Consider the following 144,179-nt stretch of genomic DNA (forward strand, 5'->3'; position numbering starts at 1 on the left):
AACTATATTCAATATCCTGTAATAAACCATAATGGAAAAGAATATGAAAATGAATATATATATGTGTATAACTGAATCACTAACACAACACTGTAAATCAACTATACTTCAATAAGTATAGCTAAGTCCAGCTAAGTCAGTCCCCAAAGCCTGGAGTGGTTAGAGAAGTCTGCAGGGAAAAGACAAATTTCAGTTCAGTTTCGAAGACCTGGAATTTGAAGAGTTGTAGGGGAAGTTAAAAGTACATTCCAGGTGGAGGATCATTGGGAACTACACTGTCTCATAGCAACCTGCTCTTGAACACAACACATCTCACACCAGCTCCTGGTACACCGGGACCTCAAACAGAACGCAACCGGCAGCAGAAGAAACCTCTCCTGGAACTGCGGGGCTTGAGTCCCGCAACCCGGGAACCTCCGGAGAGAACCGACTCTCCCCACTTCCGCTTCTGGCTCCTCAGGCTCTGCCTTAGCGGAAGCGGTCTGTAGGGGAAGAAAAGAGTGAGACACGCTCGGTGGCGCAGGCGCGCCGCGGGCTGATGCGATGGCGCTGCCGGGACCCGTGAACAGGTATCTTCTGCTCATGGCACAGGAACACCTGGAGTTCCGCCTGCCGGTAAGCGCCGCAGTGACCTCCACCTCTTTCTTCTGGAGAGGAGGGCGGGGTGGAGATTGGTGTGCGAGCGGAGGCGACCCACGCAGTCCGAGCCCGCGGGCAGTGGGGGGTCTGTGCTTGTCGGGGAGATCACGCGTCCCCCCAGTCCCTCGGCCCCTGGGATTGGTCTGAGCTCTGCGGAGGGTGTGAGAGAGAAGTCCGAGACAGCCTCTCAGCCTTGCTAAGCATTTTCATTCATTCTTCAGCCCATGTGCCAGGTACCGGAGTCAGGCAGGTGAATATGACCGGTCCTCTCCCTCCTGGAGCTCTTCGTCTAGAGAATAGAGACAGCAGACAGAAGTACTCAGGGTAGCATTTTAAGTGTCGAATATGCGGGTCAGGTTTCGTGGGGGTTGGCGTAGTGGTAGTGATGGTGGGTGGTAGGGTTAGATGATGGAAAAGTTGGGGAAATTGTTTTATTTATTCATTCAAGAAACATTTTCAGAGTACCTGTAATCGAATATTCTGGACGCTGGGGATATAATGATGACAAAGTTTCTGTCTTCAAGGAGTTTACTGTTTAGGCTAAGGGGTGAGCAGATGCATAAACGTAGCACTATGAAATAATGTTGGTAAGTGCAGTGATAGGTAGGGAAATAGCATATAGAAGGGAAATATGATCCACCTGAGGGGTGGGTGATGTTGGCCATTAAGATGGCTTCCAGGACGGCATGACACTTGAACTGTAACATAAAAGAAGAGTGGGAGTTTGCCAGGCCAAGAAGAGACATAAGCAAATTAGAATTACAAGCTATTCATTATTACCTGCTTACCAAATATGTAGCAAAGAATGACAAGAAGAGAGCAGGAGAGGAGGGTAGGGTTCAGAAAATGCAAAGCCTTAAATACTCTGGATCTTAGAAGGGGACTTTATTGAAGAATTTTAAGGAAGTGACAGAATCAGATTTTTTTTTTAAAGAAATCACTTTGGCTGCAGTACGGAGGATGGAGTTGAGAGGAATAAGGAGTTAGGAGTTGAGTCTGTTGGAATAGTCTTGTTAATAAATTAAGAAGGCCTGAACTAGGGCAGGGGGTAAGAGGATGGAATAGACTGGGGATATATTTAGGTGATAAAATCATCAGGGCTTGACGATTGATTGAAGGTGGGGGCAAGAGGGACCAATCAGGGATGATTCCTGGGATGGATATAAGGGTGTTTCCACTTAAAATAGAGAGCACAGGCAGCTGTATGATTTAAATTTTGGTTATGCTGAATTGGTTATGCTTGTGTAACATCAAATGGAGATGACCAGGAGGCAGTGAATATGAGTATGCACAGATGTTGATAGAGCTGCATGTACTGGTAATTAATATTTGGGAGTCTTCTGCATATGAACTCTAGGAGAGAAAATGAAATTATTCAGAGAAAGCATAGCTTCAAAAGAGTGGTGGGCCAAATGCAGGTACTTGGAAGCATTGATATTAAGGGGAATTGGGAAAAGGAGGTCATGAAGAAGATAAGCAAGTGTCAGAATAGGAAGTATGTGAGACCATAAAAATCAAGAGGGTAAAGTTTTAGTTTTGCTAGTGTGGTTGTGTAGTTATAGGCGAAGAAGCCAGATTGCTTGGTTTAGTGGTCACTGGAAAATGAGGAAGGGGAGATAGACTGCTCTTAACATAAGAAGGGAAAGTAAGGGATTGGTTAACAGTTTGAGGGGGCCCTAGAGTCAAGGGAGGATCCCTATCCCTCTTGGAGAAATTTGCGTGTTTGTAGGCTGAAGGAGAGGGGAAAATGGATATAAGGACACAGTGGGAGGTGTTGGCCTTTCAGTAGAAGGGGAGTGTGGGCGGAGGGGACTTAAGATGGGTGCGGGTAGTTGCCTGAGGGCCTGTTTTCTGGGTAATGAATGAGTCAAGGTTATTTCTTGAAAGATGGGGGACCAAGCGATTGAATGGAGAAACTGAGAAAAATAGTAAAATCTGAAATAATCATTGAGAGCAAAGAGGGAGCTGATGAGCTACAACAGTTGAGTAGAGAAGAACTCAGGTGTTAGAGCGAGGCTGAAAACGCAGCTGAGGGTGAAGAGCATGTATTTGTAATTGTGCCAAGATTCTGTGATTTTCTTCAGTTGTGTTCAACTCACTGGCCTTGGGAGTTTTGAAGGAAGATTGTGGCATTGATTCGGGACTAATGTGTTGCTGGGCAGGTGCGTTGAGAAATGAAAGCAAGTGTAGAGGCACAGAGGGATGGTTGATTATGGTGGTTTGTGTGGGAGATGTGAGGGGAAGGAGGATGAAGTAATGGGCCCTGAGGCTAGAGAGGTGGGTAGGATCCAGATTTTGGAGTGTTGTGAAACCATTGGAAGGAATTTGGATTTTGTTTTAGATTTAATGGAGAGCCATTGACTCTTTTTTCTTTTTTTTTTCCTTTTTAAGCCAGAAAGTGACAAACATTTTTTCATTTTAAATCACTAAGTGACTAGCAATCATTTGTGTTTTAAAAAGATAGTTCTGGAGTACCAGAGAAAGGATACCACTTAGAGGATACTGGGGTGGAACTAGAGAGAAGCCAAGGACGGTGAGTGCCTATAGTCAGATAATGCAGGGAGAATGGAGTGGTTAAGCTGCAGTCTTAAAAATAGCATCCCTAGTATTTGCTGGTTTTACCTGTTTTTTCTTTCTTAAATTCTTCTTAGTATCTTTCCCTTGTGCCAGTTTAATCTTCCAAAAGCTCAGCCATCTTTTCTGTCTCCATTGTCCCAAGGCTGAAACTCTAGTCTGGCATTCAAGGCCTGCAGTTGCATGGTTTTCTCCTCTGTATCCGCCCACCCGCTCCTCCCACAAACAGTGCAGCCAAAATAGACTTCCCCATTATTCCCTGAATGATGCCCTCTTGTTTGGGTCTTTCCTAGTCCACTCTTCGTTTTACTGATTTTATATCGTCAATATTCATTTAGATTTGCCCACATATTTGTTTATTTTAGGTTTATATTTTTCAATTGATTCTTTTTCAGATGTGCAATTTCCTTTTTTTTTTAATCCTCTACCAAAATTCTTAATTTTGTCTTTTATCCCCTTCAATATAGAAAGCACAGTTATATTAAAGTATGTCATTGAAAAAAGGGGTCCTATGGGTCTGTTTCTTTTATGTATTGTTTCTCTTGGTTCTTTTTCATGTGTGTGCTGGGTGTTTGTTAAATATATACCAGATATATTTGAAACTTTATTTGAAAAAATAAGTGAGGGCTAGGATGATGTAAATCCTCTTGAAGAATATAGGAGCATTAACACACTAGGATCACTTGAACTCGTTTTCAGCCATTAAGTTCTGTTTCTGTTCTGATTTGCACATACTGCTAGTGTGTGTAGCTTTTGGGGATGCCAGTCTAAACTGGGTGGATTATCAAACTTCCTTTCCTTCTCATTGTTGGCCCTATACTCTTTTTGTTCCTCTAGCTCCATTAAGCTGTGCAAAGGGCTGTCCGGCCTCACAGCTGCTTTTGGAATTGGTAAATGTCCCAGGGAGAGAGTGGCTGCACCTTGAGATTTCTGTCCTCTCCTGGATCTTGGTTTGGTAATTTTTGTAATCTCTTGATGCCTTCAAGCAGAAGTCAGGTTTTTTTTTTAAATTCTTTTCAGCAGGAGGCTTAATCTGAATCACCTAGTTTGCCATCATTGGAAGTGAAAGTCCTCTCTCTGTACAGATTCTCCCTGTGTTTCAGGGCTTAAGTGAGTTTTTTTTTTTGTTTTTTTTTTTTTGTTTTTTTTTTTTTTTGAATTACGCAGGCCTCTCACTGTTGTGGCCTCTCCCATTGCGGAGCACAGGCTCCGGGTGCGCAGGCTCAGCGGCCATGGCTCACGGGCCCAGCCGCTCCACGGCATGTGGGATCTTCCCGGACCGGGGCACGAACCTGTGTCCCCTGCATCGGCAGGTGGACTCTCAACCACTGCGCCACCAGGGAAGCCCCTTAAATGAGTTTCCATTGAAACTTTTCTTCTAAAACTGAAGTAATCTTTTCTTCCTTTGTACTCTGGTACAATACTTCTTTGCTTCTTTAAGGGCACTCACTGTTGTATACCTCACTTTTCAGTTACTGGATTAAATGTTAGTTCTAGTAGAGCTTAAGCTCCCTCAGGATAAATATATATTTATCTTTACACAGCTCAGTGCCTTGCATATATTAGTTGTTTAATAAATATTGAATTGAGTGAAATAGGATCTCTTCAGGGAAGGCAATCAAAAGGACAGTCTACACTTAAGGACCCATCTACTGTATGAGAACTGCTAGGCAGGAAAGCTATAATGAGTAGCTGCCTTTATGATTTAAAATGAAAGACTGAGTGCAAGTGTGGTCTGGTTTTACCTCTGTGCAGTTAATCAGGGCCAGTTTTAGTTGGCAGCTGCCTTATTGTACTAAAAGTAAAGTTCAGACCCCTGGGTTTCATTGCTGGTTCTGAAGCAAACTAAATGGATGAAAGAGTGGCTAAAAGAACTGAAAAGCTCATGAATTAATGTATCAGGTATGCATCAGATCATGCCATATTTTTATATCCAATGTCTAATATAAATTCTTCTATTCCTGATATAAAAAGATTCTCAACTGGAAAGTGGGTTTGCCATATGATGAATAAAAATCTTGTGTTCTGATTTTTCCAAGTAGGTTGATATTGTAGTTTAATATGTGTTTTGCTTTTAAATTTGAAACTTGGATTATCACATTTACTCTCACTTTAAATCATTGCTTAGATTTTAGGTAATGGTGCTAATCCTATGTTGTAAAATTTCCAATAATCCTCACTTTTTAAAAAAATCTCTTAGAACATTTGTGCTTTAACCTGTTGCTAATTTCTAACAATGTATTCCAAGAGCAGCACACTTTCCTGTTTTAAATGTAAAGCTGATTTCATAATATGGTTTAGTACAGAATGAACAATAATCATTCTAGGTCAAGAGACAATCTATAACTTCATTTTTTTCTTTTAAGTATTATAACTTTGTCAGTCTCACTTGATTTCTTGACTCACTGGGCTTCAAGGATAGTGTTGGTCATCATCAGCTTGATTCCTTTAATAACAGCCTAGGTTCTTTGCTCCATTCTTTACAGACCTTACCTCGTGAGGTAGCTGATTCTGTTTTATAGGTGGGGGAACTGAGGGTCAAAGGAGTTAAGCTTCTTGTAAAAAAAAAAAATCACACAGCTGCTATTTGGAAGAACTGAAGAACAAATTGTGGTCTGACTCTGAGGTCCAGTGATGCCTTCTATTCAAATTTGTGTCACCCATGTTGCAAAATGACTTTTGGACTACCTTCAGTGATTTACTGATAGTCTATGCTAGTTCTTGGTCTGTCCATGTGATTCATCTGAGTTCAGCACCTTCTAATGCCAGGGATTAAGAAAATGATTTGTTGCATAGACAAAAGGGAAAACAGAGAAGGTACTAGTTGTTCAAACCTCCCATTCTTCTTGGTCTTGAGGTAGAGGACTTCATGGTCTGGGTGTACATTCTCTCATGGTGGCTGTGGCTCATGATGGGCGTGGTTTTCGTCCCTTCCCCTAGTTGGAACGAAAGGGGATTGTAGGCACCCCTCAGTGGGGACACTTATCTCTCATTAGGTTTATTCCTCTATAAGACCTATACAGAGGAGTGGGATTCTACCTGCTTTATGTTATTTGGGGAGGCAAAATTTGTTAGTAGTATAAATCATAAAGTTTGTATAATATCCTGTGTTTATCAGTACATAGTGATTGTTTCATAGACTATATGTACTATCTGAACAGATTTCAAGTTTGCATACCTGATGTTTTAAAGTAGCTTTTGTATTCTCTTTCTAGTTCTGTAATTTTATCCAGAAAGGAGGTTAACGTACCATAACTTGTACATAATGAATCCACAGTGATGCTCCCTAGTTAATCACTTTTCTTTTTTTTAATTTAACATATATTTATTCATCTAATTAACTGGACAAGACAGCAGAGTTAATCTCTAAAGGGACTCCTGGCATTTGGTAAAATTCTGTTATTCATCTTTTAGTCTTTTAATCATAAAATAATACATTACTAATGATTTTAGTTTCTAGAAAAAGAATGGTTCCAAATACAGCTTGTAAACAAATATAGTAAAAATAATTTTCTGTGCTAGTAATCAAAAAATTAAAATAACAAGTTAAAAGCACTATTTTTTAATCTACTTAATTAACAAAAACAGTACAACATCCAACTGAGCAGTAGTGAAGGCAAAGTGATACTCTCATTTTATAATTTAAAACAGTCCTTTAAGAAAGTACTTTGGGAGTGGCTTCAAGATGGCGGAGGAGTAGACATGGAGATCACCTTCCTTCTCACAAATACATCAAAATTACATCTACATGTGGAACAACTCCTACAGAACACCTACTGAATGCTGGCAGAAGACCTCAGACTTCCCAAAAGGCAAGAAACTCCCCACATACCTGGGTAGAGCAAAAGAAAAAAGAAAAAACAGAGACAAAAGAATAGGAATGGGACCTGCCCCTCTGGGAGGGAGCTGTGAAGGAGGAAGAGTTTCCACACACTAGGAAGCCCCTTCACTGGCAGAGACAGGGGTGGTGAGGGAGAAACTTAGGAGCCACAGAAGAGAGTGCAGCAACAGGGGTGCGGAGGGCAAAGCGCAGAGATTCCCACACAGAGGGTTGGTGCCGACCAGCACTCACCAGCCCGAGAGGCTTGTCAGCTCACCCCCCGGGGCGGGTGGTGGCTGGGAGCTGAGGTTCAGGCTTTGGAGGTCAGACCCCAGGGAGAGGACTGGGATTGGCTGCCTGAACACAGCCGGAAGGGGGCTAGTGTGCCACAGCTAGCTGGAAGGGAGTCTGGGAAAAAGTCTGGACCTGCCTAAGAGGCAAGAGACCATTGTTTTGGGGTGCACGAGGAGAGGGGATTCAGAGCACTGCCTAAACGAGCTCCAGAGACGGGCGCGAGCCATGGCTATCAGCGTGGACACCAGAGATGGGCATGAAATGCTAAGACTGATGCTGCAGCCACCAAGAAGCCTGTATGCAAGCACAGGTCACTATCCACACCTCCCCTCCTGGGAGCCTGTGCAGCCCGCCACTGCCAGGATCCCATGATCCAGGGACAGCTTCCCCAGGAGAACGCACGGTGTGCCTCAGACTGGTGCAACGTCACGCTGGCCTCTGCCACCGCAGGCTCACCCTGCATTCCGTACCCCTCCCTCCCTCCGGCCTGAGTGAGCCAGAGCCCCCGAATTAGCCGCTCCTTTAACCCCATCCTGTCTGGGCAGAGAACAGATGCCCTCAGGCGACCTACACGCAGAGATGGGCCAAATCTAAAGCTGAACCCCAGGAGCTGTGTGAACAAAGAAGAGAAAGGGAAATCTCTCCCAGCAGATTCAGGAGCAGCGGATTAAATCTCCACAATCAACTTGATGTACCCTGCATCTCTGGAATACCTGAATAGACAACGAATCATCCCAAAATTGAGGCGGTGGACTTTGGGAGCAACTGTAGACTTGGGGTTTGCTTTCTGCATCAATTTGTTTCTGGTTTTATGTTTATCTTAGTTTAGTATTAAAAGCTTATTATCATTGGTAGATTTGTTTATTGATTTGGTTGTTCTCTTCCTTTTTAAATTTTATATATATATATTTTTTTTTCCTTTTTCTCTTTTTGTGAGTGTGTGTGTGTGTGATTCTTTGTGTGATTTTGACTGTATAGCTGGGCTTTTGCCATTTGTCCTAGGGTTCTGACTTTTTTTTTTAACTGTAGTTTTTAGCACTTGTTATCATTGGTGGATCTGTTTTTTGGTTTGGTTGCTCTCTTCTTTCTTTCCTTCTTTTTTTTTAATTACTTTTTTATTTTTAATAGTTTTTTTCTATTTTAATAACTTTATTTTATTTTTTCCTTTCTTTCTTTCTTTCTTCTTTTTTTTTCTCCCTTTTCTTCTGAGCCGTGTGGCTGACAGGGTCTTGGTGCTCCAGCCGGGTGTCAGTCCTAAGCCTCGGAGGTGGGAGAGCCGAGCTAAGGACATTGGACCACCAGAGACGTCCTGGCCCCACGTAATATCAAACGGCAGAAGCTCTCCCAGAGATCACCATCTCAACGCTAAGACCCAGCTCCACTGAATGACCAGCAATCTACAGTGCTGGACACCCTATGCCAAACAACTAGCAAGACAGGAACACAAACCCACCTTTGGCAGAGAGGCTGCCTAAAATCGTAATAAGTTCACAGACACCCCAAAACACACCACCGGATGTGGTCCTGCCCACCAGAAAGCCAAGATATGGCCTCATCCACCAGAACACAGGCACCAGTTCTACACAACCCTCTGAACCAACCTGCATAACCAGAAAGCTTACACAACCCTCTGAACCACCAGGAAGCCTACACAACAGGAAGCCTACACAACCCTCTGAACCAACCTTACCCACTGGGAACAGACATCAAAAACAACGGGAACTACGAACCTGCAGATTGCGAAAAGGAGACCCCAAACACAGTAAGTTAAGCAAAATGAGAAGACACAGAAATACACAGCAGATGAAGGAGCAAGGTAAAAACCCATCAGACCAAACAAATGAAGAGGAAATAGGCAGTCTATCTGAAAAAGAATTCAGAGTAATAATAGTAAAGATGATCCAAAATCTTGGAAGTAGAATGGAGAAAATACAAGAAACGTTTAACAAGGACCTAGAAGAACTAAAGAGCAAACAAACAATGATGAACAACACAATAAATAAAATTAAAAATTCTCTAGAAGGAGTCAACAGCAGAATAACTGAGGCAGAAGAACGGGTAAGTGACCTGGAATATAAAATAGTGGAAATAACTACCACAGAGCAGAATAAAGAAAAAAGAAAAAAGAAAAAAGAATTGAGGACAGCCTCAGAGACCTCTGAGACAACATTAAATGCACCAACATTCGAATTATAGGGGTTCCAGAAGAAGAAGAGAAAAAAAAAGGGACTGAGGGGCTTCCCTGATGGTGCAGTGGTTGAGAGTCCGCCTGCTGAAGCAGGGGACACAGGTTCGTGCCCTGGTCTGGGAAGATCCCACGTGCCGCGGAGCAGCTGGGCCTGTGAGCCATGGCCGCTGGGCCTGCGCGTCCGGAGCCTGTGCTCCGCAACGGGTGAGGCCACAACGGTGAGAGGCCTGCGTACCACAAAAAAATAAAAGGGACTGTGAAAGTATTTGAAGAGATTATACTTGAAAACTTCCCTAATATGGGTAAGGAAATAGTCAAGTCCAGGAAGCGCAGAGAGTCCCATACAGGATAAACCCAAGGAGAAACACGCCAAGACACATATTAATCAAACTATCAAAAATTAAGTACAAAGAAAAAATATTAAAAGCAGCAAGGGAAAAGCAACAATAAACATACAAGGGAATCCCCATAAGGTTAACTGCTAATCTCTCAGCAGAAACTCTGCAAGCCGGAAGGGAGTTGCAGAACATATTTAAAGTGATAAAAGGGAAAAACCTGCAACCAAGATTACTCTACCCAGCAAGGATCTCATTCAGATTCAAGGTAGAAATTAAAACCTTTACAGACAAGCAAAAGCTAAGAAAATTCAGCACCACCAAACCAGCTTTACGACAAATGCTAAAGGAACTTCTCTAGGCCAGAAACACAACAGAAGGAAAAGACTTACAATAACAAACCCAAAACAATTAAGAAAATGGTAATAGAAACATAAATATCGATAACTACCTTAAATGTAAATGGATTAAATGCTCCAACCAAAAGACATAGACTGGCTGAATGGTTACAAAAACAAGACCTGTACATATGCTGTCTACAAGAGACCCAATTCAGACCTTGGGACACATACAGACTGAAAGTGAGGGCATGGAAAAAGATAATCCATGGGAATGGAAATCAAAAGAAAGCTGGAGTAGCAATTCTCATATCAGACAAAATAGACTTTAAAGTAAAGAATGTTACAAGAGACAAGGACACTACATAATGATCAAGGGATCAGTCCAAGAAGAAGATATAGCAATTGTAAATATTTATGCACTCAACATAGGGGCACCTCAATAGATAAGGCAAATGCTAACAGCCATAAAAGGGGAAATCGACAGTAACACAACAATAGTAGGGAACTTTAACACCCCACTTTCACCAATGGACAGATCACCCAAAATGAAAATAAATAAGGAGACACAAGCTTTAAATGATACATTAAACAAGATGGACTTAATTGATACTTATAGGACATTCCATCTAAAAAACAGCAGATAACACTTTCTTCTCAAGTGCTCATGGAACATTCCCCAGGATAGATCATATCTTGGGTCACAAATCAATCCTTGGTAAATTTAAGAAAATTGAAATCATATCAAGTATCTTTTTTGGCCACAGTGCTATGAGACTAGGTACCAATTACAGGAAAAAATCTGTAAAAAATACTAACACGTGGAGGCTAAACAATACACTACTGTATAACCAAGAGATTACTGAAGAAATCAAAGAGGAAATAAAAAAGTACCTAGAAACAAATGACAATGAAAGCACGATGACCCAAAACCTATGGGAAGCAGCAAAAGCAGTTCTAAGAGGGAAGTTTATAGCAATACAGTCCTACCTCAAGTAACAAGAAACATCTCAAATAAACAACTTAACCTTACACCTAAAGCAATTAGAGAAAGAAGAACAAGAAAACCCCAAAGTTAGCAGAAGGAACGAAATCATAAATATCAGACCAGAAATAAATGAAAAAGAAATGAAGGAAACAGTAGCAAAGATAATTGATCCTAAAAGCTTGTTCTTTGAGAAGATAAACAAAATTGATAAACCATTAGCCAGACTCATCTAGAAAAAAAGGGAGAAGACTCAACAGAATTAGAAATGAAAAAGGAGAAGTAACAACTGACACTGCAGAAATTCAAAGGAGCATGAGAGATTACTACAAGCAACTATATGCCAATAAAATGAACAGCCTGGAAGAAATGGACAAATTATTAGAAAAACACAACCTTCTGAAATTGAACCAGGAAGAAATAGAAAATATAAACAGACCAATCCCAAGCACTGAAATTGAAACTGTGATTAAAAATCTTCCAACAAACGGAAGCCCAGGACCAGATGGATTCACCAGAATATTCTATCAAACATTTAGAGAAGAGCTAACACCTATCCTTCTCAAACTCTTCCAAAATATAGCAGAGGGAGGAACACTCCCAAACTCATTCTACGAGGCCACCGTCAACCTAATACCAAAACCAGACAGAGATGCCACAAAAAAAGAAAACTACTGGCCAATATCACTGATGAACATAGATGCAAAAATCCTCAACAAAAATACTAGCAAACAGAATCCAACAGCACATTAAAAGGATCATACACCATGATCAAATGGGGTTTATCCCAGGCATACAAAGATTCTTCAATATATGCAAATCAATCAATGTGATACACCATATTAGCAAATTGAAGAATAAAAACCATATAATCATCTCAATAGATGTAGAAAAAGCTTTTGAGAAAATTCAACACCCATTTATGATAAAAACCCTCCAGAAAGTAGGCATAGAGGGAACTTACCTCAACATAATAAAGGCCATATATGACAAACCCACAGCCAACATCGTTCTCAATGGTGAAAAACTGAAATTATTTCCACTAAGATCAGGAACAAGGCAAGGTTGCCCACTCTCACCACTATTATTATGCATAGTTTTGGAAGTTTCAGCCACAGCAATCAGAGAAGAAAAAGAAATAAAAGGAATCCAATTCGGAAAAGAAGAAGTAAACCTGTCACTGTTTGCAGATGACATGATACTATACATAGAGAATCCTAAAGATGCTACCAGAAAACTACTAGAGCTAATCAATGAATTTGGTAAAGTAGTAGGATACAAAATTAATGCACAGAAATCTCTTGCATTCCTATACACTAATGGTGAAAAATCTGAAAGAGAAATTAAGGAAACATTCCCATTTACCATTGCAACAAAAAGAATAAAATACCTAGGAATAAACCTACCTAAGGAGGCAAAAGACCTGTATGCAGAAAACTATAAGACACTGATGAAAGAAATTAAAGATGATACAAACAGATGGAGAGATATACCATGTTTTTGGATTGGAAGAATCAGTATTGTGAAAATGACTGTACTACCCACAGCAATCTACAGATTCAATGCAATCCCTATCAAACTACCAAAGGCATTTTTCACAGAACTAGAACAAAAAATTTCACAACTTGTATGGAAACACAAAAGACCCCGAATAGCCAAGGCAATCTTGAGAAAGAAAAATGGAGCTGGAGGAATCAGGCTCCCTGACTTCAGACTATACTGCAAAGCTACAGTAATCCAGACAGTATGGTACTGGCACAGAAATAGAAATATAGATCAATGGAACAGGATAGAAAGCCCAGCGATAAACCCACACACATATGGTCATCTTATCTTTGATAAAGGAGGCAAGAATATACAATGGAGAAAAGACAGCCTCTTCAATAAGTGGTGCTGGGAAAACTGGAGAGCTACATGTAAAAGAATGAAATTAGAATGCTACCTGACAGCATACACAAAAATAAACTCAAAATGGATTAAAGACCTAAATGTAAGGCCAGACAGTATAAAACTCTTAGAGGATAACATAGGCAGAACTTCATGACATAGATCACAGGAAGATCCTTTTTGACCCACCTCCTAGAGAAACGGAAATAAAAACAAACATAAACAAATGGGACCTAATGAAACTTAAAAGCTTTTGCACAGCAAAGGAAACCATAAACAAGACAAGAAGACAACCCTCAGAATGGGAGAAAATATTTACAAACGAAGCAACTGACAAAGGATTAATCTCCAAAATATACCAGCAGCTCATGCAGCTCAATATCAGAAAAACAAACAACCCAATCCAAAAATGGGCAGAAGACCTAAATAGACATTTCTCCAAAGAAGATATACAGATTGCCAACAAACACCTGAAAGGATGCTCAACATCACTAATCATTAGCGAAATGCAAGTCAAAACTACAATGAGGTATCACTCAACACCGGTCAGAATGGCCATCATCAAAAAATCTACAAACAGTAAATGCTGGAGAGGGTGTGGAGAAAAGGGAACCGTCTTGCACTGTTGGTGGGAATGTAAATTGATTCAGCCACTATGGAGAACAGTATGGAGGTTCCTTAGAAAACTAAAAATAGAACTACCGTACAACCCAGCAATCCCACTACTGGGCATATACCCTGAGAAAACCATAATTCAAAACGAATCATGTACCACAGTGTTCATTGCAGCTCTATTTACAATAGCCAGGAAATGGAAGCAACTTAAGTGTCCATCGACAGATGAATGGATAAAGAAGATGTGACACATATATACAATGGAATATTACTCACCCATAAAAAGAAAGAAAATTGAGTTACTTGTTGTGACTTGGATGGACCTAGAGTCTCAGAGAGTTAAGTAAGTCAGAAAGAGAAAAATACCGTATGCTAACACATATATATGGAATCTAAAAAAAAAAAAGTTCTGAAGAACCTAGGGGCAGGACAGGAATAAAGACGCAGACGTAGAGAATGGAAGTGAGGACACGGGGAGGGGGAGGGCTATGCTGGGACCAAGTGAGAGAGTGGCATGGACATATATAGACTACCAAATGTAAAATAGATAGCTAGTGGGAAGCAGCTGCATAGCACAGGGAGATCAGCTCTGTGCTTTGTGTCCACCTAGAGTGGTGGGATAGGGAGGGTGGGAAGGAGACGCAAGAAAGAGGGGATATGGGGATATATGTATATGTATAGGTGATTCACTTTGTTATACAGCAGAAACTAACACACCATTTTAAAGCAATTACACTCCAATAAAGATGTTAAAAAAAAAGTATTTTGACCACATATACTCTAAGAAGCCATAAAATTTTTCACGTCTCTGAGTATAGTAATGCTACTTTAAAGAAGCAATCTCAAATGGAAAAATCCATATATTTGTGAAAATAAGTATTTAGCTCTGTTTTAAACTGATAAAGTTGAAAACACCTAAATGTCCAACATAAAGTATATTGTTTCCTACTGAAAAATTTGCAATCCTGATGCCAAGGAAGAAAATGTTTATGATATTAATATTCAAAGGGAAAACACAGGGATCCTAAACATCATTACAAACATGTTATTTCTTTTCTGAACATCCTCAAATTATCTAATTTATTTGTATTGATCCATTGTCAGATTTACTAATCTATTGTTTTTGTAATCTGCTTTTTCCTTTTAAAACTCAGTGAATTTTCTCAAAGTTTTTTGACAACGCTTTTTTTTTTTTCTAAAATTTCTCCAAAATTACTTACCATGATTGTGACTGTAAAATTTTTTAGAACCCAGAGTTGTAATTTGTCTGGTATTGACATTTAAACACCTTAAGTAGATAATCTGCTCTTTGTGTGTGTGTGTGTGTGTGTGTGTGTGTGTGTCTTTGTGTGTGTGTGTGTTATAACTGCATCTTAATAGACTTTAAGTTCCCTGTGTTAAAATGTATTCTCTCTCTGATATTTTCAATATAGGAAATAAAGTCTCTGCTTTCACTTTTTGGAGGTCAGTTCACCAATAGTCAGGAAACTTATGGAAAGGTAAGTTTAATTTGTATTTTTCATTAGACCATATGTAGTATCCTTATAAATAGAACCTTGGATTTAAAGAGAAGAACTCAAAATCTTAAATTTATATTTTTTTGATTACCTGTGTCTGTTTTTAGGGGCAATTGAATAAAAAGGATATTTGGGAGAAATTTTGGTTTTGGAAAGTTAGATTTATTTCCAGTATTCACTTATTTTATTAGTTTTTAAATTGTAGTTCAACAGTTATACCATAATTTATATCTGTTGCTTCATTGGAAAAAGGGCTGTCTTCTATTGATGAGGTATAATTAGAGTTTAGAATTTAGCTGAATTTCAGGCTTATATTGGTACTCATTTTAAAATTTGTAATTGTGCATGTGTGAAATTGTGAGTTTATTTATATATTTTGTATTTGACGGTTTATCAGTGTATTAGAGGAGTTTGGAAAATAGAAAAAGAAAAAATCATTCACAATTCTTCTTCCTTGACGTGACTTATAATTTGGGGATACTGCCTTCTAGTCTTTTTTCATATACATTTTTTCCGCTCAGTGGTAATGCTACCAGTGAACTTCTGCATTTCTTTTTCATTTGATAGCATTAATGTAGGCACATATTTCTGCATAGCTTTCATTACTAACAGGGATGTGTAATATTTTCCATCGATTAGCTCTACCGTAATTTATCTAATGATTTCATTTCATTCAGGTTGCTTTTAAATTTTTCCTAATAAAAATGATACTGAGATGACCATCTTTTTTCCTGTTTGGATTATTTTGAATTTTTCTGTAGGGTAGTGTAAATATTGGAATAAAGGCTGGGTGTGGCAGGGAGGACTTTTCACAAAAGATGAGAGAACTTAATTTGAAAGTCCCCTGGTGTTGGACTTGTACTCCTGAATGAATTTCACTTATTGAGGGAGGAGGAAAAGAGGGAGAGTGTGGATATAATTGGGTGGGGGTGTTAAACTGAGGTTAGGATCCTGCTACATTTTGCTGCATTCTGGCAAGTGGTTATCTGGGTGGAGCACAGAAGTGCCTATAATCTTGGGTATTAAAACCCACTGATGCACTTGGAACTTTTTTCCTTAGATAAAATAATAAAAATATATGATAATTTAATAATATACTGTATAGTTTTCCATCATAGTTATTGCAGAGACAATAACTATGTTTCCCACCCCCTCGGGTGGCCACAATTACCTAGAAAAAAAGGGATCATTCAAAGAAATACATTACTTAGTAGTTAAAAATAAAATAGCTGTGTTATAAGAAATAATTAGCAACAATAAAAAATTCTGAAATTATATTTTGGGGTAAAATACTCATTAATTCTTGATCAAACTATATAAGAGCAAATACAAAATTAACCTGAAGTTTAAATATCCTTAAATTTGCTGATGTTTTCATTTATACAGTCATTTATAAAAGTGTTCTGATACTGTACTGTATTATCTTAACAGGTTACCTATTAAAATAATTTATTTATTTATTTTTTATCTATTGGAGCAATTTTTATTTTGGTTAGTGTCAAATCAGATATTCTTACATAAAAGTAGCAGATAGGAATCTCTCCTTATTGACTTCTTAAACGAAAGCATATGAGGCCATAAAACCATATATTGTTGTTTCTTTCAGTCTCCTTTTTGGATTCTTAGCATTCCCTCTGAAGATATTGCCAGAAACTTAATGAAACGGACAGTGTGTGCCAAGTAAGAAAAACTTATAGTGTCCTCCTGCATGAGTGTAAACCAGACTTCTCATAACTACTCTGTCCTACTTTTTGCTTATGTTGGCAGAAGGTAGAAGGGGGTTGATTGTTTGGGGAGCTCAGCTTAGCTTGTAGTTACATGTATTTGCCACTGGATGGTGGTAGGAGAACAGAGGAGAGTTATCTGCTGAAACTGAGGTTGAGAGAATTTCAGTGGTGAAATGCAGAAACGCTTGCTTTAGAATAATTTTTTTAAATTTCTACATTAAGCAAGCATATGGTATAAGATGTAAATGCTATGTTATTACATAGGATAAATGCCACATTTAATTATAACCAAAGTATTGAAAACCTAAAAATGTTTTTCTTATAGATGGTTTTTAGTTAGATGAACAGATTGGTGAAGTGTAAGATGACAAAAAATGAGGACTACCATAAAGTATGTTTTCTGTTTTATTTGTTAGAGGAACTCTGATTATCATATCTTGATATGGATTAATATAATGATGTCTTCCTTATTTATCCTGCCTGAGTGTTTTCTAGCTTTTATCATTAGTATCTGTTCTTTTTTCATTTCTTTTCTTTCTTTCATTTTTTTTATTGTTGGAAAATTCTATCTTTGGGTTTGAAAATTAAACTGCATTTTTAGCTACCATTTTAAGAACTGAACAACTTATCCTTGAATTGCTTTTTTTTTTTACATGCCCCCCCATCCCCAAACATTTCTGAAAACCTCTTTTTGCTTAGAAATTATAATATTTAATAATGCAGTGCAAATAAGAATTTACATATATCTAGTTTTGTTAGCATGGTTAGCAATACTTTATAGCATAGTATGTCATTGCTATATTATTGAATAGACTACAACCCCCATATTAGATTTATCCTATTGAAAACTAGCTGCAGTACTAAATCTAATCTCATAAATTGAGGCTTGTTGATGGGTCTTAGTCAATAAAAATGACTAGAAATCAGAAACAGAACTAAGAAACACATCCTTTGAATAATTATTACTCTACATTAGCGTATTAAAATTTATGGCTCTAAGAGGTGTTTGAATTCCAAAGATAAAGCTTATAGGTTTAAAATAGCTACTTGAGAACCAGAACTTGTATACTTCCTTCAAAGCTCATATCTTCTGATGAATATATTTGAGTAATGGTACAATAAATAGTTGTGTAATAGTTGTATAACATTATGAAATAATGTCCCTGGCTGCTTTTTAGTCTCTGTATATTTTACATAGCTGAGGTTATACCTTAAGTGATAACTAAGTAAGAACAGTTACTGCAGAGGCCTTATCTCTATAAATTTAATAGAAATGGGGGAATTCATTTTCAGAGGATAAAATTTACAGTTCTAATTGTAGCATTAATTGTTCTGGAGCTAATAGACTTTTAGAACAGTGCATTCAAAGCTAACTTAAATTCAGATTTTTTTGTGGTAGAATAGGGATTGAAAGTTCATTTTATTTGACTTATTTTTAACATGGACTATTTTGAGCATATCACAAGCAGTGATATATAACAAACACCGAGGTACCTACCTTGTTAGATCTCAACATTTTGAGATATTTGCCACAGCTTTTTTTTTTTTTTAAAGAAATAAACCATGACAGGAACCATTGGTGCTCCTTGTGTATCTTTCCCCATTCTATTACCCTTCTTCCCTCAAAGCATAGTTTCTTAAAGCATTTTTATTTGTCAGAAAGGTTTCATTATTACTGCTATAATCAGTGAAATATTTTAGGTCATATTGATATTATATTAGTAAGCTGACATCCATGCTTATTTATATAGCACCCATGAGATGTGGCAATTCATATAAGTTTTATAATCTCTAAAATAGGGATCATAATAGTGCAGTCATATATATGAAAACCGTTTACTCCGAAATCTAAATCACAAAGGGTGTTACTCCAGTGTTCCAATTATAACTGAAGCTTATGATGTTATAATATTTTTATTTTGCCATTTAAATATAAATTTATTAATGTTATATAAATTCTTTCTGAAAAAGAGGATAGGGAGTATTATTTCATTTTTACTGATTCTAGGTTATCACTACAAGCATTAGTTCCTATAAATTACTGTATAATGGTTCATTAGGGATAATTATGATTTATGGAATTGTCTGTGCCTTTCCTGAATGGCCTGGAGTTCCTGTCTTTTTGCATATTTATATCTGAGAAGCAATGTATAGATTCTGGAGTCAGATGGATTGGATTTGAATCTTAGCTTCACCAATTGCTATATGACCTGAGAGAGTTATTTAATCTTTCTGTGCCTCAGTTTCCTCATTGGTTAAATGGATGATGATACTGGCAGCTACCTAATAGGATTCCTGTGAGGAATATGTGAATTAATATTAAGTGGCTTTAGAACAGTCCCTGGTACTTTGAGTTATATTGTTAGCTCTAGTTAGCTAAGTAAGGGTAGTATTACTGTAGAGGCCCTCTTTCTATAATTCATTACAAGGGAAAGGAGGAATTCATTTTCAGAAGATAGTATACTCAGTCCTAACGGCAGCATTACTTACAATCATAAAGTAGTTGAATTCAGATGCACAAAATTGTACTAATATATAGATCAAGTTCCATTACAACTAATTCTAAGAATTGTTTCATTGATTACAATGAAATTTTGCTTAATTTTTTATGTTCCTTGATAGACACTTGAGAATTTTTTGTAGTAAGAATTTTGTTTTTGTAATAGTCATAAAAGTAATTATTACTAAATGTTATTAAATAATGGCTAAATATTAATGGTAACATTTTTATCTGGTCGTTTTTCCTTTTGTTTTATTCAGAAGACAGTGGGAATGATTGAATTTCCTGCACCTTTATTACTGTTTCACTAAAATCACAAGTCATTTTATGGAATCATTTGTGTTGTAGTTAAAAAATGATGAAGTGATAACACAACATTGTAAATCAACTATACTCCAATAAAAATTTTTTAAAAATGATGAAATGATTATGATGAAAACTTCAAAAAATCTTGACTTATAAATCCTCCTTATTTGTGTAAAGTTCAACTTCTGTGTTAATTTAGACTTAAGCTATATTTGTTTCCAGGATGCGTATTTCTCATTTATAGCTTAGAAAACATAGGCAATAATTGTTTTAGTGGAGCAAGCATAAAGAACCAGTGAAATAATTGTTACATATTACTGTATGAACTCATTTTTTTTTTTTTTTTACTGAGGTTAATGTCAATCATTTATTTCCTAGGTCTATATTTGAACTATGGGGTCATGGAAAGTCTCCAGAGGAGCTATATAGTTCTTTGAGAAACTACCCTGTGGAGAAGATGGTGCGTAGTGAAATGTGGTTTTCTGTAAGCATATCTGTAGATAATGTAGAATTACTAAGCTTAAAGAATTTATCTGCTCTTATTTTAGGTTCCATTTCTGCATTCAGATTCTACATATAAAATAAAGATTCACACATTTAATAAAACGTTGACACAAGAAGAAAAAATCAAACGGATAGATGTAAGTGAATTTAGCAAAAACCAAAAACCTATGAGATTAATGTAATATAGCCACTGTTGATATATAATATCCGCAATGCTAAGTGCTTCTTTTGTACCACATTATGTGCTAAGTACTTTTCATGTTTTGTCTTATTTAGTGCTGATACCAGACTTACAAGATTGGTATTATTATGTAAGCACTATGTTTTCTTTTAAATTTTTATAGGACGTTGGAATTACTTTTATTTTTTAGGCCCTTGAATTTCTGCCATTTGAAGGAAAAGTGAATTTAAAGAAGCCACAACATATCTTCTCTATTTTGGAGGATTATGGTTTGGACCCAAACTGCATCCCTGAGAATCCACATAATATCTATTTTGGTAGATGGGTAAGCAAGTGTTCTTTTTACCTATTCTATGAAACAGAAACAGAATCAGGGACATAGAGAATAGACTGGTGGTTGCCAAGGGGGAGAGGGGTGGGAGAGGGTAGGAGTGGGAGTTTGGGATTAGCAGATACAAACTGGTATATATAGAATGGATAAACAACAAGGTCCTACTGTATAGCACAGGGAACTATATTCAATATCCTGTGATAAACTATAATGGAAAAGAATATGAAAAAGAATGTATATATATGTATAACTGAGTCACTTTGCTGTACAGCGGTAATTAACATTGTAATTCAACTATACTTCAATAAAAAATTGAAAGAAAAAGAAAAAATTCTAAGTGGTAGGCCTTTGTATTTGACTCTTTATATGTAAAACTTTAAAGGAGCTGAAGAGTCAGAACTACTGTATGAATTAAAATCAGTGGAAAATATTGGTTGTGTGTTTTGTTTTTCCAGAGATTCTGATGAAATGCAAGAGGATTGTTAGATATGGGGCCCAGGTAGGAGGTCATGTACCTGGAAGTCTTAAGACTCATCGGAAAGTGTGAACTGCTTTTTTAATAAAGCAGAGAAAAGGCAGAGTGCTGTGATAGCAGGATTCTCATTTGTGGAGCTCTCTGATCTAGGTTTCCATTCTGAAGAGAAATGAAATTACTGCAGAGCAGTTCTGCCCACTTCCCTGAGGCAGGAAGCTGTGGCTTATGTTACAGAATATTATTATTTAGGAGAAAAAAAGAGGTGGCTAGAGCTCACCACCAAGCCCTGGAATAATTGCATTCAAATTCAATTCAAATTTGCTTTGAAAAGCAAAAGTAAATGGGAACACACTAAGAAATAAAGGTTTTTGTCCATAACTGCCTTAATCACATATTTATGTGAAGCAGTGGTAAATGGAAAGAAGTTCTCATTATCAAGATACTATGGGTTTATTGTGAATAATTATCTTAAATCTGTTCTGTACATTTACACAAATTGAAAATTATCTCTAATCTAGATTGCAGATGGGCAGAGAGAGCTTATTGAGTCATACAGTGTCAAAAAGAGACACTTTATTGGAAATACAAGCATGGATGCTGGTTTATCATTCATCATGGCCAACCATGGAAAAGTGAAAGAAAATGATATTGTATTTGATCCATTTGTTGGAACAGGTATTTTAATTTAATTGTTAAACTAGTGTAGAGATGTTGCTTGTTTATATTAGTCAAGGTCATAGTAATAGTTTTGCTAAAAGATAAAATAATCCTTTATTTATCATTAGATAAGAGACAACCACATATTTGTATAGTAGCCAATATTTAACACTTTTGCCACTTCCAAAGAGGGTGCTGAAAGAATTTTGTGGGGTTTATTTCCCCAAGTAAACCACTAAGGGGAGTATACCATACATTGTAGAAATGTTGTAAAGCTATATAGTTTATTTAAATAGGAAAACTCTTACTATACTTCAGTTAAAAAAAAAAAAAGGAAAACTCTTGGGGGGAAGAAAGACTTGAGTGACAGAATTTTAAAAAGTATTCATCTTCTAAAATTGATAATTATATACTTACATGGAAAAAAAATGTGCCTTTGGTTTGTGGAGGTTCATATGTGAAGTTTGAAAATAAGAAAAGTGACTAAGTATCATTGGACTAGAGCTTGGCTGCTGAGGCTATGACCTGGGTTTTGTATGCACTTGATTGGATGTCCTCATAATTAACTTTGTGTGGAAGTCCTAAAAGTCCAAGTTTATTTCATCTGACTCTGAAGACATTTTCCTGCTTCAACCCATTTTTTTAAATCTTGCCTATACTTAGGGAGTACTCACATTTAGATTCATCTGGCTAAATTCATTATGATTCAGATCGTTTAGGAACAAATTATGCGTGGTTGGAGTGTCTCCCTGTAGTGGTCTTTCCCCATCAGAAACTCATCAGAAACTTTGTAAGCAGTGGTGATGCAGTAGCTACTATTTGTTGAATGGTAAACATGTCAGGTACTAGCTATGCACTCTAATGTTACTATCTAATTTAATTCTTACAACTACTGAAATTGAGATACTTAAAAAAATCTTCCTGAGATTATGGCACAGGCAGAGGTTAAGTGACTTGGTCAGGGTTATCCAGTGTAGAAATCTCATGAGATTCAAACTCAAGCAGTCTAACTCCAGAGCTCGTGCTCTTTACTATCATAATGCTGCCTCTCTCAGCCTTAGGATCTGCCAGCCAGCTATTGTACCATAAACTAACTTGAGGAATACAATCCCATGTCATTAGGAGCAAATAGAATCAAGGTCAAGAGATTCTAACTGGTGGAATTATTTCCTGTGTTGTTGAATTAATCTTAGTGAGTCTCTCTTCTGCTATTCCACCATTGTCGTCATATATCCCACCCCCAACATACTACTATACCTATTCCTTTCTTTCCTATCCTCATTATCCTGAGTGCCTCCCCAACTTTTTGAACTTTACAGGAAATAATGCCAAACTGATAGAAAAGTTACAAAATTAAAAATAGAAGAAAGCACACACACATATCCTTGACCCAGAGTAGACTGTTGTTAAAATTTGGCATCATTTGCTTTATCATTTATTTTCTCATTATGTTTATATACAAGTAAGTTGCATCCATTACATCCCCTTACCTCTCAAAGACTTGGAATGTGTTTCTTAAGAATAAGGATATTCTCGGGCTTCCCTGGTGGCACAGTGGTTGAGAGTCCACCTGCCGATGCAGGGGACGCGGGTTTGTGCCCCGGTCCGGGAAGATCCCACATGCCGTGGAGCAGCTGGGCGCGTGAGCCGTGGCCGCTGAGCCTGCGCGTTCGGAGCCTGTGCTCCACAGCGGGAGAGGCCACAACAGTGAGAGGCCCGCGGACCGCAAAAAAAAAAAAAAATAAGGATGTTCTCTTACATAACCACAGTATAGTTTTCAGTGTTAGTAAATGTACTATTAATACAGTAGTTTAGTGTTTGTATTCCATTTTTGGTAATTGACCCACTGATGTCCCTTTATACCATCTGTTTTCCTTTCCAGGTATTGTATTTTGTTGTTAACATTTCTTTGATCCCTTGATGTGGAGTATATCCAGAATCTTACTTTTTCTTTTATAAAACTTACAATTTTGAAGAATACTATCCCTCCTCTCTTTATTTTTTATCCAGAATGTTCCTTATTTTGGGTCAACCAAACATATACATGTTTTAGAAATTGTGAGTTTTCACATATACTACAAATTCTGGTCTAACCGTACAGATTTCTTTTTTTTTTTTTCACTTAACTTCACTTAGTATTTCTTAGAAATCACTTCCTTTAGTTCATAGAGATTATCTTTGTTCTTTTTTATAGTTGTACTCCATGGGTTTATGTACTGTAATTTAGTCAAACAATCACCTCAACTTGGATATAGGTAGTTTCCCATATTTCACAGTTACAAATAATGTTTGCAATGAATAATCTGTACATATATACTTTCACAGTGTTGGAAGTATAGCTCCAGGGTAAATTCCTAGAATTAGGATTGCTGGGTTGAAGAATGTAAGCGTATGTAGTTTTGTTAAATGTGGCCAAATTACTCTCCATTATACCATCTTGCCTTCTCGCCAGCAATATATGAGCCCCTGTTCCCTCACAGCCTCACCAGCAGAGTATATTGTCAGGCTTTTGAAATTTGCCGGTTTGTTGGGTGAAAATGTTATCTCAGTGAAGTGTTCATTTGTATTTCTCTTACGAGTGAAATCTAATCACTTTTTCTATTTTAAGGTCCAGTTTTATAACGTTTTTGGAATTATCTCCAAATCTTTTGCCTATTTTTCTGTAGACTTTTTGATTCCCCCCCCTTATTTTAAAAAATACTTTATATTTTAGTCACTCTCCCCCTTTTTTCCTGTTTTATGTATATAAATATGTAAAATATTTTCTCCCAGTTTGCCCTTTATGTTTTGACTTTGCATGTAATTGTTTTTTTTGTCAGGCAAAAACTTTCCCGCTACATCCAATTTGTAGAGGAATTCAGCTTTGTTTTCTGGTACTTTAGTAGTTTTGATTTTTTTCCTTTTAGATCTTGAATGCATTTGGAGTTTATTTTCTTGTATGCCATGAGGAATTGATTTAATTTATCTTTTTCCAAATGGTAACCCTCTATTAATTCTTAATCTTGTTCTTGGACTTCTAAAACCTTTTCCTGTGAAGTGATTCTTTGAGATACATACATGTACGTGTTTAGTATGCACACATACACATAGACCAGACCATAAAGTTCAAAAATAGTTACCAGTATGGGTAAAATTTCCTTCCTTTGATGTAGACGAGGCTGGGCATATTATGAAATGCTAACTTCCATAGCAGTCAAGGTGTTGACTATTTTTAGTGTGGTAAGGGGTGAGCAGACCTGCCCCTAATTTGCTTTAAGGCTGCTCCTTAGGGTGGGTAGCATATCTTGGTCATTTGACTGTTTATACTGTATAGGACAATTAATGGAAAATTAATTGCAATATGTAGGACAGTTAATGGAAAATTGCAAGAGGAAGATCTTTGCAAAGATGCTGCTAAAATACATTTCATAATTTGTGTTTGTTGTTTAAGCATAGCTTTAAGACTTTAGCTAGTTTTTGGTGCTTTTGTTTTATAACTGTTAATGGCTAATAATTGAGAATAGGCACAGTTCTTAAGCAGTTTGTCCTCTTTACTGGACCTTTTGTCTCTTCGATGGGTAGTACCTTCTGAAGGATTGGAGAAATAAGTAGCCTTGTGCCCTCCTCCATGGTCGTAGTTTTTCATAAGTATTGGATGATATTCTTTTCCTTTTTTAGTATTTTTGTTTTAATTCAAATGTATGATATCCCTTTTCCATTCTAAAGCTACAAAATAGATGTTTATTAGTTTCCTGAAGGCTTTACCCACAGACTACTTATGGCTTGTGATGGTCTCAAGGTTATAGAGTAGGTTAGAAAGCTTCTGGGAAGTTGAAAGGAGAGATATAATCTTTTCCTCCCTAAATACCTTTCCTTTTCCTTTTAGACAGTCTGTTCTCTTGTCTAGAATGACATTATGAGCTACAGAAACACACTTTCATTTCCATTTTAGCAAATACATTGATTCTCATTATAGTAAGATTTATTTTAAGTTGTACATCTCCATTTTCTCAAGGGGGAAGATGTATATCGTGGGTCAGCTGTCAGTAATTAGGAAGTACTGCTGTTCTAATATGAACATTGCTAAAGGAATGATCAGCATGCATAAGTTGAATACCTATAATGGCACAGGCCTGCCTGTGATGTGATACAAGACTCGTGAATTGTATACAACTCTTATTAACTGAGTATGCAGCCTTACTTAATTTAATTTGTTTAATAACAAATTTTACTTTTGTGTATCTAATTAGTAGGCTAATGAATATTTACTTCAATTGCTGCTGACCCTAAAGGAAGTTATATAGTATAGCGTACCATAAGAGCAAAGAGAGTGAGTTTTAAATCCTTACTCTGTCAGTTACTATATGACTTTGAACAAGATGCTTTACTTGTCTGGGCCTCAATTCCATCATTTGTGAAATGGTAATAAGTAATATATTGTGAGGTTAAGTGAGGTAATATATGTATATGAAATTCTTAGGAAATTGTATGATGGATGGAAGACAGTCAATTGACCATACTGTTGATCATTTTTTAATTATTTTTTTAAGCACTTAGATACCTTTTTGATGATATAGCTAATAGCTAACCTTTTGTTAGATATAGCTAATATTGAATGGTGATGATGAACAATTTGGCCATGAATTCATTTTCTAGTTCCTTCTTTGGCTGATTTCCAAGATATTCATAATTTGCAACTATTGGCAAATTGTGGCAGCAGGCAAGGTAATTGAGGGTTAAAATTGTAAACTTCTAATTCTTTGTTCATAATGAAAATAATTGGCACAAGTGTGTGCCGATGTCTGTAGGTGCAGTGATGTAGCTCTGCAGCCCTAGCTCTGATTGCTTTTCCCTTTCCCCTCTCTCAAATGAGTCCACTCCTTTAGTAGTTAAGAATATACCCAGGAGACTATTGTGTACTCCTTGCCTGTTCTACTTTCAAGTGGCTCAAAGGTTTAAGGAAAGGAGTAAAACTTTGAAATTTTGTCATTGCAGATGATAGACATGGGAGCAAGTATTGAGAAGCCCACTGTCTACCTCTGAGAGGAGACTATGAGGAGGAAAAGAGAAAGTTAGCAGAGAGATAATGGATCTCTGTAGGTCTTTGTGAGAATCTCTGCTTCCCATTTTATCCACAACTCTTTGTAGACCCCTTTTCCTGAGTCTCATAGTTTGGTGTAATCTCTGTTTTCTGGCAATATCCTTTTGCTTAAGCTGCTAGTTTAATTTATGAGTTGTTTTTGTTTGTTTGTTTGTTTTTATTAAGGATTACATAGGGGACATAGTATTACAATTTTTCTTCCTTTTCTTTCGGCAAAACCAAAGCCCAGTTCTCATTTTCACATTTTTATAAGGCTTTCCACTTAAATCTCTACAGATGAAACTCATAAATTTGTTTCTATATCATAATTCAGTTATTGTGTCCTTTTACCTGTAAGATATTACCCTAACCTTAAACTGGTTACTATTTAGGTAATAAGACATTAAAATGCTGATTTGCTAGTCTAGATCACATATGTGGTATTTTTACACTTGATAGCTAATAAGAAACTGGGTGAGTCATGTTATCTGCCCCCTCAACACTTCACCCCCTCCGTTTTATCACCCCTTCTTCCACCAAAAAGCTTCCAAGGAAACTCCAACTGAGGTATAACTAAACGTGAAAATGCTTCAATTTAATTAAAAAAATAACTAGATGATTAACGGTGATTACCCAGTGACCAGTTCAGAGAAGCTAATTTATATTGATTTTATTTGAAACTTGAAAAGCTTTTAAAGGGCACAAAGTTAACTAACAGATGTAGTCTAACAGATTATTCATCTCCTTTCAGCAGTGTACTCTAAATTGGGTCTTCTCAAAACTCACTCTAACCAAATGGATAAGGTTCTGTTTAAGGAACACAGGAAAGCTTTTCTGTTCCCCTTGACAACTAGTTCTTCTAGGTGAGTATCTGCCTTAATTGGCAGAATTGTAGTAATTCCTCTAATATGGGTGAAGTGATTTTTGTATTTCAAGTCATTACTAAATATAGTACCTTTCCTAAATATGGACTGTTCCATTTATAGGCTAAGAATTATGAGGGCTTACTTAACCTTACCTCCTCAAACAAATGCTTTTTGTAGTTAGTATGAGGGAACCTAGGTTTTGGTTTCTGCTGTACTTTTAGTCTTCCATTTCTCTTATTCATGGCTCCATTAGGTAGTAGTTATAATATTTTTCATTGAGCAAAGTATTTTTAAGTATATGTTACCAAACTATGTTTTAAATGGCTATGGAAGGAACACATTCATTTATAGACCTTGACCCTCTGGAGGCACTACCCATCTTAATTTTAGAGATTACATTTCAAAAGGATATAATGGAAAGAGCCCTAGTTATTTCCCCATATCCAAGTTTGTGCATAGGCTAAGAATATTTTTCTGTATATTTCTGATTTCAGTTTGGCTGACAGATAGTTCTGCAGTATAACTATTAGGACTTACCCAAGTACTAAGAACATTTTTAATTTGGATAATTAAAAAAGTGAAGTTCATTGAAAAGAACAATTATTAAGATATTTAACTTTGTGAATTTTTATTCTTAAACAATTTAAAAATATTATACCTTTTAGTTTAAAGGATTTCATTAATTTTTAATCTTTATAAGGATGTTCCTTCATATGTGAACTGGTCACACCTACCAAATTACTTAGTCTAGTCAAATCGTGTTAGGACATCTGTTCTTTCTTTGTTCACAGCACTAAGTAAACAGAAAATTCATTGTATTAACTATTTTTGTGTATGTCTGATAACAGTTATTCAGAAATTTGTATCTACAGTTTAAAATCAGATAATTACCTCACTGACAATAGGAGTAACTGTTTGTTGTCCTCATATTTTAAGTTTTGTAAGAATTAATCTCTTATATATTAATTATGCCCTCTTTAAGTTATTTGAAACTCTGACTTGAGTGAGAATTAAGCCCAATTGTCAGACTTATTTATTGGCAGCTCTTTGTGTAGCAGCCTTGTATGTTCATTGTAAGAAAGGAGCAAGATGCTTTTGTATAGACTTCTCAAAATAAGATGAAAATGTTTAAATACACATTATTTTGACCAAGAAAAGGATAATTTTCCCAGAGTAGTGCTGTTTAAAGTAATAATGCCAGGGCATATATTAATTCCCTGCTTTGTGACCAGTGTGATGAGCACAGCTTAGGGGGTTGTTTTTTCAGTTCTGAAGCCTACTAAATATGGCCGGAACCAATGTCATTCTAGGGTACTCTGCCTACAGCTGGTTTGTAAGAATTTGGATCAGATTAAATAGGGGAAGAAATAAGAGTCTGGGACTTTCTGGTTAACAGATCACAATTGTGTGATTTTTTTCAGGTGGCCTTCTGATAGCATCTGCTCATTTTGGTGCATATGTATATGGGACAGACATAGACTACAACACCGTTCATGGCTTGGGTGAGTAGTGGTTCTAGACAGTGTTACAGTCTTTGCTCTTGTACCAAATGTGCCTTTAAGATACTTAAATAGTTATATATGGCATTATACATCTATTTTTAATGTTAAAGTGTTGTGATATAGTTTTAGTTATTCTTACAACAATAAGACTTCATTGGGTATCTGCTTTTTATGAAGTGATCCAGTGTGAGCAAAATGACCCCCGGGGAAACACAAAGATGAGTAGGAAAAATCCCTCCTCTCAGAGCTATTTTTGGTCTTAGATTTTTAAAAAGTAGGCAATCAATAAGGTTGTAAAACTTTTGGGTTGGGAAGGAAGTGGGAGAGGGACTAGTCATTTTTAATTAGCATATTCATGTTAGTGAAACAGAGTTTCTACTTAACAATTATCACCGTTCTTTTATTCAGCAGTCATATGTGTATACTCTAATTTCTAGTCCTTGAGTACCATACATGTTTTTAATTTCATAACTGACCGAAACATCTTTGAGACAGTTAAGGTGACAGTAATAGTAAAGATTCTGCATTAGACTGAGGGTAATTTGAGATAAGCATCTGCTTGCTTTTGAGGCAATTTTGGAAAATACTTTAAAATCTAGAAGCTTTGCTAATGAAGTGTGATTGGATGAAATTGAATCAAACAAAATATTTCTTCATAGCTGAATAGTATTAAAAATGTAAAGTTTCTTTGAAATTGTAGTTATGCTGGTATTTCATTGTTGTAACTAGAATCAGCCTATAAAACATGCTTTTCCTCTTACTCACCCAGTGTAAATTATTATATAGGTGAGAATTTATTAGACTTTATTTTCTTTTGCTTAAGTAATTTGATATATTGTATTTGATGAACTGTCTTTTTTCCTACCTTGCTATAAAGAATTTAGTACTGTAAGGAGAATGAGTAACATTTTATAAAGTTCACCTAAATGGGCTAACCAGAAAAAGATAGTCTTTGTCTGCAGTATGTTAGAGTAGACAAAGTGCTAAGAAGAATTATTCCTGTTTGCTTTTAGTAGAAGCAGTATGTTTGCTTTAAGGATATTGTCCTATATAATTCATTTGAATTTTTATTTATTAGAGTTATGTTTAAAAGTTATGTGATAACCTTTCAGTCTACTTGGGTAGAATTCTGACTGAGGTAGAGTTTCCTCAGAGCTTATCCAAGATGCTGTTAGATATGCCCTCTGCTTCCTATGCTTCTAATCTCTTACTATACTCTCAAATACTTCCAAGTTTCTTCTATTTTAAAAATACAGAACTTTTTCTATCAATTCTATAGGGACCCTCCTAGCTACTACTTTGTTTTCCTCTTCCTTTTACCAAAGTGTTTCTTTTTTTAAGAGATTGAGTTTTTAAAATTAATTAATTAATTAATTAATTTATTTATGGCTGTGTTGGGTCTTCGTTGCTGCGCTCAGGCTTTCTCTAGATGTGGCGAGCGGGGGCTACTCTTCGTTGTGGTGCGCGGGCTTCTCATTGCAGTGGCTTCTCTGTGGCGGAGCATGGGCTCTAGGCACGTGGGCTTCACTAGTTGTGGCGCGTGGTCTCCGTAGTTGTGGCTTGCAGGCTCTAAAGCGCAGGCTCAGTAGTTGTGGTGCATGGGCTTAGTTGCTCCCCGGCATGTGGGATCTTCCAAGACCAGGGCTCAAACCCATGTACCCTGCATTGGCAGACGGATTCTTAATCACTGCACCACCAGGGAAGTCCCCAAAGTGCTTCTTTCATTTTTTTAAAATAAATTTATTTATTTTTAGCTGTGTTGGGTCTTCGTTCCTGCATGTGGGCTTTCTCTCTAGCTGTGACGAGAGGGGGCTCCTCCCTGTTGCGGTGCAAGTGGCTTCTCTTGTTGCGGAGCACGGGCTCTAGGCGTGAGGGCTTCAGTAGTTGTGGCTCATGGGATCTAGAGCGCAGGCTCAGTAGTTGTGGCACATTGGCTTAGTTTCTCCACAGCATGTGGGATCTTCCTGGACCAGGGCTCAAACCGTGTCCCTTGCATTGGCAGGCGGATTCTTAACCACTGTGCCACCAGGGAAGTCCCCCAAAGTGCTTCTTAAAAAGACTAGTTTATTTGCTATTCCTCTTCTTCATCTCTAACTGCCTTCTGCCTGTTATTTTTCAGCTTGCATGCCTACTGAAAAATCTTACTACAGATCTACAGTATTTGGCAGTGTTGACCTTCATAAAGCAGCCCTTGGTTTCCTAGACAGTGGCTTCATTGGGTGGTACTCTGATTTCTTTGTTTTGATCTCAGTCTCCTGAAGGCCCTGCAGTTTTCTTCAATGTCTGTTTATATGTTGCTTTTCTCCAGGCATCTCTTGTTGACCCCTTTTATCACACTACATATTGTGCAGAGTCATGTCATTCTTCTTTTGCTTTTTAAGTTTTGTTTTTATTGTGAAGTAGATCATAATACAGAAGAGTTTATTAAAATAACAAGAGTAATTATCGAACAAACATTTATGTAATTGCCACCTTGGTTAATCAGAAATATCATTCATTCTTACAGATTTAACTTAAGTTTATATACTGACATCTCTCAGGTATATGTATTCTGGCCTCTACCTACCTGCTGAATATCTCTTTCTGAAGCTTCTGTAGGTACCTCAAGGTATATCAAGATTGATGTATCTCAAATGAATCTCATTCTTTCCTAGATTTTCTTTTCCTCTTGGTTTCTCAGATCTTAATTGATGGTATCATCATCCACTCATGTCTCCTAAACTAAAACTTTTGAACTTCTTCCTTGAGTCCCCCACTTTAACACTTCATCTCTTGTGTTCTCGTTTTACCTCCTCTGTCCATGGTCACAGCTCCTGCATTTCCCAAGTTAGCTCTCTTCATTTCTGTTCCATTTATCTAATTCGTCAGTGTTTCTACACTGCTAGAGGAAAGGGACCATGTTCTGTTTAACTCTGTGTCTTTATTAGTACGCTTTGAATGCATTAATTATTGAATGAGTGTTTTAAGGCAGTTTTATGTGAAAGGATAGGTAGACATCAGTACAGTTTACTTTTTGAAACATTTTTTACAATAAGTTAAAATAAAAATAATTGTTCCTTGTATAAATAAAATTAAGATTTGAAATGAAAGCAAGTTTTATTTGATTAAATATAGGTTTAGATAAGTTAAACGTTACTTTTAGCCAAATGACGAGGTAAGAATGTTGTTTGTTAGTTCTGTCTTCCTTTTTCTTTCCCTTCAGGAAAGGCTAGTAGGAAAAACCAGAAATGGAGAGGACCAGATGAAAACATTAGGGCAAATCTTCGTCAATATGGTTTAGAGAAGTATTACCTTGATGTCCTGGTTTCAGATGCATCTAAACCTTCTTGGAGGAAGGGCACATACTTTGATGCAATCATCACTGATCGTAAGTTTATTTTTATACAAAAGTAGGAGTAGGATTAGGTTCCTAAAGTCATTTACATTTAAATTACAAAATTTATCAGTACAACAAAGAAAGCCAACTTGTATTAGTATTCCCCTTACCCCTGACTTCTTCACATAGTGAGAAGGAAAAAATTATGAATGTAGGGCAGGACACCAATTTAACTAAGTGGTTTTGATTTTTTAAACTATATGTATTAACTTGTCATCCCTTTTTCTCTTCGGCTTATTTTTTAAGACATAAATTTGTTTTTATATTTGTTTTATATTTGACCGTAATTGGTTATTAGTGTAGCAACTGGAGCCAAAATGTCATTTGCAATTATGGTATCACATTTGAAGAAGAAAGTTTCAGATATCTCCCATTTCTCTATGTGTAAGCTTTTATATTTTGTTGTTGTTGTTGTGCCCGTTGTAACTGGCATCTCCTTTATAGAGTTAAAAGAAATTTGGGTGTGACCCACTGTGCTTGTGAACCCACTGAGCTTCAAGAATGTGCATGAGAACTTGTTTTCTCATGCCATGTGAGTTCTTGGGCTTTTCAGGCATCCTATCTAAGAATAAATCTACCTTTTCTATAGTATTTGGCAGTAAATCTGTATATAGTGGCATATAGTATCTCAACCCTTCCATCTCAGACCTTTTCAGTTCTTTGGTAACTTAGATATTTTCAAATCTAACAAAAGAAAAATTAGCAAGTATGAATATACTTTTGAAAATTGAGTGACTTTTTATTAATAATCTACTTTATTATTTGCTCTCACTCTCTATGTGTATTTATAAAAATACGTAATTTTTTTCCTGATCAATTGAGAGTAAGTTGTATACATCATGGCCCTTCACCGCCCCCCCATACTCCAGTGTATATTTCCTAAGAATAGGGATAGTCTCTTAGATAGCCAAAGTACAGTTACCAATTTCAGTGAATCGCTAATTCTTTAATCTGTAGTTTCTCATCCAGTTTTGTCAATTGACCCAGTAACATCCTTTATAGCATGTTTTTCCCTGAAGTGCAGTATCCAGCCTAGTGTCAGGTATTGCCTTTAGTAGTCATATCTTTTAACCCTCCTTTAGTTTGTAACATTTTCACAACCTTTCTCTGTCTTTTATGACATTGACATTTTGAAGAATACAGTCACCTGCTTGCCTGCCCTCCCAGTGTTTTAAATAGAATGTCCCTCTTGTTATGCATTCTCAGCTGGAATATTGCATAGGTGATGTATCCTTCTCAGGGTGTCATATCTGGAGGCACATGATGTCCATCTGCTTTGCAGTGGTGATTAGGTGACTTTTGACTATCCGTGTTACCTGTTTTCTGTCTAGCTCCATATGGTATTAGAGAGTCTACAAGAAGAACAGGTTCACAAAAGGAAATACCAAAGGGGATAGAAAAATGGTAAGTAAAAGTTAAATATGGTATGTTACTACTTTGGGAAGAAGCATATTGCTTTTTTTTAATTAACTTAGTTTAATAGTCTTAAAGTTTTTCACTGATTTTGAAATTTTGTTTTCTTTGTCTAGTCCAGAAAGCCACGTTCCTGTTTCCTTGAGTTATCATCTGAGTGATATGTTTTTTGACCTGTTAAACTTTGCAGCTGAGACCCTCGTATTAGGTGGAAGACTAGTCTATTGGTTACCAGTGTACACACCAGAGTATGTAATATTAAATAATTTTACTTTTAATTATTTAAAATATTAAATAATTTTACTTTTTCTTATGGTATTTGTATATCTAGCATACTTTTTTTCCCTGTCTCTAATCATATTCAGGGTAAATATCTTTGTGTTTAATGTGTATGATGGCCTTCATTTACCAACACGCTGCATAAAACAGGCCCCTTCTTCTTATTGATTGAATTGCTTTGAACTTTTTATTTTACATCAGGGGTTGGCAAACTACAGCCTGTGAGCCTGATATGGTTTTCAGCCTGTTTTTGTAAGGCACTTGAGCTAAGACTGGTTTTTACCTACTTAAAGGATTATTAGAAAAGAAAAAAACAACAAAGAAGAATATGTGTCAGAAACACATGTGGTCCACAAAGGCTAAAATATTTACTATCTGGCCTGTAAGAGCAAAAGTTTGCCCCTGTTGTATATCATACTTAGCTCGGGGCCTGTGTGTTCAATAGCTCTTTGGCCAGGCCATAAACTTAGATAAATTTTAACAACTTAGCTGAGTGATTCATCTATCTACTGCTAGTTAGCTTGAATATATATTGGCTCTTATGATCACCGTAAATGCAGTAAAATCTTTTTTAAAAGCTAAGACCAAACAAACTAAGAGCTATGCATATATTTAAAGCCCTGATTATGTTCAACATTATTGGTTTGGGTTTTATTATTCAGTAGTTATTAATTATAAACAGAGCTGTGTACACCAACAATGAAAGACAAGATGTGTTGACAAAACAGGATCTTTAGATTTGAAAGGCAGTGTCAAGCTGAAAATTTGGCTATTTGTTCAAGATGCTATAGATATCTTTTTTAGAAATTATTTTAATTTCTATATTTACTATACATAATTGTACAAAAAGCATTTTAGACCAGTGTTTTCTTGTTTGTCTTTTCATAATGGTTGATGGTCCCTCAGCAGTTGGAAGCTATGCTTTTTTGTTGTTTCTTTTATAAATGTTTCATTGGGAGCTACCAGGACCTAACTTTGTTTTTTTATTATTATTATTTTAAAATAAATTTATTTATTTATTGGCTGCATTGGGTCTTCGTTGCTGTGCACGGGCGTCCTCTAGTTGAGGCGAGCGGGGGCTACTCTCTTCATTGCAGTGCGTGGGCTCTAGACACACAGGCTTCAGTAGTTGGGGCTCACGGGCTCTAGAGCACAGGCTCAGTAGTTGTGGCCCAGGGGCTTAGTTACTCCACGGCATGTGGGATCTTCCTGGACTGGGGCTTGAACCTGTGTCCCCTGCATCGGCAGGCGGATTCTTACCCACTGCACCCTCAGGGAAACCCTGATCTAACTTTAGTTTTGCATCTTGTTTATCAGCTAATAAGGCTGTACACATTCATACCCATACCCCTTAACACAGGGCTTATGTTCTGTTAAGAAATTAATTATTTCTTAATTTTGGAAATAAGAGAAATTAATTCCAAGGAGTGAAATGACTTGTCTAAAGTTAAAAGCTAGCTAGTTTATTGTTTTCATTATTCCTAGTGCTGTTCACATAATTCAAGATCTTGCCAAGATCTCAGGTGTCTGGTATGTGGAGTGATAGATGGTGTTTTATTAATATTTTCAGAGAAAAAAAATATTTTCAGAGAAGAGCATATTTGTTTATTTTGATTCAAAAGTGGTTTCTGCCTTAGACAAGCTGAACTCCAGCAGCAAACTAACTTGTCTTTTTGTTTTAATTCAAGTTTTCAGAGCTGGAATTTTAAAAAAATTATTTGAAATAAATTTCAAATTTACAGAAAAGTTTCAAATGCAAAAAACTCCCATCTCTCCCCCATCCAAATTTTCCAACTATTAACATACACCTCCTCTACCCCCCTTTCCTCACCCATTACATTAATCACACGCCCATTATCATTAATCATTTTTGGAACTATTTGAGAAGTTGCAGATATGATGCCCCATCACCCCTGCGTATTTCATTGCATTTCTCAGAAGCAAGAGCATTGTTGTCAAATCACCATCAACCCCTGAAGTCTGGAAGTCAGCATTGATAGTGCTGCTGTCCAGATCATGGACCCCAGTCAGATATTACTGATTGCAGTCTCTCTAGGAAAATGTACTGCATTGACCCCTCATGTCATTCTCCTCCAGTCTGGAATATTTCCTCAATCTTTCCTTATCTTTTGTGTCCTTAACAGTTTTATAGAGTACAGGGCTTATATTGTGAAGGTTGACCCCTAACCCGGTCCATCTGATGTTTCTTCCTTGACCAGACTCAGGCAATGCTCTTGGTAGAAATACCACAAAAATGATACTGTGCTCTTAGTGCACTGCATTATGGGGCACACAGAGCCAACCTCTACGGGAGGTCTTAAACTTGATCATCTGGTCATGTTCTCTGTCAGGTTTCTCCGCTGTGAGTTATCATGTTCTTCTCGATTAGTATTTCCCAGGGGGAGGTATCACAAGATTACACCAATATCTTGTTCTTCATCAGGTGACTACTCACATTGACAACCACCATAATGATGACTTTTCTATTCCATCATTCCTTCTGCATTTTAAGTTGGCATTCTACTATAAGGATTAGTTTTCCCTTCCCTCCCATTAATTTATTAATTTATACTGGTATGGAGTCATAGATTCCTATATTATTCATTGGGTTATACTTTATTACTATCATTATTTTGTTGTTCAAATTGTCCCAGATTTATGATCAGCAGGAGTCCCTCTGAGGTGGCTCCTCTGTCCTTTGAAATATCCTCATTAGTTTTTGTGTGTTTCTTATATTCTGGCATTTCTGACTTTCCACTATTTTGTAGTTTATTATTTAATTATAATTGAAATTAAATGTGGTTATGAATATCTTCTGTAATTCTTTTATTTCTTTCTTTTTTATAAAAAGTCAAACTGGAGGCACTTTCAACTATTTTAGTATTTCTGAAGACCTTAAAAAATGGCCACTGGGTATTTCTTCAGTGACTTCTCTTTTAATAATTTTCGACAAGGAAGAAATTTCCAAGTCCATATAACCAAAGGGATTTTTTAGAAGTAAAAAAAGGCACGTTTTTGTCACTTTTGTTTTTTTTTTTTTACCTTAGATGTTTTATCAAAGGACAAATTTCATCCAGGCTAGGACACACATGGAAAGACTCCTATGGCATTTACTTCCCTGACTTATTTGTCAGGTCTTCTGATGTTCATAACTAGACTTCTGTTGTGCCTTCTCCTCCCCTTAACTCAAAGTGATCTTATTAATGAACTTAGTTTGTCTTGCGTTTATATTAGGGAATGAACTATTTTCACTTTTGCAGTAAACATAATCCAAAGTATTTACTCTTTTTAAAATAACACAGTATTAGATGAACTTAAAACTAAAGTCATCTGCAAAAGTTTGAAATAACGTTCTTGCTTCTGAATTAAACAATTTAGAATTAGTTTGGTTATGTTGTATTGCATATATAGCTTTTTATTAGACTAAGAATAAAGAATTCATTTTAAAATTGTACCTTAGCACAGCTTAATTTGAAAACTTTTGTATTTTTGGTATAGTGAATGTAGGCTTTTAGTCCTACTATTGAATTAATTTACTCAGCCAAATCCTGTTATATGATTGAAGTTTAAAAATAAGACTCGCACATTATAATCAAGTTAAGGTATTATTCATTAAACCCAGAACATTTTTATTTTTTTTAAACCCAAGACATTTTGAAAGGTATAAGACGATAAAAACAAAATACTACCTAACAGCTTAGTTATTTGTGAAGAATTGTCAGAACTGATGATTGAAAAAGGATTTTCTCACTATTTGGTAATTTAAATTGTGGTGAAGAAACTGCTACTCAACAAACTTCTGCTTCCTCTAGTCCAGATTCTCCCCACTCTAGTATACTGTATTTTTGGCCAGCATCAAGACACTCTGTATATGTTATGTCCTTCAACCTTTATTTATTCTGTACCCATTGCTTGATATACTGTTTCTTCTTTCCTCAGCTGTAAAATTCTAGTCATCTTTCAAGGCCTGGCTTAATTGTTACCACCTCTGTGACACTTTCTGAAACCTTCTAAGCAGAATTCATCAGTCCTTCATATGTGCTCTCCTAGTAGCTTACTCTTATTACTCATAGAGACTTACCACGTAAAATTATTCTTGACTTTTGGTATTTGTGAGTTTATTATTCACAATTTCACCTATTTGCAAATGACCCTGAAGATCTGTGTAACATTCATTTGGGCAGGGCATACATTCAACTTGTGTATTTGATGTTATAGGAGTTGCTAAGCTGTTGAGTGAGTGTAGCTTTTTGCCCAGGTTCCACATATCCCTATGTGTTGTTTTCTAATTGTCATTTATATACAGATAATGCTCTTGAAGTGATTAGAAACTGTGTTTCTTTGTGAAGGATGTCCTTTACTGGAAATCCAACTGCTAGTGCTTGTGATAAAAATGATGACAAAGGGAAGAAGTCTAATAAAGTACTCCAAAGTAAGATTTGGGGATAAAGTTTAATTGTGATAAAATGAATTTTGTGGTGGCTCAGAGCTATACAAAACAGAAACGAACATGTTGTTTTTCATCTTTCATACAGGAAACAGAGAAAAGTGATTCTTTTAAATTGTTTTCAGTAAGTGCTCCAATCAGCACAAAATCCGTTTCTCAAATGGGAAGTGAAACTCTAATGACATTTGGAAATAGTTAGCTTGAGTCATGAAGATTCACAGGAAAATAAATGGCTGTCAAAATTGATGGATGGAAAAGCTAGGGACCTATACACTTTTTTTTTCTTTTTTTAAAAAGGTTGAAATATAATTTGTATACCATGAAAGTCACCTTTTTAAAGTGTACAACTCCATGGTTTTTAGTATAACCTCAGAGTTATGCAACCATCACCACTGTCTAATTCTAGAACAATTTTTAAATAAATTTATTTTATTTATTTATTTTTGGCTGCATCGGATCTTCGTTGCTGCGCATGGGCTTTCTCTAGTTGCAATGAGTGGGGGCTACTCTTCATTGCGGTGCGTGGGCTTCTTTGTTGCGGAGCATGGGCTCTAGGCATGTGGGTTTCAGTAGTTCTGGTGCGCGGGCTCAGTAGCTGTGGCTCGTGGGCTCTAGAGCGCAGGCTCAGTAATTGTGGCGCACAGGCTTAGTTGCTCTGCGGCATGTGGGATCTTCCTGGACTAGGGCTTGAACCTGTGTCCCCTGCACTGGCAGGTGGATTCGTAACCACTGCGCCATCAGGGAAGCCCTCTGGAACATTTTTATTATCCCAAAAAGAAACCCTTGTATGCATAAGCAGTCACTACTGCTCTTGTCCCTAGTAACCACTTATCTATCTCTGTGGATTTACCTATTCTGGCTGATTTAGATTTTAAATAGAGGCTTAGATTATAGGGGAATAGTACTAAAAACAGGGAATTAAGATAAGATACCATACTATCATAATAGTCTAGGCATAGTACAGATTTATAGCTTCTACTTAACAGATTGCAAACAGTCCATGAGTATGAAATATGTTAGTAAATATATAGTAAATAATTTTTAACTGCTGTTTTTTATTTTTTAGTGTGATATTTTGGGAGTACACTGTTAAATTGATTGGCTCATTCATATAATAGAGCAGTGGTTAAAAACAAGTTTGTTAATGATAATGATGACCTAAATGATGTCCTTTCATGCTTAAACTCAAAGTTCAAGTCAAAAAATGATCTAGAACATGTAAATGTTTTTCTGCTGTTAAGCCAAATGCCAATGACTTAGTTTCACCAGTTTAGCATTATTCATGTCATAAATATTAATTAAAATGGTATTGGTTTTGTACTTTGATTTAATTTATAAATTTGTTTTGGGCTTTATAGTTATATAAATTATATAAGCATGAGGAATTTATGTTTATATACATTTAAGAAACATTTTAATAAAAATACCTTGTCAATAAAAGGTATATAAATAAAATTTAATAAAAATACGTTTTCCTTTGCCAAGAAATAAGATTTTTTTCTTTAAAAAAGGGTATGTTACTAAATTTGACAAGTTCAGACATTTCTAAACCCTGATGTTTGCAAGCCTAAGGTCAAAACTATATCTTCTCTTTGTTACCATTACTTAAGTCTGTCAACTATGGTGTAGAATGTATTCTTTCATATCATAAATGCTTTGTGTGAAGACTCCAAATTTGACATCAACTTAATGTCATAGGAGCACAACATTTCTGACTGTATAGTGAGCATTAGAGAATTATTAGGTGAGATGAAATCTGAAATGGCCATTATTTGTTGGAAAGCCCTAAGGAGGGAGGCAGAGAATGACTTCAAGAGAATTCCTTCCACTGATAATGAAGTGAAGTGCATTATGAATGTTGCTTGGTAAGTGGGTGATGAAAGTTTTGAGCATGTGGTCAAGGTAATGAGGGAGAGCTTGTTGAAGGTCACAGGGACCTAGAGAAATCAGTGAACAAGTGGTGGGGAAGACAGTGTTGATGCATTAGAATTGGCTGGTTGGATGGTGGTCCTTTACAGGAAGCGCTGATCAGCACCTTTCCCATTTTGGATCAGAGCTTTAAGATATCCCGTATAAGAAATGTTTGCAGGCTGTTTATCTAGAAACATATGAAGGTTTGCAAAGGAAAAATAAAAACTGGCAATCACAGTGTTCTTAAAGGTGCCCCTTCCTAGTGAGCCCTCTCTCCTGCTGTTCTTCTGAATTCTGCTCCATAACTGTTTCCCCCACATTTGTTACCTGTTTCTTCTACCAAGATTAGTGCCAACAACCTATCAGACAGGAAGTTCTGAACTACTGCACCCTGACTGTCCTGCTTTCTAGGTGTCGTCATCTTCATTCACTAAGTACATGTGCTGTACGGCAGCAAGCACCACTGCTCTTGATCATAACTTTGGTTTTATTTCATGGCAGAGGATTGATGTCATCTGTAGTGTTTAATTTAGTGGTAGTTTAGCTGAATAATCTTATATAACAAGGTTAATAGAGGTCTCAAGATGTCATAAAAAATTTTGCAGGGACATTTCATTTTAAAGGGGTATATGCTGTAGTGGACCTTCCTTTGGGAATTTATAAACATCCCCAGTTGAATCAGTCCCTCATGAATGTTAGGGGGTTGTTATGGAATGTATTTCTGTCTGTCTTATGTGCTCTCGTGGGATCCTTTAGGGTAGAATTGTCATCTTGTATTTCTGTGGTTTAAATGCTTGGCATTCTTCAATAAAACATACCTGTGTTCTCTCTCATCCTCATTATACAGGTAAAAACATTCAATTACTTTCTTTGGATGTGGTTATGTTAAATACTTTGCTTTTCATAAATGCAGATTGTTTATGGATTATATGGACAATTAGCATATGTGAAATAAAATGATACAGCATGTAGTGGGAGGACGTCCCATACCACACTGGATAACCCCCACGATGATCCTGTGCGGGGTGCACATGTGAGTGTCCCTAACAGTCAGCTGCTCTTTCTTCAGATACACTGAAGAGATGGTACCCTGGCACCCTTGCTTGAAACTCATCAGCAACTGTGAGCAGAAGCTTTCCGGTCGCACATCAAGGCGCTTGATAACGATGGAAAAGGTGAAGGGATTTGAGGTAAGTTATCCTAGTGTTTTTCAGATAAATTCTGGAAGAATTAGAAGTAGATTTTTCTAGTTTTCCTCTAATGAAGTTTGGAAACGTTAGTCCTTGATTTTTTAAAAAATATTGACGAGTTCAGGAAGAGGTAAAAGTTGAGCACGTTTGTGGCCTTTGGTGGAGTTCAGAGGGTAGGAATAGAATATAGAAGTTGAAGACTAGAAATAAAAGTTGACCTTTACTTTTCAGGCTTATTTGACATCCTTGGGCTAACTCAGTTATAAAACAGAGCACTCTTAATTAAACAACCATTGTCTAGTTAGCAATGTACTAGTTACCATTTCTCCCCAAAGCAGAACCTACGTGATTGCAGACTGTACTGAAGAGAAAATGTCACTTTGTATAAAGGAGAAAGTAATTTGCCCCCATCTGTTAGGGTCCAACACGTGTTCTCTCTCTTTTTCTTTCTCTTTCTCCCCCACACATAATTCATTTAAGCTTGAGAAGAAAGAACAAAACATCTGTTACTTCATATCCAGATCAGAATTGATATGAATAATACCTCATACTGGAGCTTAATTAAATCTACAGAATGCTCACTGGGCTGTACTTATCTTGATTGACAACCAAAGCTCTTCCATATTCACTAGAAATTTGAGTAAGCCCCATCTTTGTTTTGGATTTGTAGGGCAAGCGGAGAAGAACAGGGTGTTACTCCCTGAGGATTTTGTCTTACTCATCCTTACTCTGCATTTGATATTTTTCATCTACTTCACAGCTTACGGGTTCTTTCACAATAATAAAAACTAATGTTTGTACAGTCCCTTTTGCATATATTATTTTACATATTTCTTGTTTTTGTCCTTTTAATTTCCATTTCCTGTCTGTCTCTAATTTAGACCCTTATTACCATATACCTGGTTTATGCTGATAATCTCCTAAATTACCTTTCTCCTTCCATTTTTCACACCTCTAGTTCCTACATGTGAAATAAATCTTCCTAAAACACTGCATTCGTTAAGTCACTTCTTGATGCAAAAATTTTTGTGACTCATTTTTATAAGAGTAAGGTTCAGAATCTTCAATGTGACAAAATTTCCTCAATAATTGGGCTCCAGTATCAGGGCATTTCTGAAGGCTAAGCTATGTGTATATATACATATACATATGTGTGTGTGTGTGGGTGTGTATAAAGTTGATTGGTGTCCACTCTTACATATATGTGTATGTATGTATTTGTGTACATACATACATACATATGTAAAGGTATATGTGATGTAATTAAAATGAATGTCTGATAGTCATTTTAAACAAATACTAGAAGTTTATATGCAAGTAGCAGATATTCTTGGAGTGGCATCTTGTACTCAATATACTTATGTCATAATTATTCAGCATGTTCTTAAAACTTTTAGATTTACATTTAAAGAAGAAATATATTAAACAGTTATTTTACTTTATAGTACACCTTGCTTTTCTTCAAATTATATTCCTGGACTTTGCTGCTCACATTTTATACCAGACAGGTCACTTAATGTTTTTTGGAAGTCACATCTCGTTCCAAGGATGACAGTTTACCATTAAACGTTTAAAACATAAGCAGTTTTCAGAAATTCCAAAAGAGGAGTTTTCAAATTGTTTGACACAGTGACACAACCTTCCAAAGCGATCATTTTAAATGGCCACCGTTTACTTGGATATGCAGTAAGCCCTCCCTATCCGAGGGTTCCACATCCACAGATTCAGCCAAACTGCTCATCCTAAATGTGGTACACGATCCACAGCTGGTTGAAACTGAGCGTGCGGAACCCGTGGATGCCGAGACCCGACTCTCAGACTTGAGCATCTGCCAATTTTGGTATCCACAGTGGGTCCTGGAACCAATCTCCTGTGGATGCCAAGGGAGGACTGTACCAAGAAGCCCTCTTAACTAACTTCATTTCAAACTCAGTTGATTAACCAGTACTGGCTGTTCCTGCTCTAAAACACAATGCATGATGCCTAGAATAGGTCAGATACTTTGAGCTAGTGAGTTACTTGGTCTCTACTATATTTGTACACTTCTGTACTTACAGATGAATTGTCTATTGTGAGCCACTTGTGTTTTTCCTGTGAGCTGTTTATGCCAGTTATATTTGCTATGTCATTTATATAATCTAAATACTAGTTAGACCAGTGAAATGTGAATGGAAGAATGAAGTTGTCATCTCTGTAGAAACAAATATGAATGCTTTAGAAAGATAGGACAAAGTGAATTGCTGAAAAATTTAGAGTCTTGTATTGGAAATGGTTGAGATAACTATAACAGGTTGGGAAAAAGTTACTGCAATCCAGGTTTCTGTACTGAGGTTGCTTTGTAAGAGTCTAAGTTCTTGCTTCATTTTACAGAAGCCAAAACTGGACATCTTTGCAGGTCTTAATTCTGTATCAAAAGATTGATAACGTGGCATGTGGAATCTTAATTCTCTGACCAGGGATTGAACCCATGCCCCCTGCAGTGGAAGCGTAGTCTTAACCACTGGACCACCAGGGAAGTCCCTGAATATACAATTTTTTAAGTTGAAATAAGATGTTTAATATATTAACAAAGCATTTTAATTTTTTCCTGCTTTTACTGACTTTTTAAATTAACTGTAGTCTACTCAGCCTGCCATAACAGAATACTGCAGACAGAGTGGCTTAAATAAAAGAACTTGATTTTCTCACAGTTCTGGAGACTGAAAGTCCAAAGCCAGCAGGTTTGGTTTCTGATGAGACCTCTCTTCCTAGCTTGTAGACAGCCGCCTTCTCTTTGTGTCCTCTGTACATACACACTGCTGATGTTTCTTCCTCTTACAAGGACATCGGTGCTATTGGATTGCCACCCCACAGTGATGGCCTCATTTAACTTCATTCACCTCCTTTAAGGCCCTATGTCCAAGTACAGAAATATTGGGGGTTAGGACTTCAACATACGAATTTTGAGGCACACAATTCAGTCCATAACACTGATTATCAGTATCTGTCACATTGAATAAAAGCCTTCTGTTGTATGTTAGAGTATGCTTTTTTCATACTCTCCCAGTCACTTCTCATGTCTTTTATATTTTGAGGGAAGTAGTAAGACATTTGATAATTCAGATAGTAACATTACAGCTCTTAGAAATCACAGCACTTAATATACTTATATGAGTTATTAATAATAAGAATAATAACTAACATGTGCCAGCCACATGAGTAATATGTATAAAAAACAAATATTACCTATAGATTTTGTAGTTTTAGTCTTGAAATGAGAAAGTAAAGTGAGTGACATTAGCATTCTTAGTGAGGTATAATTGACATATTTCTCATCTGTACATCATGGTTCAATGTTTGTATGCATTATGAAATGATCACCACAGTAAGTCTAGTTAACATCCATCACCATACATAGTTACAAATTTTTTTTTATCATGATGAGGACTTTCAAGATCTACTCTCTTAGCAACTTTCAGATACGCAATGCACTATTATTAACTAGTTACCATGCTGTACATTACATCCTCATGGCTTATTTATTTTATAGTTGGAAGTTTGTACTTTTTGACCCTCTCCACTGCCTCCCTCCTCTAACCCCCTGACAACTATCAGTCTGTTCTCTGTCTTAATAAGCTTCATTTTTTGTTTGTTTTGTTTTTTAGAATCTACATATAAGTGAGATCATATGGTGTTTGTCTTTTTCTGTCTTATTTCACTTTGCTTAATGCCCTCAGGGTCGATCCATGTTGTTGCAAATGGAAAGATTTCATTCTTTTTTTATGGCTGAGGAGTATTCTATTATACATATCACGTCTGCTTTATCCATTCATCCATCGATGAACATACAACTTGCTCCCATATCTCGGCTGTTGTAAATAATGCTGCACTGAATGTGGGGGTGTATGTATCTTTTCAGATTAGGGTTTTCATTTTCATAAGGTAAATGCCCAGAAGTGGAATTGCTGGGTCATATGTTAGTTCTATTTTTAATTCGAGGGGTCTTCATATTGTTTTCCATCGTGGCTGCACCAATTTACCTTCCTTCCAAAAATGCACACAGGTTCCCTTTCCTTTTTATCCTCACAAACATTTGTTATTTCCTTTGGATAACAGCCATTTTAATAGGTGTGAGATGATATCTCATTGTGGTTTTGATTTGCATTTCCGTGATTAGTGATGTTGAGCATCTTTTCAAGTGCCTGTTGACCATCTGTATGTTGTCTTTGGAAAAATGTCTATTCAGATCCTCTGCCCATTTTTTAATTTTAATATTTTGCTTTTGAGTTGTATGAGTTCTTTGTATATTTTGGATATTAACCCTTATCAGGTACATGATTTGCAAATGTTTTCTCCCATTTGGTAGGTTGCCTTTTCATTTTGTTGATGATTTTCTTTGCTGGGCAGAAACCTTTTAGTTTGATGTAGTCTCACTTGTTTTTTTGGTTTTTTGGGTTTTTTTGTGGTACGCGGGCCTCTCACTGCTGTGGCCTCTCCTGTTGCAGAGCACAGGCTCCGGACGCGCAGGCTCAGCGGCCATGGCTCACGGGCCCAGCCGCTCCACGGCATATGGGATCTTCACGGACCGGGGCACGAACCCGTGTCCCCTGCATCGGCAGGCGGACTCTCAACCACTGTGCCACCAGGGAAGCCCTCACTTGTTTATTTTTGCTTTTGTCGCCTTATTTTTAAAGTCATATCCAAAAGATCATCACCAAGATCGATGTCAAGAAACCACCTGTGTTTTCTTCAAGTCTCTAATCCATTTTAGTTAATTTCTGTGTATGATGTAAGAGGATAGAGTTTCATTCTTTTGCATGTGGCTGTCCAGTCTTCCCAGCACTCTTTATTGAAGAGACTGTCCTTTCCCCGTTGTATATTCTTGGCTCTTTTGTCATACATTAATTAATTGAACATAAAAGTGTGGAGTTACTTCTGGGTTCTCTATTCTCTTCCATTGATCTATGTGTCTGTTTTTATGCTAAAACCATACTGCTAGAATTGACATAGCTTTGTAATATAGTTTGAAATCAAGGAGCATAATACCTCCAGCTTTGTTCTTCTTTCTCAAGATTGCTTCAGCTATTTGGGCTTTTTTGCAGTTCCATACAAATTTTTATCATAAATGGATGATGAATTTTGTCAAATGCTTTCTCTGCATCTATTGAGATGATCATACAATTTTATTCTTCCTTTTTTTTTTTTTTGCGGTATGTGGGCATCTCACTGTTGTGGCCTCTCCCGTTGCAGAGCACAGGCTCTGGATGCACAGGCTCAGCGGCCATGGCTCACAGGCCTAGCCACTCTGCGGCATGTGAGATCTTCCCGGACCAGGGCACGAACCCGTGTCCCCTGCATCGGCAGGCGGACTCTCAACCACTGCGCCACCAGGGAAGCCCTATTCTTCCTTTTTTTAATGTGGTGTATCACGTTTTATTGACTTGTATTGAACTCTTCTGGCATCCCTGGAATAAATTCCACTTGATCATGGTGTATGATTCTTTTAATGTATCATTGAGTTTGATTTGCTAATATTTTGTTGAGGAGTTGTATATCTATATTCATCAAGGATATTAGTCTATAATTTCTTTTCTTGTGGTATCCTTGTCTGGTTTTGGGTAATGCTGGCCTCGTAGAATGAGTTTGGAAGTGTTCCCTCTTCCTGTATATTTTGGAAGAGTTTGAAAAAGATGGTATTAATTCTTCTTTGAATGTTTTGTAAAATTCACAAATGAAGACATCTGGTCCTCTGCTTTTGTTTGTTGGGAAGTTTTTGATTACTGATTCAATTTCTTTCTTTTTTTTTTTTTAAAGATGTTGGGGGCAGGAGTTTATTAATTAATTAATTTATTTTTGCTGTGTTGCATCTTCGTTTCTGTGCGAGGGCTTTCTCTAGTTATGGCAGGCAGGGGCCACTCTTCATCGCGGTGCGCGGGCCTCTCACTATGGCGGCCTCTCTTGTGGAGCACAGGCTCCAGACGCGCAGGCTCAGTAGTTGTGGCTCACGGGCCTAGTTGCTCCGTGGCATGTGGGATCCTCCCAGACCAAGGCTCGAACCCATGTCCCCTGCATTAGCAGGCAGATTCTCAACCACTGCACCACCAGGGAAGCCCCTACTGATTCAATTTCTATTAGCAATTGGTCTATTCAGATTTTCTGTTTCTTCATGACCCAATCTTAGAAGGTTGTGTGTTTCTAGGAATTTCTTCTAGGTTGTGTAATTTGTTGGCATATAAGTGTTGATAGTGGTCTCTTATGATCCTTTGTATTTCTGTGGTATCAGTTTAAAGTTTCTTCTTCAGTTCTGATTTTACTTATTTGAGTCTTTTTTTTTTTCAAGTGAGTCTAGCTAAAGGCTTGTCAGCTCTATTTATCTCTTCAAAGAACCAGCTCTTAGTTTCATTCATCTTTTCTATTATGTTTTTAGTCTCTATTTCACTTATTTCTTCTCTGATCTTTATTTCCTTCCTTTCTAGTTTGTTGAGGTGTAAAGTTAGGTTGTTTGTTTAATGTTTATTTTAATGCATTAAAAATACAAATATTACCTATATATTTTGCAGTTTTAAGTCTTGATATTAGAAAGTACAGTGAATGACATCAGCAATCTTTATTTTGTGGCCTGCATAAAAAGTACTTGCACCATATGATGATTATGAGGGCTTGAAGCACTGTTCCAAAGAATTGGAAGGAGAAAAATCTAGAGAAAAGGCTTTAATAATTAATGGAGCCCCATAATAAACCAGTCATTTCTGTTTTAGTGACAAAATTAAGACCCATTGTGGACAATTTCACATTTGCTTTTCCCTGAGTTTAATTTGTTTAAGAAAGTCTAGTATATTTTTTTTGGTAGATTTATAATATTTCCCTAAGCAAATTTGATACACAGAAGAAGAAATAGAGAATGATCTAAGAATGCTTCTGAGAATGCTTTTTCCTATCTAAAAATGATAAATAAGGTCACTCACCTTAGATATTTTTAAACCTATAAAGGCAGTGTTAATTTTTGTTTGGTTGCTTTTTATCATTTTACTTTTGTCCTTTCAAATTAATTTATAAAACAAGGCAAGCCTTTTGCTCAAGTAATTTTTTGAAATGGCCTTCACTTTATAAGATCAAATTTAATCAGTGAGTTTTAACTTGTGCGGAGTTTATTATAACTGAAATTACTTTGTCATGTTAAATTAGTCGTGTTTGGCTTTTAATTAATTACTTCATTTCTACCTTCTGTTTGTATGGAGAGGAGTGTATATAATTGCAGCAAGATCCCAGTCCTTTATAATGAAAGTGATGACATAAAATTGTCAAACAGTTCTCATGCACATCTAACAAATTATTCTCGACCTTGTTCAGTGTTGTTGATTTTGGCAGTGGAAGACTATTAATTTTAGATTTTTACACTTTTGTATACTGTGTCTCTTCATTTTTGATTTGTTACTTGTTAGGTTTAACTTCAGTATAACTTTTGACCCACTTGATGTGTTGTTATAAAGTGTTCTCCCTCCCCCCCCTTTTAAAATGTAAACATAAGTTATAAATGTAAAAATATCTAAAGAATATAGATATTTCATAAAACTTTGTATCTTTACATTATTGGCTATAGTTTTCAGACTTACTGAACATTAGTAGTAAAGGAGAAAATTCTTGCTAACCATGTTAAAATTATGAAGATGCCTGATTAAGAAAAGCTAGTTTTCTGTCATTATTCCCTGTTGATGTAATCTGAAAGCTAAGTGAATGACAAATAACACTGTTTAATGCTTTATTTTTTACAGCGGTTTCACATCCATTTGACCTTATTATTTTGCCTCTGTTAGAGATGAGGAAGTGGCCAAGGCCTAGCCCAGTCCACTTAAATAGGAAGTGGCCAATTTGAGACCAAAACTCCTCTTTGTCCCTGAAATTCTCTCCTTTTTTGTAGATCATGTTGCCTCTTCACCAAAACACAATTCTACCTTTAGAATATGCCAAGATTAAAAGGCAAATGTTCTTCAGTAGCATGTTACAAGTTTCTTTTAAAGCCAGTTTTTTCTCATCACTCATGGGGCCATGGCAGAATGATTTGTTTTTACTAGAACTTATTTTTCCTGTTGATACAACATGTAGTCAATGCTGCTATATATAGTTGTGGTCACAGTGGTTACTCCTATAAAACATTTTTCTCATATAAAATTCATAGGAGAAAAATGCTGATCTCTAGAGTTGTCCAGAACAGTTCAGAAATCAAGTGTAGTAGTTTGTCTTCAGTGAAGTACCCAAAATAATACTCTCTCGGTGTTTTATACCAATATACTTGGATAGACAAATGAGTACCCAAAGCAGCCATTTTCAAGACTTCCTTGAAATTTTTTTTAAACATTAATGCAACTTTTATATGCTATAGTACTTGGTTAAATATAAGAAAATTATCTTAAATTGTCATTGCACTAAATGGGCCGTCATGTGCCCTATTTGTTTTGTGGCTTATTTACTGGACATCCTGCCTTACACTGCTGGTGGTTTGAGAAGTACTGAAGTATAGATAAATTTAATTTTAGATACCATATGGACATTAGTTTAGACTAAAGTTATAATACTGTGTAAACCAGTTGTTATTTTTTTTATAGCTAGCCAGTATAGTTCACATGATTTAAAGTAGAGAATATTGGGAGGTCATAGTAGCAGGTGATGAAAGTTAATGTAATTTTTTATTTTGGACCAAATGAAAGAGTCCAGTAACATGAAGCCTATGAATGCTTCATTAATCAGGATGGAAGGTGGCCAAAACTGAAAGACTTGACTAAAGGACTGAAAGATTTTAAAGCTGTGGAGGGAGAAAAGAACCATTAACATTATAACAACAACAACGGTGTTTTAAATAAGAGAGAGAAGAGAAACTGAGGTCACTTGTTTGAGAAAATGACTTACGAATGGCTTGAAGTGGAAGAAATTAGTCTTTGTATAAGTAGTTTCCATATTATAATGATAGTAGTGTTACTAATCACAACCTGTGGTGTTTTGCTAACATAATGCTTGTGCCTGTTTCCATTATGCATTATCCTTTCCCAGGATCCATGTTGTCAATTTTTTTTCCTTTGGCAGCCATTTGAATTAAAGGTGGTCTCTTCCTGTTGACCTTTCTTTCTGAAATACTTTGTTTTTTGCCTGTCTTTTGCCAGGATGGTTGGGTATTTTCCTTTTGATTAGAGCTATGAAAGATTAGAGATTAGGTATGAAGTATTTCGATCTTATAACATGCCTGGTGGGAAATAGATGCTACTTCATTTATCAGTGAGAAAAATAAGACAGGGTGACACTAAATCAGAACATGATAGTTGGATATGAACTGAGTCTAGGTCATAGTATAATACAGTATTCATTACCATCAAAATGTGTGTCTGTGTGTGTGTGTCTCTGTGTGTGTGAGAGAGAGAGAGAGGGCAAGGGAGAGAGATGGAGAAAGAGAGACTCTTTTAAATTATTTTGCATTAGAAATCAGAAGGAAGCTATTTGCATTATTTATAAATTATATTTCAACTTGAGATATTTAAAAAAGGGTTATAAAAACAGAAAGAAGCCTGATGCTGCATATCATATTGTATTAATTCAGTTTTAAGGATCATGCCATCTACTTAGTTCTGAATGAATCACTTTTGCTGTTAATGGTACTTTTCCTTGAATTTAAATTTTAGAGAGTCATCACTTGACTTTTTCTTTTATACTTCTGCAACTAAATGACTTTGCCAAACTGGATGTTTTGTTAAATTAATGCTATCATAATAGTTTTAAATTACTATTTCTGGTAAACCAAGAAAAACCAAAAGTCTATCCCCTACTAGCTCCAAGAAGGAATCATTTAAGATACCTGGATCCTTCTACTTATGATGCTATTTGGATATGGCTCTTTTATTTGCAGGAAAAAGCAGTTGTTCTCTGAAGGCAGAGAGAGCATCCATCTTAATGTTCCAGCTCTAATGCTCATATTTTCAAACCATGGCAGTAAAACAGTCTTTAACTGTTGTTACAGAATCTTAGGCAGAGGTCAGTTGCAAAATATAAAGTATGATCTAGGGGTCCAAGGCATGAATGGTTTAGGGAAATGGGAAGTTTATGTTCATAGTCAGCATAATCCTCTGGAGCTTTTTTTATAATTCTCAAATGACACATTTTCTATTTTTTGTATTTTTATTTATTTATCAAATAGTTATTTAATTTAGAACTATATTTCTAGTGTTTTTCAAATTCAAACACAAACTAGTGTCTTATTCTCACTCCATGACCCACCAAGAACCCAACCCTGAGATTTTAATGTGTATTTTTTTTTGCCCCAAACCTAAAGGGTACAGTTTAATGAATAATTATAAAGTAAACATCTCTGTAACCACCACCAAGGTCAGAATTACAGAGTAGTGGAGCATCCCCTTTTGTGGCTATTTTTGATCATAAACACCTCCTCCTGCAGGTATAACCACTAATCTGACTTTTATGGTAATCACTTCCTTACTTTCCTTTGTAATATTATCACTATCGAATTCATCCCTAAGCAAAATAATTGTTTGTTTTTGATGTTTACATATATAAATGCAGGTGTATTTTAATTAATTTTTCTTTTAATGGATTGTTGATGATTTTAAGAAGTCACCTAGGAGATGAATTGTCTCCACATTAAAGCAAGAGTATGTATGTTCATGTCTATGCGTGTTTTGGTCTGTTACTCATCCTCTGCTGCTTAGGTAAGTAAGGTTCTTCTTAACTTTAATTGACTTTTAGATATAGTAACTAATAAGTTGTCATTACATTTTTATCCCCTGTGTTGACTTGTATTTTAATGTTTGAGGTTAAGTTTTGAATTTTATGGAGTTATAGGTTTTAGTGGCGAGTATGTAGGAAGTATTCATAGTTCTGTATCAACATGATAGCACAGATATCCATGATGGTTTTTTTTAGTTAGAAAGAAATTATGTGTTGAGTGCCAGATGTCAAAGTTCAATCATTAGGTGTCACTCATTTTCAGAACTCTAGATATAAAGATTTTTATATATATTAAAATATTTTAACAAATTCTAGGTAACTTAATATCTTACAGAGTAATTAAACTTTTTACAAGTACAGGTTATATGTAAATACAAAGTTTAGGGATGAAGATTTCCAACCCTTACCTTGCTCCCATTAAGAATAGTGCTAGAGGGTTTTTTTCCTTAACAGTATTGGATGCCAGACTTTTGACCTGCTTGTCCTTGGTTTGGAAATGGCCTAGTGCTGTTTATAGTTGTATAACTTTAGCACAAGTGGTTTCTATAGCTACTGTCCAGTACCAGATGTAGAACACTGGGAAGCTTTGATAAGGGGAGCAGGATTTTTAAACAAAAGCCGGACATGGATAATTACCCTGAAGCTGAACTGAGGTCCATTATGTTCAGCACTGTCATTTACATTTCATTTTCACTCTCTGCTGATTATAAGAAGGAAAATCTACTCACTGTTTTCCTCTTCCATCTCTTTGCCTTCTTCCTCTCACCTTATTAAAGAATGTGTATTATACCTTTAATCTGTTTCATGAATCCTCGACAGAATTAGGTGAGCATCACCAATTTGCTGGCTTTTACTTACGATGACAGCATGATTGGTTTCCACTTATCATAGAATAAGTTTCGTAAGCCATTTGTATTCAAGTGTTTGCAGTGAAACTGCTGTTTTGTATAAACTGCTGCCACTTTGAGAATATAAATGACTTAAGGTTAATACTAGTGAGGTAGAAGAAATCATTATCTCATTATCAGGAGCTGTCAGTAAGTGATAGGACAACTTAAACCTGACCTATAATTAAAATAGCCATTTGGTTTTCTTCCAGATGGTTTTCAACTTCATCCCCAAAGTGACACCTTTCTAGGGGAAAGCTCTTGTTTTTAAACAGTAATTTTTATAAATTGATGATTATTCTTAGGTATATTGTTGGGGGGTTCTTTGAAAGTAACTCTTTTGGCAGTAAAGGGATACCGTGAGAGAGAATTTTGGCTTCAGTTAGAATGTGGGTTGGGAGTGATGAGACAGACTGTAGAGTTAAGCAAGGGGATCCAGTTTGTAGTAGAGGGGGACTGGGGGCAAGGAAGTTGAGAAAATTCATACTGATGACTCCTTTTTTTTTTCTCTGTAAAGAAAGATGTAAGTTTTTGTTGAGAGTGAATGGAAAAGGTAGTATGAGAAATGAGAAAACTGTCTTTTACTGATTTTTACATTCATGTATTTTTCATATTTTAGTATGTTTTCTTTTTCTGATTTGATTGCATGTTCCCTGAGGGGAAAGCCATGGCTTTCATCACTCAGCATGTGTTTATGGGACCATTTGTGTCATGTGTTGAGACAGAACAGACTGATGAAACATAGTCCTCATCCTTAGAGAACTTGCATGTGGGAGAAACGATGACCCAACCCATTCCAGCATCACGTGTTTGGTTCTGTAGTGATCAGTGCATATTGCTCTGTGAACACCAGAGAGCGCCTACCTGAGGAGATGGTGCTTGAGTCAAGAGACCAACATTTTCAGCAAAGGTACAGAGACATGAGAGGGGTTATGATGCATTCAGGGAACCCTAGACATTTAAGCATGACTGAAATACTAAGTATGTGGGGAGGAGTGGCTTGAGAAGTGGAAAACCAAAGGCCTGCCTAGTGTTGAAGGTCTTTACATACCAAAGAGTTTCAAGTTTATCCTATCGGTGATGGCAAGCCCTGAGGAATGTGAGTTAGTAGAGTGGCAGAAGTTCTTGTTTTAGGAAGGTCACCCGGGCTTTAACATGCAGGCAAGTTTTTATTATGGAAAGATGCCTGTGATACCAGCCTGGAGGCTTCTGGCATGGTCACGTGAAACTGATGAGGCTGTCAACTAATAAAGGTAGAAACTGGAGATTGTGGGGAGACAGTGGAATTGAGAGCTTCAGGGGAGGTAGATGTGCCAGGACCTAAGGACTAATTGAATAATTGGGGTAAGGGAGACAGGAGTTAAGGATAACTTTTAGAAATCTGGCTTGGGGTAGCTGAGTAGGTGCATGTATCTTTACCTGTCCTCCCTACTTCCCAAAGGACATGGCGCAGTGCCGCTTTCCTGGACTACTGCAGGAGTCTTCCAGCTGGTTTCCCTGCCTCTGGAATTTCTCCTACCATTACGTTTCCTGTACGGTAGCCGGAATATCTTTCACAATGTAAACAGATAATGAAACTCCCCTGCTTAAAAGTCATCAATAACTTTGTGAAATTTAGACTAAAATTCAGAGTCCTTCACATAACCTTCAAGGCCGGCCTGATCTTAGACTTCTGGCCTGTCTCTCCAATTTCATTTTGTGCCACCTTCCCTTTAGTTTTGCAAGCCTTAGCCACACTAGCCTGCTTTCAGTTCCCAGAATGTACTTACCTCTTTCAAGTCTGAGTCTTTTCACATTGTTTCCTCCCTCATTGTGTTCCCTAGAATGCTTTCTTCTGGTCTCTTTCTATGAGTAAATTTGACTCATCCTTTAGGTCTCAGATAAATGTCACTTCATTAGGGAAGCCTTTCTTACGCATTCTCTTCTCCCCCATCTAACTAGGTGTCTCCTTATATTCTTATAGTAACCCTTTTCTTCCCAGTGTTTAATCATGGTTTGTAAATACATGTTTGGGTATACATTGTTTAATGTCTCTTCCCGCTAGTATATAACTGTGAATTCATGGAGCTTGACTGTTTTGCTCACCACTCAGTAAATATTTATGGAGTGAATAGTAATTGTTCAGTGATTGTTTTGGGCCCCTCTAGAATAAAAAACAATCAAATTCAACAGCATTTAAATCATCCATTTGAAAGAAGAGTAGGAATAGATAGTTAAGGCTAGCTAAAAGTTTTCTGTTTCAAAATACACTGAATTTTATCATTACCCTGATATCACTCCTCAAAAGTCAGTGGTACAGAAACATTTTAATCCTATCATACCTAGGCCTCATTTCTCATGAGAAGCAAACCAAAAAAGCAGCTGAATCGCCATACTGTGGAAAATCATAACACCTTCCTTCTGTTTAAGGGAGATGATAACAAAGAATGGCAGATTTCTGGGAGAAGGCAGTAATTAGAAGGATAGTTTTACCTAAATGGAGTTGTGAACTTTAGTTTCTTTAAAGTCTGAGCAGTTTTATGATGTTCAGGACGCTCTTACATATATGTATTCTCCCAGTGTAATCCAGAGTGTCATTCGTTCCATTCAAAGTGTCAGCTTCAGGGCTTCCCTGGTGGCGCAGTGTTTGAGTCCGCCTGCCGATGCAGGGGACGCGGGTTCGTGCTCCGGTCCGGGAAGATCCCACGTGCCGCGGAGCGGCTGGGGCCGTGAGCCATGGCTGCTGAGCCTGCGCGTCCGGAGCCTCTGCTCCGCAACGGGAGAGGCCACGGCAGGGAGAGGCCCGTGTATCGCCAAAAAAAAAAAAAAAAAAAAAAAAAAAAGTGTCAGCTTCAGATGTAACTACAAAACATACAGTTTTTTTTCTTTTCTTGAAAAGTTGTTCCCCTTTAGATTAACATTTATTAAATTACAAGTGGCTGAAGTACTTTCCTTTCAATGTCTCCTGTGTTCTTTTTGATGCTCTACTTTTGATGTAGAGTTATTTGTAAAAATAGAGATTAACTTGAATAAGGTCTAGTTAATTTTATGTACTTTTCCTTTATTTTTCTCGAGAATAATTTGCAAATGGACATAAATGGCAGTGATACACTTTACAGTCACTAAGGTAAATATGTATTTGTATATCTCCACACTATTCTTCTAAAAATGAAATGGTGTGAATAAATGCCAGTGCCCTCTGAAGGAAAATGGCCATCATGTTGCTGCTCTGTAACTCTAGGTGTTTACAGCAATCAGGACTTAGAGACGGTGAGGGAAATAGAGCGCTCCTGACAGTCGGATGCATGATGGTCAGCTCTGCTTTAAACTATCTTTATCCACAGCGGGAAATACTATACAGAAGGATTTATCTGCTTCAGCCAGCAGAGGGCACTGTACACATAAAAGTACACTACCAATTGTAAAGCTTCCTTTGATTTTTTTGGCAAGTGTGTTAAAATTCCTCGAGTGGTTTATGTTTAGAATTAGCAGTACTGATAGGACAGGAAATTGGCTGGGTGGGACAGTGGTTAAAGGGGTTCTGTCTAAAAGTTTAGATCTGAAATATGTGCTACCAAATATGTTGCTGTTCCGTGAAGAATGTCCTCTAAATGTCAAACTCCATTTTGAACGACCCACTAATCTACCATGTGGGAAGTTAACTCTTTAACCATTGTTTTGATGTAATTTCTACTTAAAAAAAAAAAAAAACAACTGTGATGGAAAACGCATGAGCTTTGAAGTCTGAAGTCTGATCTAGTCTACAATTCTGGAAATACTGCTTACTAGATGTGTGACTTGTGGCAGATTATTTAGACTCTTTTAGTCTCTTTCCATATCTGCAAAATTTAGATAATAATCTGTGAAAAGATGCAGAAAATTAAATAATTCACTTATGTAAAACACATAGTTGCAAATACGTATCAGTTGCTTTCTTGAATCAGAACTTGTATGTTTCTTGTCATATTTACAATTGCTGTTTGTCTTACAAAGTTAAGTGATAGGTCTGAAAGCTGTGTATTTCCATTATGTAGCCATCTGTAGCTAGCACAGATTTTCCTACAGAAATTCTTGATTTCTGGTTATAAAAATGATAAACAGTAGATAGTGTAATCAACAATCTTAATATTTTATTCATATTTCCTTAAGTACTGCCATGTGCCAAAATTTAACCAGTAGTTATGAAATTTGGGAAAAGTGGTCTGTAATCTTTCATTGCCATAGTTTTCTTTCTTGGCATTTCCTAATTCTTTGTGTATTTTTATTTTCCATGAAGTATTTCTTGCTTACTAAAGATTGGCAGAACTCAGGTTTCATGATACATAGATGATATCATGACTGATAGTGATAGACAGATTTGGAAGTGTTAGAGAAACCAGAAATCAAACATTGGGGCAAGATTGAGTTAGTGAGGGATATCAAGCATTGTGTTGCTTGAGGATACTCTTCTCCTTTTAAGTAAACCCTTGGCATTTGAGATACTGAGTTGAAAAAAAAATCTGCAGATATTCTTGGTTGAGATGGGCAGGGAATGTGAATAGAGAAGAGTTATCAAAAGGTGATGAAAAATATGTAGAGTTGAATATCATCATCTCAAGTGTGAGCCCTGGTAAACTAAACCAAAGATAGGATGAAAGAGAGAGGGAAAAGAGAAAAAACAGTGAGCTTGCCGTTTTATTCAGCATCAAGTTAACATAAGTTCTGAATGCTGCAAATGGTATTTTTCATAAGGACCAGAGTATATGTTAAATGTGTATTGTTCATAGGTAATGATATTTACATATATGATATGTATGTGATAATATGTGGACCATAAATGTACTGAATGTTTTATGTGGAACATTTTATGAACCATATCTTTTCCACCTAGATGAAAATGGTAGCCAAAGTCTCTGGAGTGTCTGGCTTATCCCGAAGCAGGACTTAACGCTGCTAGTAATAGAACGGCTCTTGCCAGGTCCCTGGCTGCACAAGGGATTTGGAGCTGTTGGGTTCTCCAGGAGTTTTTGTTATGAATGTCTTATTTCACAGTTGGGGGCAATCAATCTTATAGAAGGAGGCGTTCCACTATAGGACCCAAACACATACCTCACATTGATTCTTCTCTACTCCCTGGGAGATAAATAGCATTTCCCCCAGCCCCCAGAGGTTGCATTTCGAAGGTTAATAGTCTTTCCCCACTTTTCCTGTAGCATGTATTTCTCTGTCACTGGGTCTCTGTAGCACTGAATATATGGTCTTTTAGGGGCTTATTTTGCTTTTACTACTATATGTTCTGAGCGAATCTTGAAGTCTAAACTAGTTAGATAAAGAATGCCATAGGTAGTATATGTTTTCTTGATAAACATTAATTAGCATAGGTTTTAATCATTACTTTTGGGTTTTCCAGGTTTCTGCTGTTCATTCTCCGTCTCTGCCTCTGGTCTTTATAGTCTCTTCTTCATCCTCAGTTTGTCCTATGTATATCCTTTAAGTCAAAGACAAGCTATTTGGTTAAGCTCCCACTTTTGTCTATGAGGATACCTACCTTCTATTGTGCTTCAGCTTTTCTCTCCTGCTTCCCCCAGTGAGCTGCATAATTGGCAGTTTAGGTGGGTTAGGCACACAAGTAACTGAGCCTGAGTCAGTCCCCGGCCCATCCTGGTCTTCAGCTGTCTTACCATGCCTCTACCTTTTAATCTAGCACTCTGGGATCACACATTTCTGTCCTGTCATTCCACTGCAGCCCCAGGATATTCACTGAAGTAGTCTGCAGTGCATTTTGAGATGTAGAGGTGCTCTTGCATGGCTTAGAGGAGTCACAGGGAGAAGAGAGGACAGAAGGCAAAGCTGGGAAGGATCTCACTGCCTGACAGTGTTCTGATCCCTCTTGTACAGAAGAGGAAAGTGAAAAGACATTCAGCAAACTGATGTGCAATTGAATCTCACTCCCAAATGTTAAGGGAAAAGCCTCAGAATTGGGGAAAGTTTGAACCCGTCTGGATTTTAGCCAGAATGCTGGAATATTAGATTTGCATTTTAATAAGTTGCATTTGATCCCATTATGGAGAATAGAGAGGGAGCCACAAAGGCAAGGCAACTGGCAGTTTAGGAAAAAAGCAAGGAGAGATGAGGAAGGCTTAAACTATAATAGTGGAGTTACGGGTGAAGAGGAGGAGTGGATTTGAGAAATTTAGGATGCAGAATCTAAGATTTTAGGACTGACTTAATGTGAGAAGAAAAGGGAGAGCGATTTGACCCAGGTTTCTGATTTTGATGACTGGGTGGAGAATGATGCAAAGAGCTGTGAGAAGTAATGTAGCAGGAGAGATGTCACATCTGGACATAGCTTTACATATAACCAAGTAAAGGTATTTCTGCCAGGATTAAGGTAATGTAGTTCAGAAAGTAGGCAAGTTTTCTAGTGATCTTATTTGATATAAGGACAGAATGTAGAACGCCTGGAAGAGCAGATGATGGCAAGTCCCTTCCTTTCCTATGACTCTTCAGTCAGACTTCTGAGAAAAGTTGTCATGCACAAGGCAAGGCTAAATGCTGGACCATCATCCTGTATTGCTGTTCTCCCAGGTCCAGTCTGGAGATGTGGACGTTGAGTCCTCCTGTCCAGTCGACAGTACTGCTAGGGTTATGGTATCCCTCAGGCATCCTGTGGCTCCTTATATCTCCTTCTAGTATGAAAATTTTGTATCATTGAAATAATCCTCTTAGTTACTAGAACAAAGTTAATAGCATTTCTGATCCAGGTCTCTTCCTTTCTGGGGAGCCTTTGTTCATCACATGTTTATTCCCTGAGATAATCCTTCTTCTTGAGTTGAGGCAAGAGTTAGCTCTTTTGGGGAAAAAAACCTCATTATGTTATAGTTAAAGGGTGTAGTCCCTGGGTCTGGTAGACCTGTGTTCAAATCCTAGCTCTGTCACTTACCAGCTGTATTATCTTGGGCCTGTACTCTTAAATAACTCCTCATCTGTAGATGGTAATAAGAGTGTACTTATCTCTTAGAGCTGATGAGTTTGTATTAGATAGTGCATGTAAAGCATTTAGGATGGTTTTTGGCCCATAATAAATACCCCATAAATACTACCTTTCATTTGGTATTCTTTAACTTTTTATCTTTTGGGGATTATATAGCCTGAAGTTAGTAACCATTGGCATGCTTTCACGTGCTTGCAAGAATTTGGAACTGTAGTATACTTAGTGCCATAAAATTTAAATAGCCACTTTTTTCTTTTTAAATGAATCAGGAAATCTGGGCATGTTTAATAATTTCTTTTTTTGTGTAATTTAAAAAAAACATTCTGGGGCAAAATAGTTTCTGAATAAACAAATCAGCCAACATAATTTTATTTTGGCTAAACCTGGGCTTTTATTAATATTAGATATGAGGGAGAGAATGAAAGTATTCATCTCATACAGGAATGAGGAAAAATACAAAAATATTTTGAGGATTGTTATACTCCAGATATATTTGTAGATATCATTTTGATACTGAAACCAGGATAAATAATTAGGCTTCATATTTTCTAATTATGTCTCCCGCCTATTCTCAGAATCACATTAATCCCTGTACATTTGAATATGAATTTACAGAAATGCATGGGAAATGAGATTTTATTTCTAATTAGATTTTTTTTCACAGTTTAAGGTGGCTAGTGAAATTGGCTGAGAAGCTGATGTTTCAATGTTGTCTGTCAGTCTTCTTATCCTCAATTTTCTAAGCTGAAACATGACATTTTAGCCCAGGTTAATATTTCCAGTTTCCAAATGTCAGTCTAAGCACTAGTCCTCACCTGTCTCTGAAGTCTAAAAGTGTGAAAATCACTTGTTTATCCTGTATCTTCATCTACTGAGGTTACTTAAAGTTGCCAGGAATAGTTTATTTCATTAACTGAACGTGCATGTACTCCCAAACAGTTTTACTGATCTGTATGACATCATACAAATGTAATAATTTGTTGTTGTACACCATTGGAGTAGAAGCTTCCTTGCTTGATAATTCTTATAGTCAAAGACGGTTTCAGTTTGTGCTGAACTAGGAATCGGAAGATGCAGGTGGTTGTCCCAACTCGAGTTGCCTGGATGATTCTCTTTGCATTCCCTGGGTCTCTGTTTTCCCAGTAAAAGTTTTTGTCTTCTCTGTCCAGAGGACTGTTGTGTGGATCAGATGACGTGAAGTAAGTGAAAACACTTTGGATACCCAAGCATGATACAGATATAAAGTGGTGGTATATTTCTTGTTCATGTAATAAAGGCAAACAAATGTGTACCAGAGAGTGAGATTTTGCTTAAAGTAAATGACTGCTTTGGTTTGCAGGCTAATGAAAGAAATAACTCAAACATCTTTATATTCTGTATTTTCCAACCAACCAGAACCGGGACCAGTATTCACATCTGCTGAGTGATCACTTTCTGCCGTACCAAGGTCATAATTCCTTCCGTGAGAAATATTTCAGTGGGGTAACAAAAAGAATTGCCAAGGAAGAAAAATCTAGCCAGGAATGAAAATTAGGATTTTGACAATGGTGAAAGAATAAGGATTTGATAGAAAAGACATCTGGATGTGAACTTTCATGTATGATACAGAAAATGTACTGTTTTAAATAATTTTATATAACAAAATAAATGCTATAAAGTCAACTGAACAATTCTTTTAACGTTAGCTTTGTTTTATAGACTCTTCTGTTGTATGTGGTCTTTTGAACTTTATATTTATGCTTTCAAGTATTATGGAAATTGAAAACAGTTATATTTTTGGTAATTAATTTACAAATGGTATTGACTTTTTAAACAGATATCTGCTGGATATGTTATAGGCATTAATAGTGTTTGAGAATTTATTCATTAGGTAGGCTTGTTTAATTTTGGTTTTGATTGTAATTGTTTTACATTGTCACTAATAAAGCTTACTGAGGATTCCTAAAATCGTGTAGTATACGGAGGGGATGTGATGAAGGAAATGAATTTTTATTTATAAATCCCAGACAAGTTAGTAACACAATGATAATGGTGATGATGAGAAAGGCTAGGACCTGACAACCTAAAAAGATTCCAAACTCCTTGAGGCCTGTCCACATCTGAAGCTCGTCTGTACCTTGGATTTGCTTCTGCATTCCTAAACCTTGACTGTCGGTCAAGTTAACTACCCACAATTTTTGGTTTAGAAAGTAACTGATAGTTAAAAGCAGTAACAACAACACAAATCCTTGATGGTTCCCTAATGGCATTAAGTCTAATCAGAGCTCTTTGAAATAGAAGCTGTATTTTCTTGAAGGAGAAACTTTGCTGAGTCCACATTGTGTCCATCATGAAAATATCTTGTTTGAAAACCACTCTACCCATTAATTCAGGATGCTAATAGCTTTCCTGCTCTCGGTGGTCAAAGTACCTCAGCAGGACGGCAGTAAACGAATCCTCTCTCTTTAACCAGAGCCTATTTTTATTTATGCTATTATTATTATTTTAGCGTTACTGCTGGCTTTTATGGACTCACACTTTGAATGTGCATAGCTTAGGACCTCCAGAAGACCAGTGCTGCCCAAGCAGAGAGAGAGAGAGCAGGCCATCCGCCTAGTTCTCCCTCCTTTTCTTGTCCTGCAGCTCTGAATTTCAGCAACAGATCTCAAACATTTCAGTGATTGTTTTGTTTGGGTTTCTGGATGTGATTTGTGGTACACTGGGGAAAATCTAAAAGTATTCAAGGATGATTTATTTTCAGTATTTCTGTTGTAAACTGACTTATTTAAAATTTTTTGAGGTTATATGGGTGGTGAGTTTGAAACTTTGTAGCTGACTAAATTTGGAATGAGATTTTAGCCTTGCCCCATTTTTTGGTTGTCACAAAAGTTAGTCCAAATTAGTTCCAAATTAGATCTGGAAAAGTTGCAACATTAATTTTAGTCACTTTGTTCTTAAAAATTATCCAACATTAAAAAAAATATATTTCATATTATTTCTTATTACCATTAGTGGAGGCCTTCTAATCTTTAATTCTTCATTGTTGTGAGGTTTATTTTCATATATATCAATAAGTTCAGTCTCCCATTCCTGAAATGTCACCGGACTCAGAGTGTGAATCTGTGCAGTTGTTTTGAGGTTAGTACTCAGAAGTGAAAAAGAAACCCGATCACTTTCAATGGATTTTGATTTTAGTGCAGGTAACACGTCCTCTTATTCTAAAAAAAAGAGACTTTATTTTCTGGCATCAGGATCTTACTACTTCTGCATAAGTTGGAGAAGATCATTTCTGGGATTGCTTTAGTTTTATGTGTATTCCTCATGCACTTACTGGCAGGAATATCACCTAGCAAAATACCTACATTTTAGGTAGTCCTGTAGTATGAATTTACAGTGTAATCTGTGAGTGAACCCTAGGTGGTCTGTGGGCTGGCCTATTTAATGTTTATAATATGACAGACCCTATAATTTTGTTTCTGGCATATATTAAAACAACTGTAAAATACAGACGGTTACGGATGTAACCATCTTGGTGGTGTTTCATCATAAGTAACCTCCTTCCCATCCATTCTGGTGGTTTTTTTTTTTTTTTTTTTTTTTTTTTTTTTTGCTGTGATAGTTGGGAAGGAATAGTGGAATAGGAGGTCTTTGGGGTATTTAGCCAAAGTTTAAAATCTGCTACAAATTTCTAGCCACTTCCTGCCCAAGGTGACCCAGGTTTAGGCCTGTTCGCCACTAACTTCCTTATGACTAATTCTTTAAGTACAGAGATTGAGCAATGAAACATTTTCAAACTGTTTAAACTCTGGGAGGTAAGTCAGTGTTACCATTATTTCCTTATGGTGGAAACTCACTTAAAATTCAGGGCTGGGCTTCCCTGGTGGCTCAGTGGTTGAGAGTCCGCCTGCTGATGCAGGGGACACGGGTTCGTGCCCCGGTCCGTGAAGATCCCACATGCCACGGAGCGGCTGGGCCCGTGAGCCATGGCCGCTGAGCCTGCGCGTCCGGAGCCTGTGCTCTGCAGAGGGAGAGGCCACAACAGTGAGAGGCCCACGTACCGCAAAAAAAAAAAAAAAAAAAAGAAAGAAAAAAAAAATTCAAGGCTTGTCTGGTGGCGCAGTGGTTGAAAGTCCGCCTGCCGATGCAGGGGACACGGGTTCATGCCCCGGTCCGGCAAGATCCCACATGCCACAGAGCGGCTGGGCCCGTGAGCCATGGCTGCTGAGCCTGCGCGTCCGGAGCCTTTGCTCCGCAACGGGAGAGGCCACAACAGTGAGAGGCCCGCGTACCGCAAAAAAAAAAAAAAAAAAAAATTGATATACCCTACATATTTAAGAAGAATGGTGATTACAACTAAAGAATTTTATTTCAAGTTTGGTAGGGAAAAGTAGAGTGTGAGTTAACATACCAAATGCATTGTAGTGAATGTGTTTACATTATTGGATGAAAAATGTGCTTTAAAAGTTTGGGACAGAAACAACTTTTAAGGTAATATGTTTTATACTCTTATAATTAAACAATCAGGGATGACTTTTTTTTTTTAACATCAGGAAATTAGATGTTAAGTTTGTGTTATCTAGATGCCAATATAAGCAAATCTGACTCTTGAATCAAAGGCCTTAGTCCTTTTGGGTTAAGAGAACTAACCCATGCTGGAAATACTATCAAGTATTGCTAATCCAAAGAGATATGTAATAAAACATTATGTGTTGAAAATCAAAGGTGACATTTTTGGGGGGAAATGATCTTTCTACACCATTCTAATCTCCCTTGTAAAACCACAGTGGAACTAAGCTGATGTTCATGGTTCTAATACTAAACAAGGCACTGGCCCTGTATAAATTCATTAATGGAACATAGGGGTAGAAATGGAGGTTGGTGTTGCTGAGAATATTGATGACCTTATTGTTGATTTGCCTGTTTGACCAAAAGGGAGTAAATTATACCAGAATAAGGACTTTGGCTCTTTTTACAAGAGCATGGGTTTTCTCCATTATAAAGTTATTTAGAAAACTAAACACTTGTAAGAATCTTTCTGTCTTAGAAGGATTGTATTCATAGAACAAGCGAAGTCTACTTTGATTTCCAACTCACCCACTCCCATTTTTCTCAGATATTTATCAAGTAATGTGGTTTGTAATCCAAACCAAAAAAAAAAAAAGTGCCTTAATCCAGAACATACACATGGACACAATAACACTAGACTGATGATGTTTGTACTTTACTAAAACATTGAGATCGTCTCTAAAACAGAGTGGTTTAAGAACATAAGGTCTAGAGTGTAAAGAATTGTAATGGAATGATAAACATATCTGCGATTCTATCTAGCCATAGCATCATGGAGACAGCACATTCCTTGATGTTCTTTGGGCAAACCTGACTCTATTCCCTTAATAGAGGTCTGCCTCAGGATGTTCATATGTTTCACTATGTGGGATAAGCAAGTTGACATTTAGACATAACTGAGGCCAACCTGGAATTTGGCTCTTATCCCTTGCTTTATAAGCCATTGTAGACAGGCTCTTAGGGGGATGGAGGCTAAATTCTCATGGCAGTCTCTTAAGAAGCCTGGGCCATGGAACAAAATAGGCTTAAAAGATGAATGTTAAGATAAGCCAGCTTCACTTTATGTAACTGCTAGCCCTATTTCTTGGGACATTAGGACGTGCTTAGTATATTTTTGTTCTAGAATTTGAATGTTCTTACTAAGATAATTATATCGCGGTGATGCCAAACTGAATCACCTAAAAAGGAATCTGCTTTGACCTCTATGACTTTAAAATCTCTCCTTTAATCAAGCCTTCCTGACTTTCTCCTGAGGGCTTATCAGAAGAACTCTATTTTGTCTAACATCCAGCAGTGGAGATTAGCTGGGCTTATGTGTGAAATTAGTCAGATTTTTTAAATGGCTGAGGAGAAAATTAAAATTGGAAATGAAATGGTACTTGGGTTGGGCTTTGATGGGCTGCCCAAGTATTGTATCTAATGTGTTGTACATTTGTGAAGTGGATCAGGATGGTCAGAGCTGGTATTGATGAGCTTTAAAAATCTGTAAAACCTCTTTAATATCTGTTTATTTATAAATCATGGGCTGGAGTATCTCACCACAAGTCTGAGTGCTTCCGGCACAAACAGCAAAACTTCTTTTTGCATTATTTTTCTATAGTTTTTACCTCTTGGGAGACAGTTCTCCATAGATGCCTTGCGTTTCTGTACACCTTACTAAGGGGGGCACTGACCCCCTGCATCGTAGACCGTCTTTTGGTGGGGTGTGAGCACCCTTGAAAGATAAAGGTAGTGTCTCCACCTCCCCTGCCTCCTCCCTCTTCTGAAAACGGAAGAAGGCTATTCTAGCTAATAGTCTGCTAACTATTAGCTAACTACTGGGCTCTTTTCAAAACTGAACACCTGAGCCATCCAACCTGATACTTCCAAAGTGGAGTGGATCAAACAGACTCACAACTACCAAGATAGAAGGGCCCAACAAGCCTCACTTGTCCAATGGAATTGGTATATTCAAGAATGCAGTTGGCTTAGCCGTTGTTGCATCTTGAATTTAGATGAAAAGGTGCCAGCTATCCGTTTGGGGAAAGTTTAACCCCCCATTCCACTGCCTGAAACAAAGGGAGTGGCTCAATGGTGTCCTTGATTCATAAAGGTTGCATTTAGGGTGGGCTAAAAATACATTTAGGCTACAATCAGGAGATTGCTCTAAATGCCTTCTGCCTCGTTCACTGATGGATTGGCCAAACTGAAACCCAGTGGTGGTGGACTGCTGTGGCTGCTCGATCTCAGCGCCAGGTACACAGACCTGAAAACGGATGTGGCTGGCCTGGTCCATGGGCAGAAAAAGCTGTTCTCATAACTCCAGCCAATACCCTCTTTGCTGAGCCTTGTTATATTTTTACTGACTTTTAGGCTGTTGCTAATGACCTACGGTTTGTTCTGTCACTTGGGAAACTACAGATTAGCTGATTAAAGATACCCTTCCTTAGGGGCTACAAATAGTAGAAACAGACTGTGGCTGCCGGCAGAGCTGTCTGGGTCATTCTCTGATGAGACCAACTAGAGTAAAGCTGTTGGTTGGGCTGGCACCACCCAGATTGCCATCATTGTCCCACACGTGGCAGCACATCCACCATTGTATAGACAGGACACAAAGTAAAGGACTATGTTTCTGATGCAGAGTTACCATTTGCTGCCAGATTTGTGACTCCTGCCAAAGGTAGACTCTGATTGCCTTGTGGTGAAGGAGACCACATTGCATGGAGTGTTGTCCAGCCTGCTTCTGGCAGATTGATTATTTTAGATCTTTGCCCCGCTCTCAGAGCTGTTGGCGCTTTCTCGGGTTACAACAGTGTTGTTCTGCAGTTGACTCCAGCCACGTCACTTTGGCCCTTGAGACTAATTCGTGTCACATGTTTGGCTTTTTGGACCATTTGGTATTTGGTATGACAACGGTATTATACCTTTCACTGCAAAAGCCACTCGACTATGGGCTGGTAGTCAAGGTATCTGGTAGACTTTCCATGCTCCCTACCAGACACAGGCATCTGGAATTTTTGAGCTCTGGAAATTTTCTCTACATTGTTCTGTGTTTTCTCTGGCAGTCATTTACCAAGCCTTCTCAGAAAGGCTTAGTACATTGCTCCAGAGCTGGCTCTGACTAGTGCAGTGTTTTGTCCTTTGTCAGACACCTAAGTCTTTTAGTTGGTGGGTTTCAACTCAGAGACAGTTGTTGATTAATAGCTTGAGTCTCAGGCTGGGAAGGTTTCCAAAACCAGCACCAAAGAGGGAGCTGTGACAATCCGGTCCAAAAGGACTCCTCTACCTAGTGCTTTATTATTGATGTTGAAGCCGGATAATCAATATTTCATCTGATTTATTATCTTTAATTTTCTTCTCCCTACATTTTCCTCTAGATCTCAAAAAATGTAAACAAAAATTGTCTTCTATTTTATTTTAATGGTAACTGCTTTTCCCTGTAGCAGTTATATGTGCTACTCTATTTTCCCTATGATACGTGTTCTAAGGCTTGCCTGCTGGTGATTGGTTGATGCCAGGACATAGAAAGAGCATGGTGCATAGGGGAGCTACATGGGTTTAGAATCACTGAAGGGTGATGTGTGACCTGGGAATCAACAAAGTAAGGCTAGAGATTATGGCAGGAGGGGTTTCTACCTTGCCTCCCTCTGCTCTGGGGGAGGAAGGGAAGCTACCTCAGGATTTTTAGTGGGAAGGAGATATTATCAGGCTTGGTCTATCACCATCACTCCAGTGGTAATAGTTTGGAGTGAAGGGAGATACACTAGAAGCTGGGATGTTTGTCAGAAGGTTGTTGCAGTCATCCATCCAGGTTAGAGATGTAAGGATCTCAACTAGAGCAGTGGTAGTAAAGATTGAATGGAGAATATTAAGAAGATGAAATGAGCATGTCTTGGTGATTGACTGGGCACAGGGATGAGTCATGGATGATATCCAGGGTTCCAACTGGGTGACTGCATGGATGGCATGACACAAACTGGAAAAGAAAATAGTGGAAGGAGGATGTGTTTAGGATCGGACAGACATCCTGAACATGAGAAGCCTATAGAACAGGCACAGAGACCTGCACAGCAGGCTGTTGAGTATTCAGGGCCGAAGCTGGATAGTGATTGCAAACGTGAGGAGCAGAAGATCCCTGCGTGAGACAAAGAACTACTGAGTTAACATACCCCATACAGAGCTAAGGTTCATTCTGTTGCATTGTCCCCCTGCATGATATGTATGTTTAGCAAAGAGAATTGGCACGATCCAATACCCATGAGACTGGATCAGGCAATTCCAAAGTTATTACAAGAAATTTATATTCGAGTTACTAATGAGATGAAATTACTATGTTGTACTACTAGAAGCTGCAGAGAGCAACACTGGCTTTGGGGTGATGTGCTTCTGTCCGACTGCATGGGTGCACGCACTCCATTTATTGTATACATCAGTGAGCCTCATCGTAGAATTTGAACTTTAAAAACCGATAGGCTGCTGTTAGTTGCCTCTAAGAGAAACCTGCTAAAGAAACACAGACCATGCTGTTTGAACTCTGGATGTAGAAAAAGAAAAACTCAAGAGTTTTTTTCACTCTTCTCCTTATCCTTTAAAATTAAAAATACTTCCCCTTTCTCTTTTTTAAGTAACTATGTAATAACTTTTGGGTAGCAACATAAAAATTACAGGGTAGGCCAGAATGGGGAAATTTTTAATTAAACTGGGGGTTTTGTTTGTTTCTTCGTTATTAAAAAAAGTTGGGCCAAAATCCTGATTTCCCTCTACTCCCTTTTTATATATACTTACGCATTTGGCAGAGTTCATGACAAAACCTCTTCCCAGCTGAGGATGGGCCAAAAACCTTTTCTGAAGCTCCTACTAATTTGGATTAAACTAACTGGTCGAAAGCTTCACACAAATTCTGCCAGGAAATGTCATAAGATCCCTTGACATTTAATTCTACAAACAGTCTTATCTTTTGGAGCAAAATAGAGAATAAAAATTTATTTTTTGATTTATGCCTTTGTTAGCTTGTTTTCTTTCTTAGTTTTGGAAAAACAGATCAAGAACCTGAAAACAACAGAACTTTGTTTTTGCCTCCAGTCTGGCTTCTAAGCCCGAAGAGAGTAACTTGCATGATGCTAAGTGGGTTCCTGAGGAAAGAAGGGCAAGATGAGTGCTGTGTAATGAGCAAGGCTTCTTGGAGAAGACATGACACGTTTCCACGAGCTGTGAGTGGTCCAGGAGACTCAGTCCTGCAGCAGGTGATGTCACCTAGTGCACCAGAACCAAGGGTTAGACCTCGAAGCCTATCAAGTTGATCTCTGTATACTTTGTTGCCATTCTTAGCAATGAAAAAGACACAGCCCCTGTCCTCAATGAGCTTATAGCCGGTGGGGCTACAAGTGGTAGTAAACAAGGAGGTAAGTAGTCAATTCAAATAGTCGCCAGTCTTACCAGAGCATTAGTCCACAGTGAATATAAGAGGAGCATTTAACCACTTTGAATAGTGTAGGGTGTATTAACCATGTGTTTCTGATATTTTGACATGTGGGACCTTGCTGATCTTGGAGAGACTGCTCCTTCCAGGGCCAGCCAATTCCTAGAGGCGGTGAAGGACTCACCTGCTAGTGTGTCGCTCATATGCAGACTAAGCAGCTCAGAGCCCATGTACCCCTATGTCCTCTCTCAGCCCCTTACACTCTGGGCCAATATTCCCATGTCATAATCACTCAAGGGCCAGATACAGACAATTAAGGACAGACCCAGAGCCCACTGAAACTATTCAAACTAGCCAATCCCAAGCCTGCTTACCCTACTTCACAGTTTGTTCCTGTGGGAACCCCAGTAACGGCTCTTGCCCACATTTTCCCCGAGCTCCCCTCTGCCTTCTGACCAACCTGTTTGCCCCTGCATGGCAAGACATGCTCTCTTTGGGGAACTTTGAGGAGCAAGCTATCTTTTCAATGGCAATCATATTCTAATATGTTGGTCTCAGCTTACTTGAATAATCATAAAATCTACATTTTAAAATATAAGGGGTGGGAGAGGGTGACATCTAAGTAGACTCCTGAAGAAGAAGCAGTGCAAGTTGCCAGCTGACATCAGGTTGTGTGAGGGCGAGAGGGGGATTCGAGGCAGAGGGAAAAGCACATTTGGATAACAATTCAAGTAGTTTGGATACTTGGAGCTAAACTAAAAGTGTTGGGTGAAGAGAAGAAATGAAGCTGGAAAGGAAATGAGGGCCAGATCATAAAGGACTTACATGCCTTTCTACAGAGTTTGGACCTGAACTGGGAGAAGTTTCCTCCGTACGAGGATCGTTCCCTTTATGCTGTTGCCAAGGCTCTTTAGGAAGTTGTAGCTTCTTGCAAAATGGCACCCTGTGGCTGAGATGCTTGACAAAGGTCCTATGGTGGTGGAGTTTGTGGCTTTGCCACTGCTCTAGGGTCTGTTCCTTTCTTGGTTCTGGGTCTCAGTTAATGACCGTTCAGTGGGGCAAGCCACATACTTAAGGCGGCCTGAAGCAAAGCATTACTACCTGGGAGCCTCAGTTTCTTCATCTTAGCCTCCCTTCTTAGGCTCCCAGTTACACTGTGTGAAAAATTTCCCACCTAAATGCAGCAGAAACCTCCCTGACCCTGACTGGCAGACACTTGCTTCAGAGCCGAGAAACAGTCTTGAGTTGGCCTCCTGCATTGAGCGAGATGCTTTTTATTGGTTTCACTCTTCACACAGTGCTGACGGTGTAAGCTTGCAGAAGAGCAAGCTGACAAAAATAAAGACTCCTGAGTTGCCGGCTCTTGTTCTTATTTCCAAGGACAAACACAAACCCTGTCTCCGGGAGCTGCTTCTTCACTCCAAGACAAATGAGCTGTTGAAGTGTCATGATTTTGAAATCCTAGCAATAGACATAAAAGATATTTTATTGATCAACCTCAAGGAATCTCTCATAAATAAAAAACGGTTTGTGATTCAAACACTGTTGCTTGTTTCAGAGCTTTGCCTTGGGGTCCATTGTTCTGATATCTAAGACCTGTAGTGTTCCCTGAAGGAAAATGGTTCAGAACCCCGAGCACTTGTCTTTCCCATCTCCTTGAAGTAGCCTACCCAGAGCATACAGTCTTTTTTTTTTTTTGAGTCACCAAATTCTTATGACCCTTTAAAAACCCATCAGTAACAAAGATGAGAGGGAGGGCATTTGTTTGTCATCCTTCTTTCCTCTCCAGTCCCCTCCCTCTATCATTCCCTTCTTGCTTCTCCTTCAACATTTACTGAATGCCTGATGTATACCAACCACCTTGGATAAAAAGATGATAAAAAGCCTGTTTCTTGGGCTGAGAAGCTATATACATAGTCTTTGGTTAAGCTAATTTTTGTTACACTATTAAAAATCATATTCTGAGTTCCAAACTCTGGTACTTAAAAAAAAAAAAAGCAAAAATATCAAACACAAAGCTAGACTGCCACTTTCAGTATAATACTGTTCTCTTGCTGAGGAACTAGTGAGGTTAGGAATGGTGGGGAGATAGGCTGGGAGATATAGTCAGTCTTAAAAGAATTGAAAAATTTTCTCCTTTAGTGTGTATTTCTTTTTTTGGGCTGCACCGTGGGGCATGTGGGACCTTAGTTCCCCGACCAAGGATCGAACCCATGCCCCCTGCATTGGGAGCGTGGAGTCTTAACCACTGGACTGCCAGGGAAGTGCCTTAGTGTATATTTCTTTTCAGCCCTTAACCATTTTCTTTAAATGTTCATGTTTCCTCCTATAAAGCTCTACAGTTATCTTTTTCATGCTTCCTCTGTGTTCTATAAAGTTCCACAGTCCTTTAAACATTTTTTTAAAATTTGGTGAATAGGCAATAAGTTTACATGGTTTAAAATCCAAAACAGCTTAAAAGGATATACCCAGTGAAAAGTTTCCCTCTCCCCTCTTTCCCTCCCAGTGGGTGCCTCAGCCACCCAGCTCCCTGCCCTGGAGACAACCACTGTCACAGATGGCTTAGCTCAATGTCAAACAACATAGGATAGTCCAAATGTGAAGCCATCATTGCAACACACATGTGGAACATGGCAGGAACAAAGTGTGACCGACCCTTTCTAGTTGGGCCGCAACAAGCGTCTTCCTGCCCGGTGTCGTTCGAGCTAATAGAAAGAGACCGAGTTCGGTTCAGAAGCAAAGGACAGTTTTATTCTTTGATCAGAGACTGGAGAGGTGAGAGCTCGTGCTCTAGAGTCCACGCCCTCCCTGACAGGCCTTGATCCGGGCTGCTTTACAGGGTTCTCCTGGCCGGGGTAGGGGGTGGAGCAGAGCTCCCACGGGTCGGGCACTGGCGCAGGCGCCGCTATGCTGCTGGGGCTCCGGGTCGCGGGGCGGGAACGGGGGCGGGGACGGGGGGTGGGGTGGGCGGGGCGGGCAGCGTTTCTGCACACGCCGGCCGCCATCTTGAATTGTGGTGTCGAGCGCAGCGCTTCTGCCCAAGGTCCCCGGATGAGGTGTCTGCGAAGCCTTTTGTCACCGGGAGCTCTGGTCTGAAGGGCCGGGCAAGGACTCTGCACGCGGCAGCCTGTGAGCAAGTGAGACTAGACCAAGCACAAAGGAAAAGGAAAAACAAAAGGTTAGACTTTATTACCTGGATTCTATTTTTATTTCCCAGGAATTGTTGATGGGCTTTGCCGGTAACAAAAGAACCAGAAGTGAGAGGGTCCCTCCCAGCACCATCAGGATAGCTCTGACTTCATCTGTGTCTACTTCTCATTGTTAACCTAAAAATAATAATAATGTTTCCTTATCTATCTCCCTTGGAATAAGAGTCTATTGACGTGATGTGTATAAATGCATTTTAAAAGATTGTTCTTTAAGGGAAGAGAAAACCCAGAGCCTAAAGCTAAACCCGTCAGGCATATTTGTCATGGGAAAGAGTCAAATCCTGCAGGCTATCATCCAAAAAAGTCTTTCACTTGATTTCAAAACTTCCAATGAAGAGACGCAGAGGGGCTGTTGGGCTCAGTAGGGAAAGGTAAAGGATGGATTTATTTCCTGTCAATTTTCAGATTCTTTCTTGAGTCCTCCCATGAACTAGTGGAGGCAGTGCCCTTTCTTAGGTGCATAACTAAGCAAAGAATGCGACTCCTTTTGTTAGCTGCCTGATCAGCCACCTTTGGGATCAGCTGAGGCGTATTTCCTGGGCTGCTTGATTCCTTTCTGGTCCGTGGAGTGGTTTCCAATCGAGAAAAGATTTGGTCAAGGTTACTTTGAAAAACTTGTGGGTTTGGGAGAAAAAATAGATTGCTGGAGGACTGTCTCTTTAGGGTGGAGGTCACCATCCTCCCTGAGGCAAAGCGTGCCCTTTACTTGGGAGGAAGTTGTACTTCTGGAAGGAATGCGGACTCGGTGTGCCGTTGAATGTGCATGTGTGAAGGGGACTTGGCCTGAGAGCCCGGGCTGGAGCCCTTGTTTATCCGCAGAAGATAAGAAGCAGGGACGGAGATAAGGCGGGCTTTGATGTGTGTGTGCCTGCACCTGGCCCCGGAAAGGCTGTGTCTAGTGCAGATAGCAGCTCCGGGTAGGCAGCCCACTGAGCCTTGTGTAGTGACAAATAGCCCTGCAGTTATGTGGACGAGACCGCTGTCCTCTGGTCAGTGAATTCTGGTGCCATTTTATCAAAGGATCCCTCATCTTATGCCCTTCATAGACTTCTTTTATTTTTTTAAGAGAATTATTAATATGTACATACTCAATAAATGATAAACTTGTTTTGAGCATTAATTTTCCTTTACAAAGCAGCCTAAGCAAAGCCCCAGGATGCCTGGGAGAGTGTCCAAGGTTGCAAGACTTTACTGCCCCCTATCTCCCTCTTTACTCTTCTCCATCCCTCTGTGGCAGGAAATAAAGTTTATTCCACAGGTAACTGTCTGATGGTGTCTGTGGTTTATGTCTTGACTTTCGGATGCTGGGAATTAAGTCTTATGTGTTAAGTTTTCTTTGAAGTTATTTATCTTCCATATATTAGGGAAAAATCAGATACTTTTCAAGGAGAGTCTTTTGGTGAATCATTTTGGGATATCTGGGTGGACATACTGTTTCTATTCCTTGCTCTGTTAGGGGATCTCTGGAGAAGTTTAGAGTCCCCACTGATTGGAAGGGATTGGTGGCTTTTTGGTCAGTGTTGAATATAAATCAGAGGTCTGAACACTGTAATTCTAGAAGAAATCATAGTGACCAGTGAACAAAACAAGCTTGGTTAAAGTTGCTTTAAATGCACAGACACCAGGAGTTTTGTAATGGGTTTGGTGATAATTAAAATAGTTAAAATGCTTCTGTGCAGGGAGCAATTAGTCTTCAGGAAAAACACAGAAAATGTGTCATTTACACCACTGTCTTCAGGCAATCAAACCTGCCATCTGTATGTGAGATGGTTTTAGCTTTTTCACAGCAATGGAACTCAAGGCACATAGGTCAAGCCCTAGTGGCCTAAGAGATTACCTCCTTATGGCCCTGGTTGTCTTCAAAGTCTTTCTACTAGAGCATCTTTGCTAAAGGGCAGGTGAGGATTGAGAGGCTTAGCTGGGCAGCTGCATCTCCCCAGTAGTATTTCAAAAGGATATGTCCAGTGCAGATGATGGAGCTGGATGGATTTTTGTTATTGTGCCTCAGATGGGTCTAGGAGCCTACCTTGGGTATTGAGGTTATTCCCTTCTATGCCTCTGGATTTATTGAGTCCTTGCACCTCTGCTGTCTATCAGCACCACTCTGTCTCCCTGTTGATGGCCACAGATGTGGCAGGTAACAGCTGTACTATAAACAGGGTTAGCTACTAGATTTCTAAGTTTCTCTTCACTTTTAAGATTCTGGGCCCAGAAAGATCCCAGAGGTGGTACAAGCCAATCATACATCACACAATTCAGGGTGTTGCTCCCTATTCTCTCAATGTATTTTGGACCAGGGATCGTGTGGCTAAAATGAGTGTCTATGACAGCTCTTATAAACAGACCAAAAACATGAGTAGTAGGAGAAACAGTTAGTGGATAGAAGGTAGAGGCTGACCATGAGGAAATTCAGTGAGCTGCAATGCTAATAATAATTACCCAAATATACCAAATATTTAATAGGCTGACATTGTAATAAGTGCTTTTTATGGAATATTTCATCTTCATGGCCATTCTATGCCATTTTACAGATGAGGAAACTGAAATTCATGGAGACTAAATGAAGTAAGTGGTTTAATGGTGAATAATGTTAGATTTGAACCTGCATTTGACTGATGACGTCTGTACTTTGGACCATTACGGTCTACCAATAGCTATTAACTCTTTTCTCCTATGGACTGTAGGTTTTTCCAGGATAAGGCCTCTGGCCCATTCATTTTGGTATTCTCAATACCTAATCATATTGTCTGGTTGTATGGAATTAAATCCTGTTCTCCATTGACATAGAACTGCACATTGTCATGTCCAAAGACAGCTCTGAGAATATATTCAGAAAATTTATCTGGAGAAAAGGAAGGGAAAAAATCATGGTCAATGGAAAGGTGGGTGAGAGCTGTTTCTGCTGGCCATGATGTTTTCACGAGCCCTCTGCTCACCAGCATTCTAGTGAAAATGAATGGACAAGGACCACCAAGACTCAGAGAAAAATTAGATAAACCCTATGGATTTACTTCAAATGCGTTGTCACTTTTTACTTTTTGTGAGCAGCTTGTTTTTTTCTTCCTTTCTTCATGCTGTAGACCCAACCTAGACCTGGTTGCAAGATTTTTATCATATTTCTTAAATTCAAAACCTTAGGTCAAGAACTCAAATTTTAAAATTGAGGAATTGTTTTCCCCTTAGGGTTAGCTACTCTATTACCTACAAGCTCTAAAAATAATACTTCGCCTCAGAACCTGACATCTGCTGTCTCTGTTTTACTTTTATCTTATCACTGGCTCTCCAACTCAAGCTGTCCACTGAGGGAAGTGAAATGCCAGAGGGGGTGTGTGTGGTGCCCTCACCCTCCTTCAGGCAAGTAAGGCCAAGTGTGCTACAAGAACACTGTTGACTCTGTCTCTACAGAGAGAATAGACCATTCACTCCATGTTCTGTCACTCAGTGCATCTGTGACAAGGTGCAGATAAAGCACCTCACAACATCCGGAGGGTCTGGGTTGGCCCTGCTCACAGGATGTGGCCAGTCACTGCCAGAGGTGAGGACAGGGCCTGGGCTCTGTCCAGCAAGCACACAATAGATTTGTTTCAAAGTTTCCCTTTTTTCTTTTGATGGAGAAATGAATCTCCCAACTCTGATGACAGACAATGCCCCATTTTAAGGGCTGATGTAAGTCAGTATATTAGATTTCTGAGTTGAGCAGCATTTTGAGAATGCAACATAAACCACTGTGGTCTGCTTTTAGATCAGAGGACAAATGGATTGTAGTTTCTGTGCTCGGGGAAAGGGAATCACTTGGTGTCTTAGTTTGTTTGGGCTCCTATAACAGGATAACAGACTGGGTAGCTTATAAACAACAGAAATTTATTTCTCACAGTTCTGGAGGCTGAGAAGTTCAAGATCAAAGTGCCAGCAGATTCGGTGTCTGGTGAGAGCCTACTTCCTGTTCATAGATTGTTATATTCTCGCTGTGTCCTCACACGGCTCAAGGGGCAAGGGAGCTCTCTAGGGTCTCTTTCATAAGGGCACTAATCTCATTCATGAGGCTCCATCCTCATGACCTGAGCACCTCCCAAAAGCCCCACCTCCTAGTACCTTCACATTGGGGATTAGGATTTCAAAGAATGAATTTGGGAGGGACACAGATATTCAGTCCATTGCACTTATATAAACGAAATCCATAAGACTCACGTTTGTGGGTAGTTTCAATCTTCTTCCTCACCATATCTTTCTAAAAGTTGCCAAAAGGTAAGTAGCCTCTTGTTACTTGGAAGTGCTGGTGAGTAGTGCAGGGGCTGAATGAAGGACCACATGATGTGAGAGGAGAATCACGGCCATGGCCACGGGGGAGCCGCAAGGTAGAGGGGAGGCTCAGCCCTCTGGTCCTTTGCTGTTATCACCCCAGAGCTTGTTAGAAATGCCTGATCACAGGCCCCATGCCAGACCTGCCAAATCAGAATCTGCGTCTTAACAAAATCCCCAAGTGATTTATATGGACATTAAAATTTGATAAGCACTGCTCCAAACTCAAAACAAGTTTCCATTAATACCACATATGTAACAACTATTGTCTAATAGCAGAGAAGAAAGATGACTAAAGTCATTAACATAGTTCTTAAACTTTTGTTATCAAGGTTAATTATTTGTTTATTTAAACTAAAATGGCCTACTCCCTCCAAAACCATTTATTATACATCAGTAAACCACAGGCTTCTTTTTTTTTCCCTACATGCTTCACAATCCTCAGAATGAACCAAGGATCAGTCAGTTCTTTCAGTTGCTGATGCCTGTAACCAGTTCCGTCTGATACTTGAAGTTGTTGGTGTCCTTCTTTGCCACCAATAGCCAGTGTGTAGTCATTACACTGTTAGAAGATAATGGCTGTTGTGAACAGCTGTTGGTCTTGCCTGCCCAGAGGCCCATTTCCCTTTTATTTCATAATAACGTCTCCCTCATCAGAGGCCTCCAGATTGGTGGGGCTGTCAATCAAGGTTCTCTCCCCTCCAGTGACCAAATGAGTTGGTGTGTGACCACAGCAGGGCCAATCAGGCACTCTCTGATTGTGATACTGAAGCTCATTTAGTCTATCATAAGAGCTGAGAGGACCATTGCTGCCTAGATCCTGGAGTTTCTGGATTACCATCCTGTCTGAGGCTTGGCTGTTCAACTTTTTCTTCTGTTGCTATTCCATGTTCTTACAATATATTCCATTTTTATTTGCCTAAGATAGCCACAGTTCCTTTCTGTTGATGCAAACCAAAGAACTCTGGCTGAGCAAAGGAGTCTAAATATGTTTCATGTTGTGGAAAACCAGTTTTGTTTTTAATGAGGAGGGATGGCACTTAGGAATCACCACAACTTTCCACTTTGTTTCATTGACTGGGTTGTGTTCCATAGCCAGGTGTAAAAGATTTTAAGGTTGTTTAAATGTTATGTATAACTTTATCCTGTACCTTGTTGTAGTTTTTTATATATATGTATGTCTTCGCAAAGGCTAATATTAATCAATAATCACCAGGATACAGGTAGGTGATACTTCCGTGGCAACTTCAACCTTAACCTCAGTGTGTTTTTAGTTTTTAAACTTATGACTTTGGTTTTCATGTGCTCTTAGTACATCCTAAGTGAGCTCAAAATTAACCCCAGGGAAAGAAAGAACACATGTATAGCTTATCAATCTATTGTACAGAAAACAATACTGTTAGTATAGCCTAATCCACTTAATGACCCTCAAAGGATGTTACTTAGTGGACAGATTTTGGTTTTATCTATTCATAGAGCTGCATAAAAACTCACACACTTTTCCCACAGATGTATTTCTTAATTGTATTAGTGAACACAAAGGACTGAAGGTGATACAAATTAATCAAATGAATAAATGATACTGCCTTATAAACAATCAGTTGAATCAAGCCCAGAGAATAGCTAACAGGTAGTTACTTATTTTTTAAATGCCTTTGGAAGAAAATAGAAATGGATCCTGGTGAAACATTGGTTGTTTTAATGTCCTAAATAAATAATCAATACTCTTCAGCCATTTAAAAAATATTGTAGATTAATATTTATTGGACATGTGTTGTCCATGATAGATAAATTAAAAAAGGGTATGTACCATGTGATTGCATTTTATTATCTGTTATTTGTAATGATGTTACATATACACAGAAATATTGCAGTGTCTTACAGTGGTTATCTCTGTGTAGTTTTATTTTATCTTATTTTATTGATTTGTTTTATTTCCTTCCAATTATGTGTTTTTCTGATTTTTCTATAAAAACATGTTTTGCTTTTATAACATGAAAACAAGAAAAGGTTATTTTTAGTTAAAAATAAAATAGAGACTCAGTGAACTTTGTGTATAAATTAATATGGGAGATATGTCAAGGATTAGATATCTAGACTAAACCTTATTATACAATGTAGAAATTACAAAAATACTAAATTTTCCTGAGAATGTGGAAAGTCTTATTAGCTTTTATTTTTAATTAACCAAATTCAGTGGAACATAAATTAAGAAAATATTTCTGCAACAGTTCTGATTTTGTAAAAACATCCTGCAATTGGGGATTAAAAAAAAAGAATAAATTAAACTTGTGTTAGAACAGGCGTTTCTGTTTTCTAGACCAGAGCTTCTCAAATCCTAATGTGAATCCCCTAGGGATCTTGTGAAAATGCAGATGGTCTGTGGTGAGGCCTGAGATTCTGTATTTCCATCCTGCTTCCAGGTGGAGCCCGATGCTGCTGGTCTGTGGCCACACTTTGAGTGGCAAGGGTCTCTAGACCGAAGTTGTCATTCTTAATGACATTGGAAATCATTCCAAGCCAAGGAAAAATAAACAATCACTGAGCAAAAGCTTTTAGAGTCCAGGCCAGAAAGCTGGGAGGATTTGAGCCTTCTGGGTCTGGGACTTGAAGGTTTCATCAGAGTGGAACTGAGGTCAGAGTTCTAGGAGTAGGAGTGAGGGATGAGATGGTGGCTCAGAACATGTGGAGGTGGGTCGAGGGGGGACCATGCAAGGAGGGAGACCATCCTACTGATGTTGTCGAACCCTAGTTTGTGTGCCCGATGCACAGTAAGGCCAAACAAACCGAAACATCGGGGTTTGGAGCAGATAAAGTTTTATTTCAGGGCCAAGGAAGGAGAATGTTGGTTCGTGCTCAAAAGGCCTGAACTCCCCGCTGATTTTGAGGGAAGAGTTTTTATAGGCAAAGTTTGGGAAGAGGAAGGCAGTGTGTGTGACCTTCCTCTGGTTGGATGGTAGTGAGGTAACAGGGTGGTGTTGCAGGAATCAGACTTCTGAGTCCACGTGCCTATGCTCAGCTTGAAGTTACCATGCTCCACCTGGATAGGACCCTTATTTCTTGTAGAAGGACTCAGAAATATCACTCCCCTAATTAGTAATTGTTTGAATCTGCCCTTTAGAACTCAGGGAGGGTCTAGGAGCCTGAGGCCTTTTCCCTACTAACAAGAAATGGGGGACGTGGAAAGGCTTTTGTTCTCAGGAGAGCCTCACAGGGTCCTGCTTGGTTTCACTGACATGGCTGTTCCTACAATATTATTTGATATAACATTCCTGAAGATGCCACTGATGGTCTCCTTCACCCAGTGGATTAGAAAGAGCTAGAGGTTGGCAGCATTTGGAGAGGATACTTTGGGAGAAGTGGCAGCTTGTAAGCATGGGAGGAGGGGAGGGAGGAGGTGATGGTGAGGGCTGATGTTGGTGCTGACTACTGAGCAAAGGTGGGCCTGCAGTGGAGGGACGGAGGGACCAGGCAACAATTTGGGACCCTTGACCTGTGGGGTATCTGAGGACAGCCCAAGGCATCTCTGAAAGTCTGCCTATGTGCCAGCTGACACCCTGGATTAAACCAGAGCTCTGTGGTCCACTTTTAAGTACATGGGAACAGTTCCAGAAGGATTAGTATCTTCTCTTCTCAAAATGGGAATTAGAGTACATTAACTACACTGCTGCCAGAGTCACCCAGAGCCGTGGGCTCCTGGATTGAGGTTGTGTAGGGGAAATAGAGGCAAGAGCTATTAGACTGCATTTCCCAATCAACTTGCCTCCTGAAGCTGAAAGGCAGTGTTATAGGAAAAAATTAATTTGCCTCCAATATACAAAGAAAGTCACAATTAAAGATTGGAGACAATCTTTTAAAACTTTCTGTTTAATAAACTGTGACAATTTCTGACAAGATAATAATGGTCAATAAACCATAAGGAGCAAATTCTATTTTGAGAGCAAACACCAGGTCAAAAACATGGTTTCTGCAGGCCAAAAAATCATGTACGTTAGGAGGCCCAGTGGTTTTCATTGTCACTTAATTGTTTGTTTCAAAGCCTTGTTTTATGTTTGCTTACTACCTTTGATGCAGAGCAGGGATAGTTACAAAGGATAATTAACTTGATACTAGAACAGAACTTGCATTTACTTTGGAGGTGAAGACTGATCCCCTGGGTGGGGGTGGAGCCCCTGCTTTGAGTCTAGGAGCATCTAGATTCAGCTGAGATCCTCATCTGCGGATAAGTACAGAGTCACCACTTACCCTCACTAGGGGACAGAGATGACAGAAGGAGAATGTGAAAGGGTAGAAACTAGTTCCCAAAGCTAGAAACCACTGACCATAGTTCACTCACAAAAAGATGTGAACTATTTGCCTATGAAAAGGAGCTCTAAAAACCCAAATGATTGAATCTGAAGCTTTTTTTTACTGTTAAGTAAATAGCTTGACAAGACCACCTACTATATAAAGGGAATCTATTAACTAGAGTACTGTAAAGGAGAGATGATACTTGGTCCCGTCATCTGTTTCTTCTGTCATGATGTCCACTGAGCCTGGGCCTGGAGAAGCTACAGGGCTCCTGTAAGATGCAGGCAGGACTGAGCTGAATCCCACCAGCCTGAGTCCTCATGTAGCCCTGCTACCCAGCAATGTAAAGGATGCCCCCTTTGTGTTTTATCCACTGACAGTGACCTTGTCTTGGTACATTGGAAGACTCCAAACCAGAAAACAAAATAATCTATCCTTTAATTCTGGACAACCGCTGGCTAAACTGTGATTAAGTAGGCTTGGTTTAATTCCTGATGCCTCTGTTCACTACTATCAACACCTTACTTAATCCTCTCTGGGCTTCAGCGTACTTAACTGTGAAATGGGAATAATCATAGTACCTATCTCACAGGGCTGTTGTGAGGATCATAAATTTAACACATGTAAAGTGCTTAGGAGAGTGCCTGCACACAGTAAGTACTCAAAAGATAATACTTTATCATCAAAATTATATTATTATTACTCTTTAGCTATGCAGTCAAGGGCAGATTGTACAGTTTCTCTGAAGCTGTTCCTTATATGTACAATGAGGATAATAGTACCTATTTCATGAGCTTAGTGTGGGTAAAAAAGGATGGATGCTGAGGCAGACGCTCAGACTGTGGACAGGTGGAGCTTGGATGGTATTGGGCAGACATTTACATTTACACAGGAGTGCAGACTCCTTAGAGAAAGGGACTAGGATTCAGACCTCCTCCCTTGTTGGATGGCTCCAGGGAACAGGATCAAGGCCAGACTGTAAAAGTAGGTGAGCAAGGAAGCCCTCTGGAAGAAACACATTTTGCAGGCCAGTACCAAGGCTGGCCTCTCCCGGCTGGCCAGGGTGAGCCAGGGGTGCCCTGAGGGCCAGAATTCATCCTCTCCTGCCTTGTAGTGAGTGAATCACAGGCCCATGCTGTTTGGTGTGACACTCTGTGGGCTGAATATACTCCTCAGTCGGAATACTACATTCTCTTGCCTAGAGATGATGGAAACCCCGGGTGAATTGTCAGACCTACCCTGAGGGTGAGACAAAGGGCAAACTACATGGTGCAGTAGAGGTGAGGCTTGAAGTGCCCTCTACCTGAGCAACCAGAACATTGGCTCCACTAGCCAAGGTGAAAACAAGGTGCATTGCTTAATGGCTGGAATGTTGGGGGGCCTGAGCAACTCCCTTCAAAACTTTATTTTTAAAACAATTGCTGTTTTGTAAAATATATATAGTAAAATGTGTACAACATAAGTATATTGTTCAATAAATTATCACAGAGTAAACACACATGACTCATGTAACCATCACTTAAATCAAGAAATAGAATATTGCCCAAACAGGAAGCCATCCATGTGCCACTTTCCCAACACAGTTGCCCTGGTGCCTGTTGAATGGAATCAATATCCTGACTTTCAGGTAAGCACTTCATTGCTTACCTTAGAGATTTACCACCTAAGAGTGCATCTTCAAACACCATGGTTTGGTAGCTTGTTTTGCTCAACACTTTTGTAAGATTCATGTATATTGTTGCATCTAACCAAAGTTTGTTCATGTTCTTTGCTGTGTGAATATACTATGGTTTACAGTATTTATCAGTTCTAGCAATGATGGACATTTGGGTTATTTACAGATTTTGGCATTCATGAATAATGCTGCTGCCAACATTTTTTTGTGTCTGCTGGTAAACGCATACATTCATTTGGTCGGGTTTATACCTTGGAGTTGACTTGCTAGGTTATACTGTATGCGTATTTTCAACTTTAACAGATTATGCCAGGTTATTTTCCAAAGCGGCTGTACCAATTTACCTTCCCACCAGAAGTGATTAAGAACTTAATTGCCCCGCATTCTCACCAATACAATCTTTTTAATTTTAGTCATTTTGATAAGTGTGTGCTAAATGTGCTGTGTTTAAACAATTTTTTTTAATAATAGTTTTATTGAGATAGAATTCACATACCACACAATTAACTCATTTCTTGAATGGACAGTTCAGTGATTTTTAGTATATTCACAGAATTGTGTAACCATTACTTATTGTTTGTAATTTTTATTTTCCTGATTTCTAGTAGATGAACACCTCTTCACATGTTTATAGATCATTTGGATTTCATCTGCGATGTGTCTAAGTCTCTGCCTCATTTTTGGGGGTGTGTTGTCCATCTTTTTAAAGTTGTTTCATTGGAGTTATTAAAAAATTCTGAGTCTGAACCTTTCTTCAATTTGTGGCTTTTTACTTGTTTAATATTACTATCTGATAAACAGCTGTTTTCATTTTTGTTACGTATAAATTGAACAATTTTTTTCTTCATGGTGAGAACTTTATGTGTCCTGTTTTAGAAATACTTTATTTTCCTAAGTCAGGTCATGAAGTTAGTCTCCTATATTATCTTCTAGAAAATCTGTTGTTTTGCCTTTCACATTTAGAGCTCTGATTCACTCAGAAATAATTTTAGTGTATGATGTGAGTTAAGGAGATCAAATTTTATTTTCTTTCTGTTAAGATATCCAGTTTTCCTAGCACTATTTATTTAAAACATCATCCATTCCCCACTGCTCTGCAGGGCAACATTTGACATAAACCAAGTATCCATTTATGCACAGGTCTGTTTAAGACTTTTTCTATTCCATAGATAGAATTGTGCATGTTTGGACCAATACCTCACTATCTTAATCACTGTAACTTTAGAATATGATTTGATATTTGATATCTGGAAAAGCAAGTCATCTTCTCTTTTCTTTTTTGTTTTTATTCAAAAGAGCATTTTGACTATTTCTCTTTGCATTTTCCTATGAATTTAAAACTCATCTCATCAAGTCCCACAAAAGCATCTGTTAGAATTTTGACTGAAAGACTTTCTTCATTCCCTCTTTTTTTTCTTTTCTTTTTTTTCCAGTTTTACAAAGTGGATCCCAAAAGAATTGTTTCTTCTCACTTTGTGAGTGACCGTATTCCAGGCACTACAGCTATGATGGTGGTGACTGCGGTCTGGCATTGGCTTTTGTAGGAACCAACCTCCAGACCAGCAGTTGTGGAGTTATCCAGAATTGAGGGCTGTTGGAGTTCCTGACCTATGGGAAGAGCCAGGACTCATTTAAGAGATGAGTCAGCATATCTGGGGATTCTTGGTCCTCTTGAGAAGAGGACCACAGGAAAAGGAGAGAGTCTGCCAGTTTGGGGAGGGAGAACTTGGAGTCACTGTAATTTAAGGTATCAAGGTGTGTGCCTGGAAGCTGGTGAAATCCAGTCATTCTGATTCCTTGATAACTGAATGAGTGAAGGGTCTCTATCAGCACCAAACAATGCCAAGTCACAGAAGATGTTGAGTAAATGAGTTACCTTCCTCCCTTCTCTTGCTTTGCCCCAACTACCTGTAAGGCTGTGCTTGACTGAACACACAGCAGGACTAGGCTACAAATGTTAGGCAGCCGTAAACCAATGGCTTGGTAGTTTGTGATCAGATATAGGAAATTCCTTTGAGCAGATGTGTTGTCTGTGATGCCAAAGAGACAAAGTTGTGAGCAACCACTAAAATGCCAAACTTTTACTGACTGTACCTTTACTGTTTCTGGGAGAATTCTGAAAACATCCCTAAAGCAATAATCATTTGGGTTTCTCTGGTGTCTACACAGTTTCTTTTTCTTAAAAGAAGCAAACTTCTTAAGAAACAATAAAACTCCAACACTGAGTTGTACCTAAGTGTTGCTGCTGTTTTAGTTGCTTTGGACCTATGTCTGAGCCCTGCAATTGGAGACAGCTGGCAAGCTGTGAAGCTGCATGTTATCCCAGCTCCCCTTTGTTAACAGCTTCATGCTGGGAGCTCTCCATCTGCTGCTGCCAGCAGGGTGTCGCTGTTTCCGGAACCTGTCATCTAGGACCTGCCAGCATTCAAAGGCATCGTCTTCTCTGGTTATTGGAAACTTCTAAGGAACAGTTTTTCTTTTGTTTTTGAAGGCTGTAACTGTGGACATGAGGGAGAGATTGACAATAGTGATACCTTTGGTTTCTGTAAATGAAGGTTTCTTCCTAGTTTCATTGAAACAAAAAAGGATCTGTCATAAATGCCCTGTTAAAGTTACCTTTGTTTTTGAAGAGTCAAATAGAGGAGTTAAGGTATGGCTACTTCCCAATGGATCCCTCTAGGAGGGTTTGGGGGCAGTTAGAGAGTCCTACAAAAGTAGAACCACATGGATCAAAATAAAAGCAAACACAACAGATGACACAATAAATAGTAGCCATGGGTCCCTTTCCTCTTCTGAATTCTGGATGAAAGTCAGTCAGGAAAGGGGGTCTAATCTCTGGAGACAGTGATGGAGATGTGCTGCCCATCAGAGAATGAAGGAACTTTTCACTTCTTTTGCTTTCTCTCTAGGATTCCTACATCAGAATCAAGAGACATGTTGGTTTCCATAGTAGTTTCCAGTTTGCTGCTTGTGGTTAGGGTCCAGAGAACTTTGGAAGCTGCAAGGCTTATCCTTGCTGCACAGACATCCTCTTCCCTTGTTTTTTGGCCCAATATCACGTACCTGGTATTCTCACATGTTCTCTTTCTCCAAAATTTGAATAAAAATTGACTTTCAGATCTTACATTCATCCTAAGAGAGAGATGTTTGCAAAACCAGATGGATTCGTGAGATCAAAAACCAAAAATAAAGGAATGAACCTCTGAAGGTAGAATTCCAGGAATCAGCCAGTCGGTGGGAAAGTTTGTATGGTTTTTCTCTCCTTCCTCCCTTTCCCCCTTTCTCTCTTTTCCACTCCTCCCTTTTTTCCTATAGGAATCACAGACCTAGTGCTTTTCTTCCAGGAACTTAACATTCTAGTTGGTTACATCATCACGCATAAACCAAATTTGAACGATAATGACAGTATAACAGCACCACTTATTCAGCATTTATATAAGCAATGTGCTAAGCATCTTATATGTTTTACTACATTCAATTCTTATAACAGTTCTGTGATGTTAGTAGTAGTATTTCCCACATTTTTACAGATGGGGAAGCTGAGGCCGAGAGAGGTTGAGCTTGCCTAATAACCATACACCTAGTAAGCAGAGGATCCAAACTGGTCTGACTTCCAACCACTTTGATAATTCAGCCCTACACTCTGACTCATAGGCTACAATAATTTGGTCTGTAAAAGAAGGAAATAAAATGCCAGTGAGTGAAGCTTTGTGGAGTTGATGCGACTTGAGTTGGTGAAGAAATATGGAGGAAGTAGGCAAGTGAGTGTCATTTATGGCCTTATTATGCCCTCAATTCTGATCAGTTTTTCCCTTCAGAAAAAATAGTCTCATTGCCAGACATGAGTGTTTGGAGTGTAGTAGTTTTCCACTTTAAGTAAGAACTGGTTATCATTAATCAATGCGTGCAGCCCTGTTTCCTCTGGGGGGCTTCTTTTGGATGCTGATAAATCTTTCTAATTAGCTGTAAAAATCATGTAAAATAGACATCATGGTTTTTTTGGGTGCGTGTGCTGGGTCTTAATTGCAGCAGGCCGGCTCTTTAGTTGCAGCTTGCCTGCTCCTTAGTTGTGGCACGTGTGCTCCTTAGTTATGGCTGGCGGGCTCCTTAGTTGTGGCATGCAGGCTCCTTAGTTGTGGCAGGCGGGCTCCTTAGTTGTGGCACGCAAACTCTCAGTTGTGGCATGCGTGTGGGATCTAGTTCCCTGAACAGGGATTGAACCCAGGCCCCGTGCGTTGGGAGCTCGGAGTCTTAACCACTGCGCCACCAGGGAAGTCCCGATGTCATGTTTTAATCATAAGCCACTTGGGCCATTGGCATTCGTGTGATAGCTTGAATTCTTATTTTCCTTTACCAAATTGCTTTGAATTTATGAGATTTTTAGTAGATCTTCTGTAAGTCCACAGACCTCAGGGTTGCAAAAGCTATGCATTGTTTTCAGTAACTCAATCACAGAAAAGCAAAGCAAAAAAAAAAAGCAAAAGAAAACATTGACACATTGTCAGTAGTTTATTTTCCCATATGTTGGTGGGCTATTAAAGATCTTTGAAATCTCTGCAGATAATTCAATGCAGGCTTGGTTCTAAGAATAAAAGCTGGCATACTGATCAGTGAAGGAGAATTTTTTTTTTCTCAGAAGCTAAAATGAACTCTTCCGAGAGTTGGGGAGAAGAATATGGGATTAGAAGGCACATTACAATTGGCCTTTAGTGTTAAGATGTAACGTCAGATCAGGTTCAGAACATAATGGCCACAGCTGGAAAAATCAAGTGTCAGCTAAAGTTTTCTCCACATCTTGGCATATCAGTGGTTCTCAAATTTCAGCATGTATCAGAATCATTTGGAGGGTTTGTCACAGCACAGATTGCTGGGCCCCAGGCCAGAGTTTCTGACTCAATAGGTCTTTGATGGGGCCTGAGATTTGCACTGCTGATGTTCTCAGGTGATGCTGATGCTGCTGGGGCAGGTACCAAATTTCAAGGGTCTGATTTACAATCCCAGCTCCATGCTGTCCAGCTGTGTGATGTGAACACTGCTTAGTGTCTTGTGTCTTTTTCCTTGAATCACTTGCACCCAGTCTAGTGCAGGTTTAGGAATCACTGTAAAAACCACTGTGATATATCTAATAGCATCTGCTGGGATCCCAGCTGATAAAAATATTTATTTCATTGTTCCTGGGGAGTTCTAAGGATTAACTAATGCTGTTCTTCAGTATAAGGTCATGTAGCTATGTTGAGCATAGCGCATGAAGCCTGATAATTACTTTCAGCACTTATATTCTGAAAAGAAAACACTATTATTTCTGAAAGTCACATACTTGTGTTCTTGTGTACGCCACAGCACCTAATAGAATGTGTTAAGTTTAGTAGGTGTTCAATAAATGCTATTAAGTTGAAACATTGGATTTTAAATTTAAACTAGGTGCCAGGAACTCATCTGTTAAATTATAGCCTTTGTGTAGATAGAAATAATCTGAATTTTGTACACTTTATATGTGAATTAGAATTTATACAGAATTGGGAGAAGAAATTATCTGTCTTCCTCAATCTTTATAAAAGTTGAATGTAATGATTGAGCATTTGGGGCTCAGATCATAGAGGATCCTATTTGAGGTGTATTAGTGTTCCCCTTACCAGGATTTCTAGGAGTAACCTTCTGTCTCTGTGCCTCTTTGGGAGGCTTTTCCCTGTAGCCATTGATGGGTGGATCCTGAACATAGTTGAAAATGCAGATTTGTGTCATAGTAGAAACGCTGTGTGCCCCAGTTGAGTACCACCTCAGGATTTTTGCTCACTCTGAAGCCAGGAGAATGGGCACTCTCCCTGAGTCTTCGCTCGTGAGGACTCAACGAGAGATTACTAAAACCACTCTCTTATAAAATATAGTCTGAATCACTGCACCTAGCACACCAAATACACGTGGATAATTCCATTTTCTATTTTTAAATGTCAGGGCAAGTTCCTTCATTTCTCTAGTTAATAAATGAAGTCCTCTAATGAGACATTATGCGCGACCCACTCTTGTTATCCATTCTCAAATGGATACACGAATTGCAAAGTTACAACATAAACCCACTTTGGAAATAGTTCCTTGCCTCATACTCAATTCCTGTGACATGAATATAAAATAATTCCTATTCTATTATCCTATATACAGTTAGTGAGTATCAAAAAGTTGAGTGGTTAGGTAATAAACTGATTCTTTTTTATTATGAGTATATTATTCTTTTTTAGTGTCTTAGGGAGATATTTTTCTTGGATATAAATATCAGGAATATCAGTGTTTTTCCTGAACAACTGATTTCTTTTAAACAATGTGAAATTGTTGCTAACCAAGTTTCCATGCTCACAGTAGCTATTAGACAGTTTGGGCCCTATTTGTGACTAGTCAGTCAGGTAACTTACAGGATATGTGCTTTTGCCTTTCTCTGTGTGTGTGTGTGTGTGTGTGTGTGTGTGTGTGTGTGTGTTTCCTATTCCTTTCTTATGTACTTTATAAAAAAGACTATAATTGTAAAACTGTTCTTGTTTATCTTAGACTAATTGGAAAATATGGAAAAGCAAAAATAACAAACCCAAAATATTTTATAGTCTTTTTCTATACATGTATACATCTTTCTATTTTAATAAATTGGTACATTAGTATGTAACTGTGTTATAAGCCACTTTTTTCTTTAAACAGCATGTCTCTCATCGCTTACTCTTAATGTATGCTATCCTTCTGTGTTTATATATCTTTTAAACTACCTAAAATCCTTTCAGAACAAGGAAGGGTAAATGTGAATTAATCACACTTAAAAAAACAAACCTGTATCTGGTGACTAGATACAGATTGATAAGGAATGATCGAGATCAAACAAAAGGTAAAAAATACAATGAAATCCCCTGTAGTTTCCCTAAGCAATGATGTTTGTGATAGAGAAATGAATAAAATATATATCCTTCATATATAGGCCACCCTTCATATCAAAATACATTACCGACCTATCCACAAGAAAATATGGTCTCTAAGTGGTGTTTTCATGAGGGTGGCAGATCTGTACCACACTTAGGTCTTGACACAGCTGGGACAAAGGTCCACTCCACAGTCAGAGGTCCCACAGTTGGGGATCAGCAGAAAGCTCACTGATCCGCACAGTACTGAGGCCCAGTTTCATTCTTATTAGTTGCATGCTAACCCGTGGAGCCAATCAGCTTAGCCTACGGATTTCCACCTGCCCTCTGGCTAGCTCTCTTGGGGATCCTAACAGCCCTTGCAGGGGTAACAATGCCATATCTCAGCTTCCTGGGATCAATTTGTGCACAACGAGTTTTCAAACCAAGGATTCATTGAACATGCTGTGAATTGTCCTTCCAAGAGATAAGGCACAACTTACTTGTGCCTTAAAAATCGTCTTTTGTAAAGATGCCCATGCTTGCAAATGGATTCCTAAATATTCCAAGGCTGATTATATTAATAAGTAAAACCAGCCAATCCTTCTTCCTCTCTCTACTTCTGTGCCTGTGCTCTTTGCCTCAATGCCCTAAATTTGCATTTTTACCAGGCTAGTCCTGAGGACAAGCTGAGGTATCTCTTCTGCCAGAAGGTCTTGTCTACGCTTCCGCTGCACGTACTCCTTTGCATGTAGCTTACACAGCACTTAGCACTTATTACACCATAATTGCTCATAATCCTGTGCCCCACTGGCACAGACTTCTTTACTTATTATAGGAGCACACTATTTGTTGAATGAATAAATGATATGTAGGTTTCTCTCAGCAAAATGGACTTCTTGGGGTGGGGATAAGTATATATAAGCTAAAATAGTTTGAATAGTAGCTATAGCTAAAAGAAATTATCAGAAGGGCCATTGCAATGGAGAGAAAAGACATTAGGGTCTAGCAGTTATCCCATTTTTTTTTACTATTAGATCCCTGGAACAATGTCTGTTTTTCTACACTGTTTTCTACACTGCATCCAAAATAACAACTTCTTAATTTCTTATTTCAGTGAAACCCAGATAAATAGGAACTTAATTAGGCAGAATCCTTAATTAACTGGATCCTCCCTGAACCAGAATTTAGGGAAAAATACAAAGAGCAAGTAATTAAAGAATTATTTTCAAGACGGGCTGCCAGAAAAAGTCTGAAGGTCAGTGCTCATTCAATCCATTTCTTCATTTACTGAAGTGAATACAAACAATCAATTTTCATGGTGATGTTACATCATCAAAAATTTCTTAATTTTTGAAAAATAATGGCTGATAAGAGGAATAATACATTTTAGAAAGATTCTCAATAAAAACTCAAAAAATCATTTAAATGTAAACACAACATCGTATTTTGGGAATCAAGTTTCCTAAGTTAAGTCCTAAATGCCAATTAAATGCTCTGTATAAAGAAAACCTGATTAATAAATTAATCATGGAGACATATGCAGGACACCTCAAAACAATTGCTTTTAACTCTTATTAAAGGAAACTTTCAAGTTTCCGTTTTCAAGAAGTCAGAGAGTAAATGACTATGTGAGATCCATAAGTAAGGCTTTATTTAAATGGTACCTCTCATCTCTCTACTGCTAAGAAATAGTAATATATTAGGTAATTAACCCTAGGTGCTGCAACATGCAAATTTCCAAATCTCAGTAACTTAATGTAATAAAGCTTGTTTCTTGCTCACACGGAGGCCAGTTTGTGTCGGGGAGAGCTTCTCCATCTGGTCCCATCCCATCTGGACTACAGAGTCTCCAAGGTCACTCTTGCAAAGACGGAGGAAGATGGAGAAGACACATGAGTCTTAGTTGTCTTGGCCTAGCTTTCATTCATCCCCTTTTTCTGCCTGCTTAATATGCTACTAAAGTTGATGAGGTAGGAGTAGGAGGTAGGGAAAAACTGAGGAAAAGAGGACATAGGTTGTAGATATTTATTATCTCCTCTGGTAGCAGAACCCACATGTCCTTATGAGAGCCAGCTGTCTTCCAATTTTGGTTCATATAGTTCTGACTTGACCCTTCCTTTCCCTCCAGGGCTGAGCATGTGCCCTACACCTGACCAAGCAGAGACAGCATGAGACAGGAGAGCCCTTCTTTCAGGCCTCCCTAGCTTTAGGTGCTCTGTGTGCCTGTAATGCCAGTAACTGTGACAATATAGTGCCATCATTGGATGCGTCTGCTTGAAAATGAAGCCAAACGAAGAAACTGTAGAGCAAGAGAAAAGAGACAGGATTGGGATGACACTGATAGAATCCCTGGAACGAGCAGTGCCAGTTCATGCCTTGGCTTTACCAGTTATGTAAGCCACGTATTCCCTTAGTTTGAGCTAGGATGAGTTGGGTTTCTGTAACTTGCAACTAAAAGAGAAGAGCTAGTAATTATCACTCTACAAAACTCCAAAATAGCATCCTTGTACCCCTTTGTCTTTAAACCCAAATAACTAGCTGTTATCTAAGAAAGTACTGATAATTATAACCCATACATTTACATCACAGAATTGTTGCTTTTGTAATATAGATACCATATAAATGAAGAGTGACTAATTGTCCTATATGTGTTTCTTCTAATCCTAGTTCAACTATTAGTTATAATTACTAGTTGGCTGATTACTGTCTGAGTCAAAATGGATTTAATTCTGTTAGTTAATCATTTCCACTTGTGACAAGTCAAATATTTAAATCAGCTTTAAGAATATTAAGGGAGAAACTCCCCTCCATCCCTATCACCTCCACAAAAATCAGACTGTTAGTTAATAGAATGTTTTGCAAATATCTAAAGTAAATCTGAGTAATGTTTTCTCTGGCCATAATACCACAAAGGTATAGATCCCATAGGCAGAACCAAACTTTGCAGACTGTGTCGGGGGATTTGGCCCAGGTGTCTGTCCTATTTAACCCAACACTTCTGCAGAAAAGCCTGAAAGAAGATACGCAGTAACTTTCTGGTGACCCAAACTATTGTAACCTCAGTCTCTAAATCACATGACATTTGCTTACTTTCTTTCCAATAGGCTGATTAATTATTTATCTTTATTTAGTGTTCTCAGTCAGGAGCCAAAAGAAGTTGAAGCAGCTGGGGTCAATTTTTAAATTTAAAACTAACAGAGCAATTTGGCTGTCTGATGTGGAACCGAAGAGTGACTTTCCTTTAACATTGTCATCACCACAGTGTCCAACATACTCTGTTTCAGATGTGCAACATCTGGGCTTTGAAGAGTATGATTAGGAAATCAAACAAGACACGTGGACAACCAAAATGAGATAAGAGGCTCCAACAGATCACTTTCCTTTCTTATGTAGTTTCTTTCATCTGATTCTGTTAAAGTTTGCTGGAAACCTCTACCTGGAAAACAGAATTCCTCCTCTTTTACAAGCAAGGCAGCAAATGTAACGAAAGTTTTATTGTCCAAGATAGTTAAATGAACTGAATAAGAATCCACATGAAAAATCCCCTAAGTCCCTCCCCATAGATTTTCCTCAGGTAATAAGTTGAATTAAACCAAAATCCTGGGCTTCCCTGGTGGCGCAGTGGTTGAGAGTCTGCCTGCCGATGCAGGGGACACGGGCTCGTGCCCCGGTCCGGGAAGATCCCACATGCCGCGGAGCGGCTGGGCCCGTGAGTCATGGCTGCTGAGGCTGCGCGTCCGGGGCCTGTGCTCCGCAACGGGAGAGGCCACAACAGTAAGAGGCCCGTGTACCGCAAAAAAAAAAAAAAAAAAAAAAAAGAAATCCTCTTACTGGCTGGACAGAAAGTGTTACTGGCCCTAGAGTGGTGAGTGGGAGGAATCAAGTTTCCTCTTAGAAGACATTTCTTTTCTTCCCAGATTGGGGCTGTTTTTCCTTCAACATATATAAAGTAAACATTATTTTCTTCCCTATGTGAGAGTGGAGACTTAACAACTCAGCTGAAAACTTCAAATGACAATACTTGATCTATAGCAACTTCAACTGGGAAAGGCTAATGTTAAACTTTAAGTGGGATTCTCTAGGGGTAGAGAGAGTGTTAATCATTTGACTATTAGCCTGTTCTTCATTACAACTCTGCTTCTTATGTGGTTAACATAATCTCCTCATGTCTAAAAAATCCTGAAGTTACATAAACCAAGTCTGGGTTGAATCTAGTCGTCTCAGTTGAGTATTAGCATATATATGGACGTATGGGATGGAGCACACATCCTTTGAGTATTTGTTGAGGATACCCTTCATGCTCACATGGTACTAAGTGGATGGGGGCAGTGGATCAAGTCCCTACCTTATGGTAATCTAGTTGCTGAGATAATACTAGCACAGAATAAACGATGGTTACTAGTAAAAGGCAGCATACCACTAAAACTGTGTTATGTAATATAGACTAAAACTCTTTAGGAGCTCAGAAAACAGGCTGTGGTCATGATAAATTGACAGCGAGAGTGAGGGATTGTTCTGGGATTTAAAAAAGGTTTAATCACAGACCGTGCACCTCACCTCCTATGTGTGCCTGAACAATATACACCCTTAGTCACAAGGTAGATTGGTTTGGGAATATGGGAAGCCTCATGCTAATGTGTCATCCCCACCAAGGAAACAGCATTTGTATCCTACTTATTGTGGCTTCGTCGCATACATTTTATGCTCATTGGAGAGGATATTTATGCATAATCTATCCTATTCTTTTTTATTCTTATAAAAGAGATCTTGGAAAGGTAAGATAGTCACTTTCCTGAGGGAAGTATAGGACTCAGTGATGGAGGGCACTTTAGGATTGGGAGAATTGCCTGTGAAATCAAATTTAGGTAAAAAGATATCCCAGCAGCCATATGTAAATTGTTCCCTCATGTAGAAACAATAGTGTGCACTGGATAATTCAATAGAAAACATTAGTCATTTATCATCCTTAATTATCAGTCATCTCTAACTGCATCTGGTTTGCATTTTTTATTAGAAACTTTTTTTTTTTTGAGTTGGATCCGGGCATTTTTTTCTTCCGTTCATGATTTCATTTTGTTATTCTTTTAAAAATTCCATCACTAATTCCCATGATGTGAGGAGGGTTCTATTTCATAAGGCACAATAAATCAAGCAGCTCCTCTGTCGTAATGTCGTCCTTACTGTGCATTTGTCATAGGCCCTGGATCGCTGAGTTTACTTAAGGTTAGAGAGTCAAGCTGCTTTGAGGACAAACTCAGCCAGCACTGAGGGGTATGCACGTAGCCCCGCCAGAGGAGCCAGAGGTATACAACTTCAGTCAGCTTGAGGGAGAACAGCTGCTTCAGAAAAGACAAGTGGCAAAAACTGACCCGGGGACATCTGGAAGTTTGCATGCTTTTGTCCTGCTACTCTGGACAGTGTATGGTGGCTGAGGTGCACTTTTGTGTGTAAAATTGATGCATAATATTCTTCTCTTATAGAGTAATGGCAATAGCTAATATTTCTCAAATTTTTTCTATATACTCTGCATCATGAAATGTATTACTTTTAAACATTATCACATTTAATCCTTACAACTACCATTTGAGGGAGGTAAATATTATTTACATCTTTCAGATGAGCAAACTATGACCGTAAAAAGGTATAGTTGCTTGTTAATTTTTTGACCGGGGAGTTCCTGGACCATAAAGGTAGAATAAATCAGAACCTAGATCTGCATGAGGTAGCCAAAGAGAGAATCATTTTTACTGTGAAAATCCCAGGACCCGATAGGACAGTTCCTTCTTTTTTCTCCCCATGATATTGGGTTTCTTTTTACCGAAGGTGTAGGCAACAGGGACATAGTAATCATCAGAGTGCATTGGACTGCAGAGATCTTTGGTGATGGCTAATTGATCATGGTGTCCCTAGGAATGAAATAGGAATGAGCAGTATACTAGAGTATTGCTTGATCTATATAATAGAAAAACTCTAGTTCGGGTAGCCAAAAGCCTGACTGAGTTGTCACAGTGGAGAGTAAAGGCCACTCACCAAGTTTTCTAACCTAATCCAATTCACAGATTCAGAGTCCCTTGATTGAAGGAAAGGCCAGGCCCCCTTGAGCAAGGACCCTTCACTATTGCTTCTAGTAAATACCATAGAATTCCTGCAAGTCTTTTCCCAAAGGGACCTGCAGCCATTTGATAGAATGAGGGTGCATGTGGAAAAGGAAAAAGAAATACCTAGGTCTTGCAGGAATTACTAGATACTGGCTCTTAATTATGTTAATTCCTATGACCTAAACTACCCACCATAGCCCACCAGTTAAAATAGGGGTTTTCGGTGGTCAGGAGACAGATGAAATCTGAGCCCAAGTTTAACTCACTGTGAGCTCAGTTGTTCAACTGACCAATTTTGTGGTTATTTCCCCTGAATGTATAGTTGTAGAAATTGGAATGTATAATTGGCAGCAGTCAGAATCCCTGCTTAGGCTCTCTGACCCATGGGAAAAGGGTCATTACAATAGGAGGAGCAAAGTAGAAGCCCCTGGAATTTCCCACCCTTACAACTATAGTAAACCAAAAGCAATATCACATCCCTGGGGGAAATTGCAGAGATTAGTGCCACTATCACAGACACTCTGCAAAGGTGCAGAGTGCGCATTCTCGTGCCCATTTAACTCACCTGTTTAGCCTATGCAGACATTGACTGGATCTTGGAGAATGACTGTGAATCATAAATTTAAACAGGTGGTAACTCTAATTGCAGCTGCTGTCCCAAAATGACTAGACCAAATAAACACAGGCCCTGGAGCTTGGAATATAGCTATTGACCTGAATAATACCTTTCCCTCCAAACTATTTTGCAAGGATCACCAGAGGCGGATTGATTTTATCTGGCACAGCCAACAGTGGACCTTCACACACTTGAGTCTGGGCTATGTCAATTCTGCTCTCTGCTGTAAGATAGTTTGCAGAGAAATAGATTGTCATGACATTGAACAAAACATTACACTGGTGTTCTACATAATATCATGTTGATTGTATCTAAGGAGCAGAAAGTAGAAATCAGATGCCTTAGTAAAAAAAAAGTGTAAACGAGAGTGGGACATAAATCCCACAAAAATTCAGAGGCCCAGCATTTCAGTGAAGTTTCTGGGGGCTTAATGGTCTAGAGTAAGGTGAAAGATAAGTTGCTGCATCTTGCACCATCCGCCATGAATAAAAGAAGGTACGGGGGCTTCTCTGGTGACGCAGTGGTTGAGAGTCCACCTGCCGATGCAGGGGACATGGGTTTGTGCCCCAGTCCGGGAAGAGTCCACATGCAGCGTAGCGGCTGGGCCCGTGAGCCATGGCCGCTGAGCCTGCGTGTCTGGAGCCTGTGCTCTGCAACGGGAGAGGCCACAACAGTGAGAGGCCCGCGTACCACAAAAAAAAAGAGGTACAGTGCTTGGTGTGTGGTTTCTAAACAAAAATTGAGGTCACATATACCACATTTGAGCATGCTCCTAGCTATGTGCAGAGTTACCCCTTAAGGCTGCCAGTTTTGAATGTGAACCAGAGCAAGAGAAGGCTCTGCAGCAATTCCAGCCTCAGGGCCTGCTGCTCCACCACCTGAGCCTTATGATCCAGGAGATCCAGTGACAATGTGTACATAGCAAATAGGGATGCTGTATGGAGTTCTGGCAAGTAGATCTCTAGGCTTTTGAGGCAGATCTGTGCCTTCCTCTACAAGTAATTATTCTTTTTTTTTTTTTTTTTTTTTGTGGTACGCGGGCCTCTCACTGCTGTGGCCTCTCCCGTTGCGGAGCACAGGCTCCAGATGCACAGGCTCAGTGGCCATGGCTCATGGGCCCAGCCGCTTTGTGGCCTGTGGGATCTTCCCGGACCGGGGCACGAACCCGTGTCCCCTGCATCGGCAGGCGGACTCTCAACCACTGCGCCACCAGGGAAGCCCAGTAATTATTCTTTTGAAAAAGCTTATTTACTACTGCACCATGTAAAGACTGAAAGTTCAACCACAGGACACCAAGTGAGTATGTGGCTTGAGCTTCCCATCATGAACTGGATGTTGTCTGACCCACGAAGTTGGGTGTGTACAGCGCAGTCTATCATCATGTGAAAATGATGTATAAGAAACCAAGCTTGGGCAGGTCTAGAAGGTACTGGTAAGTTGCTCTAGCATATTGCTCAGACTCTCAAAATTGAGTCCTCATCCTCGATTCACGCCTATGACCTCCAGTGGAGTTCTTTAAAGCCAACTGAACAAAGAAGAAAAATCTTGAGCATAGTTTACAGACGGTTCTGCATGTTATGCCCATACCACCGAAGTTGGACAGCTGCATCATTATAGCCCTACTTAGGGGTGACTCTGACATATAAATATGTCAACAGGTTTCTGTTTCTCTGAAACCTGGGTAATACAATAGATATTATTGTGATACATTGTAATATATTGTCAATATATTATTGGGTATTTTCTATATTAGGAATTGTAATGTAACATCAATTGTATATTGTTAATATAAATGTAATAATGTAATATCAGTTAACCATTTGCTCTGTGTTCTTTTCTTTGAAGACTTGGTTACCACACTGTGGAATCTTGCCCCAAATTATGATCATGTTCATTTTTTATAATTTGTTTTTCATTTTGAAAATTGGTCTTTAGGCATGTCCTGTATTGTCTAAAATTGTTTAACTACTATCAATTTTGATCTACTTTATATCAGGCTTCCCAGTGTTCTAGAAATGAACCAAGAGACTCATTTCATTTTATTTTTTAACATTTTGGAATTTCATATCCTCATATTTAAATTATTCTCTAGGTTTCAGTTCAGAGATCACTGTTTTCAATGCATAATGCAGAAGCAGGTGAAAGATTCACTCTCATCCACTGATCTTGTTTTTAACCATGATTTTTGCTGAGCATTCTTTTTGGAAGCTTCAGCTTATTTAGAGAGCTTCACTTATCTGATGTGCGTTCAGACCTTGACAAACTGATATCCCATCATCATCGCTCTCTATGAGGCTCTCCGAGGCACATTATTGAGTTTATCAGTGGTAGTTTCTAGGCCTTCCTTGTTCCTGGAGTACTCTTCCTTTTCCCTGATCCCAGTTTACCTGAGTCTGAGCACGAATATGCTCAGAGAAATTTTGCTCTGAGAGATTTCTATGACCCTTTGCACTAGATTTGATCCCTTAAGTGAGGTCCTCTACTGTTTACTTCCATTGTCCTCAACTTTCAGCAGACTTTCATCACTGATTAAACGTCTGTCTTTTTCACTAGCCTATACGTTCCACTAAAGCAGGAATCTGACTTGGTTCCTGACACATAGTACTGGTTAACATATGCAAGGAAGTGGTTTAGTTAGTTATTAGTTATTCATGCATTAGTGTATTAGTTATTCATGCGATAGGTAGTTACCCATTCTTATTTCATAGGAGACTAGGCCCATTTACCATTTTCCTTCCGTCTCTTGCCATTTCAATTTCCTTTATTTTCTAAGCATATCAAACATTAGAAAAAGTTTTGATATGTGAGGTAGCATAACATATTTAATATGAGGAAGGCTGCTCCTTGTGGCCCTGAATGTGTCTCCATGTCTTCTTTGTACTCATGAAGGCCTGTAGCATCAGTAAGCTATAATAGGCCAATCCTTGACACAGTGGATTTATTCAGTCAGTTGACATCCTGGCTGTGTTCAAGGTGATGCCTGCCTGTTGTCCCTTTTCTGGTCTCAGAGGTTAAACAAATAGTTTCAGAGGTCTATGGTTTTCACAATTGGAGGAAGATGTCCTTAGATTGCTTACATGAGAAGGGTACATTTTCTGGTCTCTAATTCCTGTGCTGATTTATTTAAAAGTAATGGATTCAAATTAAGAAATACTCAATACAAATATCATCCAAATAGAATTACAAATGAAATTTTTCCCATTTTATTCATTGAATCACGAGTGAATTACTTAAATTCCCATTACTACTTAAACACATTTGCTTAGCTTAGTTCTGGGCAAAATTTACTTAAGCCACAATGAGTGTAAGAGAGGAATGTTTAGTTAGTGGTGCCACAGTGGGCAGTTGCTCAAGCTAGAAACCTAGACATCATCCTTGACTGCCTTTTTTCCATTCCCATATCTATCCTCATTGGATCATTCTGTGTATTCTGTCAATTCTATCTTCTCCTGCCTCTCAAATTCATCCCTTTTTCTACGTATGAATTTCTACTCTTTTGGTTCATAGTCTCGTTATTTCTCACTCAGATCACTGCATCTATTTAATCTGTTCTTCTCCCTGTCCTCAGTCTGTTCTCCAAATCACAGCCATATTAAGCCAGATCATGCATCTTCCTACTTAAACTTCTTCAATGATTCCTCATTGTCTATAGAGGTAAGTTCATGTTTTTTCGGTACCACATACTTCCATACTTGGTTCTTGTTCATCTCTTCAGTTTTATCTTGGGTTACTTCTTCCATGCTTTGAGCTTCATGATCTGTTGTGACATTAGGCCGTTGTACAAACCGCTTCCACCACTCAGGGGTGGGATTATCCTCCCTCTGGGCTTCCCATAGCTCCCTGTGCTTACCTTTGTCATGCCATTATTCACATTGTTTGCACTCTCTATTTTTCTATCTCCTCCCCACCCCGAAAAGAATCATAAGTTTTCTGGAGGCAGGAGCTGAGCCTTATTTGTGCCTAACCTGGTGCCTGATGCAGAGAGGGTGTCTTAGTAAACATTTGTTGAATAATTACATTAATGAATAAAAGTAATAGAGTGTACGTCCAACAATTTCCTATTCTATATTAGTTCACAAACCTAGTTAAGTTAGTAGTTTTCCAATTATAAACCATCACAAGCTCAATGCAGGAACTCGCTTTTGTTCTAACTGAATACAGTGTTCTTCAAAGACACAAATGACATTAAATATTTTGTAAATGGACCCACTGAAGTGCAAGAAGGAATATTATATTGGAAAATATTAAGCACATCATTTCCCAACCACAAATTGCAAATTAAAGAAGAAAAATCCTCAACCAGTATTAAAACCTTTAAAGTAAATACTGCCAGCATTTTAAAGGGAGGACACAACCAAATCCAGTGAGCAAGACTGTAGACGGAAGACAAATGGTAAACTAAAGAACATTAGCCAAGAAAATAAAAAGTCAGGAAACCCACCTGGGCAATGAGTGAAAATGAAACTCAAGGTGTTAAAAATGTCTTGATTTCTACAGGGTTGTTCCATTATTTTTGGTTTTGCTTTTCCCTATGAGCTGATCTCAGAGACTTTTTCTTTGCAGAAAGAGGCCATGGCTGTCATTTTATCATGGTGTGTTCTGTTCATATCCTACACAGGCACCAAATTATGAAGAAAGGAGAGCCTTGTTGGAGGCCAGGGGCAGGCTGGGTATGTCTTTAAACTAGACAGTGATAAATAAGCCCAGCTAGAAAGATAACTTGAAAACTGGATTCTTCCCAGTGTACATCCCCCAAAAGAAATGCTGAACTTCTTTTCTCTCTGCTTTTACAATTCTACCTTTTAAAGATCTGTCTCAGTTTCCCCCAATGTCCTTGAAGCGTTCCCTAGAAATTCAGCCACTTTGGTCATTTCTCCTGACCTTCCTGAGACTCTAGAATCAGACCATTCAATTATTCATATTATTATGTTATAGCTATCACTAATTATGTTTTTGTGTGTGAATGTTGTCGTCCCAATCAGATTATTTCCTCTGCCAAGAACAGTGTCACTGACTTTAAAAAAATATTCCTGACAGTTATTAGCACAATGTACAGTGTACATAGCAAGCACTCAGTAAACATTGCCATTAAATTGAATTAAATTAAACAAAGGACATTTTATGACATTATTTTTCCCTTGAAAAATTATTAACAGAACCAAAAATCAGAACATGACCATCTTCACGTGTCCCTGTATATAACAAATAGTTTCTTTTCTCTCTTTCTTGTTTTCAGTATTAGAAGAGGGCATTATGCCACACCAGTGGTTTTAAATCTTGGATGCACATTTGAATTGAGTGGGGAATTTTTGAAATGCAGACACCAAGGCTGCTATCTAGACCAATTCAACCAGAAGGCACAGGGAGCATAAAGGGATCGCCAGGTGATTTTAATACAGCTAGAGTTAAAAAATACTGTGCAGTTGCATCAGTTGAAGAGTCAGTCAGTTGACAGTGCTAATTATTAAGGTGTTCTTGGAAACTGCTCACGTGGGCTTCTACTGGTTGCCTTTTATAAGTGTGCCATGCTGTTCATGAGTTTTTAGGCTTCTCAAATATCTCAATATCCCCTTCTTTGGTGTATAGGTACTTTTTCTTTCATCTATTTATAATAATACAAGCAGCGTTTAACTAAAGAGTAATTTGGTACAACCAAAATTCAAGAAGTTTAGGGAGTTTAATGAGAGCAGAAGTTTAGGTTGGTTCTATACACTTACAGGAAAAAAGAGAATTAACTTACTTTGCTAGAAAAATCAACCCCCAAACCATTTTCATCTGAAACCCACATCCTTTTAAATATCTAAAATAGCTGTTTTCTCAAAAATGAGAATTAGTTCACAATTACTTGGATAATTACATAAACTCCTAGTCTTGCTTGCAGTTACAGACCAGTATTGTATTGTCTTGTTTTGTTCTTATTTTTAAATCATTTATTGAAATCTTACTACATGCCAGACACTTTGCAAAGCTCTTTACATATAATCTCATTTAATTATCAGACTATCCATTTGAGGCGTGTGTTGGTATAACACAAGGAAACGGAGGCTCAAAAAGGTAAGAAACTTAGGGTCCCATAGTTACTGAGAAACAAAGGCAAGATTCAAACCCAGGTGGGAACAGGTCCAAAGTTCTTAATCTTTGCACTGTGCTTCAGGAATAACTTCTACCATATGGTGCTTCTGAGCAAAGAATTGAATTAAATGCTTAACCTGAAATCCAAGGGTGATGGAAAAGAAATAAATTGGAGGAGTTTCTTCCTCATTGAAGTTCAACTGTAAGTCATTTGTGAATTTATATCTACTGTAATTGTGTTTGTAACTTTCCCCTAGAATGTGTTTTGGATGATCTTGTAAAATTTCAAAGAAAATTCATGGGATTTTTTTCTCAGTATTAAAAGTTGGGGAAAAACCGCAATGTGGCTTTAATGTATGGTTTACTTATAAGGAAATTATAGAATATATTAACACAACTGTTCTGTATTTAAATCCAATGACAGTTCAACTACTGGTTCTTGAACATGCTGTGCTGTTTCTTGCCTCTGTGAATGTGCACATGCTGTTTGCACTACCAGGCCCTATACCCCGCTATCCTTGGTCATGTCTACTTGTCAGATTCCAGCTAATCCTCCAAGATGCTCAAGCATCTTTCCTCTTGTTGAACTCTTTTCACTACTACCTGCCAGGAAACTAAATAACATTTTTTCTTTGTTTCCCTAATTCAGCCTAGACCTTATGACTTTCTCTGTTAGTTTCTACAGTTCTCATGACAACCCTTTCTCACTTGTCTCTCCTGGGAAACTTCTTTGAGGCAGAACTGTTTCTTGATTTTCTATCCACAGTGCCTAGCACAGGGTATGTGCTCAGGAGATGGATGGTTGAATTTTTGAATGAATTGTGATTTAGACAAATTGGAATTGACCAAAAAGACCATGCTGTGCAAGTAGAGCAAAGCTTCCATCCATTTCTGATTAGAATTCTGTTCTGCTTGAAAACCTGTTGCCTCCCCCAAAAAAATTTTTAAGGGAAATATAGGTATGCATATACAAATAAACACATTTACTGTTGATCAAAGCCTTCTCTGAAAGCAATTAGTTGATTTACAGTGCCATTGGTAGCAATGCTTATGTACGTGGGTGTGTATGAATGTAAGTCTTTATCTCATGTCATCTGTTTGTCTCGATATTTAATTTAATTTAGAAAACCAAGACATCCGTATATCACTGTTTGCTCTAGTACATAAGACTGGTTCATCCTGACATTCATCTGTGCAATTTCTGTGACTAAAATAACAACTTTGAGAGAGACTCCATACATGTGGGGTGTGGGTGTTAGTTTGTTAATATGGGAAACAGCATCTGAATCCATCTTCTTCAAAGCTTTCCTTTGAAACAGATGTGCTCTCTCACACTGAGGAGAGATATTTGGGGCAATGTCTCTTGGGTACACTGGGTCAGGTCCCCTCTGCCTGGCACTGTGAGGGTCCTCAACCTCAAAGGCATGGCAATCTAGTGTGGCAACTTGATTGTTTACATAGAAGCCTAAGGAGCACTGGTTACCTTCTTTGGGGTTGAAATGTTAAAACTCAAACAGTTATCTCAGTCTACAGAAGATTGTGCATTTTGATGACACATTAATTGCTTTCCATCAGTATATTCTGGCCTTAAAATGACTGTATGGAAATTCATTCAATATCTTGAGATTTTTCCAGTTTGCTCAAATTCTGGCTTCTTAACTTATTAATTTATATTCCATGTTTTTAAATTACTCAGAAGAGAGAAGTTAAAAATAACTCATCACTGTGTTTACGAGTCCTAAGAAGCATTTAAGTTATATACAATCATATGATCTCAAAATGTAAGAAGCTGTGCAAGAAACAAATAGCCCGTTAAGGTAGTTATTCAGATGATTCAAGTTTAGTCTTATAAAAACTTTATTTGGTGTGATTAATCATAATTACTTGCTCATAGTGGTTGAATTCTCTGCGTAGATTTAGTTTTCATTTTCATTTAAGTACCACACCTGGTTTTCTAACTGTTAGAGGAAATGAAGCACACAGTGAATACAATCTGAGACCTTTTGCTCTTCGCTGTGGCTGGTCCATATGTTTGTTTATTTCTTTATTTTTGTTATGATATTTTTTTTATTTAACTTTTTTTTAATATACAGCAGGTTCTTATTAGTCATCCATTTTATACACATCAGTGTATACATGTCAATCCCAATCTCCCAATTCATCACACCACCACCCCCCTTCTCACCACTTTCCCCCCTGGTGTCCATACATTTTTTCTCTACTTCTGTGTCTCAATTTCTGCCCTGCAAACCGATTCATCTGTACCATTTTGTTATGATATTTTGAGTCTGTGGTGACTGTGAAATTCTGCATTTGTCTTGGTGATTTCTAGAAATTTCAGGGACTTTGACCAATTCAGTGGTTCTACTTCCAAAGATTTATTTGTTAGCTGATAACTGGATACCAGAATTGTCACAAATAGGTAAAAATGACACATTCTTAATTTGTGACTCAGAAAGTATGTGAGCTCTGCCAATCTTGGTGGAGCCAAATGATACAGTTCTAGAAACTGTACAAGAGTTCTAAGTTTACCCCAATGTACTCTGGACCCCTCACTCAAATCTCGTATGTGCTAGAGTTTGTCTGTGTGAAAAGGAATCTTACATTTTAATCTGCTCCATGAACTGTTTCTTACTTATGAAATACTTTCTGCATTGCTTATTTAATTGAGGTGGAAAGAGGGAGATATTTTCCCAGAAAGGTGTTAAATTATCTTTTAAAAGTCCAAGTATAATTTTGAGAGTTTTATGAGTTATCCTCACATTTGTTTGATCACAAATCTGAGTTATGTGGGTAAGATAAAAACACATAACAAATTAGTGATTTTTCCTAACATGTCAACTCCATCACATTGCCTACTTTGAACTTCAGACACCTGAGAGGAAGATGTAAACGCTGTTGGCTCTGGTTTTCAACACTACAAGATTTCTTTCCTCGTTGCACACTCTCTGTATGTTATGTATTTGGAATGTCAAGATAAATTAACTATAAAGATAATTCCAATGTAAGTATGTAGGATGAGAAGTTTGGAGACCAGTAGAAAGGACTTATAACTCCTTTCTTCTGAGTGTAACTGGGTTCCAGACACACTAGGGGTGATGCTGCTTCAGGCTTCAGTACACTGGCCAAGATTGTTTCATTTGGTACCCTAGTAGAGAAAATAGGACATATTTTTTTCTCCCTAGTACTGGATGATCAGTTGGGTGCTGGAACTTTCTCAAGAACTTAGAAACAGAAAATAAGAGGAACTCTGTTAGAGAGTTAAATTATAGAATTTACACAGGTTAGTGGGAGAGTACAGTTAATCAGGTACTTAAGTAGCTTGAGGCCTACAAGACATATATATCTCCTACAACTAATAAGTTAATTTAGCAAGTTCATAGGACATAAAGTCAATATATAAAAATAAATTACATTTCTAAATACTAGCAATGAATAATTGCAAATTTTCTGAGTTAGGAGACTTATCCAGGATGCTTCACCTAGCTCTAGAGTTTTTTCCAAAGTGTGATGTAAGCAGCAGGAGGACTGAGTGCTTTCTGGAACTGTGTTTTTGAGCTGACTTTCAGGGTGGTATGTTCTTGAACAGTTGTTCCTCGATTCATGGTTATTTAAGTGGTGGAATGGAAAAAGTGATTGTATACATGGGACATCACTAAGCAAACTAGTAGAGCTGTCTGTTGAGTTTTCTCTGACTACTATGTTTTTGTGAAGTATGCCTGGGGAGGTGGTATTCTCATATTCATTTAATTTTGTTTGTGCTTCTCAGAGTAATAAAATCTCATGTGTCATTTTGAGCATGGTTGTATCCTTTAATCCTGTGTGGAGGTAGAAACTCTGTCAAAGAGGAGCATATATCTAGTAGGATGGAGAGGGATGTTCCTTTAGAAGGGAAATTTTCTCATTTAAAATTATTGCAGTGTTATATATTTATATGTCAGTGTTGACATAGTCTCAAGGAGCTTTAAAATTACTGCCCTAGTTGCTGGGATTCAATACTTGTGATTTTGTCATGGAGAAATAGAAAACCCTTGGTCTGTTGTGTCTTCCAAAGGCTTTATGCTGAAACCTTGGGACACAGTAGACATGTCATAGGAAAGGTTATTCCCTGGCTGATGGGCATGGAGAATGCCAGGGATCTCATAGGCGTGACCTGGGTTTGAATGTAGAAAGAAACAAGATGATGGTTCTTTTTCGTACCTTTTAATTACTATGTGTGAGCTGAATGTTCAAGAACAGGCTTGGGGTGAACACTGTAGGTCACATTAACTGTGGCCTATTTTCTACTTAATTAATAACAAGTACATTATGTAGAGTCTTTTCAAAGAACTCTCACGTATGTTTATTCCACCAACACATTCTGCCTTATTTTACCCTCACAATGAATTTGTAAGGCAGGTGGAGATCTGCCTTTTGAGGTAGCTAAAGAAGCTTGGATTGAGAATCAGATCTAGATTCTAGTAATTAATTTTATGGCCTAAATCTCCTCATGTTTAAGATACTTCTAAAACTCTCATTGTAATATTTCCACTTTCTAAAGATAAACTCATAAAACACAGAGAGTTAAGTTATTTTTTTCAAGATCATGCTTTTCCATGCAGTTAGGGCTGGCTCTGAGCTTATAGCATTGACCTGTAGAATTTAAAAACACCATGCTAGGAATGTCGATACTAGCAGTGTTGATAAACAGATACTAGTGGTAATCAATGTGTAATGGATGAGACTGGCCCTCCTATGTGATTATTTAAGCATGAAGCCTTCACTGAGAAGTACAGACCTGGAAAGTAATCTCTTCAGTTGTATTGCCTACTGAGGATTGATGAAGAGCTGCATTATTTGCAGTAATCTGTGAAGGTTTTAAACATACTCTAAGGGAGAGGAAGCTGTGGTCACCTTGGTCCTTGTGTGAGGTAATGGTCTAGAATGGAGTTGACTGCATAATGCTAGAATGGCTGGATGACCTCCTGTTCATTAAGAATATTTAATTCCCTTGCTTTTTTTCTTTGTTTGCCATATAACTTTTCAATGCCAACTTGGCTTTTCACATAGAGTCACTTATTCAGTCAGCAAAAAATTTTTTGAGTCTGCCAAATGCTAGGTCCACATATTCAGAGTTGAGAAATGTGGTCTCTGTCCTTGTCCTTGTTCATGACCTATTTGAGGTGGGGGAGGGGGAGCTAAACCAAACATAAAAAATAATTATTTTAGAGTGGGAACCTGCTATAACAGAGATATGAACAGATTGTAATGGGAGCAATTAACTCTTCTGGGCCCAGGTTTAAGTGGAAAAGAAGGAATAAGAAAAATTTTCACATGGGAGGTAATACTTAATCCAAGTCTTACAGTATGAGAAGGGAAGAAGAACTTTCTAAATAGAACCATTTGTTAAGTGATGGAGGCATGAGAAAGCATGGCTTATTTAAGGAAAGAATGGCAGATTTCGTGTGATTGGAGCTTGGTTTTGGGGGGGTTATGGCCAGGTGTGGGAGAAAAGAAGAGATAAAACTAGAGTCAAGCTGACATCAGACATCGAGTGACTGATTCCCAGGCCAAGGTTTTTCTGCATCAAATGATGAGCCAACAAGGGGAGAAGAGTTTGCTATATTTAACCAATAGGGGAATTCTGGTTGTCTTGGAAATTAACTCTTGACTACAGAGTAGAGTATTTTGGTTTTTAGTGTAGTCTTTCTCTTGGTCCAGTACACCCATAGAATTCCAGGTTCATTGGCAAGTAACCTGATCAGTGCAAATAGGTAAAGTAGTGTTCTAGTTTACAATTCAGTCTATTCTAAGTCTTGATACTTTCAGTCTCCTTTGGGCCTGATTGGTTCTGGGTAATTCCACAAAACTGTATTTTTTGGATATGCACAATGGAATACCCTCCTGTTGATCCCTTTGTGATGTTTCCTGTGTCCTTAATCAGCTTATCTCCAACTCTCAATTGGTGGCAGATTGAGGTTAGACTCTAGAACCTCTTAATCCTAACTAATTATTTATAGACGTCATGCTATCTCTAATTTCAAAAGCCCATATGAATTAGATTTCAGTCTCTTTCTCATGAGAATCAAATGCTTTAGCTAGCATGGTATGGTGATCATGACCATTAGGGCATCGTTGCTGTTTGTTGCCTTGTCTTTAAACCTCTGTAAATGGAAATGGGATTTATTAATCTTTGTATTTCCCCTCTACCCCCCATCATGCCTAGTCTTGTGCATGTAGTAGGAGCTCAGTAACTATTCACCAAATGCTGACTTCACAATCATATTTCTTCTATAAATAATTTTTGGGTTGCATCTGGGATCTGTCTCTTGCTATTTTGCGTTACCTATTAATATGAAATTGATTTAAATTGATCCAACTTTCTTGGAGAATTTCCTTAAGAAGAGGCTTGTTATATCAGAGCTATGAAAGGCTAAAATTTGGAGAACAGAACACAAGGCAGTGAGTCACTGCTACAGATATAAGCTTGGGGTTTATAACCACAGTCAATGGCTGGAACCATTTGTGATTACACGGAATGTTATTTGTTTCATCAGACTATTCCGACTTGCAGGCTTTTCTTCTTCTCAAACAGCTTAACTTTTATTTGACATTAATGTATCAAAACTAAAGATGACTAGATACATAAATTAGTGGGTTTATATTTTCCCAAAACTGTGTGATTTGACGGTGATGGCTATGAAACAGAGGAACCTTCTGATGGTATTGTTAGAAGAAAAGTTATTAACTTCAGAGTTCTAATAGAGTATCTAGATTGGAAAATAACTTTCTCTCTTGGGAAGGTAATCTCCCTGACTCAGCCTCTCTGTTTGTTAGCACTGACGGTGTCTCATTAGCTGCTAAAAAGCAGTAATAAATAATGCTTACATCATGGGACCTCCATTCTGTATTTAAAAGACCATATAGTAGGGCTTCCCTGGTGGCGCAGTGGTTGAGAGTCCGCCTGCCGATGCAGGGGACACAGGTTTGTGCCCCGGTCTGGGAAGATCCCACGTGCCGCGGAGCGGCTAGGCCCGTGAGCCATGGCCACTGAGCCTGTGCATCTGGAGCCTGTGCTCCGCAACGGGGTGGCCACAACAGTGAGAGGCCCGCGTACCGCCAAAAAAAAAAAAAAAAAAAAAAAAAGACCATATAGTAATAAATGATAATTATTTTAAATACTACTCAAGGGAAAGCAAACTTCCAGAGAATATGTTTTTGATGTGCCAAGGTGATGAATAAAAGGAACATTTTACATCATTTTAACTTTCCTTACCTTAGGGCAATAGTATATTATGGAACTTGTCTGAGAAATATGACATAATCTTTATTTTATTGCATGCATATTGAGTGTGAAACGTTCCCATATTTTTAATGGTTTCTGAGCGTGATTCATGAATTTTTTTGTAATATCCTGGGTGTTCTCAAACTTTTTTTTTTTTTTTTTTGCGGTACGCAGGCCTCTCACTGTTGTGGCCTCTCCCGTTGCGGAGGGCAGGCTCCAGACGTGCAGGCTCAGCGGCCATGGCTCACAGGTCCAGCCGCTCCGCGGCATGTGGGATCTTCCCGGACCGGGGCACGAACCCATGTCCCCTGCATCGGTAGGTGGACTCTAAACCACTGCGCCACCAGGGAAGCCCCCAATCTTTTTAATCAATTGAAATTTTTAAAAAATCTGAACTTGAGCCAAGATTTCTTCATCTCATCTTCTTTTGCCTCTAGAGATTTAGTTGGCTTATGAAGACTAAAATTGGTTTAAGCTCTTTATTTCTGAACTCTTTAATTTCTTTACATTTCAGTATGTGTGTGTTCTTGGGGCAAGGGCTGGAGAGTGTGGGCAGTAAGGAGAGGAAGTGGAGTGAAGCACTTAAAAATGCCTCTTACCCTTTTAAAGAAACATCTCCAAGCTCTCTTTGTTTGTTCTTATGGTAAGTGGTTTTACAAAGTGCTGGGTAGGATAATTTCCCTGAAATTTCCCCTGAATTTTAATGACCTGAGAATTATTCAAAATTTCTTCCAGAACACTAAATGGAAGGGCGTGTGGTCTAGTCTGGAGTTTCCGCACTGTTTTTCTGGACAGATCACACCTCTAGACTCAGCAGGCCACCCCAGAGGAGATGTCCTTTCCTCTCATTGAAGAACCCTTCTGCCTCCCTGCCCTCTAAGCTATTATTTGGGGTAATTACGTATTGCATTTGGTGTCCACTCACGTCTCTGCTCCCCTCCATGTCCTCTTTTCTGCTGCCCTCATTTCCCTAGTCAGGTGCGGCACAGCCTCTGCACAGGTGTTCCTTACTGCACTATGGAAGCTTTCTCTATAAGGCCTCCTCTCAGTCTTGCCCACTCTGAACTTCCCATTACGACTTGTCTTCTCTTTGTCTTGGGTGCTATTTAAGTTTAAAAGAATTATTCAATTATTTGTATATATTCCTCTTAGATATACTTGCCTTTTAATTAAGAGTACAGTACATGTCAGATGCATTATTGGAATGCAGAGAAATGAATGGTGGTTACTTTGGGTTCCATAAAATCTGAGCTTTTTAAAAGTGTGCCTGTACCACTCCATGTAGGCCACAGGTGCCATACAACCCGTTTACATTCCTGCCTCAACCTGCTTCTCTCTTCTGCAGCAATTCTGTCTTTCCCCCAACATAGTTGCAATCATCTCCTTTCTTTAGCCTTCCTGCAGAGATCTGAGAAACAAGATTGAGAGAGAGGAGGGGGCAGGGCAGGACAAGCTGGAGAACAGTACAGTTAGTAGAAGCCCAGTAAGGAATATTAATATGTACCAGTCCCTCACTTTAGTGATCAGTTTCCCTCTTGATCAAATGGGCCTACATAAACAGATGCCTACGCCGTTTTGCTCTTTCATGTTTCAGCAGCTTAAGAAATGTCCAAAAAGGGGATTTCTTTTTGTTTTTTAAGGAATGGGTAAAAAATTTATGGGTTTAAACTACTAATTAATTTAGAAAGTGTAGGTGTTCAACATTCATTAACTCTACAAGGATGTATTGAGTACCAGTTATGTGCCAGACACAGCTGGCAGATAATTAAATTAGGCAACTGCTCACGTAGCATTAAATCTACCGAGGAGTTGCTTCCCAACCTCCCTCTTCTGGGAGTTACTTCTCACTGCTAGGAACTTGGTAGCACCCTTAAATTATCTGTAGTCAATGCACATCATCTGGTTGCCTTTTAAGAATATATTGCGTTTGTGTATTCTGCTTCAAATGTGTTGTGTTTTGAATTCAGGAGGGCATATTTCCCCAGATTTCAGTAAAGCCCTACTCTTTGGTATAATATTAATACCATACCTCTTAGCCTTTACTTTCACATTCTCTATATCCGATCACACCACCTGTTCAGCAGAATTCTCTGTCTAGAAGTCTTGTTCCACATATCTCTGTCAAAATGAAAATAAATTGTATTCATTACTCAAAATTTGTCCACATGCTTGTGAGTTGATATCAGAACTAATAGACTGTACGTAATTGACTTTCTATGTATTGCTAAACAAGACTTAATGCTGAGATCTGCCAGGTAATTCTGATCAACTTCGTGCATGGGAAGTTGGATCCCTGTACTTTTCCTGATAATAATAGCAGTTAAAATTTATTGACGTCAACTAGGTTGGGCTTATGTGTAGTATCTCATTTAACCTATGCTAGTCCTGTGAGGCTGGGTCCATTTTCTTCCCAATTTTACATTAGATGAAATGTAAACTTAGGTTAAGTCATAATGATAGCAAGTCAAATTTAGTGGATATATTTGGGAATGTTAGAAAAATCAGATTCTTCTTTAACATCTGAGACATAATAAAGGTAAAGTAAGATAATTTTTTCCTCAATATATTTTGAGAAGGAAAAAGAAAACAAAATACTTTAAGGATTGTGAAATCCTTCCCACATCTTTGCAACACTGAGTGCAAAAACAAGGAGGGCAGGGATTCGATCTTAGTTAAAAAAAACCTGTAGATGTTATTAAATCTCTCTTCATTTTGATATATTGTATAAGTCTGATTATTACACAACCCCAAGTATTAGGCCATTTTTCATTTCTCCAATGAAAAGATAATAAAATCAGTTTTGTGGCCAAGTTGAACACATAGCTCTTATAGGGATAGATAAAATAGGTAATTTGTGCCTATAATAATGATTGATTAATTAGTTGTTCATGCATATTTGAAATAAAATAATATATTGATTTTAGAGTCAATATGTTGATATGAAATAATACATGAACTAGTATATTGATTTAGAAATGATTTTTTCCACACTTTTCATGAAACAGTTTCACTGAAATGCTTTACATACATCTTCAACATCACTAGAAGAACTTTTGAATCACCTACCAGAGTTTTCCCAACAACTTCATATTTACCTGCACCTAACTGTTGAGTTATAACATTGTTCGATTTAGTATATGATGCCGATACTGGAAATTTTACGCTGTTTGTAATTTCTGTATTATAATAACTTATTTTCAAAAAGCCTACTTACAATGTTAAATCTGTATTAAGTTTCTTTGCCTCCTACCTAATTTTTAAAAATCAGTTCTTTCAGGTGACCTCTATAAGTCTTATCTGATACAATTTCAGCCAACATTACTTTTGTTCAAACTAAAACAATTGAGAAAGTGCCCTGCAGTATGAGAGATATTGTAAGGACTTCGGTATATGATGATCCTCTCATTTCTGAAGTATAGTTTTTGAGGGAAAACAAAAGCTAGATTTATATTCATGAATATGTTGTAGTTCCAGAAATTTCACTTCTGAAGCACAACCATAGTAATTTATGGATGTAAAATGATGTGGAAACGGTGTATCAGGTCCAAAGGACTCTATAATGTCTATACGATCCAACCTTTTATTTTAAGTTCTTTGCTTACAGTGAAGACACCAAGACCAAAGATAAGATGTTTACAAAGTTTCTTGGGTAAGAGTAGAGGATAAAATAGTACATGGAGAGTCAAACTTGAATGCAAAATATATTATCAAAAAGGAGGCACAGGGCTTCCCTGGTGGCGCAGTGGTTGAGAGTCCGCCTGACAATGCAGGGGACACGGGTTCATGCCTCGATCCGGGAGGATCCTACATGCCGCGGAGTGGCTGGGCCCATGAGCCATGGTCGCTGAGCCTGCGCGTCCGGAGCCTGTGCTCCGCAACGGGAGAGGCCCGCGTACCGCAAAAAAAAAAAAAAAAAAAAAAAGGAGGCACAGAAGCTGTCTTTTCTAATTCTGCTTGATGAAAATAGGCATTGCCCTTCACGTGAGTACACCTTACACCCTCCATTTCATGCTTCTTTGTTCTCATCTCATGCCAAAAACAAAAATGCAAGGGGAGGCAGCATAACTTACCTCTCTGAGGTCAACAAGAAGACTGACCCCTGCCCATGAAGAGTGAGCCACACGTCGATATGATCGAGGAAGTAGCTGGAGAAGTATCAGGACAAACCAACTCTCTTTTTTGATAAAGATCTTGCGGTTTCATATTAGGCACTTTTAAGAGCTGAGTATGTGCCTGGCACTTGGCTAGGTTTTGGTCGCTGGTGGTGGTGGGTATGGTTTGACCCAAAGAAAAATAAAAATGTGCTCCCGGTTTTCAAGGAGCTCATGGTCTTAGAAGGGGAACAAGCCTCAAGATCTGAGCTATGAGAGGAATTCCAAATTCCTGGTCTCCAGGAAGTGGGTAGAGAGGATAATTTGGTTAAGGCTTAAAGTGAAGGTACTTCAACAAGGGAGGACAGACCAGGTAGCTACTCTGGGAAAGAGGTTTAATGAAGGAGGGTGGTACATGGGTAGCTCCGGAATCAAGGGAAGAAATGGCCTAAGACTTTTTTGTTGTTGTTGTTGTTGATTCCAGAGATTGAAAAGGAAATCAATCAGACTTCTGAGGTGATATTTGGGATTGGAAAGAAATATGTGGTTGTGGGTCTGGAAAAGATGGGCCTCTGTACCAGTCTGGGCATGGAGGCTTTAGAGCAGCAGGGACTTTGGAAGGGCCTAGCTGAGCATGTGCCTGGCAGGTCTGGCAGCCTGGGTGGAGTGCGGTGCCGAGAGGGTAGTGCTGCTGACAGTTTTCCCTTCTTTCCAGAGGCCATTGCAACCTATGGCACTTTTTGCATGCTTTGGATTGGAAGTTAGGTGACCCTCCTGATTGGTTTTTGTAAACCTGGGATTCTCAGATAATAGAAGAAGGTGAAGTAGAAGATGAAGCCAGTATAAGATTCTTGAGTTCGTTTTAATCCTATCTGGTGAAATAAGAGAAAGGATCTCATTTGTACCCAAAATTGTATAAGCATTTCAAACGAGTTCCATTTTATAGATTAGGATTAAAGTTGTGACCAGCTCAATGTCACATAACTAGTAAGTCACAATGCTGAGATTTCAATAGCTGTAACCAGATACCCTAGGCAGTCTCATTTCTTATGTTACGTTCCTTCTTTTTGATAGTCTTCCCATTTTGAAATTCTCCCCTTTTCTTTGTATCCTTACCTCATTATTGTCTCCCTTATGGTTTTAGAAACCTTTCTTGTTGCAGGTGACAGAAACCCAACTTAAACAAGGTTGAGCAAAACAAAATTTGCTAATGGAATCTACTGTATAGATGTGGGGGTGACTTCACATACTCTGAGGGTAAGAATGGGACCGAGCCTCAGGAACATTGTCCCGATCGTCTGTGGCCAGGAGGACTCATTCTATACCAACATGGTGGCTTCCACACTACAGATGATGTCTGGGCTAGGGGAGGGGCAGGGAGGATCTGAGGCAAACGTTCCCAGAAGAAGGTATTCTCTTTGGCCAACAAATGTTTATTACAGTTAATAATAATTTTGTATTTATTATAATGTATGGCCCACTTACAAAATGATTCCATGAAGCTAATAATAATAATAATATTTTATGAGGCTATACAGATCTTCCTCAACTTACAAAGGGATTTGTCCCAATAAATCCATCGGGAGTTGAAAATATGTAAGTTGAAATGCGTTTAATGCACCTAAACTACTGAACATCGTAGCCTGGCCTACCTTAAACGTGCTCAGAACGCTTACATTAGCCTACAGTTGGGCAAAATCATTGAACACAAAGCCTATTGTATAATAAAGTGTTGAATAGCTCACGTAATAGATTGAATATTTACTGAAAGTGAAAAACAGGATGGTTGTGTGGGAACAGAATGGTTGAAAGTCTATCAGTTGTTTGCCCTTCTGATCACGTGGATGACTGGGAGCTTCAGCTCACTGCCACTGCCCAGCATCATGAGAGAGTATCATACTGTACAGCACTAGTCCAGGAAAAGATCAAAATTCAAAATTTGAAGTACAGTTTCTACTGCGTGTGTATTGCTTTGGCACCATCATAAAATAAAAAAGGAGTCCAATCATCATAAGTCAGGAACCGTCTGTATATGTTACATGATCTAATTCCAAATCACAACTACTTGATGCAGTCAGGTGGCAGGTGTGCCTGTTCCCATTTTTTTATAGATGAGGAAACCGATGTGCAGAGAGGTTACAGTTTGCCCAAGGACACACAGCTGGTAAGTTACAGAGATGGAACTCATGCATTTACCACCACATCCTCCTCCTGGAGGCTTTAATTCTCAAAATAAATCAGCTCTGTTGTTTAGGTCTTTTTCATTTATTTTAAGGAAACAACATTCTGGATTAATTTTAAGTAAAAGTACCCTGAAGGTACACTGAATTTTCAGACTTGGACAGCTGATTATCTGATGGAGCTATAGTGTTTCCATTTCTCTTCTGGTTGGGAGAAAGGCCATTCTCCATGCTTCTCTTTTCATTTGATTTCCTATTGGCATCTCTGTTTCCCTCTATACTCTTCAACAGTCAAGCCAGATGCCAGTTGTCTGTGTGAAGACACACTGCTCCTCAAATACACCAGGATGCCAAATGTATGCGTAATATTTGACCATATGAAACTCTCCCAAGTAAACTCCTGGGTACTGATGTTCCAGTGTCAGCACCGAACAACAGGAAGACTGTAAATTCCATCACCTAACCAGAAGACTCACATATGCCTCATATTTATAAATTTTCTATAGATGTAATGCAGTCTAAATTTGACTTTTTAGTATGATAGAGATGTTGTATGCTTTCTCCATGGAGGCAGTGAGAGCTTGCAAAAATACAAATCGATGGGACCTCAACAGGTTATTGCTGTCATTATTGATTATAGCAATTGATTATTGTGGAGAAACTTGCAAGCAGGGAACATTTCTCAAGACGGATCCTGAAAGAAAAGAAGAGAAGAATGTGTAAGTGGTAGGCAATAGATATGCTACAAAAAAATAAAAGGTTGAACTACTACTAGCTGGGCCAGGAAAATTCCCTGCGGCTGGACAGGGTGGGCTTAAATTCTGGAACTTCAAGCAAAGTATTTCAAAGGACCTAGGATAGAGGCTAGGATTTTAAGAAATGTCTTTACCACTTCCCAACCCCCTCCCAACTCCTGAGATGCTGCCCTAATCATCACTGAAAAAACAAAACACAAAACAAAACCCCTTTCGGAGGATTTACTACATGCAAAGCTTTTTTTGGGACCTGGTGCGCGTTAAGATGAAATAGGCCTTCGTCCTCAAGTCACTCGGGGTTTAGTACAGGGAAACTTCATTGCCATCAAAGTGCCTGACAACACAAGGCAGGAAGCCAGAGTGGAAAGCAACATTTCTTTGAAATGGCCCCAGTATTGAGAGAGAGGCTGAGACTCTTAACTTGCCTCTGAGCTGGCTGAAGGATCTGGTGAAAAGAGAGCTCTCTGTTGAACTGCAGTCTCTTCTTCTAGCAGGTATTAACAGTCCTATTGGTAATAAAAGAGCAAGTATTTATCAGGCACTTACATGTGCTAAGCACTTTAATTCTGTTTTTCATTTGACTTTCAAAACAACTTAATGGAGAGATACCATTCCTCCCTCCCCCCCGCCCCCCACCCTGGTATGCGGGCCTCTCACTGTTGTGGCCTCTCCCGTTGTGGAGCACAGGCTCCGGACGCGCAGGCTCAGCGGCCAAGGCTCAGGGGCCCAGCCGCTCCGAGGCATGTGAGATCTTCCCAGACCGGGGCACGAGCCCGTGTCCCCTGCATCGGCAGGCGGACTCTCAACCACTGCGCCACCAGGGAAGCCCAAGTTACCATTCTTATACCTGAATTACAGTGAAGTGAACTGAGGTTGTGAGGATAAAATAACTTGTCAAGGTCATATAATTGTAGGCTCATAAAATTGTTGATCCCATAAAAAATTGCATTTTCATTCTACAGAGATGGGGATATGTTAACCATTCTCTAAAGGAGGTGTACTTCGAGTCACAAATGTGTTACTTTTCACCTCTGCCAAGGCAAACCCTATTCATCCTGCAAGAATTGTTGGACTGGCTCAATTTCCATCAGAAACTCTTCCTGGCACCCAGTGACCTGTCTTTCCAAATAGCACCTAGAACACTTGTGCCTGCCTTATTTATATGGCAGTTAATTATGAACTGCCCTGAGCTCTCACTTATCACACAGTACTGTTTAACTTCATTTAATCTTTCCATCTGGCTTGTAGACTCCTTCAAAGTTGGAGGCTTTGTCTTAGGAATCATAAAAATAAGGCTTCTATAGCATCCACCACACTGTCATTGTAATCATTTTTTTAAATTTATTTGAATTAAAGTTGTATTCATTATCTCTTGGGGCTTAACAAATTACCACAAACATTGTGATCTCACAATTTCCATGGGTCAGAAGTTGGCCACATCTTGACTGTGTCCTTTGTAAAATTGCAACTGAGGGGTCAGCTGGGGCTCAGTTCTCATTTGGAGGCTTGCGTGGTGATGGTTATGCTGTCAAGCTCTCTCAGGTTGTTGGCAGAATTCACTTCCTTGTGGATGTAAGACTGAGGTCTCCAGCTTCTTGTTGGCTATCAGATGGAGCCCCTCTCAGCTCCTATAGGCTGCCCCCAGTTCCACGTTACATGGTTCTCATCCATAGATCCTCTTCTAAAATGGCAGTTTCCTTCTTCAAAGCCAAGCAACCGAGAGCCTCTGGAGTGAGTCCGTTAGTAAGATGGGGTCTTACATAATGTAACAATCCCATCACCTTTGCCATATTCTATTTGGTTAGGAGCAAGTCACACGTCCTGCTCACTCTCAAGGGGGTAGAATTATTCAAGGGCTGGAACAGCAAGAGTTGGGGATCATGAGAAGCCCACCTTAGAGTCTATCTACTGCAAAAGTGAGAGAAGCAGAAAATGCACAAATATTTGAGACTATCAAATTCATCTAGCAAATCAATAATAGTACTTGAAATAGAATTCAGAAACCCGATTCTGATCTTGTTTTAACTACTAAATCATCACCATCAATAGTGAGATGCCCTTGGCTACATAGTCAGTTCTGGCTGGTGGAGACAGAGCCCAGGAATTAATCAACTAGGGGGGTGTGTTGAGGGAGATAACTTGCTTTGAATAATCACTCTCCAAAGTGGTGTGGTCAACTCAAACTTCACTCTTGCTGGAGCTGAGATACAAGGTCATCTATCCAGGAGTGGGCAGCAAAGACCTGAGTGTATTAAGATTGCGGTTCATTTAGTCTCTCAGAGAGAGAAGTTGGAAAGGTCCAGCTAGTTTGTCAGGACCTTAGCCTGAAAGGACCAGGATATAACCTAGAGGAGGATTCAACTGCTAACAGGAAGCTGAGATGGAGCCACAGCTATGAAGAATGGAGAAACGCACATGTGGGGTGGAGGTTGGATTGTGGCTCATTGCGCCCATTCCTCGCTCACAGGACTAGCATTTGGCTGCATCTGTGGGCAGAGGGAAGGCTCCTAATGTACTCCCTGTGGAGGGCCTCACTGAAGGGAGAAGCTGAGAATTATCTCGAGAAATGTAGGCTCTGATTCCATATTTATCAAATTTGTCAGATCCAATACATATTTGCATTTTGTTTTTCTCTGAATGTAAGACACATTTTCTTAATTATTTTAATGACTTTTTCCATCTTCCTTTCTCTTTTCTCCTTTTCTTTAAACACTTTAACTTTTATTAAAATCCTTGGATTACTATCCACGTATTCTTATTTCATTGAAAATCTAATGATAAGATATAATCCTATCGATTGAACAAATTGAATCAGATATGCTTTTTTGCATATCTCTTATTTATTACAACTTCCTCTACATTTTAAAATAACACATGTTTTATAGGGTCTTTCTCCCATGACTCATTTTTGGAGCTGGTCTGAGAAGGAGTTATTCTCCAGACATGGCACCATTGACCCTCATTTCGAATTACATTTTTAATTTATTTTTAAAAAGATATTTCATTCACAGAATCCCCACTGAGCTTTTTACTGTGGAAAATTAGGGCCTGTAAATCATCCCCCTCGGAAAACTGTAAATTTTATACAATTGAAACATTCCATGGACTGGGCTTGGCACTTTGATGAAATCACTCCTTCTCATAATTTATGTGCTTCCCCTGTTCTCCTCCCTTCTGCGCCATCATCATCTTGCCCTCCCAGCAATGGCGGGGGGTGGTATCGTGCCTTTAAATTGCTCGCTGGGGTTTACTGAGTATAATTTTTGAGTGAATTCATATAAACCCACAATATTACAACCTATCCAAAATTATGAATAATAAAACTTTTCATTTTCTCCTGGCAGGCAGAAGGGACTGGGTTGATCACGAGGGAGGTAGCTCAGCGCGACGCACGGGGGAAGGACAAAGTCCCTGGAGCCAGATGACATGGGATCTGTGAGTGGCTTCCTGAGTCCCAGGCCTCAGTATCCTCAGAAATTGGTAGGTGCAGATGGGTGATTTTTAAGGTTCTTTTTAGCTGTCACTCATTCTGATTCTATGGCTTGAAGATGGTTCTTGGCATGTTGCTTCTTTTAAAGGGTAGTTAGGAAACCCAACAAGATATATCTCAAACGTTTGATGTGCTATCTTGAATGTGGGTGGTTAACTCTCATTTTTTAGGGGAAAGCACAATAGTAGTAAAGAACAAAGCACTCCTGGTTTTTGTCTGTTGGTTTTTCACTGGATTGTGAGGTCTTGGAAACTAGGGGCTGTGTCTTATTTAACTTGGAAACCTTGGCTTTTAGTATAGAACCTGATACTAAATAATAATAAAAGCATTCAATAATAAAAGCATTGAATGAACACAGAGAATCCAAAGGTGTGTTGCCTCCATAAATTCAAGTGCCTGGAACAGTGCCAGACACACAGTAGGTATTTGATACATATTTGTTGAATTTCCAACAGATGGGCTACTTGCCATCGTTGGGATGTTCGAATTTCCCTGTGTCCATTCCCAGTCCAGTTGGAATCTTTATATCTTAGTGTTCTTCCTCACTAGAGCTCCAGATGGGTCTTCTAAGAAATTGCTAGCTTTACAGCATCACTAGTACTCACAGTCCTGGAAAGAGTTTTGCTGCTGGAGAAACAGGACAGAATTAGAAGATAGAAGTGGTATGGCAGAGTGGCTGAACTTGAGCTTTGGAGTGAGACCTGGGCATACATCTTAAAATCACTGTGATCTTGGGTGGAACATTCCCTCTGCTAAGCTCTCTCTATCTTTTGAATTGGGTGGGGGGTGTCATAATTGTATAGCATGGTGGGGGTCATAATTGTACTTATCTCTTAGGGTAGAAGCAGGGATTCAAACAGATCATCTATGTCAAGTGCTTAGCCCAGTGCTCGTATATAGTAAATATTCAGTAAATGTGGGCTATGACTTATTTTTAATTATTATTATTAGTATTGGTGTATACATCAGTACTTGCTATAGTTTTTACTTTTGTGTTGAAATTCAGATTCTTTTGTGGCAGTGTAACTATTGTCCTATGTAAAATTTGTTTCAGTTTTAATTTAACCATTTATTTAGCTTTTCAGGGCATATTTTGAGATCCTTGCATTAAAAGAAAAGAGTATCTCTGATACTCATTTGAAGAACCTCACCATTTTGGATGGCGAGTGTCACTTTGATTTCTTGTTATTCTGAAATACAGCTTTTGTGATTCCAGGCTTTTGAGAAAGAATGAGAATATAGTGCTCTATAGAAAGGGTCTGGTATCTCTTTTTTCCCATGGAAATTTTTTTCCCGGTAGTTGTCAGTTATGACTTTGCCTACACGCAATTATAATATAACACACTACTATTTAAGGAAGAATATTATTTAGGGTCAAGAATGCAAAACTGTCTGAAATACTACTTGAAAATCAAGGTGAAGCCAGTTAGTTGCCTTTTCTTTGACCTGCTTGCAGGATACCCTGACAAGGTATGAACTGGAATATGTGTCTTGGAAATATTTACCCCCTAAATATTAAAAACATAAATAAGCAGTAGAGTTTGGGGTGACAGTGGATCTAAAGTGATGGCCGCCCAGCCTTTGCTGGTCAAATATGGCTTACCTAATAACATTTCAGCCCTAAATCACTTCACTGCAGGCAGGTTTGCAGCTGAGGTAGTTGCACAGAAACATTCCTTCAAGACCATTTAAAAAGGCTGAGCAAAGTATCCTGTGTGACAACACTCAATATCAAAGGGGCGTTCAGGTACACATATTATTGCCCATGGCTCCATGCCCAATAACCTTTTCCTCATAGAGATATATTCCCTGGACAGAAAACAAATCTCTTTCCAAGTCAGAGAACTTTATCAGATTTATCTCTCATTGTCAGATCAGCATGTAGGAAACAAATGAAGTGTGCAGCATGATTCAGATTAGAAGCAGAGCAATTTACAGTGTTCACTGGCTTCTCGTAAACCTTATTAATGTTTGGCACGGGGTGCCAAGGAGCCATAAAGAATCGTCCAGCTGAACATTTATATCTGCTTAGTCTCTTATTATATATCCTCAGAACAGCTTAAATAATGGCAGCCAGAGCATCTCGTGAGCAGGAAATGAGAAAGTTACACATGTTTTTGTCTTATAATCAAATATTCTTCCCTATCTTTTTAAAGCCTCCCCCTGGGAGGCAAAGTACTATTTTTTGGTTTCATTTTTCCTTAAGCTGTTGCCTGTAATTTCTACTTTGTTTTAGATTTGTCACAGCTCTATAATGGAATTAGTTTGCTTATTTATGCTCATGTCTTCTATTATTTTGGATTCGGGGCATTTCTTAATTCAGTCATGGCTATGTAGTTGCTTGAATTCATATTCCCTTCTGAGTTCTAGCCCATAGTGTCCTAACAATGTGAACACATTATGGATAGCGCCAATTATTTATTTATTAGAGTCAAATTTTATTTTTCTTTAAGGTCCTCAATATATTTAACCTAATAAGACAAATAGGTAACATTTGTAGAATACTTACTGTATGGCAGGCATCTTACATTTTAATCTTACTTAATCATCATAAATAAGGTAAGAACTAGTATCATGAGGTAAGAACTAGTATCACCTTCATTTTAGAGATGAAAAAAAAATCGTTTTCCTGGGACACACTGCTGTAAACAGAAGAGCCAGAAATTGCATCCTAACATCCTTCTCTTATCCACTGCATTGCACTCCATCTCTGACACTATAGTTCATTGAATGCAATGCCTTAGAAAGCATGAGTGTAACAGAGAAGATGGGAGGAAGATGTGAAGAAGGAATGTTAAATGTGGAAAGAGGAATAACATGGAGTTTTACCAAGAGTGGAACTGAGGGAATCTTAGTCACACAATTGGCTCTTGTTGAACTGAATTGTCTTCTCAGGTGCCTTGTTAATGGGCAGTGATGTGGGTGGGTCATTCACACATTCTGATCACTAGAAGAGGACAAACTTATGCTATATAGGATTACATATTTTTTAGTACTTTTTTATTTTGAAATAATTTTAGACTCAAAAAAGTTATAAAGTACAGAGAGCTTCATACTCCTTTACTCAGTCTCCCTCAAATATTAATATTTTACATTTGTTTTTATCATTTTCTCTTTCTTTAGATACTTAATATTATTTTATGAGCCATTTGGGAATAAGTTACATACACAATGGCCCTATACCCCTAAATACTTTGGTGTACATTTTTTTAAGAATAAGTAAATTCTCTTACATAACCACATTATAATGGTTATCTTCTGAAAATTAACATGGATTCAATGCTAATGTCTAATCTATAGATTTTATTTATATTTCACCAGTTGTACCAATGAAAATATTTTGGGAGGGTGTGTTCCGGCACCAATCTAGGATCACATGATGCATTTAGTTGTCATGTCCCTTTAAGTCAGGAACAGTTTCTTTGTCTTTTTCCATTTTAACATTTTAAAAAGGAGTTCAGGTCAGCTGTTTTGTGAACTGTCTTTCAACTTGAGTTTGTCTGATGTTTCCTCATGATCGGATTGAAGTTACACACTTTGGGGGGAATAACACTGAAGCAAAGTTGTGTTCTTCTCAGTGCATCGTGTCAGGAGGCACATGATACTAATTTGTCCCATTATTGCTGGTATTAACAGGTTTCTTTAGTGTAAACTTGCAATTTTTCAATGAATTAAAGTTAAAATTTGAGTTAGATGCTGGTTTCTGGGAATTTGTTTCAAAGAAGGTCCATTACCCGAGCAACTTTGAATATTCTGAAAAATCTAGTTTCCCGATCTCTAAGTCTCAGGAACACGCTGCGAAAAGTGGTGATTCAGCTGAGATGTTCCTTTAGGGAGAATTAACCTAAATCCCACCCCTGACACCAGAATCTCAGGTTGTGCTTCTGTTGGTACTTAAGGAAGTGTCTTGGTATTTGGTGAATCTTTAATAGATACATGAAATATCAAAATATTTCTATGTTAAAAAAATATGACTTTTACCATAGATTCAGATTATGGGTGAGTAGAGTAATTTCTAGAGCAATTGCTCTTGGGGTGAGAATAAGGATGTGTGATCAGATAGCTCTGAGCTGTTGTTGGACAAGGAAATAGATGCCTTCCTCTCTAGTCTGAAGGCCCAATTCATTGCAGCAAGATTAGGCCAAGTCTGAAGGGCTGACATCTGAAACTGCAACCTGCCTTGAAATGGAGGGAGCTCAGTTTGGCAGAACATCATCTCCTGGAAGGCACTAAGGGATAGTGCTACTTGTGAACATTTGGGGATTATATTAAATGATGGAGGTGTCCAGACAGCAGGCAGGTGGGTCTACCAGCAGCCCGTGTGTGTGTGTGTGTGTGTGTGTGTGTGTGTGTGTGTGTGTGCGTGCTTGTATGTGTCATGGGGAAATGGGGAAGGTGTGTAAGTGGGGGTGGCACAGATAGAGAATAAAATTAGAAAAGGAAAGGCAGGTGAGGACCCAACTGTCAAGGGCTTGGGGCATTAAGCAGACACACAGACTGGTACTCCAGCCCAGGGAAACAAATCAGAAGACTGTAGAACTGGGCTACAAACCAAGTCTGGGCTGGTACTAAGTAGCACTTGAAGGAGACTCCTGACAGAGAGGCTAGAGAACTAGTGAAATTTTTAGCCTAAAGTCTGGTCTGGTCTTAGAGATTGAGGAAAAGAAACAGAGAATTTCAGCTGGTGGAGAGGCAGGGCACAGGGTCTGTGGACCAAGTGTGATGGCTTATGCTGTTAAAGATCTGAGGCACATAATCAGCATTTAGGCAATCAGTGTGAGCAGTTGTATTCACCTCAACCAAGCTACACTCACCTTAGGGTTGCACTGTTATTGGGTGGGGTAGGGTTTTTTTGCATTTTATGAAAATTTCTCTCTTTCAAGGTTATCCTTCAATCACATATCAGTTGCGCAATGTGTTGGAGCTGAGAAACACATAGCATGATTTGGTCTGGTCTCCATACCCTTCCAAGAAATACCTTAAGACTGAGAAACATAGTTTTCTTTCCATACATTTGAGTTGGGTGACAGTAGAAGGAGAAAACCAGAATGCTCAATGAAATATGTATTGTTAAAGAACTGTCAGAATAAAATTATTTTAGAAAATAATTGCTTTAAAAAAGTTTGGGTAAGATGTAGACATAGAGAATGGACTTGAGGACACGGGTGGCGGGGGAGGGGAAGCTGGAAGTGAGAGAGTGGCATGGACATATATACACTACCAAGTGTAAAATAGATAGCTAGTGGGAAGCAGCCGCATAGCACAGGGAGATCAGCTCTGGGCTTTGTGACGACCTAGAAGGGTGGGATAGGGAGGGTGGAAGGGAGGCTCAAGAGGGAGGAGATATGGGGATATATGTATGCATATGGCCGATTCTCTGTGTTGTACAGCAGAAACTAACACAACATTGTGAAGCAATTATACTCCAATAAAGATGTATTAAAAAAAAGTAAATGATTGCTTTTAAAAAAAAATGCCCATTCTTGCCTCTGTAATTCTGTTCCCTTTCAGCTTCCTTTTTAAAAATCCCTTTCTTCTCCCATGACATTTCCTATTCGTTTAATTTAAGCAATGTTCCTAGAGAGTTGTATAAACATAAAAAGGGACAATGGAAACCCATAGAAACACATGCGTGTGTGTATATAAAGCATTTTTGGGGGCAAAGCTTTGCAGGGCTCATGAATTGGGAAAAAGAAGTGTTTCATTGTGATCACACTGCTATTTGAATCTAGTGTTGTTGTCATCATGATTTAACATTTATTGCAAGTCTGTAGTTCCCTGGACAAGACCCTGGAATTAAATGTCAACTCTGCTTAGCGAATTTATGCTTGAAACTAGATAGCAAAGCCACAAAATGGAAAAAGATAATACTTCCAAAACAGAAATATTGAATAATGCATTCCCAGAAAAGGTAGGTAAGGAGAAAATGAGTTTGATCCAGCCAGTTAAGAATGAAGCAAGTGTGAGAAGACTTAAATATAGAGCTTAGGGATAGTTTGCAGCCATTTCCAAGAACCCTGGGAAGGGACCATGGAGACTGCATGACCTAACACTTTAATCCTCCTCTGCCACAGCTCAGACCCCATGGGGAGGAGTCTTGATGAGGAGACTCCCTGTCTTGGATAATAATAACAAGCTGCCCTCTCTGTGGCAGATTTTCAGGTGGAAGTCTTACTCTGCTCTTTGCATAACCAATGCAGCAAATAATCCAGTCCTCAAACTGGGAGGGAAACCCTGAGGGTTTTTTTTAAGGATGTAAATGTCATTCAAAAATAAAGATAAAATTTCTTAGAATAAGTTTTTTTTTCCCTTTAACATGTGTGTCAGACCATCTCTTTCCTACCTCAGACACCCCCTACACTTTTTAATACTAAATGTCTCTTAATGACAAAAGTAAACTGCATGTTATTTATGGAAACTGCACAATATTAACTTTGCTAATCACATGATTGCTCACTTTCCCAGGACCCCGTCACCTCCTGTTTATTTCCAACTGCTGTGGCCAGTTACTTTGAGAGTAAGACAGAAATAATAAACTGCAAGTTTCACGTGTTATTTCTGCAGCTGACACAGGGAATTTGCCGTCTGGGTTTGTAGGGTGCATCTTCTCAATGGAGTGAGTTGGGCTTCCCTTTTCACCTGCCTATTATAACTTTGGGGAAATTTCAAATGGAGTTTTGAGGCCAAAACAACCCAGGTTCAGAGACCTGGTATGGCAACTTACTTAGTCTGTGAAATCTTCAGCAAGTAGCTTCTCTGCCTCTTGGCTCTCTGTATATAGATTAATGATAATGAGTGCTAATTTCTAGTGTGGCTCTGAATCTTCAATGGTATGATACAAGACGGTGCCTGGTGCTTGGCACAGGGTAAGTTGTCAGTGAATGATGGTTCTTAGTTTCTTCCCATTCCATTTTATGTTCCTTCAAGCTTTTGAATGCTAAACTGAGAAGGCACAAAAGATGGCATATATACCAGACTTGCTCTAAATCCAGAATTAAAAGCTCAAACTGGGCTACGTTCTGCAGGGGGATTTGCTGTGTCATGAGAACTACTATTTACCTGGTGTTAACTATTCCTCCCATCCCTCCTTGGTTAGTGAACTTGTGCCACCACCTGCTTATTGGAGAACTGAGCTATTTGTAGAGGGATGTACATCTCTGGACCCTAGAACTGAGCTTGACTAAACTGATAAGTCAGTCAGCAACCCTTTACTGAGGTCTACTAAAGATGGCAGGAGTGGTTCAGCCTCTCCAGATCTGTGAAATAATTCCTGTGGTTACATCAACTTGCGTCTTTGGATCTATAAATTCTTTCTGTCTTTTCTTTTTTTTCAAGGGCTTTCTACTTGAATACTGTTTCGCCTCAAACAGCCTGTTCCATTCTGACAGAGTGGAGATATGGAGTTTCCCTCAACTGACACAGCTTGGCTAAGTGCCAGCCAAGAGTTCCTCCAGGGTATTTTAGCTGTGGGATAAGTTACAGATAGCTTGGCCTTGCTATCTGCAACGATCATTTGTTGTAGTAATAACAATCACTGGGTACATAATTGGTTGTCTAAAAACGTGAACTTTATTAATTACCCTCAATTTCTGCTTGGCTGCTGGCAACTACGTCTAGACTCTATTTCTTGGCATTCTCTCATCTGCCATTTCTACCACAAATCCTTTACTGATTTTTAGCTGCCTACTTTCCTTTATTTCATTGTCTGTCTTTCAGCCTCTGGCTTTTACTGTGATTTTTCACTAAACCGGAGATTTAATGTCCTCCTCCGTTGTAAGGGAAAGAAACTGAGTCCCCTTGAATCAGTATCTCCTCATATCTTCTGGTTTTCTATGTCTGCTATAGCCCGATAACCTATTACTGAAGTAGGCTATGCATTTCTAGACTATCAAATCCATTCAATATACACTTATTGAACATACGGCAGTAGGCTTGTAGCTGGAAACAGAGGTGAAACCCCCCCTCTGTCCTTGAAGAACTCCCATTCCGTTTGGGAAGTTAGGCATTTAAACAACCACCATACAATGTGCTAAGTACTATAACTAAAGTATAAACAAAGTGGCTTTTGGGGGTCTGATGTTGCCTCCATATGCATCTGAAGCAAGCTATAGTATTTTGACCTCCTCTAGAGTAACTGTATATCTCTGTTTGCCCAGCAGTTCTGATTTATTAATAGGGCCCTCTTTCACTTTTGGTGTCTTTATTTCAAAGATAAATTCCATGGTTTTCCTATTTATAAATCAAAGACCAACATATGAGGCTAGTTTAGTTGAGGAACAGTTACATTGCTATTTATCAATAATTTTTAAGTTGCCTGGATTTACATAAGTGGTTGAGGCAATGAGGTAGGTTCCTGATCTGGTTCACCTTTCTCACCAGCAGTAATACTGTACTTTTCTCAGCTTACATCAAGTGTAGGGAAACAATCCTTTGCCCCAGCCTCTTTGTGTTCCTTTAATAAATAGATTCAACAATAGTATGAGTTTCCAAAAGCATTTTTCCCTCACCCATTTGAATTTTAAAACAACTCCCCAAGGAGCTGACTAAATATCTGGGGGTGGGGGGGAAGACTAGTCCATTGAAAACTATTTTAAAATAGAATAGAAAAGAAAAAAGTTGGAGTATCTTTCATGCCATGATGATGTGTTGTTTTATGAAATTTGTCTCAGCTTTTTATATAAACACACATATATATGTACTGTCTTGATGAAAATGTATTTCTTTTCTTTAAAATTTTTTAATTTAATTTAATTTTTTTATACAGCAGGTTCTTATTAGTTATACATTTTATACATATTAGTGTATACATGTCAATCCCAATCTCCCAATTCATCCCACCACCGCCCCGCCCCCCGCCACTGTCCCCCCTTGGTGTCCATACGTTTGTTCTCTACATCTGTGTCTCTATCTCTGCCCTGCAAACCGGTTCATCTGTACCATTTTTCTAGGTTCCACATATATGCGTTAATATAAAATATTTGTTTTTCTCTATCTGACTTAATTCACTCTGTATGACAGCCTCTAGATCCATCCACATCTCTACAAATGATCCAATTTCGTTCCTTTTTATGTCTGAGTAATATTCCATTGTATATGTGTACCACATCTTCTTTATCCATTCATCTGTCAATGGGCATTTAGGTTGCTTCTGTGACGTGGCTATTGTAAATAGTGCTGCAATGAACATCGGGGTGCATGTGTCTTTTTGAATTATGGTTTTCTCTGGGTATATGCCCAGTACTGGGATTGCTGGGTCATATGGTAATTCTATTTTTAGTTTTTTAAGGAACCTCCATACTGTTCTCCATAGTGGCTGTATTGATTTACATTCCCACCAACAGTGCAAGAGGGTTCCCTTTTCTCCACACCCTCTCCAGCATTTATTGTTTGTAGATTTTTTCATGATGGCCATTCTGACCAGTGTGAGGTGATACCTCACTGTAGTTTTCATTTGCATTTCTCTAATGATTAGTGATGTTGAGCATCCTTTCGTGTGTTTGTTGGCTATCTGTATCTTTTTTGGAGAAATGTCTATTTAGGCCTTCTGCCCATTTTTTGATTGGGTTGCTTGTTTTTTTAATATTGAGCTGCATGAACTGTTCATATATTTTGGAGATTAATCCTTTGTCCGTTGATTCATCTGCAAATATTTTCTCCCATTCTGAGGGTTGTCTTTTCGTCTTGTTTGTAGTTTCCTTTGCTTTGCAAAAGCTTTTAAGATTCATTAGGTCCCATTTGTTTATTTTTTTTTCCATTACTGTACAAGGTGGATCAAAAAAGATCTTGCTGTGATTTATGTCAAAGAGTGTTCTTCCTATGTTTTCCTCTAAGACTTTTATAGTGTCTGGTCTTACATTTAGGTCTCTGACCCATTTGGAGTTTATTTTTGTGTATGGTGTTAGGGAGTGTTCTAATTTCATTCTTTTACATGTAGCTGTCCAGTTTTCCCAGCACCACTTACTGAAGAGACTGTCTTTTCTCCATTGTATGTTCTTGTCTCCTTTGTCATAGATTAGTTGACCATAGGTATGTGGGTTTATCTCTGGGCTTTCTATCCTGTTCCACTGATCTATATTTTTTTGTGCCAGTACCATATTGTCTTGATTACTGTAGCTTTGCAGTATAGTCTGAAGTCAGAGAATCGGACTCCTCCAGCTCCGTTTTTTTCCCTCAAGACTGCTTTGTCTATTCGGGGTCTTTGGTGTCTCTATATAAATTTTAAGATTTCTTGTTCTAGTTCTGTAAAAAATGCCACTGGTAATTTGACAGGGATTACATTGACTCTGTAGATTCCTTTGGGTAGTATAGGCATTTTCACAATATTGATTCTTCCAATCCAAGAACATGGTATATCTCTCCATCCGTTTGTGTCATCTTTGATTTCTTTCATCAGTGTCTTATAGTTTTCTGAGTACAGGTCTTACCTACTTAGGTAGGTTTATATCTGGGTATTTTATCCTTTTTCTTGCAATGGTGGATGGGATTGTTTCCTTAATTTCTGTTTCTGATCTTTCGTTGTTAGTGTATAGGAATCCAAGAGATTTCTGTGCATTTTGTGTCTTGCAAATTTACCAAATTCATTGATTAGCTCTAGTAGTTTTCTGGTGGCCTCTTAGGATTCTCTATGTATAGTATCATGTCATCTGAAAAGAGTGACAGTTTTACTTCTTCTTTTCCAATTGGTATTCCTTTTATTTCTTTTTCTTCTCTGATTGCCATGGCTAGGACTTCCAAAACTATGTTGAATAATAGGGGTGAGAATGGACATTCTTGTCTTGTTCCTGATCTTAGAGGAAATACTTTCACTTTTTCACCATTGAGAATGATGCTTGCTGTGGGTTTGTCATATATGGCCTTTATAATGTTGAGATAGGTTCCCTCTATGCCCAATTTCTGGAGAGTTTTTATCATAAATGGGTGTTGAATTTTGTCAAAAGCATTTTCTGCATCTATTGACATGATCATATGTTTTTTATTCTTCAATTTGTTAATATGGTATATCACATTGATTTGCATATATTGAAGAATCCTTGAATCCCTGGGATAAATCCCACTTGATCATGGTGTATGATCCTTTTAATGTGTTGTCAGATTCTGTTTGCTAGTATTTTGTTGAGGATTTTTGCATCTATATTCATCAGTGATATTGGTCTGTAATTTTCTTTTTTTGTAGTATCTTTGTCTGGTTTTGGTATCAGGGTGATGGTGGCCTCATAGAATGAGTTTGGGAGTGTTTCTTCCTCTGCAATTTTTTGGAAGAGTTTGAGAAGGATGGGTGTTAGCGCTTCTCAAAATGTTGTTTAGAATTCACCTGTGAAACCATCTGGTCCTGGACTTTTTTTTGTTGGAAGATTTTTAATCACAGTTTCAATTTCATTACTTGTGATTGGTCTGTTCATATTTTTTAATTCTTCCTGGTTCAGTCTTGGAAAGTTATATCTTTCTAATAATTTGTCCATTTCTTCCAGGTTGTCCATTTTATTGGCATAGAGTTGCTTGTAGTAGTCTCTTATAATGGTTTGTATTTCTGCGGTGTCCATTGTAACTTCTCCTTTTTCATTTCTGATTTTATTGATTTGAGTCCTCTCCCTCTTTTTCTTGATGTGTCTTGCTAAAGGTTTATCAACGTTGGTTATCTTCTCAAAGAACCAGCTTTTAGTTTTACTGATCTTTGCTATTGTTTTCTTTGTTTGTATTTCATTTATTTCTGCTGTGATATTTGTGGCTTCTTTCCTTCTGACTTTGGATTTTGTTTGTTCTTCTTTCTCTAGTTCCTTTAGGTGTAAGGTTAGATTGTTTATTTGTGATTTTTCTTGTTTCTTGAGGTAGGCTTGTATTGCTATAAACTTCCCTCTTAGAACTGCTTTTGCTGCATCCCATAAGTTTTGGATCGTCATGTTTTTGTTGTAAGTTGTCTCCAGGTATTTTTTGATTTCTTCAGTGATCTCTTGGTTATTTAGTAACGTATTGTTTAGCCTTCATGTGTTTGTGTTTTTTGTGTTTTTTTTCTCTGTAATTGATTTCTAATCTCATAGTGTTGTGGTCGGAAAAGATGCTTGATACGATTTCAATTTTCTTAATTTTACTAAGGCTTGATCTGTGACCTAAGATGTGATCTATCCAGGAGAATGTTCCGTGTGCACTTGAGAAGAAAGTGTAATCTGCTGTTTGTGGATGGAATGTCCTATAAATATCAATTAAATCTGTCTGGTTTAGTGTGTCATTTACAGCTTGTGTTTCCTTATTAATTTTCTCTCTGGATTATCTGTCTATTGGTGTAAGTGAGGTGTTACAAAGTCCCCCACTATTATTGTGTTACTGTTGATTTCCTCTTTTATAGCTGTTAGCATTTGCCTTATGTATTGAGGTGCTCCTGTATTGGGTGCATATATATTTATAATTGTTATATCTTCTTCTTGGATTGATCCCTTGATCATTATGTAGTGTCCTTCCTTGTCTCTTATAACATTCTTTAGTTTAAAGTCAATTTTATCTGATATTTGTATTGCTACTCCAGCTTTCTTTTGATTTCCATTTGCATGGAATATCTTTTTCCATCTCCTCACTTTCAGTCTGTATGTTTCCCTAGGTCTGAAGTGGGTCTCTTGTAGACAGCATACATACGGGTTTTGTTTTTGTATCCATTCAGCAAGCATGTGTCTTTTGGTTGGTGCATTTAATCCGTTCACTTTTAAGGTAATTATCCATATGTATGCTCCTATTAACATTTTCTTAACTGTTATGGGTTTGTTTCTGTATGTCCTTTTCTTCTCTTGTGTTTCCCACTTAGAGAAGTTCCTTTAGCATTTGTTGTAGAGCTGGTTTGGTGGTGCTGAATTCTCTTAGCTTTTGCTTGTCTCTAAAGCTTTTGATTTTTCCATGGAATCTGAATGAGGCCCTTGCCGGGTAGAGTAATGTTGGTTGTAGGTTCTTCCCTTTCATCACTTTAAACATATTGTGCCGCTACCTTCTGGCTTGTAGAGTTTCTGCTGAGAAATCAACTGTTAACCTTATCGGAGTTCCCTTGTATGTTATTGTATTTTTTCCCTTGTTGCTTTCAATAATTTTTCTTTGTCTTTAATTTTTGTCAATTTGATTACTATGTATCTCGGCATGTTTCTCCTTGCGTTTATCCTGCCTGGGACTCTCTGTGATTCCTGGACTTGGGTGGCTATTTCCTTTCCCATGTTATGGAAGTTTTTGACTATAAACTCTTCAAATATTTTCTCGGGTCCTTTATCTCTCTCTTCTCTTTCTGGGTCCCCTATAATGTGAGTGTTGTGTTTAATGTTGTCCCAGAGGCAGAGGTCTCTTAGGCTGTCTTCATTTCTTTTCATTCTTTTTTCTTTATTCTTTTCCTTGGCAGTGAATTCCACCATTCAGTCTTCCAGATCACTTATCCGTTCTTCTGCCTCATTTATTCTGCTATTACTTCCTTCTAGTGTATTTTTCATTTCAGTTATTGTATTGTTCATCTGTGTTTGTTTGTTCTTTAATTCTTCTAGGTCTTTGTTAAACATTTCTTGCATCTTTTCGATCTTTGCCTCCATTCTTTTTCTGATGTCCTGGATCATCTTCAGGGTCATTATTCTGAATTCTTTTTCTGGAAGGTTGCCTATCTCCACTTCATTTTGTTGTTTTTCTGGGGTTTTATCTTGTTCCTTCATCTCGTAGCTAGCCCTCTGCCTTTTCATTTTGTCTATCTTTCTGTGAATCGAAGATGTATTTCTTAATGTGGGTCTAAGCCAATAGAAGTTTGAATTAACTGCTCTAGACAAGCTTACCTAGGCACAGAATGAAGTGCTCTGAGCTGATTGCAGGCTAGGCACAGAATGAAGTGCTCTGAGCTGATTGCAGGCTAGAATATAGAGGTCACCCAAAAGGGATTCTGTTAACATCTGAACCATCCAGAATCCTAGTGGAAACTCCCAGGAAAAAGTAGAATATTGGTACTAGGGACATTCTCTATCGGGGTACCAATTTGTGTGATGATTTGGTCATGAGACACCATGTTTAACTGTATGTGCCAGTTGACATTAGGTTTTTCTTTTTAAATTAATTAATTAATTAATTTGGCTGCATTGGATCTTCATTGCTGTGCACAGGCTTCTCTAGTTGCGGTAAGTGGGGGCTACTCTTCATTGCAGTGCACAGGCTTCTCATTGCGGTGGCTTCTCTTGTTGTGGAGCATGGGCTCTAGGCGCGCAGGCTTCGGTAGTTGTGGTGCATGGGCTTAGCTGCTCCATGGCATGTGGGATCTTCCCGGACCACAGACTGAACCTGTGTCCCTTGCATTGGCAGGCAAATTCTTAACCAGTGCGCCTCCAGGGAAGTCCCAACATTAGGGTTTTTTTGCATGACCAGATATTTTGGACTGTGAACTCTTTGAGGACAGGGCCTGTGTGTTATTGCTGAGGCTAAAACAGTGCCTGTACCATAGCAGGAATTTCCTGTGTACCCTGACTTTTCTTCCCTTCATACTACGCAACATACGTATGTTGCCATTAACGTCCTCTCTGCCTCATCCACTGGGAGCCATGTCTTATCATCTTTGTTTTTTTCTAACGTCTAATTCAATACCTAAAAGTAGATATTCAGTAAATTCATTCATTCAATAAATGTTTTCTCTGTTATTCTGCAGAGTATTTTCTGTCAGCTGTGCAACAGTAGTTCTAGAAGGCACACAGCTGAACAGGTTTGATAAATAGCAACTCTGTGAAGAACCAAGTCTACTGTGGCCTAAATGTCATCATACTGCATAGCAAGTCACACTTGGCACTGATTTTTATACTGTATTATTTTACTTTCCATTCCTTTTGCTTAAAGTTTTGGTTTTTCTCCAAAAGTTTTGTGTGTCAACCTATCTCCTATTGTCAAGCACTTCTTACTTTGTGTGTGTTTTTTTCCATATACTTTGCTCCCTAAATCACTATGGAGCTGTAATAACGTGGTCTAAACATCTACCTTCTGACCACTCTTACCGAGGGCATCAGCTTTTTCTATGCTGCAGTTGGGGAGCCTTCACGGCACAGAGCTTCCTCTCCCTACCAGTCCCACCACCAAACCTACCTCTCCAGCTTCAGTGATTGCTGCTGTTTCTAATCTCAGGTGATTCCAATGTGCAGTGAAATTAAGAACGACTGCTTAGACAGAGAATGAAGCCACTTCATATTTAAAGTTCAAAAACTTTCTTCAGCACTCAGAATATATTTATGTCTCTTCTAGCCTTGCCCAAATCTGACAGTATTTATATTGCTGTTTGAGGTAAAGCAGTTAGAATGTATGTTACCCAAGAGGGAAAAGGCATTAAATCATTACTTAACCTCTCACCTGTGCTGGTTATTAATCTATTTTTTTACCTTCCAGATTCCATTTTATATTCCACTTTGTGATGCTGGGGCTGGGAATCTACAAATGACAATTCTTAGCCATCTGGCTCCTTGGGGGTGCTAGAGGAAGACCCTGTGGGAGGGAGGAGGAACTTGCTTCTTCCTGTCTGCTTTCTGTTCCTTCAGCATCACCCCAGCACTGACCTTTCACCCTGGAGTGGCAGGAGGTATTAGTTTCCAGCTTCTTTGGGTGCTCCCAGAATCAGTCTTGCTGCACCCTCTGAGAGGAACTGGCAGCAATCAGGTGTGGATCCCAGCCTATGGGCACCTCCTCCAAGATTCTAGGTTACTGTAATCTCCTGTAGTTATTACCTGTGTTACTTTAGTGTCTTAAGAAAAAAAATCTTTCAGTACTTGTTTAACCAGTTTCCTATATTAAATTACTGTGTGCAAATATCTGTTCTTTTCTTCTCTGACTGGATCTGACTCTTAAATTGCCTTACTTCAAATTAGTCTTTAGATTATCCAGTTTAACCAGTATGGCTCTACAACGAGGTGGGCTTTCAATGGAGGCAAAAAACAAGGTTTAGGTAGCTTGTCTCCATCTGGGGCAATGACAGTGTGCTGGAAATCTTCCTAGGGGCCAAAACTGGGAGAGAGGATGCGAGAATGAAGAAGAGGTGGACAGACATGTGGGATGAAAGTACACTGGGTACAGTCCTTCATAATTTTGCTTGATCTGTTTTAGCTGAGAAACTCTGGGAGTATGAATCAGAGATAAATGGTAAGCAAGGAAGAATCTATAGTAATCCACAGTGACATTTGTTAGTAATACAAACCTTATGGCCTCCATCCCCTTTCCTTCCTATAGGCCCACAGTTTACAATTTTTTTCTGTATTTGTGGTCTCATCCTTAATCACAGGGCAGTGCAAATTGCTATTCTTCTTTTGGATGTGCGATTCACTCCTCCTACTGCTAAGAGTAGGCCATCCTATCTGTTCTTACATAACGTGTAGTAAATCCATTTGGATATGTTTCATTAAGTCAAAAATTTAGGTTCTGCTTTCTCAGATTTGTCTATTTTGGTCAGCAGTATCTTAACTCTAAAAATAAGGTGGGTTCTATTTGGTCCAGTTATCCCTACTGCATCTAATATATTTAACGTTACAACCATTTTTATATAAGCAATGAGTTGACTCACATACTGTCATGAATGAACTTTGGGCATTAATAAGGGAGAGTTAAATTCACACACCACTTTCTTAAACTGTTTCATTGTCTTGAGACTTTGCTATTATTAACTTTTTTTGGAGTTATTTTGTGCTAAAAATGAACAAATATAATCACCTCCTGAGTATATTTTTGCATATGCAACAATGTAAAGAAAAAGCAAATCTTGCTAAGATGCAGAACCTAGGACCAACAGCTAGTCTAGAGGTTCAACCTTAGAAGGGTTCTGAATCACAGGCTCAAGCCTGTGATTCAGATTGTTACACCAAAAAATTGCAGAGGTGAATTTTGGTGGGGTTACTTATCAATAACTGAAACCACAAATATTAACTTTATGAATGTCTGGGTGCTACTTTGCCATAAGTGCACCAACTGTCAAGATTATATATTAAATTTTTATATTTATGCTAAAGAAATGGGATAACTATTCGCCAGTATATTTAGGGGAAATTTAATACAGCCTAGATCCTCTACCATGAATTCTATATCTCCTGGCCTCTAAAGAGATCCTTATTTCTTATGCTTATTACTAATTATAGAAAAATTTTTAGTCTTAGTATCTGTTGAACTGGCTGAGCAATACTGCAGATTTCTAATCCAAAGTAGCTCATCTGCCTGTTCTTTGATGAGTCTGTTTCTCCATGTGATCAGCATTCTCTATGGTGTTGGAAGGGATGCTCTGTACCTTCTTTGAAACGGAGAGTCAATTCCTGTTTGTCATCTGAAAATGGTTTCCCTATTGTATGATAACATCCAGGAAACAATAATCCTTCTTCTCTCACCTTGAATGGGTATGTTGAGCCACATTGTTAATATTGTCTAGTTTATTCTTTCGTTGATTATGTTAGTTTCAGTGCGTAGTGTAATCGAGACCTTCAAGACCTTCAACTGAACCTTTTATTCTGACCTGTGATTATTCTGCAGGACCATTGATTAACTTAAAAGGAATATGGATGACTAACTGTAACCCTACCATCTGACTGGGAAAACAAAAAAAAAAACAATGATAATAAACCCTTCAAAATATTTGCCACCAGAAAGCAGTGAATAGGAGAAAGATCACTGAAGATGGAGTCAGGAAATCGAGTTTCTAGTCAAAGTACTACTACTTATTAACTGTGTGACCATGGTGGGCATTTCACTTAACCACTCTGAACCTTAGTTTCCTATTCTATAATGCAAAATGTAAGTTATAATATGCATTTCTTCTACCTCACAGACAAGGAACTCTTAAGAGCCTGGAAATTCCCCAATTCCCAACTCTTTTAGGCAGGTTGACTTTCTGGAAAAGGGCTTTATTTTCAGAGGATTTGATTATTGAGTTATCTTTATATTCCACTGCTGTCAGTAGATTTACCATAAATGCTTCCTGAGAGTCTCTCCTTGAAGAGATTCAGGCCGCAGTTAAGTTCATCCCAATTAAAAATAGAACCCTGAGAAGCAGCAGCTGTAGCACCTCTTAAACCTCTTCAAGTAACATTGAATGACTAAGTGCCTGCTACTGTGGAGATAGTGCCCACAAAACCAGCAGCAGACCCTCTCAGAAGACGATAACACTTTAAGTGGCTGTCAGTCCTTAGTAATTTCTAGTAGTTCAGGGCATGCTACCTTATCTTCTAAGAGTTCTAAAAGTTCCTGGGTGGGTGGGGGGGATTGCATGTTTGTTATTAAAAAGCAAAAAAATCAAAAAACTCCCTCCCCACAACAAAATCTTTCAAAACAATACTGAACAACTAGGCATACAAGTCATAACGAAGTTCTGTCATCTGAATGGAGTAGGTAGCTGTAGTAATGTTGATGTCTGGCAGGTTTTACGTAAAGGGTTGATGAAGCAATTGCATTTAGAAAATGAGCATTGATTTCTAGGAAGATGGACAAATTTACTTCCATTCTTCTTATTTCTTGAAGAAATTACTAGCTTTCAGAAACATGACTCAAGAATTGAACTCAGCTCTAATGGATATTCTTTTGATTCTTTAAGAAGAGTTTGAAAACAAACTTTCCTTATCTTCTCCATAATAGAAATTCTGACTATTAAGAAATTACCAAATGAAAAATTATAGAAGGTACTGTGTTTATAAGGCAAAGCTCAGAGGAAGATCTCTATTGTATTTCAACCAATATTCACTGTGGAGACATTTCTTTTCCCTTTTCTTAAATCTAAATTGCATGTATTCATTAATAGAAAAATGACAACTATTTAGGCTGCCAAATCTCTTTTATAAACATTTCCTCAGGTAGGTAGGAGTTTTATATACTTTCTGAAAGGGCCAAGTTGACAGACATGGACTTTTGCTTCATTACCACAGAGCTCTGAATCCGAGTCCCTGAGTCAAAATATATGCCATTCACTTCCTACATTTGGTTGTGTGATCCCTCTGAAGGTTGACCTAAGAGGGTCCTTTCTGATGAGACTTTCAGCACAACCATTAGTCCCTAGATAAACATGGGAATGTAGTCATTTGCAAAGTAAAAACTCCCGAAGCAAAGGTTTGTCCTTTACAGTAAGAACAGGTCCAGTTTTCCTTAAAAGCTATGTGGTGTGATTTGAGAAATCTTGAACGCTTTGTCCCAAGTATGTTTCCCATTGAGCTCTAAATTTTCACAAATAGTGTGTCACTAAGTGGGTTAAATCTGTTTTTTCCAGGCCATTCTCTTTAAAATATGGCAGTAGCTCTGGAAAGGTCCTGACACATCAGTGTGCTTGACTTCTAAGATCCTTTCTCCTTTGACAAAAGAGATAGGGTAGGATGAGAAAACTGGATGGCTGGCAGGGAAAACATGTTGGAAGAAGAAAAATGATGCACAGAATGGAAAATGAAGTGCTACTGTGCTGATGAGAGTCAGCCTGTTTCTCTATCAGATGTCCTGAATTTATGAATGAGGATTCACTATGCCTATGCCCTGTGTTAGCCTTTGGAATGTTCCCATGAGCATCTGGCTGAGTGTAAATTGAGAATATCTTTCTGGAAAAACAAGTTGGAAATATTTATCAAGGGGATAAATAATATTCATATATATAGAAACAATAATTTCAATTGCAGGACTCTATCCTAAAAAGTAAACAGCAGTGAGCAAATTTGGACCCAAAGATGTTCATTGGGACATTACTTATAATTGCAAAAGTAATCGAACAAGTTAAATGTTTATTAATTTCTAGGAGAATGAATACTATGAGAATGAATTTATGTCATGGATATGACTAAAACAGTATAAAAAATATACTAATAATATGATCTCAAGCATATAAAATACATATGCATAGATAAAAATAGAATTTTAATTAGTGGTTGTCATTTTTCTTTATTCCTTTTGTATTTTCCAAATTTTCCACAATGGTCATTTATTACTTTAGAAACAGAAAAAAATATTATTAAGAAATTCATCCAAAAGCAAATATTTGTGTCAAGGTTATAAACCTAAAATATAGTGTCCTCTGGGGAGGTTGTCTATTGCTGTATAGCAATTTCCCAGTGGACAATTAAAGATCTGTCAGACTTTCCCATATGTATGGGTCCTTTATATTCAAGGGCTATAAGTCTACATAAAGATGTCTACATAGGATGAAATTTGGCACCTAATGTTTGACTTTAGATAGTATTATAGCTTGCTGTGGCCAAATTTAAGATTAAAAACAAATTGGATGGAGTTTAGTTTTCTAAGCCGTTTTCTTACAACTGGACAATGGCAGATACATGTGAAAAGCAGAGGAAGCCTTGAGTTAGGTCTCAGCCCAAACATATATGTAATGGTTTCATTTATTCACTGGACATGGACCTGGGTCATCAAACTCTTTTTCCTAAGTTTGGTTTGCTTTCCATGTTTCAGGCACATTTGGTATATCTGAAGAGAGGATCTATACTCACTGTCTTGGTACCATTTTGGTGGTCTTTCCTCCACCTGGAATGCATCTCACACTTATCCCCTCTCATGTTCTTTAGGCCTAAGTTACATGAAAGATCTTCTTGAGGCCTCTCCTGCTGCCCCAACGAGTGTAATCACCCTCCTCCTTTGAGCCTCCATGACACACGTAGTGTGTTTTTACATTAACTTTCTATTAGATTGTCAATTTTTTAAGCACAAGGGCTGCTATCTTTTATTCCCCATGCCTTGCCCATCTTGGCAGAATTAAACTTATCTATTTAATGAATTAGGTGTTAATTTGGCTGGCCCAGTGTCTCCCTTCTCCCTTCCTCTCTTCATGTGATTTAGATATGATGCCCATCTATCAGCTCAAAAAAGTCACTACAAGTAAAGGTAACAATGAATTTTTCAAAACTTCTCCATGAGGTATCTTTCTAGAGTAAACTATTTATAGATGAAAAACATGGAGTGCAGAGCTACAAACTTCTCATGATTTAAGTTACCAGGGCTCTCCACCATGTTTTATTTAACTTTATAATGTGGAAGAATGATGTGGGCTTTACTGTTAGAAAGAACTGGTTGAACCTAACCTTGACGCTTATTGGCAGTGGTGTAAATAATTTATCCTCTCCGTGCCTCAGTTTCTTGATTTGTAACGTGAGGTTAATTATTGGCTGTCTCCCAGCCTTGTTGTGAGGACTGTGTGAAATTAGGCATGAAAGCACTTAACATAGTGTCTGGTACACAGATTTAAGTCTCTGCGTTCATGAGGGCAGAGGATCCATCATGTCCTGGACAATTTATGCCCTCCTGGAAAGCCAGGGCTAAGCTCCCTAGAATTTGCAGGGCAGTATTTACTTAATTTCTGGGTCTGTTGCTCTGAAATTACTATTCACATAATACAGGCCCCCAAACAGTGGCCCCTTTTGAAAATTGTGAGGGAACACCGAGATGGAATATAGAATAAATTTCTGCAGTTAAAAGCCTGTTTAGCTATAAGTATGTAATCTATGAATTTTTTATACTCAAAGCAGGAGAGTTTAGTGGGCTCCAGAGCTAAACTGCTTGGGTTAAATGTCCTGCTGCTGTGTTGACCCTCTGTTTCTGAGAGAGGTTCTTATCTTTAACAAGAACTAATGATAATAATAGTAGTAATAATAAAATACCCGCCACAAAGAGCTGCTCTGAGGATAAAATGAGTGTGTGTCTGCCAAACATTTAGAACAGCGCCTGGCACATAGTAAGCAGTCCACCAAAGCTAGCAACTCCTAATCAATTGATTTAAACGATGGAGCTCTTCAAGGACCATGCTGAGCTAAGTATTCCAATATGGAAATGAAGCTTTTGTTGTAGCCCTGGTGTCCTCTTTGGGGGGAGGAAGGGAGTGTATACTTTGGAGACTTGTGCCTCACAGTGGTTTGGACTTGTTAACAGCACTAGTCAAGGAACACAGTGTGCTGAAAAGGTTGCCAGACCCCAAATGAGATAAGGAGCATCCTGTGAGCAGTGACAGAGTTGAACACTCCCAGCAAATAGACAAGGAAAGTGATGGCTCTGCCTAAGAAACCTTGTCCTTCAATCTTGACATCACTGATTTTTTTTTCAGATGCTGCTGACCATATAAATAAACACAGGAACTTCCTGATAATGGAACATCTTTACTTTCTAATGTAATTTCCACCTCTACTTGCAACATGGGCATTTAATATATTGGAAATAAAGTGGTATGCCTGTGTGGATAACCAAGTAACTAGATTATCTGATCTTAATAAATAAAGAAAATGTTTAATTTGCTCTGATTACCAGATCTGTACATTATGGCTAAGTCATTTGATGTTTCAGGGACTGTCTTCTTGTAACTAGCCCTTAACTTTCAGATATTGAATATCCTCTAAAGATCTATCAGGCTTTTTTCTTCTTTCTCTCCTAATGTTCTACCTCTTGTCGTCCTTTTGAGTCTTTTTTAAACCTAATAATCTACTAAACTTTGATTGAGTATCATTTTAGCTATTATAGTTTTTAATTTATAATTTGACAGATTATTTAACAGGTTTTTAAGTTTTTTCCTTCTCCCTCCACACTGTCTCTTCTTCCTCTGCTTTTTTTTGGTTGTTGTTTGTTTGTTTCTGCCTTTTATGTTACGAGATTTCTTCAAATATCTGGTGAACCTAGGTTGTCCATTCATAATTGTGAGACAATAAAAAGGTATATTGACATTGTGATTCACAGAAAATTAAGGGAGTAAATCAGATTTCTCATGGGAAGGGGGAGTCCCCAAAATGTCCTGGTCTTAGTTCTTCTCTCTGTCAGTCTCTGAAGAAGAATTTTACACTGTTTCGGAGGTATAAGGTTGAATGCTAGCATTCTCAGAGCTGAATGTGGGCATGGAATGCGAGAGGCTCACTCCTCAGTATGCAGAGTTTTACCTAATTGCAC

The 144,179-nt window shown here is 38.4% G+C and overlaps 1 protein-coding gene across 10 annotated transcripts; it reads left to right on the forward strand.

The window, feature by feature from the left end:
* The first annotated feature begins 468 nt into the window (after positions 1 to 468).
* TRMT11 (tRNA methyltransferase 11 homolog) lies at positions 469 to 71,933 on the forward strand. 10 transcript variants are annotated; one of them, XR_002179766.3, is made up of 14 exons: positions 469 to 615; positions 15,109 to 15,174; positions 16,799 to 16,872; positions 20,104 to 20,185; positions 20,274 to 20,366; positions 20,601 to 20,735; positions 21,735 to 21,891; positions 29,220 to 29,300; positions 32,503 to 32,667; positions 34,008 to 34,080; positions 34,206 to 34,337; positions 41,796 to 41,916; positions 54,269 to 54,420; positions 61,858 to 61,994. XR_002179766.3 is itself a non-coding variant. In XM_073789566.1 (14 exons), the coding sequence occupies exons 1-13, from the start codon at positions 544 to 546 to the stop codon at positions 56,613 to 56,615; spliced, it is 1,302 nt and encodes a 433-aa protein (XP_073645667.1). In that variant the 5' UTR covers positions 469 to 543; the 3' UTR covers position 56,616; positions 61,858 to 61,986. The 10 variants fall into 10 exon arrangements, 7 of the variants coding, with proteins under 7 accessions (XP_073645667.1, XP_033723575.1, XP_019807384.1 ...); XR_002179765.3 differs by lacking the exon at positions 61,858 to 61,994 and adding an exon at positions 56,565 to 56,616; XM_073789566.1 differs by lacking the exon at positions 54,269 to 54,420 and adding an exon at positions 56,565 to 56,616 and having other exon boundaries at positions 61,858 to 61,986.
* The last annotated feature ends 72,246 nt before the right edge of the window (positions 71,934 to 144,179 follow it).

This window comes from Tursiops truncatus, chromosome 12 (genome assembly GCF_011762595.2).
Source record: "Tursiops truncatus isolate mTurTru1 chromosome 12, mTurTru1.mat.Y, whole genome shotgun sequence".
Taxonomy (NCBI): Eukaryota; Metazoa; Chordata; class Mammalia; order Artiodactyla; family Delphinidae; genus Tursiops; species Tursiops truncatus.

Excerpts from the sequence above, each read along its gene's own strand:
- TRMT11 (XM_019951825.3), top strand. The coding sequence starts at position 544 with ATGGCGCTGCCGGGACCCGTGAACAGGTATCTTCTGCTCATGGCACAG. Across the intron at positions 16,873-20,103 it reads AAACGGACAGTGTGTGCCAA|GTCTATATTTGAACTATGGG; the intron begins GTAAGAAAAACT and ends TTTATTTCCTAG. Across the intron at positions 20,367-20,600 it reads AAAAAATCAAACGGATAGAT|GCCCTTGAATTTCTGCCATT; the intron begins GTAAGTGAATTT and ends TTTATTTTTTAG.